The 144,179-nt window shown below is 38.7% G+C and overlaps 1 protein-coding gene across 8 annotated transcripts; it reads left to right on the forward strand.

Moving 5' to 3' along the window:
- The first annotated feature begins 26,092 nt into the window (after window positions 1-26,092).
- pbx3b (pre-B-cell leukemia homeobox 3b) lies at window positions 26,093-81,608 on the forward strand. 8 transcript variants are annotated; one of them, XM_086173675.1, is made up of 11 exons: window positions 26,093-26,313; window positions 28,211-28,284; window positions 68,923-69,164; window positions 70,434-70,624; window positions 71,574-71,709; window positions 72,475-72,504; window positions 76,154-76,319; window positions 76,897-76,974; window positions 77,440-77,552; window positions 78,399-78,488; window positions 79,975-81,608. In XM_086173675.1, exons 2-11 carry the CDS (start codon window positions 28,236-28,238, stop codon window positions 80,065-80,067), a joined length of 1,188 nt encoding a protein of 395 aa, XP_086029801.1. In that variant the 5' UTR covers window positions 26,093-26,313; window positions 28,211-28,235; the 3' UTR covers window positions 80,068-81,608. The 8 variants fall into 8 exon arrangements, with proteins under 8 accessions (XP_086029801.1, XP_086029794.1, XP_086029795.1 ...); XM_086173668.1 differs by lacking the exon at window positions 26,093-26,313 and adding an exon at window positions 26,326-27,648 and having other exon boundaries at window positions 28,205-28,284; XM_086173669.1 differs by lacking the exon at window positions 26,093-26,313 and adding an exon at window positions 26,326-27,648.
- The last annotated feature ends 62,571 nt before the right edge of the window (window positions 81,609-144,179 follow it).

Here is a 144,179-nt window from a genome sequence, read left to right on the forward strand (position 1 = left end):
GACCAATCAATGAATATGTTTGTTTGCAATGTTGTAGAAAACATTTGACAGTGTATCGAATTGTTTCTTTTTAATGATTCCGTTTCTCGGCGCAGTAGATATAGCGTAAATCTTAAAACTCACAATAGCCGACTGAAGGTTGCTACTATGCTTCCTGAACCAATGCAAGTGACGCCTATGGCTGTTATCACCTCATATTTCTCTCTCTTATGTTTATGTGACAGTCATGTCATTCAACCAAGGTGAAAAAAATACATTAGTTAATTAGATCATGTCTATATAAAGATCAAAATAGAAATCTAGTAGGGAGAACGAGAGTAGTGGGTGGTATAAACCTGTAAAAAGAAATACACATTTTATGTTATAAAGTCATTAAGTTAATAGAAGTGGTAGATTAGGCAGACAAAAAAGTTTGTTGAGCATTTCCCACAATTACAAAACAAAGGAAATTTACTGTCCTCTCATGGCAAAATCTTCCACTTTTTTAAACTTTTTTTTTTTTTGGAGGTGGCATGGTTATATCGCCATTAGTTAAAAGTGAGACAGAGAAACAGGACGGGAAATTGAAAATCAGAGAACACACTGAAATACTGACCCTTATATTTATCTAATTTCCAATTTTGATAATAATTTTGATAATAACCGGAACCACCACTGACCATAACAATGTCTTTGTAACATCAGTTAAAGCTGCAGTGGTAGTTACAGTAGATGCACGTGCTGTGGATTTCATTAAGGCACGACATATCTAAAACTTAATAATAGATTAAATATGCAAGGCTCAAAGTGAAGCTATTATGGTCCTCCATGCTGAAGTAGAGCAAAAGAAGAGGTTGAAAGATCCTCTTGAAGATAAAAAGGGACATACACACATGCGCGCACACACAAACGCACATACATATAGATAGTCAGAAACACAGGCAGACAGGAACACGTATGAACTTCACATACACACACACACACACACACACACACACACACACACACACACACACACACACACACACACACAAGGGTAGACAGACAAATGATATGCAGAGTGAAACGTCAGTGACAACATATACTGTAAACCTACAGCAAGATCACAGCATTAGGTTTAAGGGGGCTTATGGGAAATGTGGTCTTAATTTTAATAAACATTAACATCAATGAAGTCAGTGTGAGACAGAGACAACCAATCATGCGGAACATTATCTCATTTATTTGTGGTAATTATGCTTAATTATACGAGATGTGACAGTTAATCTCGCAATGGCACAATGATGTTTTGAAAAGCGCAAAGTATTACACCTTTGAAAGGTGTTTCGGATAGATTCAGTGGTGCTGATAACTATTAATTAAAAGTTAATATAATCATCTGGTGCTGAAAAAAAATGTCTGTGTTTGGGTATGTGTAAAAATGTCCAAAAGACCACACACGACCATGGGCCAGCTTCCAGCCTCTTTCCTAATTGCATTGATTTTTACACAGTAAATCTAGCTGTGTTACAATCTGCACTCACCAGGCATGATGTAGCGCTCCAAAACCAGCCTGCCTTGTCTGCTCCTGAAATTTGCTTGCTTAAAATTTGAACTCTAATGGAGTGATTAATGATTAAATTAATTAATTGTTAAATGTATGCTAATTGCTTAATTGGTACTCTGATCTATATAAGATCATTCATAAATTAAATGAGTTGATTTACAAAGTTTATTGATTAAATGTGACATTGAGTTATATGGCTGACTACCTGATTTGCAATTTTCCCAATTAAATTCACAAAGCTCTTTAAAGTGCAGTTTTGGAAAGTGTGCCCTATCCAAGTGATCTATACTAGACCTGACACTGATGTACTTATTTATGAAACTAGACACCTGATAATGATATATTAATATTAATGTCAACTGTAAATTTTCATATTACTCCATTGAAACCAATCCAAGAAAATCTGTCATAGTAAATCTATCAGTTTTTCAAATTCATTTTTAAACAAATGTCCCCAGTAGGCTAAAATAAAACTTTCTGAGACGTACCAAGTCTTTTGTTTCTGATTGTTACAGGTGAATTACCCAATAAAAAAATTAAATTAAGTTAAATTTCTGTGACAAAAACCTTGAACAAAACTAAACTAAAGACTTATTTTTTCCGGATATAAAGTCCAACATATATATAGTATAATTCAAAAACGCTTCACATTTGCTAAGATGAGCTTTGCGTTTGTCCTTCTCAAATTGTAAGAAATATAGAAATAATCCACTGACCTCAGGGTCCAGATAATTTCTTTATTCATTATCTATAGGGCTGATTGTGCACATAGGGCGGTGGGGGTGCAGGAAACAGCCCAGCTGACAATGGGTGCAAGGTAGACTATAACCAAATCAATGATGGAGCATCTGATGAAGGCATATAACCACTTACTGGAATCATTCACAGAAAATCATGGGGAGAATATGCAAACTTCACACAAAAAAAGTTGCTATTGAACCAGGAAAATTTTGCTTTTAGTGAGAGTTTTAACCACTGAGTTGCCCTTTGTAGATAATAGAAAAGCATCTTACTTTTTTTCATCTTACATAATAAGATAATCATTTTCATATCATATTTTTTAATTCCATACACTGTAAGGGTTGACACATTGTGCTCTCTTGGTTGGATGAAGAAACACCTGAGATAATAACTCACTGTCATTAATTACCACTACAAACCCAGCAGGCTTGAAGTAATAGTGAATTTTTTTCCTAAAGGTAAGAGGATTTTCTAACCTGCGATGACAGTCACTCCTCTTTGCTCAAACCTCAATATTGTTTGCTACATTTCATATACTTAAAATTTTTATCATAAACAGAGCAATGTGTTGTAGTTGACCAAGAAAAGAAAACAATCTGAGGTGGTCTTTCCTGCAAAGGTTCGTTCTGCAAAACATTATTCATAATCCTGAAATGCAACAGCAGATTGGTGAGTTGCAAACATCATAGAGACCCATTTTGGCCTCATTGCACTCTAGCATTTGCATTTCTGTTACATTAACCAGTTACAAAAGAGAAATTATCTTAAAACTTTCAAAGTCTGACTTATATATTAATGTCAGAAGAAATGGGAATAAAATGGCATATTTGTTTTTGGAACCACATCTCGATTAAAAGAGCATTCACAGTTACACTCTACAGGGTTAGAAATAATGCAATGTACTACAAGGTATTGACACAAGCATAAAAGGCAGTTATCTTGAAATAACATTCATTGCTTGAATGAGAAAATGCCATATCACTATTAATAATACCCTGTCATTGATTAAACAGCATTCTGGTAATGTGACATTTAATCACCTTTGCTGAAGTTCAAACGGATCAGAATTTGTGATTGTAGTCTGTGGGGGGAATGAGACCAAACTTGCGATGTACTACACAGAACCCCCATCCTCCTCCACACACACGTGTCCTGGCAGCCTTATGAACCGTAGCTTTCAATTTGACACACATACACACATACATGCACACACACAAATAAAACACGAGCGCAATATGTTTTGCAAAATATCTAAGTCACCAGAGAAGGGGGAATCCCTCTGTGATAGCCTCTGGTGGGCTTAAGTGAATTAGATTTGTTGCCAATGGCTGTCTTTCCTGCCCTCAAGGTGGTTGAGCAAAGTAAGTGCACCATGTACTGCATTAACTAGAAATATTTTTATTTATTATTTATTTTTATCATTGTATTCTAGTTTTGCTTTTTTTTATTAAACATCAATTCAATTTCGATTTTACCATGTGAACTCAGAGAGACAAAAAGTCTGTGAAAACAACTTTCGCTATTTAAAGAGAGATGATTAGAAATTAAAAAAATTAAACAAATTGTATTAAAAATTTAGTCATTCATTTAACTGATGTAGCCATGCCACGTGTGTTGCTGTATCTGTTTGATATTTTATTTTAGAGATCAAGTTTGTGGAAATGTGTGATTCTTCTTGTCCTACCTGGTGTGATGTGAGCACCATGATGTGGTTTGTTCATACAGTGATTACTTTATTACTTATTTTACTTTCATTAAGAAAAAAAAAAAACACAGCTTAAACTTTAACAGAAAACTGAATTAAGTACACATTTGTTGACAGCTCTGAAATGAAGTAAATACTGTAGAATAAAGTTAGAATTACAATCGGCTGGTGTGACAAACAAATTTCCCCTATGGGAATCAATAAAGTACTATCTTATCTTATCTTGTCTTATCTTATCTTATCTTATCTTATCTTATCTTATCTTATCTTATCTTATCTTATCTTATCTTATCTTATCTTATCTTATCTTATCTTATCTTATCTTATCTTATCTTGAATACATTGTGTCTATTCCTGTAACCCTCTGTATTCCAGAAAGCCAGAGTACTGGAAGAAAACACAAAGATCATTAACAAAAACATATGTGTAGAAAGGAAAAGAGACCTTGAAAAAGAAAAAAAAAAAAAAAAAGGCTGTCTTTGACTGAATTTCGATAACTGGCTGTGGTCTAAAGCCCAAACTTCTAAAGCACACATTAACTCTGTCTGGACAAACTTGCACAGATGAAACCCAACAATTTAATCTAGGTTTTTGCTGAATTATAACTGCCAAGAATCTTTCATTCAGACACATTTATCTTCTTCTTTGTCTTGTCTCCCACCTTCTGTTTATTCTGGCATTCATCAGCGCCATTACTGCCGAGCCCGTCAGATCTCTTTAAGGGAAATGAAAAACAGCAGTCATTTTAAGGTGCAGGCTAAAGGTTAGTTCATGTAGAAGGAGCTGGCACGTCATTTATTGCTTGCGTCTCCCCTATCCGGGTATATTCTGTATTCCATTATGCATACCGGTGCAAAATTATAACTGGGAGTTCGTAAAATGGCTCTCGAATTCAGTGTGTGACTTTTTGAAAAAGGTTACAATTTAAAAAGGTAGAAACATTGAAAAACACCTTTCTTGCATTTGGATTTTTTTCTTGAATATTTAATCATTAAATATGAACATAGGGCCAGTTTTTTTTTTGTTTGTTTGTTTTTAATATCAAAATAAACTGATTAAAAATAGCCAAAAAGGAGAATTCAACTGAACATCATCATTTACTTTGGACTGGAAAATTAATTATCCTTCACTTTTGCATCATGAATTTTCTGTATAAAATCAGAGAAGTAAGCTTAATTTAATCCTAACGCTGATACAAAAAAAGAAAACATAAATTAAAGATACAAGTATTCTCTCTCTTCGGGACAGAGATGCACTTTGCCAATACTGGTGTTTTTGGACCTGAGGTCACATGGGGAGCTAGTGGTGAAATTTTTTTTTTTTTAGGTTTTTGTAGTTCCTTGGAGGTGATGAATGGCAATGGATAAAGTGCCACTAGCGATGTCTCTAGAAGTAGCTTATTCTGTGCTGCCAAGCATGATTTATGACAAGAAAAGGTTGGGAGGGGGAATCTGACTTCACCATTTGCCCTCCTGCACTTTCCATATCATCCAAGAAGAGTTTCGGGGTATTGGATTGACACAGCAACTGCACACATCTGGTTTGGAGATATAGCCAGGGCTTTTTCTAGCCAACAACCCATTTGAAAGAAACAGGTGGAAATGAGAAAATGAAAATATGATGTGGCAAAAGAAGGAATACTTTTCACGGAAGGGGACATTTGTTCGTTTTTTACATGTACTGTTGTCAAGTTTCAGGAATGTGTTGTCATTGTCTCTTTAACTGTGGGGCGGGGGGGCAGTAGTGGGCTTGTGGGATTTTTCCAAGTATATATAGAATACTCGAATACATCTATGTATAATCGGATACATTCGGTTGGAGGAACTGTGCTGCAGACCTGAATCTTGAGTAGAAGATTTATGAGTGTTTTGAACAATATGTGTGAAATTGTATACTTGCCCATTGTTCTCTGTGAACTTGTAGAATTAGCACTATAAATGTTTTACACTTTTATCAGCAAGATCTTCTGGGAGCAAAACATCATTCCCCCATGTGTTTGCAGTGTGTGTTTGTGTGTGTGTGTGTGTGTGTGTGTGTGTGTGTGTGTGTGTGTGTGTGTGCGTGTGTGTGTGTGTGTTAAACTGAAAGACACATTACCCAACAATTGTTCTTTCTCAAAATTATTTGGGGTATTTTGTAGCTATATTTATACTCATCGATTTCCCTTTTTTAAAATAATTTTGATAAATCCATGACATTATTTTGCAAGTTTGATTTTATGTGTAGATATTAAACCCAGAAATGAAATTATGTAATGTTACAGCTGACCAAGTTTGAGTACAAACTCACCATTCTTTGGGGATAAATTCAAAATGCTTATATTTTTGGTAAATTAAACAAAATAAAGTTTGAAATTAAATTGACTTTACTGTGAAGCAAATATTAATTGTGATTAATACTATTGCATTATCTGAATACAACATTTATGAAAAATTGTTGAGTATTTCCATTGAGCTCTCATAAAATAATACAATGATATTTTGGTAAGTGAAGACATCATGAGTTGTTTTTCCATTATTTTTTGTTGCATAGTTCTTTAAAAGAAGAGTAAAAATGATAATACTTTTTACATGGTAGAAGTGAACTAGGTGCCCAAAGGTACAATGTTGGTCTCAGCAGTGCAGATGTAAATATATTTATATTCTGAAATTTGCATTGCATAAACATAAAGAAGATATGAGTCAATATTTTATTTTATTTTATTTTATTTTATTTTATTTTATTTTATTTTATTTTATTTTATTTTATTTTATTTTATGAGCATGCCTTTGGATAAATTTCAAATTTGTTCTCATGGCAGGCTATGAGCAAAACTTGAAACGGGGGTAATAGAGCAGATGAAAAAAATAGAGGTCATAAGATATTCCTCATTTCGCTGAGTGCTACAGAACTGGAACCACTTGGGATTTTGGTATATAGGACACCCACTGCTAAAACACTGGCATGCAGTCCCATGATTATGACTTGATCTTTCCTCCACTGAAAGCTCCTGCTGACGGAAATCAAGTACCCTGAGGCTTACAGCACGCAGCCCAAGGCCTAAGAGGTAATAGCATGAAATATAGATACGGAGGTGACAGATGTTTACAGTGCGTCATGAGATGGCATTGAGACACAACACAGCAGCTCCCTCCATTGGAGAGGAACCTGATGAGTAGTATAGTGAGGAGATGGAGTGATATAGGAGGTGTTCCAGCAGTTTTTGCAGGCACATCATTAGGGCTCCTCTTTAACTCAACCCCCAGTGACAATCTATTGCTCTCTTCCCCTGTCAGCGAATCATTATGGTCTGATCATTAGTGACATCGCCACATGCCTATCACTCAGGCTGGTGCCATATTGGCAGATGAACAGCCCCGGCCCCTGACTCACTAATCTAGAGACTTCAGACAGGGAAGATGAAGGAATGTCTGCAGCACATCAAAAAGACAGGATGTACTCATTTCTGCAAGATCAGTGTTACACTTTCCTCGGGATGTTCTAACACTTGCAGTGATTCCAAAAGGAGTCTCCTTTAAGCCATCAGTACTCAAAGGTATTTATTTTGAGCGCCAAACTAAATGTACATACCTCTGTTTAAACCGAGTTTGTATTTTCTAACCAACTGATCATCAAAAGTGGACTCTTTTTATATTTTTTATACAAATACAACACAGAGAAAAAAATTACCACAAGCTATTTTTGCTTATTTCCTAAATGAAGAAACATAACACTGAATGTTGTCTGTCACAATAGGTTTTGAAATACTGTTGGATTAGAAACAATGACATGGGATTTCTCTATCTGGCTCATCATACATGGAAGCCATTATATATATTTATTTGTTGAATTATCCATCCATTTATTTAATAGATTATTTACTTTTGTTTTTGTGTTTGCAAGGGTTTGATTGTAACAGTTCTTTGCCAATTTACAAAATTTTGTGCCACCATGATAATCACGTTTTTTCCTCCTTAAAAAATTGGATATAAATGTTTCCAAAAACAGGAAAGAGATGAATGTCTTTTGGATGGAAAAAGAAACAAGGTCAGATAGAGATTCTAGGCCAGACTTTTTGGTCAAGTTGTTATCAAAAAACTCAAATGGACTCCGCTACCTTAAGAGGCCTTTGTAGCCATGTCAATAAAAATAGAATTACCTTATTCATGCAACAGACTCAGCTATAGGCGTATGCGTGCTGTGTATCGGGCATTTTATTTTCCATATCTGTGCAAATATTGTAATATGCCTCACAATATTGAGAGAAGGGCTGTTGGCCATCACAATGATTTTTTTTTAATAAAAAACCTTTAGTCCTATTTTGCTGTTTAATTTCTTAAAGCAGATATGGCTTTCCAGGGAGATCCTGTCAATGATTGAGGTTTTTTTTTTTTCATCTTTTCGACCAAGATACATGCCCTCCAGTTATTTGTTGATGTTCCAGACTGTTTGGTCCCATATTAGGCCAAAAACATACCTTCTCAAAGAGTCTTTTAGTTCATTTCTTTCCACACACAGCAGATACAGATGAGGGATGGAACTCATAAATATTTAAAAAAAGTAAAAGTTGATGTGATTGCAAATCTTGCTGGCACAAGAGTTGGTCAAACGTTATAAATTCATGTCATGCGCTCAAACATTGTTTGAACACTTTCTTATATAATTTATGTTTACAATTCCGAGGATACGGAATATTTTAGTATGCAATTTAGGTAAATGCGCGTAAGCTGTACATGATCCGCCAGACATAACTATATTTTAAGTTGATGGACTGGTACAGTCATAATGGGGGCTCAGGTTTAAACATATTACAGCTTTAGTAAATGCAAAATATGTACTTTCTCTATATGTGTGACAGTGACAGACAGTGAAGAATGATGGGAAAGCTCGAGAAGGGTATGTAATTGAAAAGTGCATGTTAAAGGGGTTACATTTTTTTTTACCTTTTATTCAAGTAGTACATGTGTTCAGAATATGAGTTATGAGATAGTAGCGTAGCGATCTTCAGTACAGTATAGATAATGAATAATAATTGCCCCAAGATACGATACTTTAAAACTGATAATGTCATCAAATCAGGTCAAAAGATTTCCAGTTAAATTAAAGGTTATTTTTACAAATACAACACACACAAAGATTGTGTAAAGTAAGAATGTGTTACGACAAAGTTTGTTGTAACTAAAGAAGATAAGGTCTTGAGAGAACCCTGATTTAAGCAAATGAATAACATTTGAGTTTCACCTGAATCCAACCATCCCCCAACATTTCAGCGATCCCGGAGCACATATGGATTTCAAGCACAATGAACATTGTGCAACACAATGAATTAATTTACAGTTTACAAAATTGCAGAGCTTTGTCTCTGTATCTTGTGAAATCAAGAACTGTTTACCTAAATTAGGTAATGTATATGTATATGTGTATGTGTATGTATATGTATATGTATATGTATATGTATATATATGCATATATAAGATAAATGTATTTATTTATTTTTTCTACTGCGCCTTTAATTGACAATTTCACGCTTAACACTGACTTTAATTGAAAGTTACGTGCCTACATAACCTACACATGCGGTATGGCCTGGTATACCAGAAGCCATGACATAAAGTAATTATTTTTAACATAATATGCATGTTATGATGGATTTCATGTTTCATGTGGTGGGACTCTAGAGGGGGAGATGGGCTGTTTTGAGATGACGATGCAACAAGAACAGAAAAGCATGGCCTCTGCTCTGTGACCTGTGAATAATTGATAAATCAATTGTCTTGACTAGAACACCAAATAATGAAGCAAAGCAATTCTTATCAATTACATTTTCATCTTAATTGTTGACTTCACTTAGCACAAAGCAGCATAGCGAAACACCATGCCATTTTTCAATTAAAAGGTCCAGATGTTTTTTGAGGCTTCAGTACACACAAGCAGTTGTGAAAAATGCTTTATCTGCATTGTAATAATCACAAGGACATCAGCTCCGGGCCCGCATTTATATACTCATGTATAATTCCGAGCCTTTTTTTCTAATGCACTGCTTAATTATACTGAGCGCAGACAACGTCTGACCCCAACAACCCCAAATTTATTAATGCTCTATATTGAAGAAGCCTCCATCAAATCTAGTGCCCCTCATCCCTCCTCTCACACTATAAAACAGATATGATACCCGTTGTATAGAGCACATATCAAGTTCTCAGATTTTATCATATATGAACAAAGTTAATGAGTCCCAAGAAGACAAACAACCCAAATTTTACAAATCGGCCCAATTTCTTGTCCTGTGCCCTGAATGTCTTTCATACACCCTCGTAATGTATTGCATAAGATTATGTACAACAAGATGTACTTTATTGATCCCAGATCCCAGAAATGTTCGGGCAGCAGCAACGCAACCTACAAAGAACAGACAGTGACAAGTTAAGAATAGAAATAAAATGAAAATGCAATAAATTAGAATAAAAATGAAATCTGACAGTTTCAAAAGTATAAAGTATTATCTAAAATTTCTATACATATTTACCTCATATAAATAAGCGCAAAGAATGCATATAAATAACATCAAATGATAATCGTGTAATATACTAAGCTTTTTGAATTCCACTGTTCTGAGATGTAAATGTGTGTCTTGTCCGAGGTTTACAAATGGCTGTTTTCCAAATATAACCGTCAAATTGTTTGGTGAGGAACAGTGTAAAGGATTTTACAGATCAATCTATAAACAGTATCTAATATCTATTGAGTACTTGTGAATTTTTTTTTTTTATTTCCAAGATTTGGAAGTTGAACTATGGCAATTGAGAATTGCTAAAAAGTAATAAACAGCTGGATAAAAGTCAACAAAAGAGCAGATGACCAATGGAAAGAAAAATGGAAAAGAAAAATATGAACAAGCCAAACGCTCTATGTTTTTAGTGAGAGAGACATTTTAAGTACGCAGTGCATACAAATCCCACTTTTTATAGTGACACAATCTGACATCTCCTGTTTCATGGGGTTACAGATCCCCTTACAGTAACTGGAGAATGGATCCCCCAGTACATCTAACATCTTACCCTGGCGGGGGGACAGCCAAGCATGAAAAAAATATTCTTATTGATATGGGAGCTCTGTGAGGGTCAGAATATAGCACAACAGGAGAAGAATGTGGCTCGCTTTGAGAGTGACTCCAATACAGCCTCCTTTGCAGAAGGCAATCAAATCTGGCAGTCATGTGTAAAGATACTTATCTGCCTGGAGAGGATTTCAACACTGTATTTCTGGGAGGAATGGAAATCAATGCTGACAGCAGCTTGTCAGAGTTATATATTCAGAACATCTGATCTCAATAGAAACCTCCCTTGAAAAAGAGAGTAATGAAGAGATATTTCATCGCAAAAGGTCAATCCCACTTTGTATATAAAGTCGAAACACAAAGTTGGCACCCCTGATTTGCCCAGACTGTCTGTACTCAACACCCTGGTGAGAGGAGACAATTAAGAAAAATATACAAATAGTACGAGCGTGCCTTTAAACACCTCGACATTGTTAGAAATCTATACATTATACTACCGTATAAAGGCGCTGTGGCTAGTATTAAAGTTCATAAACATCTTTCGACTTCCACTAAAAGGAGCAATATGTTGCTTGCGACGGTGTCATGTTCAAACGTCATCTCATTCTGTGTCAAATCTGGTGACTCCTGGGGACTCATGAAATACGACAATACTCCAGTAAAGAGATGTTTTGGCGCGGACAAAGGCACTGTGAGGTGGTATTTCTGCAAATGTGGAGTTATAGCCCAACCAGTGAATCAAGTTCACAATTCCAGCATGAGGTGTTAATCAGATTTTCCCACTAGAGCTGTAGTTCATTGTCATTGCTAATGGAGCTTCCACTGCAGGTTGTTGCTCTTCACTAAATTAGTGAGAAGTCTTATCCCAAAAACACTGACTAATACTGCACTTAATCTTACAAACTCTCAACTCCCATGAAAAATCTCATCTGGAATGACACTGATGCATCGGAGCATCTCCCCGGATTATATTCATCATGTTGCTGACAAAATTAATCTTGATCGACTCCAACCAAATTACACCTGACTTCACACCCATTGCTCACCACAATCTCTGAATAAATATTTATCAATGATATGTGTAATTTCTTCTGCACGCAGTCAAGGTGTTTAGCTCTGTTGATAAGGAAAATAAAGATAAATTTAGACTTCCAAACAACCTACTGAGCATTTCTCCTATTTTGAACTCGGGCAAAGTAGATATTCCAAGGTGAAAACAAACAAAAAAATAGAGGGATGCCCTTCAAAATGCTAAACACTGAAGGCTTTTTCTTACTTGAGGTTGAAACATTTTAAAACGCAAGCCAATAGCCAATAAATTACTCCTGGATAAGCAGTAACATCTCTTCCAGTATTTATTCCAAGGAGTATATTGGCAAGTACTAAATCTAAAAAACTTTTAAACAGAAGCAATTTAAAAATCTCCCCCTGTATTAATATATGAAATGCCAACAGCGTCCAGCCAAATCCAGCAAAAGCTGCCACCCAAGGTTACGCTGCGCAGCAACGGTTATTTCAGTTTTATTTTCGCGTATACGCTACAATTTATTATTAATATAGGTATAGGAAACCATCTATGTTACTTCGCAAGCTATGCAAATGTGTTTCTTTTTTAATGGGAGAATGTGGTGAAAAATAGCCGTCTTTAGCCCGTACAAGCAAAAACAGACATGCACAGCTACAGTTATTCATCTTCCAAATGAAGTCATTTTTCATGAGTAATTAAAACATGTTGAGATGAGGAAGAACATGGAAGAATGAGAGCATTTGTTTGAGAATTGCACAGTCATTCATTTGGACATGCATGTTTGGCCTCTGTTTTAAGAAGGGAGAGTGATGTACGAACGCAGTGCAAGTTGTTGTCACTAATACTGAGAGGGAATCATTTGTATTTATATAACGCTGGCAAACCAAGTAGACTGACAGCCTGTAAAAATATCGGGAGGTTTGCCAAAATTTTCATGCGCCATGTTTTTAAAATAGATCATTATGTAACTTTGTCTATTATGAACAGAGCAAAGAGAATATAATTCACGTGGTGGGTGTTAAGCCTGTGTTTTCATGATTAATTGAATATAAAGACAGCATTACACAAATCATCCTTTTAATTAGTCAGAGAGTGACGATGCCACCGCTGTCTGAAAACACGCAGATTGGGTGGGGACGCCAGTCGTGGCTCCAGCATGGCCCGGGGGCCATTTACAGGGATTCCGAGAGGTGGGGGTGGCAGGGTGGCATCCACGCTGGGACGGCAGGAACAGCCCCGGGCAGCGCGGGCTGCACACTCAGGTGCCTCTCCAGCTGCTTGCCAGAGATTGATTTCATTATTTTCCCCCCGCGTTTCTTTCATTCTTTGTCCTCTTCGTATCGTCGCCTTTCGGATTTTCCTTCAGTCTCGATCCTGTGATGATAGACCATCCACATGGTCAACTGTTGTGTTATCAAAAAGAAAAAGAAAAAAAGCTTTTGCGATTCCCACAGAACTTCGACAAAGAAATTGTATTTATTTACTTTTAAATTGTTTCTCACTCATATTGTTGGTTATGTGTGAAAACCTATTGAGGCAAAATCATTATAGCTTGTTCACATGAGATAATTGTTTCCTGTTTGAACAAGATAATAGCACGTTACCAGAAAGATAAAAGTTGTCCGTAACTCCTTAGAATCCAAGCAAAACTGAAGAGTCCATTAATATTTTAATGCGGAAGCAGTGACGCAAAATTGCAAATTGAAAAACGTCAGATAAGTTTCACTGACCAAGCCAGATTTTGACACTCATATCACTTAATCTAGTTCCTTTCATTTGGTTCATTTTCACACATAATGAGACAGATTCATTTTATAATTACAGATGTACTGCATTTTTACAGTCCATAAGTGGTGAAGGAGATTTTTGCACCGCTTGCTGAGTTTGAGGTCATAGGACTTGTGTTATCTATTCTCAGTGATTTAAATGACTAAAGTTCCTTTTTTCTTATCTGATCCTTTAAAGGGCAATGAAAAGGCCCATTTTTTCATTGAAACCCATCCTCAATCACTGTTACTGTTAACTCTATGTACACATAAGAGGGCTGATAAAGAATCATTAGTCTTGTTAATGGAATCACAGGTCCAATCCCTCCATCCTTTTCTATTGAAAAGCACTCTTTATTTCAAAGTTGTTCTGCTTTATTAAAGCTCATTACCATTTCTCTTTTAATAAGCACTCTTTAAAGTCATTACCTGCAGTGGAGTTAAAGGCTCAGCTATTAAAAGGTTACTTTCATGTGAATAATGGCCTCCCGATATACTCAAGTTAATTACTATTGGATACTGGTTCTAGTTTAATCTAATGCTTAAACCTTAATGAAAGATATGTCACAGTACAATGGAATGACAAAAACGGTTCCTGGTCACCAGAACTCTTGGTGGTATCTGTCCTCTCACCGGCGACAATCATTCGTCTCAAGCTCTAAAGATTCAGTCACTTTTCGGGACATCGCCGACACACGGCCTACAATGTTTTCTGAATAAAGCTCCACCGCGGTAATGTGGTAATAGCTTTTTGGAAGCACTGAGAGCATTTTGGTCCATATAAAAACACATAAATCAAAGAACACATTCTACGACACAATAGACGTATTTTGTCCACGGGCAAATATGAAATATGTTGCACTTAAATAACAAAGTGAATTTGTAATTCCCATTCCAACTGTTTAACTGGTTAAAGCTTTGACACATTTGCCTGGTCAACGAGACAACACATATGTAAGATTATATAGAGATGGTTATGGGTAAATTTATATGACTGATTTCCAGTCCAAATCAACTAAATTATTTAAACTTGAAAAAAAACTGATTTATGTATATATGCGTGTGTGCTGCAAGGTGGCGCATTGGTTTGCGCCTCTGCCTCACATCACAAAGCATCCTGTTTTGATTCCGACAGCGGACCTTTCTGCGTCTGCATGGGTTTCCTCTGCGATCTCCTCCCACATTCAAAAAACATGCAGAAGGTTAATTGGAAAAAAATGGGAAAATTGCCCCAGTGTGTGAATAAGATTGTGAATGGTTGTTCATCTCTATATCCCAGCCTCTCGCCCAACTGCAGCTAGGTTAGGCTGCAGGATATGTGTTAGATAATGGAGTGTTGTATATTTATATATATATATGTGTGTGTATATATGTATTACACATGTGATTGCAAACCAGTTTCAAGGGGTAAAAATGATAGATCTGATGCAGGCAACAGTGCATTTTTCCTCATCACTCTTGCCAACTTCTCCAATTCCCCAGACCACAAGCATGTAATCAATATGATGGTGGTCAACAGACTAAAAGGTTAACATTCTTTAACAGTCCCACTGATGCCCATCAACAAGCCTGACTGCATCTATTTTCAAGCTCAGGGCAGTACAAGAGCACTCTGTTGGTGGGGAAAAAGCGGTGACGTAGCTACAAAATGTGACCGGTAGCAGGGAAATGTTCCAAAATGGCTCTTTTTGGGGACACGGTTGCATTTGAGAAGAAAGCCGAGTGGCACGGATCCTCCGAGGATGCCTATGTAGCGCAGATCCCATTCAAATCAAGCTGTGTTGCTCTCAGAACAAGCATAATCAGTGCCCTGCAACATGCTTCTTCTGAATTCTGGCTTATGTTTTTGTTGTCGATGTCCTGAGGATAAAAGCCAGCCTTGTTGTTTTAAACTGTTTATTTCATATGTAAACCATAATTGCGGGAGAGTTCTAAAGAGAGCCAGAGGTAAAAGCTCTCAAGAACATTTAACCTTGAGATTTCACTGAACTTACTGAAGGCATTCCACACAGACGTGTACGCGATAAGTTCGGGGGAGAGTGGAAATGAAATATTAAAAATATAGTTGGAACACAACACTCCAGGAGCAGCTTTAAATCAGCGCTGTGTGATATGAAAACACATAAATATCATCACTTTAGCAAATGCCTTTTTAACAACGATGTATATCGAGTTCCTATCCTGGGAATGGAACGCAACGTCTGAGATGCACAACACACGGACGTCGGGAAAATCCACATAATTAGTGTCGAAAATATCAAACAATATCACAAGTCATTGTGATTTTCTTCCTGCCATCAAATACCCCAAACTCTCCACCACCCATAGCTTCTGATCCACCTCCGCAGTAATTATCAAAGTTTAGTTAGCTGCTCTTGCTGACATATAACATTTTCTAAAACCAGCTTTTTCAGCTAATTCCCATATCGTCACGGGACAAATAATTACAGCCGGGATGATATCATCGGTTAACAAATTACACATACCTCTAATTGCTTTTAATGTTTGAAGATAAAGAAAAGAACAAATCACACTTGAGCTTCATTTCTATTTTTCCTGCGATGAAATATGTCGTATCCACGCACAGAATTTATGTGCGCCAAATGCACCACATTAGCATTTTCCTGTGATATGTTTCCCTGTCTCTTAAGGTCATGTGGCTTTAACGGGAGGCTTAAGTAAGACTCATGTTCATGTGTATGACCCATTTCATAAATCCTATTGCCTTTTCAGTGAGATAGAGGATGCTAAATGTCACCAACCAGTGGGTCATCCAGTCTTTTTTTCCTCAGGAATCCGCATTATAAAACAGTTGTAGGAAATGAGCACTGTCGGAGGACTAGAATAACACGCATGTCCCATCGCGTCAACAACAAACAGCGCATTCATGAATGGGATGGTTGAGATGTGGTGGACAGATGTTGCAACAGTCACCGGTCTCCACGGTTGACAGATTATTCGCAGAACTTCACTGCATGTTTGTCCACCGCCAGCCAAACGAAAGTGACACTGTCAATGAAAGGATGGACGGGCAACTTCCAGCCAAGTAGGACATGATGAAAAGACATAACATTGTTTCTAGATCAAGAGCGCGAAACTGTTATTGAGCTGTGACTTTTTAAGATCAAATAACGCCGCTGAAAATTGGCTATAACACACACTGCACGGTGGCGCATCATAAATACTGTCCTGTATGTTTCACGTAACGAAGGGAACACGGACAGGCGTGTTCACCCGAGGATGTTTGAAGAAAGATGACAGTAAGAGGTGTTATCTTCTGACTTCATAAAGTCTATAAATAACTTTCTTTTAGCATTTAATAAGTGGCTTCTGATTGCACATACCAGCCTGACTGCTGAGACACACCTGATCTTTAAGGCTTTTTTATGTTTGTTTTCATTTTTCTTTTCTTTGAGCTCAGGACACTTTAGAAAAGACAGATATTGTTGAATATGATCACATTCACACCACAGCTTGTCAGTGCTCCACCATTAATGAACTCGCAGTTGAGATGTTAGATACAATAGAAATTATTTCTTTTCATCTTGATGAGAAAGAATCACTGACACATTTTTTGGCTGGGGGTGGGGGTGTGATGGGGGGTGGACAGGAACTACAGTTTTAACTGCAGTCTGACATGTGGTGTCACAACATGTCAATGAGCCGCTGCTGAGCACAAGAAACAGGATGAAGTAAACTTATTTATTACAGCAAAGGAATTAGATGACACATACACTGGATGAATTTAGCCAGAATCTATTTGACCCGGATTTTAAATCAAAACCCTCTTTTTTTCCTTTTCTGTGGCTCACAAAGCTATTACGCACTCGCCCACATTGCAATAAAATGCTTTCATATTTTCTTTAAGAGGACAAAAGATACCAAATGAAGACAGAAAACCGGATGATAAAACAGCACAAAGACAAAAATAAGTATGAATGCTTAGACTGAGTGACTGACCAAATTTCAAAGTTCTATGCCATGTTTAGTATATTGAGATTTTAAAAATCTCTTCTACTACTTTCCATTTATTAGCAATTGAACAGTATATATGAATGTAGCTGGTAGACATTTTAGCTAGAAAACACTACTTTCATTGGTGTCTACTCTTTTCTAGACACCGTCATAGAAAAAAAATTCCTGTCCTAAGTCACATTTGACAGTTTAATATTTTTCAGATCATATATTTGCTCTTCCGATCAGTTTTGAGTAACTTTGATGAACAATATTTAGAAATAGTACAATATTTAATTCAAGCAGATGATGCAAGACATCCAAGGAAAGTTATTGCATATTCTCTCTATGGCTGCAAGAATATTATACAATTTAGGTAGTTATTCCAGGTTTTTCCTGGAAAATAAGAGAATTCTGATTCCTAAGTACGAATGGATTTTCAGTCTGTTTCCCTTCCCAATCAGTCTGATAGATATGTGTTACTCTCACTCTCTTGCTGCAGTTTATGCAAAGGTCTGACTGTATCCATAATTCACCTCCTAGAGAAATTAAATGGAATCAAGATCAAATATAACAACAAAGTCTATATGTTGACTGAACATGAAGTGTTTTTTTATGCAAACACAATTATTGATTATTCTTCAAGACTCATCTTGCACGTACACGTATCACAGTACAGTTTTCCCAAAGTGTATGTTTTTCTTCAACTATTTATGTCACAGTTTTAAACAAAGACACGGCATGTCTCCTTTTTCATTTAAAGTAATCATAAAAGGGTTTGCCACACAAAAAAAACATATAATACATAAAAAAAAATCAAATATTGTTTACAAAATCTCTATTTAGACATGAGCAATCTACATTTGTTGTGCTCTCGGTGAGGAAGCGAGAGCAAGACTCCCTGAAAATGATAAAACTCAGACGCTACCTGCTTTTCCGGCCTGGAGCATTTGACTCGCATGTTGACAAAACAACAAAGTCATCACTATCTACAGAGAGCGCCTGCATTATGCTGATGAATGGAGAGCCCTGCCAGATTACTTGATTTGATAAGCAGTACAACCCATTGGTAACATAATACATCACAAATTGTTTTGTCAACAATTTATGATACCATTTATCAAATGACCATCGCAGTGGGCTGAGTTATGGTGTCATAGCTGGCATAATGTCAATACTCAAGCTGAGTTGAGGGCAGTCTGGCCACAGTGATTTAGACACCATATACTGTGACCTCTTCAGAAATTTTTTCTTCATTAAGATACCTCACAAATTCATGTCAGAGTAAAGTTTGATATCTAAATCTTTATGATCATTTGGTTTACGTGCCGAAGTCCAGCTCAAGTGTATAAATCCAGCCTAAAAGACTTCATAGTATGAAAGAAAATCATTGTCATTATCCAACACCGTATGCATGTTGGTTATATTCAACAGGCGACAGCACACATTTTTTCAGGACGAAAAAATGTAAAGTGTGGAAAGTGAATGTGAATTTCACTTTGATCAAAGTCTGATTTCATTCTAGACTTGAGAATCAATTTACCTGAGATGACAATTAAAGTGTAAAGCAATAGATTGCCTTCTCAAGTCAATCTATGTCTAGTATTGATCAGAATATATGGCCCGTGTCCAAGCCACCTCCACCGGCCAATCTTAAAGGTTACTGCAACCACTACATGTTCCCACATTAACAAGACACTCACCTCTCTGGGTTTATGGCCTGTGTAATAATTTTAAGCAAAGAGAAAAGTGCATTCAGCGGAGACAGTAACAGTGAGAGTTGAGGGAGGACAAGTATAGTATGATTGATTGTGGTGGGCAGTATGGCTGTGTACCTGTGCCTTCTCTTGATCTCTCACATCTGTCTTGACTTCCTAAAGAAACAGATTCCTCAGATATCATACCTTTCACTCGCAGGGTTAGATCTTTATTGAAAAGTTGAGGCTTTACGGTATACAGCATGGACCGATGTTGACAATTACAGGCTTTCTCGTGGGTAAAATAGCTCGTCGGGTTAGAGATGGACTCTGGCCATCTTCTGCAGCATGCGGTGTTATCATATGTGTATTGATTACGAACAAGCCTGTGGTTGCATTGCAGGATGGTGAGAACACCGTTTTGTGCCTTCATCACCCAGTCGTGACTGTGAAAGCACAGCCAAACTACAAAGTTACAATCCAAAATGGACCGGTCACACATTCGCAGACAGGTCAGAAATTATGTTCTCTAACCGCTTTCATTTTGAATCATTTAACTCCCAAGAAAACATTTGAGCTAATTTGATAACAACACCGGGGGCCGACATAGTCAGACTTTGACGTAACTACATTCAAGCTCTCTTCTGAGAGAAATATATTTCATTGGTTTGGGGAGTCTCTGTGCAAGGCACTGTGTGTGTCTTACTAGAACACCCATTCTGACTTGCAGCCATGTGTATTCCAAATCTTTTGACCTTAAATGTACAACCAGAGATCCTTTGCAAAGACCTGCCATGCTACGAGGTAACTCGTCATTCAAGCCATTGAGTCCAAAGTGTTTAGTACAAGGAGGTTTCACCAGTTCAGATTCTTACTCTACTGTGTTGAAAAGGAGGGCATACTGTAATGAGTGAGGCTCTATATTTTTGCTTAAGGAAATATATGTTAATTTTTTTACTTTCATTCTATTCATCGATTTTTATACTTTGTGCCTTTGGAGACATATACATATGCACAGGACAAAAAGATGATGTCATTAGAAACACACTGTCTTGAAAATGTAATTTAAACCGAGCGCAGCAGTGTGTGTAGAGTTTAGATAGTTTTAATTACTTGAAATACTTGTTTTTTTTTAACTTTGTATTTGCACGCCTTTAAGAGTTCAGCAGAGTTGGTTGTGCAATATGGTAAGAAAACACCATAAACATGTACAAAGTACTAAGATAGCAGAAATAGTGAGGGTATTCAAGATGATACTGGAATGATAATTATTATAGAAATAATCATGCAAATATGGAAATATCCCTTCTTGTAGATGGACATTGCTTCTAACGTTCAAAAGACAGAACATTTACAAAATTAGAAATAAAAGGTGTGTGTGTGTGTGTGTGTGTGTGTGTGTGTGTGTGTGTGTGTCACTTTTCAAGTTCTCTTATGTGTGCATGTGTGTAAAAGAGAGAGACAGAGTGAATGGGCTGAACGTTTACAATGAGAATAACTTTTTTTCATCTTATTAAATTTAACTTATTTCAGAGCTACTAGTTACCTATATGTTGTTTACTATGTGGGAATATATGATCTGGTCTTACAATATTCACATACAGCCAAACAGATGTTGATAAGAAATGTGTAAATTGGTACAAACTATCTTATAATGTAAATAAAAAAAAAAAATGCGAAAGCTCGCAGGCACCATCAATTTTACAGTTACACAGTGTCATTTATGCTCCAGAAAGCAAATATTTTACTCAAGTGTATGTTTTTCCACAATATTGTCATGCAGAATTTATTGAAACTGAATACTTTTTTTCCAGAACCGAGTACTATCACCTTGTATTTGAAACTTTGAATATCAGCTCACACCTTGGATGGTTGGTTCACTGCATTAATCTGAGCAGAATTGTTTTTGCTTTCACTTGTGCAGCTGTAATAAAGACAGAATGCATGCATCCCAGCGACAAATACCGGGAAATAAATAACAATAAAGTATCAAAACTATATAAGTAAGACTGTTTGTAATTGGGTTAGTAATGTCTTCGGCACCGTCTGCTAGGTCATTTCCTCCAATCTCTCAGAGCAACAGAGGCGACACTCAGACCAGGAGGTATTTCACTGCTGTGCGTCGGGCTGCTCTCACAAGGCTCCAGCGTTCTTTCATCATCATCTACAGTATTTCTGATGTGTGTGTGTGTGTGTGTGTGTGTGTGTGTGTGTGTGTCTCGGGGGGTAGGCGTGGGTTGGGGGGGTAAAAAAAAAACACACTCCTTCTCTCTGAATGTAAAATATGTGGCTGTTCTCAAATCTTGTCATGATTTGTGACCCTTTTGTGGACATCAAAATTGTGAAATTATGCACCCTTAACTTCTCACTTAATCTGTATTACTCTCATCACAACAGAGCAAGCCACTCTATCAGTAAATGCTAATCTCCTAATTAACAAGCTAATTAGGCAATTACAGCTTTGTTGAAGGATGCCTAAATGAAATATGACAATAAAGTCACTTTCTACAGCACCTGTGGGTCTCTTCAGATGTCACAGTAAGAGGCATGATGACAGAGAGTCGTCTCTGTTCGGATATTTATTCCTCCGTCTGCTTACCTCATTTGTGAAAATATTCAAGATTAAAGATTCAAAGTGTTTATTGCCGTGTACAATTCGGGAACATGTTTCCCTGCGCAACGAAATGCTCACTTTTCCGTCAGCGGTGCATCGAAATTAATATTGATAAATACATAATTATAAACTTACTGTTGTATCGAGATGTAAACAGCGCAGGGAAATGCAAACAATACATAGAAATGGAAACAGTTGGCAAGGTGGGCAAGTTTCAATTATTGCAATTATATTCAATGTGATCCAAAAGCATTTATCAAAATGCAACTGACTTCTTTTCCCCCTCGAGAAAAATGGCCTCCGAAACCTCCACACTGTGATACAGATTCCAAAAAAAAGGGAGAGTGTTAAGCAGTGAGCGGTACGCACCCTCGCTTGTTTCAACCTGGTTTTGTGAACTAGTAGTGCCAGATTTAGAGTTTAAGGAGCTGTCACATACTGAAGTGAATTATGTTGACATATGGCTGAAAACAACGGAGAACAGGCCTGCGATGCAATGCAATGAAGAATTATGCACTGCAACAGAGGAGAGGAGCCAGAGCTGTACCTTTGAGCCTGTCTTGACAGGTATGTGGTGTGACTTGACAGCTTAGTATTTCAATGATAAATGCAGTAGTCTCGGGACTCCCATTCACTAAACTCAAGTGTGTTTTGCACCAATACTTCAAGGTCAAGCAGACAGAGACACGCAAACTGCTAAATACTTTTTTTCTTTTATGTAACAATATTAGTGATATTAATTTATTTATAGTTTTGAATTATGACAGGGAATGCTGTGTGGTCTTTGAGACAATTAAACATTACAGGTGAAAAGCAGACATTCTGGGTGACAACTTGATACTTTTGAAAAAATGATGGAAATCTTCCTCTTAAACAAGAGAAAAAACCGAGCCATTTCTTCCAAGTCCTTTATAAAGAATAGTAACAACGTTTTTTTATAATTGTTGGATATACTTGACGCCTTTCCTTGCTTCTACAATACATATTTAATCTCACCTGGCATTAATTATTCTAGAAGGATAATTAAAAGTAATGAAGCATTTTGTCAGAGCTTTAACTGTTTTGCTTTCTTTTCATTGTAAAAAAGAATTCTTCTTGCACCGAAAATCAAATTCATTTGTTGTGACTCATAGGGAGAAATCACTTTTGAGTTTGGCAGTCCAAAAAAGAAGATAACATGTCACTCTCCGCAGTTGTCATGAAAATATGATCCTTGACATCAAACAGATACCGGCAGTGATAAAATGTAAAATGCAATTTTTTTTTTTGCTTAAGTTATATTTTGACTTTGCACTGTTTTGAACATTTGTGTTTTTTTTTTTTTATTTCTCTCTGTTATATATATATTAATCACATTAAACAGATTTTCTTATATAAAGGCAAACTAATGTGAAACGCAACACTGCCTGTTAATTTCCGATTCAGTTGTGATTTCCTGTTCTGACTATATACAAGATAATACAATTAGATATTGATTAATTTATTAATACAACTCTCAGCCACATCTCTGACAAAATCGTATCCATTAGATGAGTTTAGCTTTGCCGGTATAACAAGAGTCAATGACACAACTATGTCTCAAATAGTGTTCCTGAGTCTTATAAGCCGAACCTAAAAACACAATAATGGGACTAAATAAGAGTAATGTCAGATCCATGCAATATATCTGTAAATTGATTTGTGTCTGATTTATTTCCTTAACTGGACTTAAACCAATGGTAACTGAAAGGCTGGCCTAATACCCCGACTTTATTGAGCTTCATTTTAGAGGGGATCCGGGACCAGAGACGTTCATTAAGATTTTTTGGCTTCTGGTGGACAGATCTTATCGGCAAACAGAACTTTGTCTGCATTAGCAATCATTTTCACAAGACAATGTGGACATTAAAGTGATATTTATTATCAGATTTTATTTGAAGCAAAATCAAAAATCTCTGAACCAAAACTATCGAGCACTCTGACTTTTTTCTGACACATCTAGTATCTATTAAATTCCAGCCCAGAGATGAGAGATTCTACATAATAAGGCCCTGAGGAATTGATCCACATAACAATATCTCATTTGACAAGTAAAGGTATTAAAATACTGCAGTGGTTGTGACTCGTGATCCAAAATTAGGATCAGAAAGGGTCATGTCTGCAGTATCTCGAAACGATCTGGAATCAAGAGAAGTTCAAATGAAACAAGTTCAAATTATGTTTCAGATATTGTAGGGGGAAAAGGGGGAGATAAAATGGAACGGGGGCAGATGAGGTGTCAGGTTTTTTTTTATGTCCAGGAAATTACAAAGACGGCATTTATAAAAGAAAAAGACATCTGGGACAACAAAGCTACAGGCCAGCAAAGTGAGAACACTCTCCCCTCATTGGGATCGCTGCCAATGCATTCGAGTGTCACTCAGCAACCATAGGATGACATCAAGTGACAAACACAAAAAGAGTGGCAAACAACAGCTCAGCTGAAGTACACGGCAAGGGCGATTTGAAACTGCCCGTGAGGGTGGAGATGAATTTAAACAAAAGGCTAAAAAAAAAAAAACAGAAAAGGGCATTAATAAATGAGAGGCAAAAATGGATTGTCTTCATTAAGTTCATTTTCTATCGGACGTCACTGCATCTCGAGAGGTGAAACATATGCATTCATTGTAAACCTTAATAGGTATATCACAGTTGATCTGTGATGCAAAGTAACCGAACATGAACCCGAAAGCTGGATAAGGACAAAAACTAAATCAATTCATACACATTGAGATACTTCCCACACCAACTAAGCTCACATTGAAATACAGCACTTTCTTCTTTCTATTATTTTCCCTTTTAATACGTACTTTCTGCAGTATGGTTTGAGAAGGACCGTAAAAACGCAGCACACCATACAGATGAATTGAAGCTTAGATGTATGACAAGAAGTGTGTCCCATCGAAGACTGCCGGTGCACGAGGCTGGAGAACATAACCACAAAACGTCAACGACGCCGAGTTGCTTGTTTGTTCGAGGAGTGAAGAGGAAAGACTTGTGCAGAGGCCATCAAAACAGGTAAAGGGTGTGCTTTAAAAACAACTGACCCCACCCACCTCTCCATCACCCCTGTGTCCAAGCTAAACTGAGCCCTACTGTTGTGTGCATACAGACACACACACAAACTCGTCTCACATGAATAAGTTGTATTTATTTCATTTATTTATTGTATTTTATTTATGTTTCATTTGATAAAACTTTAAGGTATCCAACACATACGTATACGTCTCCTGTGTAATTTTTGGCAACCCAGACCTAAGGGAGGTGCTCGCTAAGGTAAACATTAACATGTGTTAAGACGTTTTTTTTTCTTTTTTTTTTACTTCATTTGTTCTAATAGTTTAACAAAAACACAAAAATGTTTATTCTGGTAGGAACTGTCTCAAACTGCCTTTTTTTTCCGATTTAAGTATTAACAGTGTGCTATGAGGAACACCTCGTCCCTATGACGTGACTGCTTCCATTTAAACCCCAGGAAAAATCAAATCAAACACACCGGTAAAAAAATAAAATAAAATAAAATAAAATAAAATAAAATAAAATAAAATAAAATAAAATAAAATAAAATAAAATAAAATCACACCACATCTTTTGAACGGTTGCATGAAATAGAAAAAAAAGTTCTTCCTTGTGGAAAAAAATCAAATTAACACTGATCCAAATGTTCTCCTCGTCGTCGCCGTGTACAGTATATTTGCTTCCTTGCATCCAGCTCAACAACTTGTCTGCTGCCATAGCAACTGCGGAGGAGCACGGAGCAGCGCCGCCTGCTTGTGCAATGAATGTCACTCGTGGCAACGACCAATCAGAAGTTTCCATCCTTTTGTAGCGGCGCTGTGAAGATGGAAGGATGGAGTGGGTGGGCCCTGCGCGTCATGCATCTGCCGGTAATAGGACGCGCGGATCGTCAGTCTCCGTCAGTCTAATCCGTGATTGGTCGAACAGCCTCACTTTCCAGTAGTATAAACATGTCTTCTGCTTGCCTGGCTTGAACTAAGGTTTACAAGGGACTAGTGCTATTCTACATCAAACTGTATAAAACTCCCATTATGTATTCGCCTGTGCGGTTGCAGGGGGTAAATCTTTATTATTGTTAAGAGAATATGCACATAGCTGCACGTGTGCGCGTGAGGAAACGAGGATACGGTGCCGCCGCCGCCGCCGCCGCCGCCGCAAAGGAAGAGAGAGGGGGACTCTGCCGCGCTTCCATCATTCTAATCACCATCCTAAGTACTAGCTCTTAACATTTTGTTTTTTCGGTGTTCAGGCGAGAAGTGACAAGAATATAGACCCCTCCTCTGCAGGGCGGAGCGTGAATTTTCATTTAGTATTTTTTTTTCTCTCTTTCTCTCTTTCTTTCTTTTCTTTCTTTTTTATTTTTTTTCTCTATTCCCCCCCCCCTTACTCCCTTTCCTTGCTCTGACACGTCTGCACTGAGTGAGTGGCATTGGCACGCTGTCAATCGCTCACTACCGCTGCCATCAAACAACATAAAACACACACAGGCAGAGGCTGGAGCTCATAAATTTCAGCAGGCAAGATTATTTTTTTTTTGTGCGTGTGTGTGCGCATCGCCTTACAGCACTGTCTCCTAATTAATTTCCTCTAGTTGTTGCTTTATTTAAAAAAAAAATCAACAAAAGAAAAAAAAAAACACAACTTTTTCTATATTTCTTACATATTTTTTTAATTGTTCCATTTGGACAACTTCGCTGCCCGTTGTCGTAGGAATCATTTCTGCACAATTTTGGCAACACCTGCAAGAATCAAGATTTTTTTTTTTTTCTTTTAAAAAATATATTTATTTGCACGTTTTCGCATTGGATATTTTGTCCGCGGTCATTGACGAGGAGGATTTGGACATTTTATTTTTTTCTTACTGCTTTTTTATTTCGAAGAAATGCGAAGGGGACCCAAAGAAGAGCGCAACTAAACGAGATATCACCAAAGGAGCAATTTTGCCCACATCCTACTTCTACCCGTCAAGTCCCAAAGAAAAGACAGATTGGCGTGAAGATTCCTGCCGGATACGATGGACATCGGTTGCAATATTTTGACAGACAAGTTCCAAGAAGAAAACCCAGATTTATGATTTTTCCCTGCAAACGCAGCCACACTTGGCACTTTCGGCAGCGCGTAAAAGACGCATGAGGACAGCGATCACTTGGACTCACGATTTACGCTAAGCAACAAAGAAAAAAAGAAAATTACGGCTATAATATTCCTTGAAAGAATCCGGCTGTGTTCCCTGTTGCCGAAGAGCCCCGCATCCGTGCATCCCCCGATTCTGCGGCACATGTTCTAGACCATTTCGTATATGAGTTTTTCAATTTGCGTGGCTCAGTGCACAGACTCTTTAGCGGCTACTATGGACGATCAAGCCCGGATCATGCAGTCGATCGGCGGTGTCAGTCTGGCTGGCCATTCGGTACAAGGAGGCATGGCACTGCCGCCTCCGCATGGACACGATGGGACAGACGGAGACGGACGAAAACAAGACATTGGCGACATTCTTCATCAAATAATGACCATAACTGATCAAAGTCTGGACGAGGCACAAGCAAAGTTGGTTGTTTTATATGTTTTAGTAAATTCAACCCCCCACCCCCCCGCCCTCCTCCCCGTGCAGCCGCTTCATTATTTAGACGTGACCCGCTTTAACTTCACTAACCCCGTTCACAAGAGTAGGCTTTAAAAAAAAAAAAAAAAAGAAAAAAAAGACACAAACAGGTGCATTTTGAGCTTCTTCTCACACCAGTTTCCTCAGCGGCATTTGATATCCACTCAAACTTAGTGAGTGTGTGTCTTTCAGAAAAGAAAAGAAAAAAAAAAAAGTTTGTGTTCACGTCCTGTCAAAGAATAAGAGGTGGTGTGAAGTAAAATTAAAATCACAGGGTTAGAAAATGAACTGCAAGACCGAATAATGAAAGTAAGAGTAGAATATCAATTTAGTCAAACCTGGGAGATTTTCCTTTACACAGTGAAAAAATTCCTAACCGTGTTGTCGCAAGTGGTTGGACAGTTGGGGAATTTTTAGGAATTGACAGTTGATGGAGTTTTATAAATAGAAAAAATGGTTGATCAGTGAACTTATTTTAGTATTTTATTTTGTCTTATACTGAAACAGGAAACATGGACTGAACTGTCACAGAATGAAACCAGCACTCTTCAGCGTTCTCTGTGAAATCAAAGAAAAGACAGGTAAGATCCTTGTGAAAGTGTGTTAAATATGTAGACACTCCTAAATACATGTATACGTATTATCAGCACAGCCAGACAATTTCAACTCCCTGTGAGCCAGCAGCAGTCTGCATTCTGGTAACAGGGGAATTTTTTTTCCCAGTTTAATCAATCGCTGTTTTAAATATGAGTCGGTGCCACACAGATACGTCTCTGTTACACAGCAGAGTTATGCTGTCTGCAAGAGCATCTTCCCCAGCTGAGTGCTTGGATTTGAACAGAGCAAGGGTTCCAGACTTCATTCATATCTTGGTAGTTAATATATGCTCCGCAGAGCTGAGGACTCATAGAATTTATGCCTTTGACGCAAAAATAATTTCTCATATTTAGCAATATCAAGGCAACAGCCATTTGGATCAGTAATTGAATTGGTGTTGTATGCAGACTCCTGTCCTGTAGATGTGGACTGTTAATTTTACTAAAGTGCAGATCGGTAGTATGAGAAATTGTGGATAAATTTGAGCTTTAAAAAAAAAAAAGAAGGAAAAAGATCAGCAGTGGAAATGTGTGCGCTGACTGAGTGTGTGCAAACATATATTTGGGATTTGTAGTTATTCTTTTTATTTATTTTTTTTCAACTTTTGTATTGCAGTAAAAATCGAGCCTGCTCGGTCACCTCTGACATACGTCTAAATTCCCTCTAAAAATAACAGAATTTGTCAACAAAATATACAACATAATTCAAAATTCTTATACATAGAATTGCATTATTACAAAAAAAGGTAGTTACATCTGATAATATCTGAATTTGCTTAAATAGTGTTTCATATAATTGCGCTGCCTCAGCAAGTATTGTTCAATAATATCTAAGCTGTTGCATTGCCTTATTCATTTTTTCCCACATGATGTCAGGAATAGAAGAAAAACAACTCTGTGATTTCAATGTAATTTAGTAAAGCTGATTCCTTGTTAGATTTGTGACCTTTGTGCAGTTTATGTGGAATTTGGCTCGGGAGAGATCATAAAAGTTTATGAACTTCCCTTACACAGGTGAGGAAGCAGCAAGAAGGTCCATAGTCAAGCTGAGGTTCTGAGACGTGTGTGCCTGTTGAGTTTCAACTTGAGCAATATATGGAAGGGAAAAAAAGAAACTGAGGATGCACGCCAGTATTTAACTCCTAAGAAATTACCGGATGACTTGTTCTTTCAGAAGAGCGGTGTTTGCGCTTATGTGAAAAAAAGAAGACACATTTGCCTTATTCACAAAATAACACCTTCTTTAACACACCAGGCTGTGCGATGCGCCAACATTAAGCATCTCACTGCTTGTTTTTAGGAAAGATGTGTCATGATCCAGTTAGAATTTCTTCGCTGAAAAATGACCCGATGTCAAAATAAGCGTTTTAGATTAACATTAAACCGTAGATAAAAAAAAAAAAAAAAATGAAAGGAAGAAAGAAAGTAAAAGAAAGCTTAAAATAAATGCAAGCTGATGTGTGTGAAAGAGGAGATCAGTGTGTGAGATGCAGAGAGGAGACAGGGAAAGCTCTTGATTGTGTATGCATGCGTTGTTAACCTGTGTACCAGAGTCACAGCCTCCTTCGCTCAGCCATTGACAGAGCTCAGCTGGTCTAGTGGCCCTGTTGACTGGCCTGTTTTTCCAAGGCACAGTGAGCCATTCACTGGCCGCTGTAGCATCATTCAGAGGGCTTCCTTGGCCCTTTCATGTCTGCTCAAATGGCACAGGCTGTCTTTTAGCCCCAGATCCTTTGGCTGAAATAACTTTTAATAATAAAACTGAAAACGATCCAAAATCTCGGCGTAATTACTGCATACATGCATCATGTTTTCGAGACAAGCTGTCGAGTGTGCGGCTGAATTGTGAGTTCGCCTTAAAAGCTGTAGACGTTCGTGTTTATGTTGAAAGAGTTATTTTGTGATCAGTGGAGAGACAAGCGGTGGGAATAATCTTAATGTTACTTCAGTATACGAGTGATAAAAAGTGCATATTTCAGCAACAACAAGACATTTTAAAGAGGGTGTTTAAAAGTTTCTGACACTCCTCTGACTGTTTTTGTAGAGCTACAGCATATTTCAGCAATGCTAATGCCCAAGAAGTATTAATTCACTTTGATATGCTAATTAGAGAGCATTATGCAAGAAATGAGATTAAGTGGCAGCATGAAGTCATTTGCCTGTCACTAAATTGAGTGTTTTTAGCAGGACCCCCGCTCCCCCCCTCAACATTTTTGTGGTTTTGCATTTAGATAAGATAGACGTGTGATTCCGTTGACTCATGCTGCCTTTTGTCCCATCGGTCCGGGATGCGCCTTTCTTTTGTGTCACACTTAAACAAGGCGGTCGGAATGGTTTCAGTCTCAAACATTTATGTTGCGCCCTTTGTTACGCGTCCATATACAGCGTATGCATTTGCCCGAGATAGGACAAGTTTTGCAGTTATTCGCCTGCGCTCGGTTCGTTTCATCCTGCTGGCGACTCCCTTGTCTTGCTTTCATGCTCGGAAGAGAGACTCACAGCAGCAGCAGCAGCGGGAGCTGCAAGAATAACAAAGGTGAAAGATTACCTCCATATGGTATTTCTGACCAGGAAAAAAAAGAGGTTCTGTAGCAAGACTCCTCTTTGATGTGAGGTTTAATCAATAGAAAGAGATTACAGAAAACTATTACAAGCTAAATCACGGAGTGCCACAGAGAGGCTTAGCCCTCTGCACAGCTCTCTCAGCTGCATAGCGCTTCTTTGGCTGCGTATTGACTTGTTGTTTTTCTGACCTTTGACTCATCGGGTTCAGAAACAGGGGTCTGGAGAAGTAGGGGAGAGAGAGTCTGGCAGATTCAGGCTGATAAATGCTTCGGCTCCGTGCTTAAGGTGAAGTATTTGGGAGGGACTACATTCACATGGGATCCCAGTGCCGGCGTACCATCGTGCATATTTGATTTTCCGTCTGCAAACGGTCAAAGATGTTTCAATGTCTATAAACTTGTACATCTTATATATAATGTTCAGCTGGGAAGACAGTGTCACCTAAATGCAGTCCAGGATGAGCCAGTAATTAACCACAAGCAAGGCCGACTAAAAGCATTACCTGAAGTAAATAGAGTTAGGACTGAGGAGGTAAGCATTTCTGAAATCTACAGGGAACATTAATTTCAATGTTCCCTGACAAAGTTAATGAGCCTTCCCATTCCAATTGGGTTATTGTTATTAATGCCAGTTCATTATTATTATTATTATTATTACTACTATTATTATTAGGGGATACATGTTTATTATGGAAAGAAAAAAACTTTTTGTTTTTATGGTTTGATTTATATTGAAACTGCTCCAGTAGATGCATGGCTGAGAACAGAAAGCTATTCAGCAGGAAAGACAATTGACTTTAGCTGTTTTTTTGTCTCAGAGAGCCCTGGTGATGCGGCTGCAGTGACTAGATAGTGTTGTGTCGAATTGCTCGCACACAGCTGGGTTCCTGACTGGTTCAATGGCAAGGCCTCTTGTGCTTCTTCCTCTAAAGCACTGGGGGGAACTGGGAAGATTTGGCTATTATCTAAGTGGCTTCCAAATACCCTCAATTTCCCCATCAAAAAAGATGAAATGAAGGAGAGCCAGACAAAGAGGTATGGCGAGAAAACAATGCACACATATCAGTATCATTTGGAAGGGTAAAAGCTATTGTGCTTTAGAGATAGATGCCTTTGCACCAGCGCTGCCCGGTGTCTGCATGGCTCTTCAAATCTAGTTTCTGCGCCGTGATTCAATGTTGTGCTTCCATCTGCGCACATCCAAGCCCATCTTACACATTTCTCTCCCTCACTCCCCTCATCATCGCTGCAAGCATTTTCTGCAGGCTCCTGCACAATCGACAGCTCATAATTGTTTTTTTTTTTTTTTGCACATACGTTATGCAAATGAGTCTTTATGGCAACTGGCATAACAATTAGCATCCTCCAACAATATTTTAGTAGGTTAATTGCAAAATTTCAGAATTGTACATCAGAGTTGTTAATTAGGCATGACAGAGGTGGTGAAATAGTTATCTTCAGGCGGTGGCAGCCAGCAGAGGCTGCTTTGGATGCAAAAAAGAAGGATTGATTGAAATAAGTTTACAGCAGAGCGAGGCTGGTGGATTGTTTGAATGCCCCTTTTGCTTTCTGCTGCATCTCTCTGATGCTAAATGAAAAAATACAAGAAAAAAAAAAAAACTTTTTCCAGACTGTAAGATACAAGATTAGTACATGATAAATATTATAATATGTATTATATATATATATATATATATATATATATATGTATGTATCTTCTTCTCCCTCACATATATACATATATATATGAATGCTTTACATTTGGTTTTTCAATTTTCAATTTGCACATTTTTGTTATAACATTCTTTCCACAATAGATTTATTAAAACAAGTTTTGTATATTTTTTCACCTGTTGTGGTAAAGAGCATAAATTTAAAATTAGTGATGACATAATCTCCTGCAATAATAACCCATCTGGGTTTGTTTGTTTTTTTCCCAAAGTCTTTTTTCGCGGGAACTATGCATCAAGTCTCTTGTGTCACAATGTTTGTTACAAAGTCAGTCAATGGCTGAGCTATGTAATTTCATTTTGCCAGTTATTAGAGAAAAAAGGGTTAGACTGAAAGTCTGGAGCAAAGAAAGTCCTCTCAGTAATGACTCTGCTATTTTTAGTTCCCTATTTCATTAGCTCTAGTGTTTCAGGGAAGAGTTTTCCTCATGGGACAATAGCCACCGCGATGTTCATTTACTCTGTACACATTACAAGTGGACAACTAAATGACCTATCATTGGTGAGTGCAGGAACATGGAAAACTGTGACTGATTTTGCAGTGGCTTGAATCATATATTTGTTTTGATTTTTTTTTTTTCTTTTGTAATTGTTGGCACTGCCGTTGCTCATGCAGGTGTAAGATTTCAAAAGTCTTGAATTGACACTTTTCACGCGTAATATTAATTCTGATGATATCATATATGTAGGGACATTAAAATGATTTTTCTTTTTACAATTTTTTGAACAATTATAAAATGTGTTCAAAGGGGGAAGCCTTATCTGATTCTCCTCATTTGCAAGGTTTAAAGTGAAACCCCAATTCCCATTGTTCCATATCCATTGTTTTACATGTTTCATACATTAGAATGATGTATTGTAGGCAGAAGTGGAAAAAAAGACTGCAATGCAATGAAATTTTAATCAGCGTCTTCTGCTGCTTTAATAAGGCAAATAATTCTTATTGGCTGCTGTGTTAGGATTTCTAATATTTAATTCATAACAAACCTTGCATTATTCTGCTTTCGCCCTAAGACAAGCTCTACTCTGCTGCCTGCCAAAAGGCAACTATGGGAAAAAAGACATAAAATGAACTGCACGCTCAACATTTTTCTACATCAGTTGAGGCATAACACTATCTCAATGTTTCCTGTTGTCGGCAAATCAAAAATGCATTTATATTACATTTAATTAAGCATCTAAGTGGCCCAAAGTATGGTAAAACTACATTGACTGCAACTGCTAATCAATGTATAAACACTAACACACCTCTCCATAATTTTGCCAGCAGTCAGTTAAGTGTTCCAATTAGCTTTTTTTGCATACTGTTTTTTTATTTTTATTTTTGTAAGTCCTTGAAGTTCATTTTTGTGTCTGAAGTAATGGAAAGATGGCGAGGGGCCAACAACTAGGTGCTGGTTCATGTTACACTGAAACAGCGGGTTCTGTTTTCGTCTCTTGGTGAAATGGCTTAATTGGTGTCAGAGCTCCAGGGATAAAGGCCTCCTACTCTGAGACACAGCCACACAGGCCCTGTCTTCCCTCAACCAGGAGGAACGGTCAGCGTCTGCTGGTGAATAAGGACTAAGCCATGGCTTAACAATACCAAATGATGTTTGGGATGACAGAAATTAATATGCGCTTGCTCCCAGGAAGCTATGATTAATGACAGCAAGCAGTGGAATGGTGTCCTTCCTTTTGCTCCTCTTTGACGGGGATTGAAAAACAAAACAAGAAGGAGGCTTGTTTCTCGTCTATATAGGAAGTGCGGGTCATCCAGAGTACATTACTGCCAGTCCTCCTCAAGCGGGAAACTGGAAAGGATTATGCTCTTTTGTGATAAATTTTGGGATGTTTCTCCTGCCTTTTGAGTCCCATGGTATGCGTCTCAAAGAGACATACATACCTTTTTGTTTTGATGGTCACACACTGTTCATAATTGGAGCTGCAACAAAATAATGTTCCGGTATCAGAATGATAATCACAGATATGTTTTTTGGAACCCGAGCAAGATTTTTTACAGCGATAATGTGGACTAATAAAGAAGTAATTCTAATTTTAATTATGGTGTCTTCTTCTCATATGGAGTTTTATACACTCGCATTGAATCAGCGCCAAACGTGTGAACAAAATGGTGGTGTGCTGTTGCAATGATAATGATCTGTATCTGTTGTGTCCTAGGAGGAGACACATGAATATTTAATTCTGTCTGCTAGAGAGATCCCCAGACCCTTCTGTTCATTTCTTACTTTCTCTAATGTGTTTCCACCCTCCCAGGTACTTCCTCACTAAGTAATGGAGAATTAAAATGATATAAATTGCAACGAAAGGGATTTCCAAGGACATTTGTCTCCACGCATTGGAGTTGAAAATGTAAATGGGAAGTTTTGAAAACGGACATTCTGCTGACATGTTATATGTGCCACGTATAGGCTTCTCAAATGAGCATTTACTCTGTCAGTATGATTGATATATATGAAGTATGCAGTTTTTACAACACAGTGCTCTGGAAGATGATGTGAGTGCACGCGTGTGAGTTTAAACAGTGAATGAGTCTTCCCTTTTATTGATCTATTTGTGTTGCAGGTGCAAAACGAAGACAGCGTCAGCTTTGACCGTTTGCGATCCGAGCCGACACTGAGCTCTCTCACTGTTTGTCACTGACTTGCCTCTCCTTGATGAATGGCAGCACACTGCACAGATCTGGAAAATTCATACATAACCGAGACCTATAACCGTGTTCTTTAGCACAAATATCCTGAGGGTTTATTTTGTTTGTTTTTTTGCTATTTTATGCAATTAAGTAAAAGCTTTCTATGCTAATGGAATTAGTTGAGGGACAGGAGGTGTGGTTCCTCACCTTCTCTAAATATTCAAGATTAGTTGTTAACCTGTGGTGTTTGTGTATGTGTGTGTGTGTGTGTGTGTGTGTGTGTGTGTGTGTGTGTGTGTGTGTAAGAGAGAGACTGAGTGTTGGCAGGCCGGCTAGGTTGTGATGTGAAGGTGAGGTGTGTGATGCTGGGAGCCTCTGTAAGTATGCAGAGCACGACGGGCCTCTCACGGGTGCTGAAGGAGAGCATGGAGTGGCAGAGTTAATTTATTTAATGACTGAGCGTCTTATATCTCCCAAGCCCTGATTAGAATCCATGCTTGATGAGGGAAGCGATAGAGGGGTGTGCACTGCCCCGAGGCCCTAGCACGTATATTCACGGTTTTCTTTTTCCCCCATCCCCAATCCACTGGGTTTTGCACTTAATAAAGAAGGGAAAAAAAAGAAGAATGAAAAAGGAAAAAACCAATGACAAAAACCAACAACATTTCCTGTTCTCTGTGTTGCAAGAATTTTGCGATAGGTTTATTCATTCATTCTGTCATGTATTGATGGAAAATGAGGTTCATTTAACATGTGTGATTATGTGAACGCGGTATGTTCTGCGATAAAGACGAAGAGCTGTTGATCTCCGTGAACGTGGGAAAGCCAAACAGAGTGTGTCACTTTGGCAGCACAGGCTGTCAGCAATGGGGAGTTGCAGTTGTAAAAACCATGACCTTCCTCTTTGCCAGCATGTCTCCCGCTGAGCCAAAATGCTGCCCTGTAGATCTGGGCTTGCTCTGGGAGGGAATTCAAACACAGAGAAAGAATAGACAGTGGAAAAATGGTAAGATCCCTAATTGTGAGACGGGTTAAAGTAATGAAGTAATGAAATACTTCTCGGAGCGATCGTGACAAGGAAGGTGAGGGACGGAAAGCGAGGGAACTGACGAAAAGGAAAAAAATACTTCTCGGCTTCTAACAGTTCCATGAGCCATCATCAGTAATGCCGTAGCAGCCTCACAAACCAGAAATTATTTCTTCAGGCGTTGCTGTCAAGTGTTATTCAAATAACACCAGCCTCACATTTGAATAACAGCCGACATTTTGAATTAATTAATCAGACAAGATAGTCTGGGCCTTTTCTCATTAGTCTACAGGTCAGGCTGGGGAAGATATATGCGCTAGTGATGATATACTTGTCTTTAATAGTGATTTATGGAGATTTTGGATTGTACTCGATTTGTCAAAGGGCTTGGTAGCAGAAAAGTAAGACAGTGCATATTTCATTACCTAATCTTTGATACATTGCGTGATACTAAAAGATACAGTCCTGTTGTTTAGATGAACAGGAAGCTATTTTACATTCTCTCATTTTGAGTGAAGGGCTGCATACACACATGCACACACACTACAACTAGCCTGCGCATACTCACACATACACACATTTAATCTCCTCTCACAGACCTCTTCCATTTTACTTTTCCTATGCAATTAAGCTAGGGCTGTAAATTATAACTGTGTCGTACTTTAATTATCATGGTGTAAAAATAGAGTTCCTGTCTTTGAGAGGATTTCATTAACTTACTCAATATTCCATGTCAAGTCAAAGAATCGCAAGATTGGCGAAAGATTTCGTATTTGCGTGTTTGAGATCTGCCATGTTATTTGTTGGATTTTTTTTCAAAAGTGTGGATATAGATATGTACAAGATTTTTCTTCCTATGTGAATATAGATTAACAATATTGTCTAACTACCGGCTGGATTAAATTAAAATTTTGTGGAAAAACAGTCAGTATGGTCATACAGGGCTACATATATATCAAGTCATTCTGGTTTACAAACAGTCTGTATTTTAATTTTTTTTTTTTTTTTTTCTTCACCATACACAGACTTTAATTATCATATGCAGACATGTAACACATTTTCTGATTGCCTCTCTCTACGTCTCACCCGCTTCTCACTGTGTGTGTGTGTGTGTGTGTGTGTGTGTGTGTGTGTGTGTGTGTGTGTGTGTCGGTCATGAAACGTTGCCATTCTGGTGAGCAGCCCACACAAAATGCACCAACACCAGTGTGACAAAACATTCAAATAAATTGCTGTCAGCCTGCCGAAACACCAAGTGCAGCGATTTTTATCTGACATGCAGACGACCCAAACATGCAGTCCTGACACATAATGGTGAAGCACCTGTGAGAGACCTACGATAAAATCAGGATACGCCTGATCCTCAACATAACAATACCTTTCATTATTTGATATTGTTACTGTTCTTTAAGAGGTAGTAAAAAGGAAGGACGCTATGCATGCAGTGTTGTAATTTTTAGACTCCTACAAAATTATAATTTACTAGAGAAAGGGGTATGTGTGCATGATCATTGGACGTCCAAAAAAACAAAACAAAAACAAGACTATGACATTTATTTTGTTGCAGCATAGTGGCTCACAAATATATGGAGAGGAAATAAAACAAATGAATCTTTGTATTAAATAGAATTTTAGAATTTTAAATCTTGAATTGAACAATTAAAATCTTGCCTGACCAGATTTGCCTTTCTTTGTTCTCTACAATTTCAATACAACTTAGCCTACAGTCAAGCCGACCGATGACACTAATTGACTTTGTCTGCTTCATCAAAGCGCTATAGAAGCTCAAAATAACGGGACGCTGTTTCACTTATTTTCATTGAGTCTACAAAATTGACTCAGTAAATCTTAAATCCAATTCAGAGATGTTGCCAAAAAAAGGTTTTTAGAAACTCAGGAACAAAGGACTCACTGTGGAATGCATCATCCATTCTCTACTGTATTGTTATTTTCTCCCTTATAGGTTACTAATGAGGATTCGGCCCTCATTATGATTTTAAGGATGAGAGAGGAAAGCTTTTAATTAATGATATGTAAATGGTTCTGAATTGATTATGTTAGAATATCAAGAGAGATGGGTAGAAGCTGTGGTGTAATATATTTTAATTAAGAATTAATTAAAAATGATGGCAATTTTATAGAGGCTCACGGAAAATAGAAGAATTTATTCTCTGTCACAAGTAAATCAGCCCTTTATTAAATAAACAGACACATGCTGCATCCTTTGAAGATATATTCATATGTTCTCAAAACGAATAATCACAAATATTAAAAACAACAAAACCGGCAAATAAATAAATGATAAAACGGCAACATGTCATTGGTAGACCATAAGCTGGATACTATGAGTTAATGGTGATTTATCTAATCTCTAATTCATGAAATCCTCCTGGTCACTGTTAGCTGGATCAATAAAACCGTGTTTCCTATTTGAATTCAGTGCCTACAATTAGATTTGTAATACGGAACACAATTACGAGCAAGACACAGATATGAGTTTTTATCACATGTGGCAAGTGAATGTGCACTTCAAAAGATATCAATCTGTTTATGAGCTAAAGAGATTTGTGTGAAAAGATGAGATGTAACAAGACAGGAACCCTAGTTAACCTTTTTAATTGCTATCTGCTTTCTTTCATTCATTCTGTAGGGTGGAGGGAAACAGAAAACATTAGCCACATTAATGGTGTGAGCCACTATTAAAGGGAGAGAGGTCTTTGTTTTCTGCTAACAGTGGCATGCATGCTCTGTACTAAACTCTGCGATCAATGGCAGCAAGGCTGCTATCACAGCACTTGGAGCAGGCGTAGCTCAAGGGGGAGGGAGGGGGGGGGTCCCTGGTGGTTCATTTTGATTGGAGCGCAGAGTTTTGTGTTGAAAGGCGAGGGAGAGACAGGCTGTTGGAAGCAAATCCCCCTGGATCAGTTAGTGCTTTGCAACAGAAACACCTTGATATTCCTGGGAACATTTGCTTCAGAAAGAAGCGAATTTAAATAAACAGGCAACCAGAGAGTGAAATGATCTAAGGGATTTTTGAAGGTTTGTATGTTCAGAGAAAGACTGCGTAGCTCAGGTTGAGTACTAATTTTGACTTCACGTTTCAAATTACAGTCAATAGCTGCAATGAAGGAACTGCATCTGTGAGTACGCGCCTTAAAAGTTCCCGGTCGAAGAAATAAAACATAATAACAACAGATAGAGAACGTGCGTGACTGTCAACAGAGAGATTTCCGGAACCAGCCAATCTGTTATGGGCAGCGGGGAGGATGTGCTGCTCGGGAAAAAGGGAGTTTTAAATGGATTATTAGTCTGGGCCACCCCACCCCCGCCCCACAACAGGTGACATGTAACGGCTCAGAGGCATGATGTGCAAAGGGACAGGCATTCAGAAGAACACACAGGGGCACAGACGTGTGCATGAATGCATATGTACAGTGCATGCACAGCGATATCTGGCAGAGCATCTTGTTTTTGACACCTGCAACTAGTTGCAATACATCAATGTCAGGATTGCTTTCTCCACCTATCTGCATTTGCGCGTAGTTATCCGTGGAGGCCTTCATCAGAAAGTTGAATAGTCCTGACATGAACTCCCTGGTGGGAATTAAAAAGTTGCGCTCGATGGTGTTGCGGGTGTCATTGCCATGCTGCACCCGCAGAATCCCGATTCCAAATAAAAATTATGGCACGGTCAATTCTCCCCTTAATGCGTGACGTGAAATTTTGAATACCAAATCCAAATAACTCGTGCGTTACCTGCATTTTAGAGTTGCCATGTATAATACATGGCTGAGAGTCACGTGATAAAAGAACATCATTTTTTTTTTTTTTCTCCCTTTAAGGTTGCTTGTAAAATGTAGTCGCGTAATTGACAGTGAGTACATTGAAGAGGAGGTGAGGGCACGATTCCTCTTTTGTGAGTTCACAATGGAGATGATAAATGTCTGCCAGTGGTGCTGGTAGTGGTAAGCACCAACAGCTCCAGCCAGGAGTTTGGGTGTAAGAGAGGGGGGAGGGTCAGCATATGAACTGGCTGATGGGAGCCAGAACATGAAACAATACCGGGGGAACGTCTGGTGGGTTCGCTGCACAGAATTACAAGCAAGGGAGCAGGCCTGCTGAGGCAATTACAGCTTAATGGGGTCATTTGGAAGGCAATTGCCAGGGGTTAATGTAGTATGGAGAGATGAGGTGAGATTGAACTGAAATTTTTGGTTAGAAAATGTGTTCAAATGAAAAGGGAGCAGGCAGACAAGTTGCACATTGATGGGGTGGGAGGTTGACAGGGGTAACTTGAAGGCAGGCTTATACTGCCACACACAAGGAAACAAGGCCTGAACACTTACTCATATAAACACTAGAGGAGGGGGAATTCACAGAGCTCTGCTGTTCTTCCACTTTGTGCAAGGTTGTGCAAACTTTCCTTGGCTTCCTCTTACTTGCTAACCCCCTGAACAATGTACCTCCTGTTCCGCATGTGTATCTAAACACTGCCTGCATTACACATGTGCAAATCCACTCGTGGTTTTCGTTTATCTAACTCGCCCGTGATGTCATGAGCGAATACCAGATTCCAGAATACGTCGTGGCGTGATGCAAAAGAAGATGTATCAAAGACGCTAAAAGAGGCACCTTGGAGAGCGAGGATAAAAAGGTTCATTATACGCTGTTGCGTTAGCCAGTTCATTACCTTAATTGCCCAACATAATCTGGTGTTGGAAGGGTGCACTGGAGCTTTGGGAAGGAAGCTTTGCCAGGAGCTCCTGGCCCAGGTCTCATCTCCTTGATCCCGATTTGTAGCGAGAAGACCAATCATGCTAAAGCTAAACTTTGATCAAAGCCAAACTTGTTTAATGTCAGCTATGTGAAATCCCCTGAGAGCTGCTGTGTGCAACCAAGCGCTCTGGGTTATATAGGAAGTAGTGGACTCACTGTGCCTTGCTGCTGCTGCCTGTGACCGTGCTGGATCACTGGACAGCAATAGCATTATCATCAGCCCTTTCAAGTCTTCAGCATTTTTACAGGATTATGCTCAACAGTGGAACTTAACATCATCCATGGGTGGAGATTCCTTGAGAGTATACTCTCTTTTTCTCTTTTCTCTTTTCTGTTTGGGTTCTGTCTGTCTGTCTCTGTCTCTGTCTCTGTGTCTGTCTCTGTCTCTGTCTCTGTCGCTGTCGCTGTCTCTCTCTTTTCACCCTGTCATCTCTGTGAAGTCCATGTCTCCCCTCCCTTTGCCGCCACACAGTGTTTTGGCCACTTTACTGAAGCAGACTTTCCCAGGCTCTCCAAAGGCCATTTTACCAGGATTCCTAATAGATCCTTAACCATTACCAGTGTTCCAAATCATTTACAGATGAATCTTTGTACTTGTAATGTATTCATTTGACATGACATGCTCTGCAGGAACGAAAAATTCAACATACACTTTAACCCAATTTACTTTGAACTGGCTCTTTACTAGCTTTCCTGGCACCATCAAACCATACTTTTAATCACAACAGAATACTTCTCAATGTTGAGGCAGCGGAGCTTTCTGTCAGTGCTGGAGGAAATACAAGTATGATGCAACTCTGTTGTCATTTTAGAGTGACAAATAGACAGTGGCAGACCATCAAAGTGGGGAAGAGGGTGGAATGGTGTCGTTGACAAACTGCTCTGACCTTTAGGTCCTTTGGCCTCTAGAGTGCATGGCACATACAGTGTTTACCTCAGGTCAGCAGTAGTGTGAACATGATGGTCCCCAATGGGGGAAAGCCCAGCCATTAAATTTGTCATATTTGAATCCCTGAAATCAATAATGAGGAAGAAACCCACAAATTTGATGTGTCATTTTGTGATTATAAGAAAAAGAAGGATACATTGCATCTATGTATATGTTGAATATTTTTTTCTTTTTTAATTCCTTTTTTTTTTTTTTTTTTACATTTTCTTATTGTAACAGAATGCTTTGGTCATGCTAAAATATACTCACTAACAATCCATGATATCAAACCTTTTCAGCAGGAAATGAGTAGCACAGTGCCTAAAGCTAGTAACTGCTCCTCCTGCCCCTATTCCATGTCACTAAAGCATCTCATCATAGCCTGCCTCCTTCCTGTTGTAAGGTAAAAAAAAAAAAAAAATCAATGCAGCAATCTTTTCTTTTTGCCTCCTCCAATCCGTAATTGAAATGGAAAATCAAATGAACGGCAAGCAGATAATTGTTTTATCAATATTCCCTGCCTGCCCTACAAGGGTCAGTGCAGAATGATCATGAGTCGGGGATATGACGAGGACAAAATGTGAAATTGAACAGCTAGGAGGCAATAAATCAGCCTTGACAACTAAGAGTGACCAGCATGTAGCTGCAGCAGGCAGCTCTCCCTTCAGAATATGTCCTAAAGCTGCTGCACTAAATAGGGAATATTCATCTCATTATTGTTGCACTTAATTTTGCTATCAAATATTATTCTTAGAGTCCAGACAGGGAGTCAAGGTTACTGGCACTATTATTGTTGTCATTCTTGGTATGTGATATTGAGGGTATAATAGAGGGCAAAGCCATACGGTCTGTTAGGCTTATGAGGAGGAAAAGAATTGATTTAATCTGTCTAATTTATTAGGAAAGATTCAATGCATTGTTTTGGCTACATGTCAATTTTGAATTGTTGATGGCCAGTACTGCTGCTTTTGAAAATCCTTTAAATCCCTAAAACCAAAATGAAGAAAACCAAAAAAATTACCAGCCATCTATAGCAACACTGCTATCATCATCAGTTACAACATGCTCTGACAGATTACCTGACAGTATCCTGAAACAGATGTGGTTCAGGTCTCAGTGTCACACTGATGATGTTTACAGAGTTGCATGTTATGTTGATGCAGAATATATGGATGGATTTATTCGGATAAATAAATGACTACCGGTACTTATATATTTGCCTACGAATAATGGGCATTTATGATAGAATCAGAATAATTCAGAATCGAAATCGAGAATACTTCATTGATCCCGGAAGAAATTGAGTGGTCTTAGGTGTGCAGTACAGAAAGAGATATCATTGAGAAAATATGAAGAGATTAGCAGGAATTAATAAAGATAAAAAAGATTAATTTGGTAAGAATGGGCTATTTGTTCCTGTTAAATAATCAGTGACATTATATGTTAATAATAATAAAACTAATATTATCTATTAGTCAACTCATTTAATTCTGCTTGTTTCAGCCGCTGCATACTGTTTCCTCTATTTTCTTCCCTCACATTGTTTGAAATGAACCCATCATAGCATCTTAGTCTTGTAAAAACGGTAGATAAAACTACTGCCAGCAAATCGACATCCTAAATCATGTGATGTCCCTTTCCATCTGGCTCATCCAGTTGCAAGGCATTGACAAAAATATGAAATTGATTTGGTTGAAGGGTGTTAAAGAGCCGACAGGAGAATGTCATAAACAATGAATGGTCACAGCTTGGAGGAAAATCAATGACAGAGGTGGAAGCCAGTCCAGGGTGATACTTGGAGATGTTACACTGTTTTGGAAAAGAGCTGTCTTCCGGCCTTGCTTGTCTAATCAAAGGGAAAACGTGATAGCTTTAATCAAGGAGGATACAATAAAACCGAAAAGTGAAATAAAGAGGCTGAAGCAAAGGTAGCTTGATTTGAGTTAGAATGGCAGCAATCTCGCTTTTTGAAATTCATTAGAATTTGTGTCTGCGGCATGACCGCTTACACTCACACTGCATATGTGTGGTTGCCCAGCAGTATCACAGTAACTCTCTAGGTGCTTGTAGGGTAAATGTCATCTTGTAAAACCAGTTTGTTTTAAAACATCGGTACAATTTCAGTGTTTGCAGTGTAGTTTTACATTTGCACAAAATAAAAAAAGAAAAGACCTTACAAATTGGCCTTGACTATGCTTAAAAAATGAGAAAAATGTCTGCATTTGACAAAAGCTGTGTTAATTTTTCACTGTGGGTTTTGATCCTTGAGGGGGAAAACATAATTGGCAGAGTGTCTTGTAAATGGACAACGTGATGAAAATCCCCCCTACTTTGTTGGGATTGCAGTTGTAAGCTTTGCACCATATGCTACTTTCCTCTTTAGCTGGGATTATGCCATCATTATTGCTGATAAAAGCTGTTTACTGCCTTGGCTCCAAATCGATGCTCGGGGCGCTCTAAAACTGGCATCCTCTCTCCAGAAGAGTTCATTCCATGCCAGCTGCTCAGGATTAAACCCCTTTGTTTAAGATTTCACAGTTATTGTAATGTTTATTTTCTATTTATCCCTCACCCCACCCACCACACCCCTCGTGTGCCCCTCCTCGTTCTCTCCACATTAACATATGTTTGCAACTATTTCTCATCAACATTTGATTTGCTTATTGCAGACTGAATGTGTCCCTGTTATAACCAGTTATGCAATACTCTTGGAGCAAAAGTGCCTGATTAACACAGATGAGACCATCTAGATGAAAGAGGAAGGCTTGCGTTTTCAGTGTTCGGTGGCAAAATGCAACCAAGGCACTACAAAAACGGCAAACAATACGGGGAAGGCTCTCTTCTCACAGTTTAACCGATCAATTACTTAATCAGTCAGTGCAGATCTAGCTCGACAGCTGTGTTAAGATAACAATTGGTTCTCATGACTATACCGGCCTCAATGACCTTGTGTGACTCAAATTAATAATGTAAAATCAACACAAGACAACCACCCCCTGGTTCCCATGCAGACAGTGATGAACTACCTTTTTGCCTTACCATCAAAGGCTACTCAGACTAGGCCATGTTTCAGGGCATAGTCCATTATGTCACTTTTTTAAGCCTAGGCTCCATGTCTCTTAAATAATGTCCTTCACTCTTTCTCTATAGCCCCCTACTACCCAGGGAAATCATACTGATCAATATTTCCCATTTTAGAGGAACTGCAGAAAACATTCACATAGGATTTACTGTAGCCCTCTGTTAGACTTTAATCAAGCTATAATTTAGATCCATCCAAACACAAGGTCCGGTTGGAAATAAACTAGAGGTGTGTCTGTGCATCTGTCTGTCTGTTTGTCTTTTTGTCTAGCTATCTATCACTCATTTGTGTTGTGCATTTCTGTTGATGCATGTGCATTCATAATGTCTTTACAGGGCATAAATCATAACATGCTATCCCAGTACTTCTTTATATTTGTCAAGGGCCATTGGGCAAAACAGCTTAATGCACCCTTAACCATTTCAATCATGGCAGGAAGAAAAAGATTGCGGACTGGCTGACTAAGGTGCTCTGCCTCGGAAGTCTACCTAGTATTTTATCATGAACTGTGTCTGGTGTCCTAAAAACTGCTCTGACATATTTGCCGTTGAATCGGTGTAGGGGGTATGTGGAATTATGGAGTGTTTCGGCCACGCGGTTTATTTTTGAAAGTTCAGGAAGTAAAAGCGACGCGATACAAGACACGACAAGACAAGTGAAAACGACTCAAATCACGGTCAGTTGTTATGGTGTTAAAGCTGTTGTAAGCATTTATATTACTGGCGTCACGCGTGGTTATCTTATCTGGTCCGGGTAGTGTGTAACCGCTCCTCTTTCACACATGTCGGTTGGCAAATCCAAGGCTGCTAAAGACAGAGCACGCAAAAGGTGTGGCAATCCCTGGCAAGATGTGAATGTCCAAAAAGAAAGGACTAAAATCCATAATCGATGCACGGCAAAGGTTTTACGGACGAAACACGAGCAGACACTAGAAAGGGATGGAGTCTGAGAGTTTGATGCATGGATTGCAGGAGGAAATGTTCCAAGTTCATTTGCCGTGCATTTATACTATTAAGCTGTAAGGTATCGTCAACAAGAGTGACCAAAGTGAACAAAGAAGTTGTTCTATTTGTGTATTATTCTTTTTTTTTTTCTGGAATCAAATATGATTCTCCTTTGGACTTGCCAATACCTAGTTGACAGGATTGCCGGCTGTTGTTGACCATCCTTGATGACAGGTGGTGACAGAGTCTGTGTGGTCCTCATCACAGGTGTGTGCAATTAGGCTGACAGCTAATCCTGGTTTGCCGTGAATTAAGTCCCCTGGCGGTTTATGCGACTGCGAGCGTGTTAAGTTTCTGCTTTTATACGTATATCGGTGTTTACATGTGTGCATAAGCTGAGACAAAAGAAAATTGGCTATCCTGCTGGTGAACCCTTACACAGAGAGTGGAGGCGCGGCAGCACACGGTGTTATTTAACATAGGTAGATACAAACTTCCTTGTCCTAGTTGCAAGACCGGAGGATCTGTATGTCATTAATTCACTCTCCTGTAATGGGAAATGGACTTGGAAGAAAAGAGAGGGTAATGTATTGGAAAATATCCCTTTCAGCACCTCAGTATTACTTGTCATAGGTCAGGCTTAAAAATCTATCTTGATACAGTTATTAACTCTAATCCAAGCATAAACACAAATCCTCAAGCACCAGCCCAATTAATAATTTACATAATTAACATGCATTTTAAATAGGAGCTGGTCTTGTCGCTGCCAAAGCAAGGGTGGAGGTAATTAGGACTAACGGAGCCGCTCAGGGCCTTCGTACCGCAGAAGTGCTGCAGTCATTTCCAGTGGAGGGATTGACAACTGCGAGACAAGCTCTCAGCTTAGAGCGAAACCCCCTTTGACAGAATTAATAGTTGACAAACTGCTCCTAAAGCCCTGGCATTGTTTCTGTCACTTGTTTGGTTTGATGTCACTGTTAGACATTATAAATCAATAGTGTCAGGATTTAGTAATGTTTATAGCCAGCCATGGTTTATTATTTCATGTGACTGTCATGGACAAATAGTATTTATCAAAGCTGTCTATAAATTACTCCAGACAGAGTGCCGGTTTACCCAAATCCACTGTACTCATTCGAGGGCCCACTCCAGGATACTACTATATATTTTAATCATTTGTTTGTTTAGCCACAGACCCACATTAACCCTCTGCGTTCTCACACTCCTCCGAGACATATTTGGTCTGGATTGTTGTGCCTCCGCTGACACCTCAACACATTGCAGAAGCTGATCAAAGGGTGTTCCAAATATCTGGTCCCATCTCACCCCAGACCCGCTCTGTGTATTTATTTTAAGAAGGTTTTAGCCTTAAAAAAAAGTGATGGGGAAAAAACAAAACAAAATATCTTTAATATCTTCAGTTGAAACCTTCACCCTTCTATTTATGGCAGAAAAAGATGATCATAAAGATATCTTAGTCAGAAGTCACCGTTACGCTGAGCATCATTTTAAGAGCGTCCACTCCTACTTTATCAGTGTCACACTTTGATATGACAATTTTATAAGACATTTATCCCAGAGGATTTCTTTCTATGCACCTAAATGGCCTTTACCTTTACCTTGGTGCCACACTCATCAAAAACAATTAGAACCATCAGTTTTAATGAGATGATTGATTAGTCAGATCTCACAACACTTTGTAAACACAGAGCAAGTGTATATGATTGATGTTAGCAGATAAATTACTTACATTAACACATAGATTTATCTTGTTTACATTCTCCATCATAATAAATACTTAACAATGAGTTCTTATTGTCCTCTGTGCGAGTGTGCCCAGCAGTCATCATTCAGGTGTGTTGATGATTTTCCATCCATCCATCCATCGTCTGCCGCTTATCCTGCACTCCGGGTCGCGGGTGATGCTGGAGCCTCTTCCAGCTGTCATCGGGCGAGAGGCGGGGTACACCGTGGACCGGTCGCCAGTCAATCGCATGGCCACATATACAGACAAACAATCATTCATTCACATATTAGGGGCAATTTTTCCCAATTTTCTTCCAGTTAACCCGGTGCATGTTTTTGGACGTTGGGAGGAAACCGGAGAAAAGCCACATAGACTCGGGGAGAACACGCAAACGCCGCACAGAAAGGTTCCCCTTATCGGAATCGAACCGGGCTCCTTTGCGCTGTGAGGCAGAAGCGCTGTTGATGAGTTTTTTTTTTTTTGTTTGTTTTTTTCTGTCAAATAGACGTTTCAAAAGGGGCGATAAACTGCTTTGATTTTAAATTCGTGTCTGCGGTGTGATTTCTGAGGATCTCTCCAGAAGACTGCAAGAGAAGAGAGGGTGAGCTGAGTTGAAGCAATGGTATCGATCAGCTATAGCATCGACTATAAGGTCTACTTTCAGCTGGGAGGTCATTAGTTACTCCTGTGTGCTAATTCATCCCCGGGTTGAGGCGTATCCGTTAGAATGCTAATTCACTACTATGATCTGACAGCTGGGGTAAAGAAAGGGGCAAGCAGGCTGCCGCAAAGAGGCTGTGGGAGAGAAGGGAGTGGAGGAGAGGAGGGGGCAACGGAGGCCTCGTGGTCGGGCTTGGGTTTTGGTAAAGAGGTAGATTTTAGTACACGGGATGTGGAAGAGTGTGCATGGAAAAGAGGTGTGTGACTGACCCCCGCTGTCTTTGCCCCCTAGCAGTAATGATATAAAAGAAAGATGACATTTGGTATCCACATTTAACTTGCATTTTCAGTCCACTTGAGAGGTCCAGTATGCGTGACCTACCTTGATTAAGCCCGGGGCTGCATAGGACTGTACCCTTTAGACTGAAACAAAAAGTAAAAGCTCTGAGGAGAAAGCTGAGCCTGTATAATTGGGCCAAGTAGAGCTGCGGGAGGCAGGCAGTCTCCGCTTTGCCTTTTGTATATTCATGACCCCCCTGACTTGATTGATGGAAGGATAGCATTTGGTGACACTGTCATTTGCAAGTTGAAAAGGTAGTGCAGTGGCTGGAGCAGAGCTGTGGCTTCGCCTTAGAAGGCGCATTGAGAGGAGGCTCATTTCTATGCTGATGATATCCAGCCCCCTCTCATTTTCTTTGTCTCCGTTGGAAGGACATCTGCTGACAACACAGAGTTGAAAAAGAACCAAGTTGAAAATGAAAAGGGGAGAAAGAAACATACATCCTTGTGTTTGCATGTGAAAAGCGCATGGATGAACCATGATTTTAATCACGGCACAAGTTTTCAATTTCATATCGTTGTAATTGTGTCTTACATTTCATTAAAATAGAGCTGTTTGAACAGACAGCTGAAGGAACACATCCAGAACTCACATTAGCTTTTATGTGTTTTGCCTTTGAACTCATATTATTTTATTTCTCAAATGAGATAATAAAGCAAACATTGCTACTTTATCCATCTTTAGTTGTTGATAAGTTATATTTTTCCATTTTTACCCTCCCCTGTCCTTGTGTAGGGCCTGAATAACTATGAGTAAGTTTCTATACACACACACACACACACACACACGCACACACATATATATATATATATAACTTACATAATCAGTTGATAATAAGAACAAAAAGAAAAATATTCAGTCGTACTAGCATGTACAGTATTTGTGTGTTTTGCAACTTGAAATTATATTCTAATATATGATTTTTGTGTTATTTAAAAAAATGCCAAAATAAAGCAGTTGTAAATCTTGGTATGGTGAAACCATACTCATATTAAATTAACCCAGAGTCTGAGGGTAATTTTTAAAGCGAGGCCATGCAAAGACATTTTAAGCTGTCTAAATATTTTTCAAGTTGCACGGCACTTTGGAAGTGTAAAGAAGGAAGAATCTGGTGAGAGAAATATCAGTATCCTAGAGACAGTTCACTATCCCCTCAGCACTGCAGCCCACACTATCAGAGCCATAATTTATAGCTGCCGTGTGAAGTGTTCCCCCTTCCACTCCTATCTTTGTATATACACCAATTAACGTGTAAATTCTAATCACTAAGATCTTGGGATCGGGAGTCCATAAATGCAAAGCGACACGGAGAACTAAGCCAGCTGACATAGAATGAAGGTGACAATAAATAGGGAAATATCAATTAGGCATCAGTGACGAGATGTTATATTCCAGTGTGTGCTGGAAGGTGTCATACTGTGGGAGGTGGCAGTGTGAAATGTGTGGAGACATCAGGTTCCACACAAAGTTACATGGATTGTGGGTCTTGTAAGTTATGTGATGACACACTGCAAAGTGACACAGTGACTGTGTAACATACCTCCATATTAACATTATGACAAAATTAGGCATTTCTCATTTCTAAGTCTTAAGTATATAAATAGTAATTGACAATACAAATTCAAGGGATACCTTTTCAAAGATAAAACGTCATTGGAAAATGGCCAGAAAAAAAAATACAATTTTACAGAGAAAGTAACCGAATAAGCAAGGGAACATATTACACATTTTGAAGTTACAAAGGCAAAAACCTTGTATTTGAGTGATATAACGTGTCGGTTTAAAATGAATCATAAACAACACTTAACAGTTAAGGTAACGGCACTAAATTTGACTTGAAATAGCGCTGGAGTAAAACAGAAACAAAGAAACAAACAGAAAAAATATAGCTGTGTACACTAATCTAGCAAGCACATAAAACAGGAGTAGGTTACCAATAAATTTAATGCTGACTGCAATAATGCTGATGAAGAAAAACGCTGCAAGGATTCGCTCAACATTTGTGTATGTCTGAATTCACGCTATCCTCGTGGTGATCAGGGATGTTCTGTGCAGGGAGGCCTGATGATGGTTTTGCAAAGATGCTGTTTACAAGAGATTGTAAAGTATTAAGACCTACCAGAAAGGCCATTTAAATAAATGTTTAAAGCAGCTACACAAATGCATGTGCCCAAAATGGAGATGCACTCCTATCTCAGTAAGCATTGTTTGTTGAAAAAAGGGCTTTCAGGAAGCATGCGTGGTGTACAGTGTCACTGCTAAGACAGCAGTTCTCAATATACTCCACAGGGATTCCAAAAAATAATTGCCAGACTTGTGCGTTGTGATAAAGTTGTGGCATTACTGTGAGGTCTTCCAAAACCTTTGTGACTCACAGTGCATTTATTTTGTTTTTCCTTCATCCTCAGCACAGGGACGGGGATGTTTACTCTGCTGATTCAAAGCCTTGTACGCTGACTTTCCTCCACTGACTAAAAACATTCGATCAATTCATTGAAGACTCAAAATTATCCGTAGATGTGGATATGAGGGTGAATCGTCACATTTCTCTATATGTAGCCGTGTATTGGACTGGCAACCAATTCATGCTGATCCATGTCTGTTGCCCAGTGACAGCGACAATTGCCTCCTGCCCCCTCGGGACCCTTTGTGTGGGATGATCGGTATAGGAAATGAATGGAAAAATGAACACTTTCCCATATGGTCTCCTCAGCCCATTTACAAATTAACAATTGCTATGGTTTAATAATACTGTGTAGTTGTTTTTAAAAACAATTTTGGATACCAAAATGGATTTTTCTAGATGCCTAATTTTCTCTCCAACCAAAAGCCAGAACCTTGCAAAGGTCTCTGTTGGAGTAAATGACATGAGTTAAAATCAACGTTACTGCTTTAGGCGGCTTTAATAAAACAAATAAAAACATAAATCGATTGAACCATGTATTGTAAAATCTTGTAAATTCTGCGTATACATTGTATTTAGTTGTTATTATGAAACAAAACAATCACCGCTTCTGTCAAAAGTTCCCCAATTCATATTCTCTCGGATATTTTCTCTGCATCTGCATGTTGTCTCTGGGATTCAGAAAGCACCACTCGAAGCAACTGGATGTCGCTGAGATGAATAAAGCATGTGAATTGATTCCTCTATCACCTGGAAAGGCTGTTGATTTTGGGGAGAGTTATCACTGTTTTCCTAAGTGTGGCATGGAGATTTGCTGGAGGGCTGAGTGATCGATTCAACAGCCTGGAGCATCCTAGTGTGTTTATACATGGCTTGTATGGCAGCTTTCATAAGACATTTACCCCATGATTTGCGATGAGCTTATGTGTGAATAATTAATGGCAATTAATCCTTAATTACAGTAATTAGGCAAGTCACAGGAAATTAGGCTGCAGCTGGAGAAGCCCGTGCCTAGGAAAAGAGGACTGGGGCTGAGTGTACGTGCCATTTAGTGACAGTGGAGCTGCAGTATTATTGTATGGGAAGCCTGCTCCATTGTGCTAGCTTGCCAGCAGAGATAACAGTATTGGAAGACACCGGTGCAATGTAATCAAAGGCACCCACCCAATAAAACCTACCTAGAAAGGCCCAGGGATCTGACCTCTGACCCCGACACCACTTGAATTCCTTAGTTTTCTCAGAATTACATTGTTAAGAATTGGTGATTCAATTCAACAGGTTGTGACTGATGAGCCAACAGTAATTGCTCGATGCTACAGATTTAGCCCCCTTTTTTCTCTTTTATAAATCTAGTTTCAGCAGTTATTGGTTCCCCTCGGCTATACGCTACAGACATAACATGCTATTTACACTAAGTTTATGAATCCACTGTGCCTTGAGGGAGAAACACTCCCAAATAAAACATTTATTTGTACTGCTAATAAAACAATTAGCCACCTAAGAATTATAAAGGAAAACAGTAAGCCTAAACTATTTGGATGCTGATTTCATGGTTTGTTAATGGTAAGAGAGAGTAGGTTGATGTTTTCATGGCAAAAGATAGGAAAAAAAGAATAGGGATGGGATTCTCTGTGTGTCGCTCGGAACTCATTTGTGCTTTTCCATGCTTGCCTTGATGAATTTCCGCTTCTTTCTGCTCCTGTTGCTTTCAATTACACTCTTATTCACATTCCTAATTGATATGCCAGTCTCAGTAGATGAACCATGGACTATTTACAGTCCATTTTTCTATTCTTACACCAATGACGTTTTTCTGGCAAAATAGAACTGTGTAAATCACAGATATGAAATGTGTTGTTATTTGTAGTATTACTTTAAAATATCATAATAACACACACACACATACACACGCAGACACAAAGCAAATATGATTTACTCAAAATAAAATATAATTGTGGGCTCTTATTAATAATAACAGCAATAATAATTATAACAATAGCGATATTACCAACATCAACAATAATAACAAAAATTATGATGATTATTATTATTGTGCATAGTGCATATTTCTTTGTTTGTGTGTGTGTGTGTGTGTGTGTGTGTGTGTGTGTGTGCGTGTGTGTGTGATGATTGTAGTCAGCCACACTCGTCACCTCCTTTCACCTCCTTTTCTTTGTACAGAAGGACTTTTCAGCTAACAGGGAATGTAAGTGAGTTGAGGAGGCATCCAACTGTGATATTACATTAACCCATAGTGCTTCACCATGTCTGTCAGTGACTGCAGTATAAAGAGAACATGCTCTGCTGTACTCTTTTAGCCTTCAGAAGTGCTATTAGAAATAATGAGGATTTATAGTAAGATAAAAGAAGCTCGCTCGCTGCTGAATTCTGATTAGCAGGTCATATTCTACCACCAAAAGCTAAATAAGACTCAATGGCGATGCATACACAACTATTGTAATGTGATTACTGTATGTATTATATATCACATAGCCTTTCATGAACAAGCTGGTTTCTCAAAAGCAGATATTAGGATTTTGCTATAATACCATCTCACGCCGTGTTTGTAATAAAATATTTTATTCGGAGCTCAATGGGCATGTTATGTTGCTCAGCCATTAATAAGCAACTTCCTTCCTGTCATGCTAAGAAGCTCATAGTTTTCCCTGCATGTATAACACGAACAAGGAGCCACTGAGTGGTTGGGTAACAATACCTGAACAGCAGCAGGCTCCTCACTAGCAGGGGGAGATGCCGCCACAGTGACAAGGTCAGCATGTTCTACAGAGCCTGCACATACATTCCTCAATATAAGTAATATAAATGAGGTTGTGTTAGTTGTAAACTCACAGCATGTTGCCTCCAAGAGAAAGGGTTACCGCACAGGAGCAAATCTCCAAACCTCCTCTTGAGTAGGGTTGACTATGCGCATATGTCTAGAGAATAAACGATAGAGCAACCCATTAGAAATTTCTCAACACAAAAAAAATTCCATCTTTCTTTACTATGATTTGGGACACGGTAATGCAGAATATATACACCGAAGCTTCCGCTTGCATTTTTTTTTCCAAGATGAGTGTTTGAAAACACAGCCACGATATTAGCATGTACCCGCAGTCTCAGCCAAGAGTTGAGGCTACAGCTTTAAGTGGGAGCAGCAGAGTTTGTGTTGATAGGGGCATTCTTGTGTCTACAGTGGTGTATTCACATTGGCAATTAATTATTAATGCAGAAGCACTGAGAGGTTACAGCGATATGGTGCTCAAGCTTTCCAAGTACAGTCTATAAATGAACAGTCAACATAGTGAGAGCTTCAAAGGAGCCCTCTGAAATGTTTCAGACTCTCATGGAGAGGGCTTATTATAGTTGAAATGTTTTTCTAGGAGCCCCAGATATTCTTTGTGAATGCTATCGCTGAGAAAATACTGGGTATTTTTGTTTGTCTGTATCAAGAGACATGTAAACAGACAGTCAGCACTTGCAGTTTACTTGGCTTGAGTAGTGCACTTCTTAAGCAAGAACTTGTTTATGCTTTTAAAAAATCCCGAATTCAAGATTTGACAGAATGCAAAAAATAATTATAACTGCAATGTATAGCATAGAGTAAAACTGATAATAGTTACCCGTTATTTTCAAAGATCACATTTCTAAGTGGCAGAGACCTTGAAGAGTTTAATCACTGACTCAAAAGATCAATAAAATCTGCATTTTTTTAAGCATTTTTCTTGCAAGGTTCTCGTGCTGACACTGCTATGGATTTGCTAATGGAGAGGGACCTGTAAGGCTATCCCTTGGCCTTTGTCTGACCCCCTTAGTGTAGCCAAATTCTTTGGATGTTTGCAGGATCAAGTCACTTAATCTGTAGCACAGACTAGGTACAGAAAAAAAGAAAACCAGGAGAGCACTGGCAAGGGAGGAGGGGAAAGGGCAGCAGACAAGTGCCTCACTCTGTCTGAAGGCAGAGCACTCAGTACGCAGGATAAAGAACTGCAAATGTCTGCCTGTTCTGTTATGCACCATTGTTTCATACAGAAACAGTGTAGCAGGCAAGCACTCGCAGGCGGTGCTTTTTATTACCGCGAGACCGTAGACTTAGGCATTAGTGAATATGGCTCATTAAATGGCATGGAATGTTACCATTTTACATAATTTCTCCTGTATCGTTGTTGTAAATTAAATCCTGTTTCTGTCTCTGACTGCACTCCAGTCACTACTGGAGCCATTACAGCTTCCACATCAGCTCCCAGCAACTTGAAAGCAGCTATCTATAATTTCAGTTCCGTGTCACATGCAAAAAAAAAAACAACAAAAAAAACAAAACAACAACAAAAAAAAAAAAAAAACACGGGGCTTAGTTTGGATGATGTGTAAAAGGGCATGGCGCAAATAGGAGGAAATCTGTTGAAATATCTGAGAATTAGGCAATGACGCATTCAAATGACCAAGACTATGATGAGTAATATACAAACAGTATATGTGGCAGGGCTGTGAAACATAAGCTGGAAATTGCCATCTCTCTTTTTGTTCTCAATCACCTTGATGAAACAATCCCGAAGCAATGACTGTGTGAATGAGACGACTGACAAGCTGATTTTCCACCCCTGGCATGAGGCTGCTTTCTCCACTTAATGTTCTTCGATAAAGTGTTACACCGAAGTAAACTAGAAGAGCCTCCACTCCTGACACATGTGACAGCATTTGCATCAATTATGCAGTCTACGGCTGTGGCAGGAGGGAGCGGGAGAGAGGGGAGGGGATCGCAAAGAAAAGGGTTTGTGACAAGATGCAGAGGCAGAAATGAGAATTTCTTTTAAAAATGCACTCTTTAGAAAATAACATTCAAGATCATTTACATGAAAGCAGCTGCACCGTTGAACTCAAAGCAGCAACAAAGTCTGCCGAGCATTTTGACACTAAAGACTTTGCCAAACAGAGTATAGTGTAGCGAATAGTTCTTTGTCTCCTCTGTATTCACTGTACATTGAAAATTTGCCCTGAAGTGAGCCGGAGGAGCTGGAGCAATGATTTGAGGGAAGAAACTAGGCTAGAACTGAAAGAGGTGCGAGGGCCTTATACGACTCTTAATAACCGTTCCTGAATACAATCAAGTAAGTAAATATTTATTTGCTGGAATTGCTGGTAAAGATGTTCCTGGCTTGCCAACAAAAATTTGTGTGACAAACACAATTTATGATTCCCTTAAAACCATAGAGGCAGAAGCCCGCTCTCTGGCAGAGGGAATAACTTTGAAGCCATGTCCCAGTTTCAGTTTCAGACTCCAGGAGCATTTTATTTCACTGTGTCCAACCCTATTTCACATCCTAGTTAAGCACACTTACAAATCTGCTGTGCCATGGATTCGACCTCTCATACACATGTGAATCCGCACCAGCGCACACACACTTACACAAACACAGGCACATCACCAGGCCTGTCACTGCCTTTTATCCGTCGTCAACCTTCAGCTGTATGGTTTATCTGTAGTGACACTATAGCAAAGTGCTTGACTGCTTTTTGCCAACAGACTGCAACACTTTAACTGTACTTAGTCATGCATCATTATGGCAGACTCAAAGCGGTGTGTCTGGGAACGCCTGCAGATGGTGGAGAATGAACCATTTGGAAAGAAAGGCTCTGTGACAATGATGCTTATTACATGAGTAAGTGTATATGGACACGGGAGTGTGTCGTGTACTTGAATTTGAAAAAGGAGAAGAGGACGAGAAAAAAAAAAAGCAAGGAGCATTAATTAAAATAGGTGCTTGTTCAACAAGCTGAAATAACACCACGCGTGGTCCGTTCGAGAGATCCGCTATATGAAATCTGCATGCAGGTCTTTGTTGGAGGGAGCCTTTTATGTGTGTATTGATCAGTGATTGTTTACTCCAAAGGATGCTGACTTTGTGAAACGCAGCAAACACTCTGTTTGTTACAGAGATTTAACCCTCTTTTATTGCCTTTATTTGCTTTGTTCTGCTCTTCAAACCTTTCTTCTGCTGAAAATGTGATAGCATTACTGTCACTTGTCACTTTCTCTTTATGTCAACAGATGACAAAGCTTTTACATTAGGTATTCTGCTCCACACATGGGTATTTTCAACAGATCTCTTCTGCTATTGAAAGATAAATGTTAACTTCATTCAATAGAAACTCATTCAAGGTTCATACAAAGCTGCCTTCTTTATTCTTTGAGGAAATGAAGAAACCATTAGCAAAATATTCACTCACAGAGAAAGAGAATCTTATCTTTATTCCGCATGACCATGCGGAGCCATATTCCTTTTGACATCATTATGTAAAACCAATTTCTCTTTCATATCATTTCCGCTGTGGTGCATTACCACATCTATACACTCACTATTCTTTATTACAAAGTAGGTGGCCTTGAGGAAAATATATGCATTTCTTCCCTATGGCATAAAATATGCATATAGGTACCCCATTTCATCTCCAATCTGTGTTATTCCTTTAAAAATTCACCACTGCCTGCAGTCCGCCTTTAATATTTAATGTGACAAGTTTTTAATCTGTCATTATGCGATGATGAAGTAATTGTCAGCTGTCACCGTAATGATTGAATTATACAAAGGCACTAAAGTGGCTCATAGGTTGTGGGCTTTATTATTTATTTTTGCTTCAGCCTTAACGTGAGCTTGAGGGAAAGAATATTCCTTTCACACAATAATTCATCTTCCATCTTTATTCATTTTTCCTCCCAGGCCACACACACGAAGGAAAACCATGTATCACATCCATACATCATTCATAGCTTGTTTATCAGCTTTTAGTTTGAACTAATAAAAATACTGGAGCCAGTTGGCAGGGTATTTAAAAGATGGGGCTTTTAATGATGCATCCATGCTTTTGCATTTTGAATAGACATTTTTTCATCAATTAGCGAGAGCCACAAAACAATCATACTTACTCCCAATTTTCTTACACGGACACAAATGATCAATCACATTCCCACATATTTGGATGGTACATCACACGAATGCGCTATTGACGGCTGATCCCACAAAGTTAAACTACCTGTCGCCTCTTTTCTTCTGACAGTCGGAGAGGCAGTACAGTAATATAAGTGACATATAATGGAGTTACTGAAATGAATGTTGTGGCAGGTGAACGATGAGCACATCAGCACCTCTACGGGCCTCTCTGCCTCAATCTGGTCATGTTGGGCCCCAAGTGTGGAACAGCGTGGCACTGGGATTTGTGGTACCGTGCCGCCACCCCCCCCCTTTTTTTAGCCCAAGGCCTCCTCTACCTTTGGTATGCGTCTCAAGGTTAGGGGGATCCCGGTAGGCTGTTTAACAGCGTTGTTCTCGGATCCAAATGGCCTTTTTGACACTATCTACGCCGAGGAGAATGAACCTGGACAAACTAAGGTGTCCAGAATTGTTCATCTTTAGACTTGTTTTACATCTTCAGTGTGGACTCGGTTGTCCGGACAGTTCTGTATTCTAATATATCTGGAGCGGGGCTTTAAATCCCCACACCACGGAATTATTCTTAGGAAGTAGTGGGGGTAAGTGATTTGAACCGTTTTACTGTGAGGATCTGCTGTTTGCCTTACAGATGCAGCTTTTGCTGACATTCATTTTGCAGCCACTCGCAGCACTTGTGACTCCCAATGCTAAGAGAAAAGTGCCTGTGGAGCTCTATAGTGAATATACCTCTGACCCAGACGGAGGAAAGGGAGATTTATGAAATCCACATGTTTAATACATTTCATTTTGTCCAAGGGATTTGTAATGCTTACCACCGTATTTTAGGGTAGAAACATTCTGTGTAGTCACAGCTCGTATTGTCTGAGGAGAATAAACCTTGTCCGGTTCTTGCTGCTGAAGATTTGTTTCATTGCACCTCCCTTTCCTTGCAGACATCAGCCGTGCATTTTCCCAAACATTGCATTTTGTTTTGCCGAGGTGTTGGGCATACGCACCCTTAATCTTTACTGCATAATCCCCTGAAAATCCACTGCATAAATGAAAAAGATAACCCCCATATCAGCGTGGTGACAGAAAATAAGATAGGTAGGTGATTTAATAAAGTATTGATGCTGGCCCCAGTGTGATACGGTGTGTGACCTTTGCATATTCATTGTGTAGCACAGAGCAAGTGACACACTGCTTGAAGAGGAGAAGCTCTTGCTATTCTGAAAATACTTCCTGGGAGTGCAACATCAGTGGTGTCAAACAGAATGCAGCATATGGATTAAAGCGCAAGAAGGGAAGTCACTGAAATATTTGCTTTGCCAAAGTGTTGACACAGTATAAAAAAAGGAGAACTGCGCCTGTGCTTTCCCGTGGTAATCAGGTGCAAGTTATCGCTGCAGTGTTTGCCTACCTGATGGTGTTTCCATTTAGCCTCTGTCTGTGTCATCGGCTTCCCATTTGGAGCTGCGGCAGGAAGGATCTGCCCTCCCGTACAACAACCGCCGGCCGACCGGGGCTTACCATATAATACGTGCGTCTGTTTGCTCTGTCTTTGGGAATCAACACAGACAAACTGATAAATTGAGTGCGAAAGAATAGTCCTTTAAAAAGATCATAATGGTGGTCAGCTGCCACTGTGAGAGGGGTTTATTTCCTTTCGCAGCTGACCACATGAAGTCATAAATACTCCTTCCAGGGAAACGCTTGCTTTACATCTAAAATGCACTTGAGTGTAATGTTGACAGATATAGCTTGTGACGAGTGATAGTCAGAATGTATGAGTGCACATAATGCTGCTGTCAAACTCTGGTGCCAGACTGAAAATAAGCAGTTCACCTCTGTTTTCATTCAGGAGAGTGCAGCAGACAGCGGCAGCTTCCCTGCTGTATTTATTGACTTGTTTTACTAGCCTGAAACAGGGTGCTTTTATACAAGCCTTCTCAGTCTTAAGACTCTCTAGACATATACATTATTCCTGACTGAGTTACACATACATATAAAGGTGAATGGCTGTAGGCTAGGCTAGATATATGCTCTCTTTTCACCTCTTTCTCCCTTCTACATATGCACCGTTTTATTAAACCGCTGTTCTTTTATTTCTATTGTTACACCATGGATCCATTGTTACAACTGCACGTTGTTAACATGGAAATTGGTTTATTTTCACAGTATATATTATAACTTATTGTATTAAAACAGCATATAAGTTTCCGGGGTCTCTAAATTCTGACATTTGAATTTCACTTTTTTCTGCTTATGCTAAAGCTGATGAGGCCTATATTCCGTGAGCCTAAAAATCATCTTTGCTGACTAATCTGCACAACTGCAGTGGAAGATAATGAATGCCAGCGCCAAAGTCACAGTCAACACTATCATCCCCCCACCCGGCCTAAACCTCGAGCAGTATTTACATGATATTTCTTTTTTGAATAAACCACTTTTCTCTCCCACTGTGAAAATATTGAACTCTTTCACACAGATGTCATCTTAACCAAAGCTTATTAAAAAGATGGACATCAAAGTTGTGGGTGCACATTGATCTTATAGCACTTTAATTGGCCACCACAGGCAAGAGAACAACTCACTCCAAAATAGGAGGTGTGGAGTCGCGAGGCTGAAGAAGCGGATGTCTCAAGACCTCTCAGTGGATTCATTGCCAGTAAATCCTCTAGAATGAAAGCAGGGCTTTTCGAGGGGGTATGGAATTTCGCAAATACATTAGGAAATGTGATACGCTGAATTAATTGAACACTTATGGCCCAAGGGTTTGCTTCTTTGTTCTGGTATGTGTTTGCAGCTGCATCATCCTGTTCCTGACCTGCAACTTCAATGTTTGCTTGACGTCTTTGGAGCTTGACTTGCAACATGAGGCGATACACTCTGAAAAGGTCATACAGCTTGGTTGCCATGAGCTACCATGTGCTGAGATTACATTTTGCCAACTCCGTATATACTGTTTTGAGTTAAGCGTGCGGCACGATGAATGCAACCGATACTTAAGTCACCGCTACTCCATCAAACAGGACTGAGGTGAATAATGTATTGTGTTTTCCACTAAAGTAGGCAATGAAAACACAAAAACAAAGTCATTAATTGCCCACATACAGTAACCAAATGCCATCAAGCGTCTGTGCTCTCATTAACCTGGCATCTAATTATCTGCCTCCATTCTGAGTCCTGACAAGCCCTGCCATCTGAACCCTAAGCTAGGTTGCGTTGTGTTGTGTCAGCAGTCGCCAACCACAGCCAAATCACCATTAGGTACAGCGAAGACAAAAGCTTTCAGCGGCAAAGGTTTCCTCTGCATGTACAGCCACAATGTCCCTCCTGTTAATGTTGGCTCCTCCAATTAAATCTGAAACTGTTAATTATTGTCATTATCAGAGATAGCTCCCACCCCTACCCCCAATGTCTCCCTCACCGTGAGCGGAAGACGCTATGGGAGCCATGGGGTTTCGTCAGTTGTGTCTCATCCCTGCTCCAGTGAAGCCCTCGCAGGGATCGGATGCGGAGGGGGATTTGATATACATGAAAAGCGGGGTGGGAGTGAGGGAGTTTGCACGGTTCATCTTGGATAACTGGGGAAGTAAGTCACAGCTGATGGCCGCACCTCCAGCCGAACTCATTAAATAGTATGTAAAGCACGTGCAGACAGTGACTACCACTAAATCAAATTTTAGCCCCTTTCTTTTTGTTTGAGGTTTTACACATACACACACACATATATATTTGTACATAAATATAAATATAAATATAAATATAAATATAAATATAAATATAAATATAAATATAAATATACACACACACCACAGCCACGTGTGTGTGTGTTTATATGTGTATATATGCATATATATATGTACGTATATACATATTTATATGTATGTATGTATACAATTATGTTCAATTCAATGAGAAAAGAAGATATTCTATTCTTCATATTGCTTTCATATTCTTCTTCATCTTACCTTTAATGGGAAAGTGTATTTCCACCATTGTATGTAAAAGACAGTTGCTAAGTGATTCATTGAGTGTGAGGAGAGCTGAAAAAGAGAGGATGGCAGGCCGGCTGCCTGTTAAGTCTATGCGTGTCTCAACATCCTCTTTGGCCTGCTTCTGTCACAAGATGTTGTTTAGCACAGCCCTGATCTGCCTACCCACCCCTTGCGCTGCACACAACAGACCTACAAGTAGCCTAACCTGAAATACCAGATTCCGGATGCTTCAATCAACAGTCTCTTTGTCCAAGTAAATGCAACCAAAGGCACTTGTAGTGGATGTGTTTCGTGAGCTCCAGCACTTCTCACAAATGTTGATATTCAGCTCATCGGGTGCAATCTTATTTCGGTGTCCTAATCTCACTTGACTCATGAATGACTTGATATACAAATACACAAGGCGCAAAGAATTCTAGCTAAACAATTTGGAGCTGAATATCTTTTCTACAACAGACAGTGAAGGAAAGAGCAGCGCCTTCTGCTTCAGGCAGTGCAGCCTTTTCGTGGATACACTGCAAAATCTAAATGATGGACTGTCAACTCTCTTGCAGAAATGCCACTGCAAAGAATAATCTCTCTGGCAGTGGATCATGGTCGGCTGTATGCTACCAATGCCATTTCTTTGTTTATGTGTGTGTAGCCTTCACATGCATACATGCCGACATGTGCGTATGCATGCACAAATGCCCACGAATGCACAGAAACACATAAAAGAAATACACATCACATGAACACAAAATATGTCCACCCAAATATATCTATGTATGATAGAATATATATATATATACATATATATATACATACATATATATATATATATATATATATATATATATATATATATATATATATATATATATACACATATATATACATACACACATATATACATATATATATATATATATATATATATATATATATATATATATATATATATATATATATATATATATTACAATATATAATATAATATGACAAATAATGTACACTTGATTTGGCATCCGAATTAAGTTTTGTCTGTAAATTTGCCTGGTCATTGGTGGGTACAAGACCTGCTGGGTGACCTGGTTTCATGCAATCCCCATCTTCTAATTAGGAGGCTGTAGAAAGGCTGGAATGAGAGGAGGAGTGATTAGTTGCCTTTGGGTATTTCATAAGTGGCTTTCAGTGGCACATTTGCATTATTTGCTTGGGGTCTGAATCACAAATCAGCCTACCCTTGCAGCAAATTGAGGCTAGCAGCTCAAGACCATCAATACACGAAATATATAATCTTAAAAAAAAGGGGAAAAAAAGAAATAAGAAAAACATCAGAATATACAGAGGGACAAAATAAAGTATTGTAAAAAAAGGCCCAAATAATCTCAGACTGGACCTGTCTGAGTCTACCTGTATGACCAGAGCTGAAAAAATATTCTTTGATATCTCACTAGTATCCTTCACATTTGTCACAAATACCAGGATGTCTGGGTGCGCAGCGGAGTCTGTGTGTTTTCGGCTCATTCTGTGACTAGCGGACCTTGTGAACCATGTGTGCCCTATGTTGAAGCCCCATGCTGGATTTGTCCTGTAGGGTCAGTCAGTTTGCTGATCTGTAGCGGAGGTCCTGTCTACTCATTTGGCCGGTCTCCCTGACCGCTGCGTGCGGCCGCCACCGCCAGGCCCGGTCAGCCATCACCACACCACTTGGCCGTTTGCCTACATCGAGTCTTACAGGGCAGGAAACAAAGTGTGCACTCACATGTCCAAATATAAACACACACACACATATCACAAGCATGCACATATGATCACAAGGAGTGACAGTGGCTCTTGTGTACCCAGTCCTCCCGTCCTCCCTCCCTCTCCCCTCATTCTCCCCCCTCTAGTCTGTCATGTTGTGTGTCAATTCCCACGTATGTCTGTGCCGCCGTGGGATAGTGATTAATTTTGGTATGCTTGGCAAAGTGTCTCCAAGATATTTTCTTGCATTTTCTTTACCAACCATCTTGCCAACATCGACTCCCCACAAGCCTTGTAGTCATGGGTCAAGAGTGGAGAGCGTCTGCGTCCTCCCCCGCCACTACGCCCGTCCACCACTGCGCTGCTCACACGGCCTTTCGAACAGCAGAACACATCGGATTCATGAGGGGTTAATAGAAAGATAGGATACCTAAACTGACACAGATCTTCTATTCTGATCAGACACATTTTTTGTCACTCCACCTCCCAACTATCCCTCCAGCACCATGTTGTCTGTAAGGTGTTCACAAGCTTTGACCCATCACTGGAGGGCTGTAACACTTCACTGTCAGTGCGTCTGATTAGCTTATCACTCACCACAGTGGGAAGAAATTCATCATCATTCTAGACAGGCATTCCCCAGCTTATACCTCCTTTTTTCTATGTGCTTAAATATCCAAGTGACTGTCCATTCCAGTGTTTCGGCTTCACGTGCATAACCCATTCCGCGTGATTTTAAATTGCGAAATCCCCAGCCCCAAGTAACATTTTGAGAAAAATGTTACATTATGTGAAAAAGCTATTTACAATTACATTTATGGATGACATATTGCAGCTACATGGACTGTGACAGTCAAAAACACACATTTCCAGTGTCAAGAAAAGCTTAACAAGACATGTTCCAAATGTATTTATCTCAGCTCATTCAACAGAGAAAGTGAAACACAATGTGGCAAATGTGCTTTCACTTCCCTACAGTGTAGTATCAGGTATGGTAATTACTCTGCCATTAACATTGGGAATACTTAATGTGTATTAATGTGTTAATGGCATATTAATTACTGTACATGCAAGACAGAGCCCGCAGGCAGTCTCTCAGATTCTTTGTGCCATGTGGATGTAGGCCAAGCTTAAAAAAAAAAAAGCCTCTAAGAACATCAATGAAAGGGAATCCTTATGTTTCATTTGTCAGAACAAAAGATTTTTGGTGGTAATATGACCCAACTCTCAGCTTCTGGAGCTGAAAGTCACTGATCCAAGCACCATGACAAAGGAGATGATATGAAGTCAAAGGAGATGTGGAACACGGCTGAAGTGACACTGGCCTCTTTGTGAAATGGATACTCTAAGCCCTCTGTAGTCTCTAGTGTGTTACTTTGGCAGCGGGTTTTAATAACACGGTGGATTAGAAGCCTTAGATCCTGACTGCCAACCCGGAGTAAAAGCTCACCTTGAACATGCCTCGGTAACAGGCTAGATGCCATGCTCTTTTTCCTCCCCCTTCTGCCAGCCGCCTCCCTCCTCGCCCTGTCTACTCCACGGCTTTAAGGGAGATGACCTTTGCAAATATTGACAGAAAATAAATTCTGTTTCGATTAGATAGCTTTGGGAGACCTTTGCGGATCAATGCAATTAGATGAACAGAGTGTCGATACGTGGCTGGAGTCGTTCACCAAAGGCGGTGACTTGGAGAGGAGCACTGGGAGGTCAGGGTTACTTATCGTGAACGATACGTTTTGGAAAACGTGGTGGAAGTAACGCAGTTACAGCACGTCTTAATATACCGAAACTACACAAGTGATCAGCAAAAAATAGACTCCGGTAGAAGGAAAAGTAATCCGAGAAAAGTCAATATCTATGGGGTGTCTGTCAGAATCACAACTCTTCTTGTCCATTGTCTGGCATCTGACAGTGCAGTCATGGCAGCAGAATAAGGCGGAGAAGCCCTGAGCTGCCCGTTTTCTCCTCAGCAGGCCACATTAAACCAGCAGGACTGTGCCTTTATGGCTCTCCTGCTCACACTTCAGTTATGAGAGTAAACAAGCAGCAGGCCAAAGGTCATCTAAGCCCACCGAATAAAGGAGGGCACAGGGGGAGAAGAGGTGGGAGGAGAGAGGAGCAGCCCGAGGCAATGCTCAGATCACTGTCAGGGCTTCAAGCAGGGAGTGATGTACGAGACAACAGCTGCAAACCGGAAATTATTATAAACAGAGAGCAGGGAGAGTATTTGAGGGTAAAGGCTGCATTGTCTTTATCTCATAAATTTGTTACTTCCTTGTATCAGATACTGAGTGGGAAAGCTGTAAAAAATGAAACGCAAAACCACTCCTGACTGATAGGGATAGATTAATCATAGTGTCTTCTTTGGTCTCATCCGCAGAGGAGAAAGTAGCAAACATAGAGACCGGGGCTTTTCCCTGCTACTCCGTTTGTACTGTTGAGTGACAAATGAGGCAGATTAAGAACACGTTATATTATTAGTAGGAGTTTTTTCTGTGAAATAACAGGAGTAGATATGGATTTTTAATTCGCACAGGTTCTGTACACAGGTTATACCAAGGTGACACGGCATGCACACTTTTCCTCTCACTGAGATTAATCCCACTTTGACTGTGGAGTTGGATTAGAGCTAACTTGGGTGCCCGAACTTGTTTTAATACCCATATCATCGGACAAAAAAAAAATGTATAAAGATTTGAGCAGGCAAACAGCATATCAATGCTAGAATGTGACTGTGGCTTTGCAAGTTACTATACAGATTTGTCAACCACAAAGCAAATTAAAGATTTTATCTTGCGCAAGCCTATTTTGTGAAAGTTCTGTGATGATGCTAAGCTGAGACAGTGATTCTGCAATCTATAGCAACCCCAAAATGATACAGGGGAAGAAACAGCAAGACTGTGATTCAGTGGTATTTTTATTTTTGCTATTTCAACCCCCCTAATTTTTAGTATTTATCTGCTTGAATCCGAGACAGACGGATCATCCCTCCCAACGTGTGTTATGAATGGCCAGCTCAGGCGGCTGTGGCACAAATACACCCTGGTGGACTCCTGCAGGGCTGTCTGATTCTTAGGACACCAGAGTAATCTTTTTAGCCCGCTGATTTTCGAAATAGAAATGGACATGTATGATAAAAATGTCATAGCCACTCCACATGTCAGTGGACTAACAGGATTACATGTCACCTTCTAATTTCTCCCTCCGTTTTGCTTTGCTGTGAATGGCCACATTATTGCACACGGTAACTTTGTGGTAATATATGGTAAGAGACAAGTAGCTCTTTATGGTCTGTGATTATTTTGTTTGAATGAAACCAGTGATTTATGCCCATTTAGCTGAAAAGCCCTGTAAGCTCCCTCAGCTGCATTTCCCCTGGATATAGAGTGAATGGAGTGAAAGTGACAACTAGGCTTGGTGTGGAAATGTACGCTGCATCCCGGAGTTATATTTAATATACCTGACATGAAGAACGTGCCTAACTACTTACCCCCACCTGCAGCACAAAGTACAACCTACTGAGCTTGTGTTGAATCAGAGAGCGGGTGTAAATAATGAATTACAAAAATATGGACTGTAGTGGCATGCAAACTACCGACCGTTAGAACATTTTGAGATATGAAAACCAGGCGGCTGCACAGTCAAAATTTGAATCGTGCGCTGTTTTGTTTCACGTAGCATAGACTGGAAACAAAAGAGCGGTGCCTGTCCAGAATGAGAGCTTTGGGTGGAGTTGTGCAGATGCAGTGGCCTATGAGGTGGATAAGGGTTAGTGGAGCAGTGGCATATTGTCCACATGGCTGGCTTGGCTCTGCAAGCCTGATGGAGCCTTGTCCAGCATCTCAATGTCTCCAACACAAATAGCCACATTCATCCGCTCCTCTCACACCATTACACCAAAAAGACTCAAAGCCAGCCAATCCATAAATAGAGGCAAATTTGTTTTTCAGTGACACTGCAGCTGCACAAAACACCAGCGGAGATGGAAACATCACAGGAGTGGCTACGAGATGACGAGTTTCCTTTTTTCACTTTATTTATTCAGGAATGCGTTTTATAGGAACAAAAAAGAAAGAGAGACAAGAGAGGAAGCGTTCTCTCCCGTCGGTGGCGTATCGGGTCAGTCGGTCAAAGAGCGGTAAAAAGGCTTCTCTGATTGCATGGCTATTGGCTGACATAATAGAGCAACTAATCTTCTTATTTAAAATCCAGAGGCCAGCCATATCTTAATGTAGCTGTAATGAGCTGTTGGAAATCCCTGAATTGTGGGAGGGATTATTGAATTGAAACAACTCCAGTAATCATAACATTTGAGTAGCCACTCAGTATTTACTACCCATTGAGCTACATTTTTATCCACTTAGGAAGCAGGACTTTAGTTCCTTTTTGTTGTAAATCTCACCATGCAGTGAGTTTTTTTTTTCTTTCTTTATAAAGGCTGGTATTGTCAATGCAGCCAGGTGTGCATGTATGCTATCTGAATGGTGATGATGTTTTGCTGACAGACTGGTTGCTAGAAAACCATGGGGAAATAAACAGTATGGTGTGAATGCACAAACATAATGACTGACACAAAAAGCACCTTTGTGCAACTTATATGTCACATCTGTGTAATCAATGACACAATCAAATGCATCCAAAAAATAAAAACAATATAACAAATAAAAAGAAACGAAGCTTAAACGTTTTAACTTTCCCGAGTTCCTGACATTCGCAGTGTCGAAAACAGTGACACGTACTAGAGGTATAGTTTATTTTTCAAGAATCTCTCACAGAGTAGACGTGCCACTTCACGATTGAGCCTTTGTCAGTTTAAGGATGTTGCTGTCATGTAAGCCTTCCCATATTCAGTAAACAGTGTGCTGTGCGGTGTGTAAATAAAAGAACAGGCATATACATGTACGACAGGAACACAACACACACACGGAAGGTACCGAGCATGTACCCGCTGTGAAAAACATCCAACTACAGCAGGCTACACAGAAGCGATGCTTTTCATTGTGCTTAGCACATGAGTGTACTGTGTCTTACTTGTTTTCCCCATTCAGTATATCTGTGTTTTTTCCTGCTCTGAAGTAAGCCACTGCATGGCATAATTTGACCCTGCGTCCCTGTCTTGTGATTGCTGCAGGTCTCAGTATCCGTGGTGCCCAGGAGGAGGACCCACCAGACCCCCAGCTTATGCGTTTAGACAACATGCTACTGGCGGAAGGTGTGGCGGGTCCAGAAAAAGGTGGCGGATCTGCCGCTGCTGCAGCCGCAGCTGCAGCCTCGGGTGGGGCAGCTGATAATTCTATTGAACATTCCGACTACAGAGCCAAACTCACCCAGATCAGACAGATCTATCACACAGAGCTGGAGAAATATGAACAGGTATGGAGGAGACTCTGTCATTACGAGCACCCGAGTAATAAAGTTATGGGATGTAATCTGCTTTGAGACAAAAAAATAAAATTTTATACATATTATATATATGTATAAAATGATACATATACAGATATATATACTGCTCAAAAAAATAAAGGGAACAACACAATGTAACTCCAAGTCAATCACACTTCTGTGAAATCATAGTGTCCACTCAGGAAGCAACACAGATTCATTTTGACTTGTTTTAAGGACATTACATCAAAGTTGGATCAGCCTGGAGTGTGTTTTTACACTTTAATTTTGAGTGTGATTCCTAATCCAGACCTCCATACATTTGATTTCCATTGATCATTTTTGTTTGATTTTGTTGTCAGCACATTCAACTGTGTAAAGAGCAAAGTATTTCATAAGAATATTTCATTCATTTAGATCTAGGATGTGTTTTTTAAGTGTTCCCTTTATTTTTTTGAGCAGTGTATATATGACCCCTTATTTAGCTTGCTTGAAAACATCTAGAACAATGGACTTCTATTACAGCGAGAACACTGGCAAGTATATGCATGGGAGGAGGCGTGTTAGTGTGCGTGTGGGAGGGTGTGTCGTATGTATTTTATGCTTCGTACCTCGCGTTTAACTTTATTGCAAAGATTGAAAGACAGCCACAGTCATCTACGTTAGACGAATCTATGATCAGCCCCTTTACCTAACCCGTGGCGTATGCCATTAGATACTGAGGCATTATGGGATACATAGAAGGTGTAGCAGTGATGCTTCAGCAAGCCAATGAGGTAAATTAGACTAATTTACTCAGTGCTTTCTGCGAATGGAGGCGGGTTTGCGGGGGCATACGACACTTTGCCTAGAGTGAATGGATCTTTCTTAAGGGTGTTTCCAGGTTTTAATTATCTAAATGTAAATACTTAACGAATTTTACTCAGAGTAATGAGCTAAAGTGTGCACTACGTAAATGAGTTATTCTAATTAATCATGTATGAACTACTGGTTTAACGAAAAGCTGTTTAAATTCGATCTGCATTAGGGCCAAGCCAAATTGCACAATGGCATTTATATTCATAGATGACTTCACCTATTATGTAAAAGTAATATATAAACACTGCAGTTAGTTGAACCTTTTAGGAAAAATCATATGTAATGAAGTCATTTTATATGAAAAATGAATGCAACTTTGCAGTAACACCCCAAGAGATGTTCGGAGAAACTCAAAGCTGTAACGTGGCGTATTATCTGTTTTTGTCTTTTCTCACTCGACAGGCATGTAACGAATTCACTACCCATGTGATGAACCTGCTGAGAGAACAGTCCCGCACAAGGCCCATCTCCCCAAAAGAGATCGAGCGCATGGTGGGAATCATCCACCGTAAGTTCAGCTCCATCCAAATGCAACTCAAACAGAGCACCTGTGAGGCTGTCATGATCCTGCGCTCGAGATTCCTTGATGCCAGGTCAGTGGTTTGTGTATTTTCTATCCAGTTTACTGCTTCTGTTTGCCCCCGCATAAAAAAAACAAAACAAAACAAAACAGGAAAGGTCATTTTTACATTGTGTGCAGATCTGAAGTGTTTTTTGGGCAAAGTGCATGGCACTGCAGAGATGCGTGGTTTTAATTATGTCCATGTTCCACGCATGATTCCTTTCCAAGACAATCATGCCCTCACACCTGAGAGCGGTTATAACCAAATGAAACGAGAGGCGAGCCATGTGTAATGGATGGATGGGAGGTCATCAGCAGGTGTTGGTGATTACTCTAATCACTAACAGTGTGGTGCAGTGAAGCACAAGTTTGGGCCAAACAATCCGAGTGGAACCTCATTTGCTGCCCACTGCCTGTGTGAAGCCCAGTAAACAAGGCAAAATAAGCAAATGCTCAAGAACATGATAAGTAATGCCCTTGGGAGGAAAGGGGACCCAGATCTAGTTAGAGTTTGCTTGTTTCTACTGGAGATCCCTGGGGCTGTGGCACTTCAGGAACAATGCTCAACTGTGCATGCCGTGATTTCTATAATGTACCGAGATGCACTCCGACTGGGCTTTGCGCTCCATCACAAAGCCCACCCATCCGCTGCACTAAACTCCACACATTACACGCTTGGACTGGAAATTGCAGACCAACAGACCAAATTAAACAGTGTATGTGTTTTGAGATTGTGTATGTGTTTTGTGTGTGTGTGTGTGTGAGTTCATTGGCTGGATTCTGGTGTTCTGTGTTTTGACGAGACTCTTGGAGCAGGACACGATATTCCGCTCCTGAGGCCCCTTAGAGCCCATTCCTCATTATTTTCACCATTTATGTGTGAGATTGATTGTGCAATTTGTGCGATCCAAATGGATGGGTTAATGCTGGTCCCACTAATAGGCTTGCCCGGCCTTTCTCTCGTTTTGCTCCCCACTCAGGCGGAAAAGGAGAAACTTCAGCAAGCAGGCAACAGAAATTTTAAACGAATATTTCTACTCGCACCTCAGTAATCCTTATCCGAGTGAGGAGGCTAAAGAGGAGCTGGCCAAGAAGTGCAGCATCACAGTTTCCCAGGTGGGTAGTGGTCGTCAAATTGTAGCTGGTTGGTAATCAGGGTGGGAAAGGGTGAAGCCTGGAGGGACAGTTAGTGTAGGTCACACCGCCAAGACACAATGTCCTTAGCTAACCTTGACATTGTGGCTGCCTAATTATGCTTCAGTCAAGGCTGGTCCCAGTCAGTCAGAGCGCGGCCACAGGGAGGGGAGGCCTATCATCTTGGCCTCAATCAAAGCACTATGCTGTCCTTCCTAAGTTTCCCGTTGCTGGGTCCTTTGCCATTTATCCCTCTCATTCCCATCTGCCATGTGTGTGCTCTCTCGTAGTCGCTCAGGTCAGACACTGAGGGTAAAAAAGTGCATCATCCATAACTGCAAGGAAAGAGGTCTGTCGCTTTAAACCACTGGATGAAAATGGGTGTGTGTTTTTGCATGTCAGCTGTTCAAGTGCAGGACCTTTAATTCACAGTTATATTGCCAAGATGCGACTTTCCCACTTTATTTATAGCATCGTCTTCTTGTTGGATAGACCCGAAGGCAAAACCTCTAACACCTAACCCCCACGTCTAAAGTATTACCTTGTGCTCGCTCTTTTCTGCTATCATTGTAACTATCGAGATTTTTAGTCTTTATTGTGTTATAGATGTCCTTATGAGACACACATTAGAGGAACATGAATACATTTACAGTGTTTTGTTCTGTGTGGGACGGGGGTGTTGAAGGGTATATGAGTGTAGTCATGAAGAGTCAGATACTGTAAAAGCCCATTCTTTTTTGCCTTCAGGGGGTGGGAAGCACCATCACAGTATCACAGGTATGTCATAACTTCTCCTGATCCACTGTTTTCATTTATCTGTACCTCCTTTGTTTATGTATGTAATGGCCTCACAGCTGTTCACTATAGAAGCCCCCCACCCCACGACTGAATCAGTGCTAAAGTCATCATGATTTCCAATACCTGACACTTGAATTTGCATTCCAAAAAGAATGGAGAAAAATTGTCGGTGTTCACATCTCACCTTAACTCACACAAGTACACAAGTATTTGTTTTTCAGTTATATTTGTAAACCACACCAATGTTACCATCATTATGTGTGTACAATGTTGTGTCACATGATATTTTGATTTTTCGCTGCTGTTTGCCATGATATTTTTGTTTCTTGTGTAGCATCAACAGGAGCGTGGTCTCTCAAATCTCCGTATTAGACTGGCTCCTATACCCCCCCGCCCACCTCTAATCACGGTGTACTTCATGGTAGTTACAAAAATGGGCACCAACCTTCACAAATGTTGAAATACTGTGTTTTCTGAGGTGCTTACTAAACCAGCCATTGTATGACTTCCCATGAGAACAAATCAGTTTTTGCAGAAAATTAGAGGGCTTTTAAAAATTCACTTGAACTCCTCTCAGGCCCCATTAGCGGTGCACTCCTCGGTGAGGAGAGTCCACAGCGGACGTTATTGACTTATTCTTAGTGCTTCGGCTCACTTTAATTGTGTAACCAAGTCTGAGGCTCAGTGTGCCGCTTGTCCACCTTTAGTGGGTTATCCCTCACTGTTCACCAGTCTCTCAGAATCACAAACCGCTCACTGTGGCTGCATCAAGGGCTTGGCTAAAAGAATTGTCAAAACTCCAAACTCTTTTTGTGGGCTTTGTTGATTACACAAACATTTCATTAAGTAAAAACCATCCATCGCGAATGATGTGCCAATACCAGTCGGCGGATTTGCTCAATACATCATCGCTGACGAAACACCCTGCATCATTTTAGCAAGGATTAAATGCAAATGCAGATTCCTTCAATTTATTTTTCGAGAAAATGTTTGACCAAAGTGCTTTTTTTTTTTTTTTTTCATCCATATCATTTTATTTGACTTGATTTAAATAGTCCGGTACGATTTAAGACTTTTCTCTTTTGTGGAAAATAACTGAATGCATTTAGCAATTAACATTACTTTGCGTGGCTCTTTAACTGGAGAATGCTGTCGTGTCTCCACTGCTTCATGCAAGTGACATACTTGGTTCCTGGATAAAGGCGTGGGATGAGGCTGTGATTCCAAAAGCCCTCACATTCTGTGACAGGGGTGTTGTTTTCAACTGTTAAAGCAAATAATTTGGCTGACATTAGTTAGTTTTATGTACATTACCTTATATTATCTGACCTGAGCGACATGTAAGCATATCGGGTGCTTAAAATAAGAAAAAAAAAAAGTTACTATTATCAATACATCCTTTATTTCAGTTTTTACTGCGGTTAACAATACCATTTTTGAATATGTATTTTTGGCCCTTACGTTATCTGTGATATGAAGATCATACACTGGTCATACATTTTCGCCCACTGACTAGCGAGTAGTTTTGGCATGATCTGAGTGAAGGAGTTGAAGGTAATGCTATTGTGTTCTTGCAAGGAGTCTGCATGGTCATTATACAATCACTGCCTTTGCAGTTGCTGATGTCAGGTAATTCAGTCAGTTCACACCCTTGCTCTCCCCAAACACAAGGCAATCAAATGCATGGCCTTCCACAAGATAAAAGTGAATTAGTTCTGGAGATTGGTCTCTGCTCCACACCTCACAGTACTCTGCATTTGTTTAATATTTACCCCAAACCCAAAATCACCAAAGCCAGAGTTCAATGGTCAGGGGAAAATTGTGTGTAAAGCTAAGAGGGGAGGTTTAACGCTGAGGAAATCATACCAGTGCTAAGGAGGCTGTTCAAGCTTGTAACACAGTAGCAAAATCTAGCCAAACCACAAGATTGTGTCCAAAGAATGCAGAATAAAAAGGGCTAAAGTTTAAATGTTTCAGCATACACTAGCATTGATAAAAGCAATATTAATAGATGGAGGGGTTAAACAGTATCAATGCTGTTTGTTGGAGTTAAACTTTATGACTGATGCCCCTTACAATGTAGTTGCTCAGTACACTCTGTGTACTTCTAAATTGAACAAAATGATGACTCGGGGGAAAAAACTATACATTTTTGATCATGTCCCGGGTTTTCAGGGCACTTTGTGAGCTGTCTGAAAGAGTGAGAATATTAGATCGTATTTGGCTCTACAATCCACTGTAAGCAGGTTAAGTAAAAAGGATGATAGCCAGAGCTTTCATTGCTTCCAATTAAACCTTGCTTGTTAGTTTAACCTCTAGGTAAACCCATCAAACAATTGATGTCAAGGAAACCCTGCTGCCAACAGTGGGCCTTGCCTGAATGGTCATTAATTTTAATTGCTTAGATATTAAAGATTTAGAGCACAGAGACGTGCCGGATAGAAATGATCTGTTGTCCTGCAAATCCAGTCAGTTTTTACGCCACAACACTGGCAGGCTGCTGGGGATATTAAAATGTAAGCTTATGGGTGGAAATTAAATAAAGGATCATTAGGGGCAGCTGCTCTTTGGCTGGTCCAGCAGTGGGCTCCGGGGCCTGAAAGGGGGGCAGCAGCTCAGATACAAGATGCTCTAATTTATAGTACCATTAAAAGCAAGCGTCAAGTCATTATTATTCCACTGTTATTGCAGAGCAAGGATTCGGACACGAGCTTTAAATTTTTACTCTTTGACTGACGTTTTTTTTTCGAGTTCAGTTTAAGGCAATTACCATACCCAGCTGCTCGATTTAGGTATATAGTTGGTATCAAATAATTTGACCTCAAAATTTCCTCCTGTAACGATCCAATATTAATTTTGATTAGCACACGAATTAAAACTAACCAGTCCTGGTATCTCATCATTGTTTTCTAATGTTGACAGCTCTTTACCCTTTAACTCCTGCTACTATCGTGATCATAAATAGATGCTAAATGATGTAAATCATGGACATAGCCGGCATGATCGTGAAGCCGCTCCCAGGTAGATATTTCTGTGACTCTGCTACTGGGATGAGCATGCCTTTCAAACAGATATGGTGTGATGTTGATGATGGTGGAGATTACGGTCTCAACACATAGCTCCATAGTTTCCCATTGGTGTTCAATCAGAATGAGATCTGGTGTCTGCAAAGGCCATAGCATATTTAAATCATTTCCATTCTCATCAAACTACTCAGCGACTCTCATGTTCTGCATAGAAGCATCTGTTATTTTTCTACACTCATTTATCCAGGTTTTCCTTTAATTTGTCACCCGTCTGTGTGCCACTGGAGGGAAATTTGTATCCTTAACAACCAGCCACACAAAATAAATGACATGTTATGCAGTAGGAGCCCCTTGTGTTTTAGTTTTGTCAGGAGACAGAACTGAGAGCATGTCATGCTCCCATCCACGGGAAGACACAAGTGGCTCCTGATTATGGCTTAATTAGCTTGTGTACCCGGTGGACATTACTGCAGGGGCTGGGAATTGGGTACTTGATGGACCCAAACATGACATCTTGAAACAGTCACACTGCTCACTGCACAGTGTTGTGGCTGCTTGACATCTGACTCCTCTGCTCCTCCTCCCTCTGCTCTCCCACACAGGTATCCAACTGGTTTGGCAACAAACGGATCCGGTACAAGAAAAATATTGGGAAGTTTCAGGAAGAGGCCAACCTGTACGCCGCCAAGACCGCCGTAAATGCGGCGCACGCTGCAGCTGCTGCAGTGCAAAACAGCCAGGCCAACTCCCCCACTACACCAAACTCTGGTAGGAATTCCTGCGTACAGACGACAAAAACAATGTAACCCGTAACTCAGCCCTTAACCTGCTGCCTACCTGCCTGCCTCACTCTCTTACGCATCATCCACACAGGGAAGAATGACAGGCGCTGTTCCCTGCTTGGGGATCACGGTGTCTCCTGTCTATAACACAATGCTCGGCAAACTCATGCATAAAGAGAGCGTTGCCGACTTTTGAACCGAGAACACATGTATTTTTGGCAAAATAAAAAAAAACAAAAAACAAAAGCAGGATTCAAAAGACTGCCATGGGATTTGTTTTCCCTTTCCCCTTCTGTCAACTATCTGTCATTTATAATGTAATGGAATGTAGTTCCAATGAATGGTAGATACTTTTTTTTCCCAGCTGGGAGCATTTTATCTTGAGTAATTTGATTGTTTTAAAACATATTTAAATTGATAATGAGTAGACCTGAGAGATGTGAAACTACCAGGGGATAATTAGTGCAGAATAATGAGTATAATGTGATGTTGAGGTTTGGACTAGGTTGACCTGCATCGGGATGTGGTAAGCTTATGAAGTGGTCCCTTTTTCTTGCACCCAGGATTCCAGATGAAAGATGAAGAGTTTCAGCTGGATTCTGCAGAGAGCAAAAACACTCTTTTAACCAACATGTTTACTGGTACTGGTCTTTTCATAAGCTTCTTATTGTCCTTGTCATGTGATATCTCCTGCCAATGTTAGATTGGAAGTAGGTGATGTGGAACAATTGGGAGCGTAAGCTACCAACCACATATAGACCCGGTCCCTTGTGTCATGTGGTTTTTCTTTCATTTACGTTGACTGCATTTGTAAAACAATCCACATAACCTTCTTCAGTCCTCCGTTATCGTCCTCTTCTGTTCATTTGGTTTCTTTTCTTTCCTCCTTTACACTTGTAGTTGCTTGCTTCATGGGTTCTTTCCTCAATGTATTTGTTTGCTTCAGTTGGGTCTGTGTTTTCAGACACGTGCAATGTGTCTCTGCATTTGTGTGCGTGCGTGTGTGTGTGTGTGTGTGCGCGTGCGCGCGTGTGTGTGTGTCAGTGTCAGTGCTTTCCTTTTATAGTTCTCTTATGCATTCAGCTACTTACATCTTCCCTTTCCAGGTTCTTCGGGTTCTTTTAGCCTCCCAAACTCTGGGGACATGTTCTTGAGCATGCAGAGTCTGAATGGGGATTCTTACCAAGGGGCACAAGTCGGAGCCAATGTACAGTCACAGGTAGGCTCAACAATCAGGGACAGTTCCTGACATCCAGTGCAGAGAGCTGTCCTTGTCTTGCCTGTGTACTGAGCCATTCACAGTGCAGTCTAAAGCACATCAAACCGGAAATGGACATGAATACGAAAACATGCTGCTCAAGCAAGAGCAGTCCAAATGACAATAGTATGGTTTGCAGTAGTGATTATAACAATAATTTTTACTGCCTACATAGCATTGGATGGAGTATTTTGGCAGCAAAATATAATCCCGCACCACCCTTATTATTTGGCAAAGAATGACTTGGTTTCAATTCCAAGTGCCTGTAAGAAAACAATTCCAAGTGCATTTGGCTTTGACTTGAGCTCTTGGGTTTGTATTGGGTTTTTGGTACTGTCTTTTCCCCTTCTTTGCTGTATTTTATATTGTATCCTTCTGTGTCATCCTGTTTGTTGTTGTCTTCCATTTTGTAATTTTAATGCAGCAACACAACAGACACACAGCCATGCAGTTATGAGAAAAGTCTGTATTATTATTTTTTTCGTTATTTTTCGTCAAAATAAAGCCTCATTAAAAGAAGCCATAGTGTACGTTTTACTTTTTGAATGCATTTGCTTTTTTTTTTTTTTTTATCAATATACAGCCACCTTAGAAAATATACCGGATTTAAGCATGCAGTATGTGTCTTTTCATGAGGAAACATATGTGATATTACAATTCTGCGGAGTACATTCTCTTGTCTTGAGGGATACTTTGTTGATTTCAAACTAGTCTATATCTGTTGCTTCACCGAGCATGTTTACGGTTACTGTCGGCCTCTTGGAGACACCAATTTGAACAGTCTGTCCACCCTGTCTGTCCCCTTAGGTGGATACCCTGCGCCATGTTATCAGTCAGACGGCAGGATACAGTGATGCTCTTGGGGGAAACACAATGTATAGTCCACATGGCTTAAATGTAAGTAGCATGATTGTTTTCACACACACCAGTGAGGCTTGCACATTGTTGAATGTCTTCTTTTGTCATAAAATCAACTTAAAGCACATTTAATAGGTAATTATACTCGTACAAAGATATCCAAAAAGACTTACTTCAGTTTTCTACATAACAAGTTATATGGTGGAAAAAGCAGCTTAAAAAATTTAAATTAGGCCCGGATAGGATTTAAAAATAAATAATTTGTACGGCACAGTATCTTTTACACACAGCTGTTTTGAAATTCTGAGACTTTCACAGAATTTTTCCGATCCTCATCTTTATGGTAATATATGAACACGTGATTGCCTCCAGCCCCTTTTCAGATATGAATTCCATCTCCCTTGATGAGGTTTGATACAGCGCCCTTTTTGTAAAGCAGTGCATAATCTGAAGCTATCAGAGTAGAGATTAATTTCGTTGATGAAAGAGGATGAAGAGCAAGGAAGCGAGAGGTAGAAAAATAGCATTCGACAGCTTTCTCTGCCCCTGTTCATTGTATCAGCTTTGTATTTGATCACTTTGTATTGTTATTCCTGATGGATGAAACACGAATATTCTGTCTAAAAAGTGTCATAATGAACATAAAGTATTCAATTTCATCGCACTGTTACTGAATTGAAAAAAAAAAAACAAACAAAAAAAAACAGATATCCCGTGAAAAATAGTCAGACATTTCATGTAAACAAACGGTGCAAGGGATGTTGCCTGCGATCAACGCGTTTGGTGTCATTTCGGTTTGGCTGAAACCTCATTTCTACGAGACATGTCAACTCCAAGCAGGATCAAGTGTTTTCACTTTCTCACAAGGTTTCTCACTTCTGTATGCAGTGTACACCCATGCCTTGTGGCTCAGTAGATCTCTGCACAATCTCAAGTAAAATAGAAAAAGACAGCACTGAGTCAACACTTGAAAAAAGGAATATGTGAACAAAGGTAGTTAAGTAAATTGTATTCACGAGTAAGTTGAGTTGTTGCACTGCTTTATTTTGTAGCAACAACCCAGAAAGTGCCGTATAGATATATTAGCATAGACTAACCTTTAGCTTTGGTGATGGTGACGTAGATGGATCCAATAAAGGCTAGGTCATGCCTAGGGCAAAGCAAAGTCAGGCTGGCGAAGACTGGCTCTCTCGAAGCGGCCCTGCCCTGTCACTTTCACTCAGCTCTCCCCACCTCAGCCAGCCCAGGCCCTCCCTCTTCCTGACTGACAGGAGAATATGTAGCGACAAGCTGCCGGACGATGCTGAAATCTGCTTAGACACTGATTTCGGCAACAGCTCTCATTGGTTGGAATCCGAGGCAAATTCATCTTTGCCGATGCCACCGAACTGCAATCAGTGCTCAGATAATATGACCAAAATCTCCCCGGGATGGTGTTCGCTTACCTGTTTTTAGAATAAAGCTTTTAAGATCTTATGGCAAGTAATGTTGTTGTAACCTCACCCTTTTCCCGTTTTTGTCCAAGACTAATGGAGGATGGCAAGATGCAACGACTCCGTCTTCAGTAATATCTCCAACAGAAGGACCTGGAAGTGTGCACTCTGATACCTCGAATTGATCCACTGTTAATGTATTTTAGCCTCAAGCTGGGCACGAACTCTTAGACCGATTGACCAACTGCAGAGAATATACATAACCTTTTCACAGCCAATTTCTTTTTCCTGTATGTTAAAATGGCCCATGACCATACCACATATGAAAATGACACTCTTCATCATAAACACTCAGTGTTTCTTGATAGTTCAGTGTTTGGTTTTTGTCTTCATAAATCCGCTTGTTTGTTGTAGGGGTAAGCACAGAGGAACTAATACGAAACAGATGCTATTCCATTAAACTTCCAAGATAATTGTCTCCACTAATCGTAACGTACTGGAAGACATTTCTATATTTTATGAGATTTTCTGACCTATTTTCCATTTATAATTGCTATTCTCCATTTTGATAATGACTTTCTTTGTCATGTCTCCCACTACATAGATTAAAGCGGTTGCTTATTGGACTGTAATGTGCTTGCAATCTTGTCCAGCAACTCAACAATGCCACCGTTGACAGCTCGGTGGCAGCTTTGTAGTTACTTCCAAGATTTATTTTGCCTTACAGCTGTATGCATTAGTACAAGCAAACAACTATTCAATGTCGGACTGTCTGACAAATAAAGAAGTGTAAATGATTGCTTGACTACGACATGACGCCATTCCGTATTCTATCATTTGATTTTTATTCCGCACATATGTAAACTTTGTTTTTACTGCTTTCGGAGACCAACAAATCCCCCATAGTAGATGATTTCTACAAGCCACAGAAGAGGAGACCCTGTTCCACATGAAAAAGTTGTATATAATATAACTTAATAGTTTGTATAAGTCCCACCAATCAATACACAGCTTTATTACCTCATCAAAATTCATGTAAAACAATATCCAACATTTCTGTAGCTTAGAGTGCTCACTTACTACCTCTAAAACAATTCCATCATCACTTTTGTCTTTTTTTTTTTTAAATTAGGTATTTTGATTACATCTTGTAACACTGTAAACTTCTTCATTCTCTATGTAATGTAATGTAATGTATATTTTAATCTTTTATAAAAGTGCTGCTTTATCGCAGCTTAAAATGACAAAACTAAAAATTAAAAATCATAATAATACCTTCAAAAAATGTGTGGGGTTGGGGGTTGGAGAAGTTGTTGGTCTGTGGCTTTTATGAAAGAGGTACGATGGACATTGTTGATAAATTAACAGTGAAACTGTTGTAAATACTGAAGAAAAAAAAAAACATTTTGAATGTTGCTCATCTTGTTACTAAATCATATGAAAAAAAGGAGAAAAAAAAATCACTACAAAAAATGTAATGCATAGAAGTTTCAGTATTCAGAACTGTATATTTCCAGCTCTGTCCAACAGGGTTAAAACTTCTTTTCTCTTTTTTCTATTGTATGTGATTCTGAAACTGAAAAGTCATGACAAATAATTTGTGGCAGTGATTCTAATGTAATAAAGATGTTTAGTGTTTCTTTCTAACCGGACTACACCCTGGACTGAAAAGTCTTCCTTGTGGTAGTTGTGTAATTTCAAACATGAATAAACCTTTTGCTTTCATGAATGCAAGTTGTATTTTTTTTTTTTTCATCATTCCAAAGTCATAATAAGAAACTTTAAAATTCAAATACCCGACACATACATTAACTTAGAGCTCAATTAATCCAGCATCAGTCAGCAAAGAAACACAGTTTGCAAATTTTAATGCATTGAACTAACACTAAATGTGTAATATGTATTAATTTGCATGCACTTATTTCTGCATCTGTAATATAAGCTCCGGGAACACTTTTTTTTTTTTCCTCGATAGGAAGAAGGTGGGAGCGTAACCTGGTTTGCAGCTACTGTGGATCTGACATGGTTAGTGCAATTAACTGAAATGTCAGGCACTTCTAATTCAGGCTATTTTGTCAGTCTGTTGTGGAAAGGCTGCCTTAATGGATCATTGGTTACCAATTCCACATGGAAATTGACATCCATTTGTTTTCATTTTCTCACAGAGTTTTTTTTCTGTGTCATCCCAAGCGTGTGTATTTTGGTCATGGACCCATCTGGATTATTGAAATATTTGAGGCCGACTACTGCAAAATATAGACAATGTTCCTCACTTGATGTTTAGTTCATTTGACGGTTTGAGCTTTCAAATGTGAATGTGTATTTGTTTTGATTTCAGCACAAGTTTCAACAGACAGGGAGAAGACAAGTAAGATGTAACAGGATACCATGGGTCTAATTCAAGCGCAAAGCACTGACGGTTTCCCAAGAGAGCATATTTGTCCACTCAACCAGTGCAGAGTTTCATTGAACACCTTTCTGTGAAAATCATATCTTTATCCTGATACACATTCTTGGTACAGATGTCCAATCCAAAAGATTCCCCTTCAGAGCTTTTATATCTAACACTTAGTGTGCCCTATATGATTTAATATTTAGTGTACTTATTCAAGCATGATGTTAATAATACTTCACATAATATTTCTGCAGATTGAAATAATGTCTGCCCCCCCAACATATATATATATATATATATATAGTCAAAACATTTATTTTGTTTGAGCTCCAGCCCTCCTACACCCTGATACTAAGATAATAACATAATTGCACATTGTTATTTCACAAATAGATAGCTTTACATCCTCATAATACTCAACACAACAAAACCAGCCCCAGAAATATCTGGATAAAGAAGTCACAATTTCAGATATTATGCCTATTAAGGGTTTTTCAATGGTCCATTAAAGCCGGCATTTTCTAAATAAAATTTACCATGAAAAACATGCATCATTAAATATGGTAATCCAGAATCACATTAGCAATATGCACCAAGCAAGTGTCAATTAAATTAGAGAAAGATATCATTTATATTATAAAGGCACCATATTAACACAAAATGTATTTTCTCTCTTTTTTTTATATTTTTAATAGCTAAAAAAATATAGCTTTTAGTGCATTGCTCACAAAAATATATAAAACTGCAGTGAGATTATTGGTACTGAAATGTAATGAAATATCACAGTGAGATATTATTGTTAAAATATTCAGGTAAGAGGTTTAATCACTAATACATGCACATTTTTGCATGTAAATATGTATATGGCACGTAACTATGACGAAACTACCAAAACACTTTTAGTATCATTCTTTGTTATCATAATTATGTTTGATAGAATACAGGGAATCAGAAAATTAAAAAAGAAAAGAATGGTCAGTCAAACTTTGTCTCATTTATCTCTAAGGAGACACATCTTTGATGAATTTACCATTTTGTGCAAAAAGCTATACAGTTGCGTAATTAGGCAATCTGAATAATTTAATGTTCTTGACTATTAAACTCACACAAGTATAAATATCTTATCAATACATTGCATCAAAAACATGATTTTCAGAGGTATTAAATTGATATAAACTTGAGAAGACACCTACCATTTTTAATGTATTTATAAACAAAAAATCCCTCAACCGCAGCTTAATGGTACATGTGCTTTCCAGTATTCTGCTCTTACAAGATTTGTAGAAAATTTTAACCATATAGTATAGATTTGCAGTAACATGACTATACTCATATCTTGAATGACACTGTAATTGTGTTGCGATACAATAGTTTACTACAACCTCTTCTGCAATGTCAGGAGGTCAGACTTTAAATAGATGCAGGAAAGTGATCACTTTTCCATTTCTCAGGTTCATAACACACACTGATACACTTGCTTTGCGAGATGATTTTCACATTTCCATGACAGATTTGCTACCTGCTTTCTTTAATTCTTTCTTCTTCAGCTAAAGTGGCAGCACAGCGTTTCTTTAAACAGCAGGACACTTCAAATTCCCGGTACACAGTAAGTCACAGTAAATTACATGAAACATTATAAGAGAAAACTGTATCGCTTTCTGTATTGAAGCAGTGATTTTGGAAATGACCTGCTTGTGGAGTTTTGTGTTTTATAGTCAGTGGTTGTTGAAGTTTCCGCAAAGTCAAATGCTGCAGTTTCTAAAACAAACCTTTCTGACAGAAATAAAATCTAGAAAATATTTAAACTTCTGATTTTAACATGCACAACTCGGTAGTATTTATTCCTTGAGTTCCCCACGGTTTGCTTCGTTAGAATGCACTTAATCCTGCTGACAAGAGAGAATGTGAAATACTTTGATTTAGTGAGGAGAAGCATAATGGACCAGAGCCTGCCCGCACCAAACTCTTAGTCACATAGACTACTATTAGATTCCTGCTTGACCTTTGAGCTTACAACTGTGGAGTGAATTAACATTTGATCCACACCCTTACATCTTTAGTTGAGTTCCTTTGCAATTTAATGTCGATCCATTCAGCCGCTCTCGTACTCAAAGACGACTGCGAGATCAAATGTGGCCCCGTTTCTGAACTGATGGTAGCTCATCATATCTTGTTGGGCAAAGGCAGGCATGTGAAGACTGGTGACAGGAGACAGATGTTTGTGTTACCTCTGAGCCGACGAATGTCAAGCAAAGGCTGTCTGTATGCAGTTGAGTTATACCTTTACGTCACACAAAACAGAAAAAAAGAACAAAAAAACAACAACGTCTTTGTGTTTGGCAGTGTCTCTGTCACTCACAAACACATTGTTGCAGTAGCAACAGTAACAAGAAGAACTCGATAACTGTTTAATGAAACTTAATTAAATCAATAGATGCCTCTATTTCAGTGAAAACATTTCAATTTGGATACATTAGTAGCTGATTGTCTTAGCATTGATTGGCCGGCACAAATTGCAGAATGAAGTTGTGACTATCAACAGCATAAATTTTTGGACCAAAAAATGTTATTGGAGCCTTTTCCCATTTTGAGTTTATATATATATTTTTTTTTTTGAATACTGTTTGTCTTTTCTTTTGAAAAGGAAAAAAAATTGAAGAGTGTATAAACATTTTCAAAATACAGTATGCTTTAGATTCACTTCCATGTATTGACTGAGACTTGAAATTAGTTGTAGCAACTAAACCGATGCTGTTCTTTAAGGTTCAACCAGAGAGTCATTACATTTGCCTGACAGGCAGGAGACTAAACTCATTTAACTGGTTTATAAACTTTGGAACCATCACCATGTAGGAAAGATAGTTCTTTAAACTTATTTCATAAATGTTTATTTGATTCATAATTAACGATTATGTTGTTGAAAAAAATGTCTTCAAGAGAAAATAATGGGATAAGATGTATTTGTCTCATGAACCACTGAATGTAAACAGAATATTAGTATTTACTACTAGGATAACAGCAAGTGATGTATATGACCTATACATTTTTTCTATATGGGATAGTCTACCATGAGTTAGTTTTAGTGATTAACTGCGCCTTCCCACCACGGACTGTAACTTCAAGCATGCTATCAATCTACTTATCCAAAACTTGGCAAGAATCCACATAAACAAAAGTTTAAACCGCTGTACAACTTAGCTTTGAATGTGACTTGCATCAGACAATTTTTGTCCTCTTTGGCTCATACAAAAAATGTAATTACCGTATGCATAATGCATGTACTATTTAGGGCATGAGGGGTTATTTTGCATATAAAATGGTACCTTTTATAATAAAAACACAAATATGTTGCACTTCATTCAGAAAGAATCTGAACCCCAAATCACTAACTTCAATGATTCTGGTAAGCAACCAAGAGCCAGCAAACCAATTCTTACTGGATATTTCCCTTCTAGGTGCATTGTCATGTACGGTGTGGCTATAGGGTAGACTGTAATGAAAAGTCATTAGCTTTTGGTCTATGCAGTTTACTCTCAGTCTCTAGCTGCAACATTTATATTTCATATCTTATGTTTCACAATGTATTAACAGCTGTGCCTTGTTTTTGCCATCTGCAGACAATTACCTTAGTTTACTTGGCTTTGTAATAATACCATGTTTTCTTCTTGCAACTCTCTCAATAGACAACATACTGCAAACTCTTGACAGGTGCTGAGGCATTTGCTCAGGAGACATGGCGCAGAGGATTATTACTGCATTATTTAGTTCTGCTGAAATAAACAAACATATTCCCTTCCTGGCATCATATGCAGCTATGAAGTCAGCATTGTATTCTGCATCCTCCAGCTTGGAGCAGCCAATTATCATTTGCGTCGACTACCAAGAACCTCGGTGCCTCTTTTCACCTCCAACAAGACCACTTACTGTCGAAATTTTTAGCTTCCATACCCTCTCATTTGCTCGGTATCTCCGCCTTTTATGACCTTTTTACATTCACCTTGCCTTGTTTCTCCAACTTGCTATCACCGCAGTGGCTCAGGTTCCACACCACAGTCTAGTTTCAGTATAATAACTTGACACTTCACATTGCATTAGTCTTAGTCCCGACAACAAGGTTATGTGACCTATAGTGTCAGAGAGCATACACCATACTTGCTTGGAGTAGCTATTTATCAAGACAGCTTTGGGCCACCTATGATTCAGAGCAGAACAAATACAGATGTGAGGCACTTATACTGAGGACGTATTTGTCCAGCAAGTAGAGCTTCAGCTGGCAAACATCATCACACAAACATTTCTTTTCTCTCAAAGACATGTGTATCAGAAATTGTGTTTATCCTAAATGAGCCCATAGGATGCGTGCCATTATAGAGGATAGGGTTTGTAAACATAATGGTATGATTTTAAAACTGGTCAATAAAGTGGTTTGTGCAGCAACTGTTAAGAACGCAACAGAAAAAGATCCCGATTCTTCAGGTCAATGCAGTTCGGTTGACTAAGAACCCAAATAATGTCATTACACGACTTGTGAAAAGTCGTGTCAAAAAGTCAAAAAGTTTCCGTCAGGCATCCTGACATTATTTTGATGCCTTGAGTCACTGCACCACTACTACCCATCAAATACAACATGTATATACCTTATTTTAGAGAGGTTTTTTGGAAGAATGGGGGGATGCATTCTGTGGCTGATCTTAAAAAATGTTCAGTAACCAATTCTTTATGCCATTTCTATCTAAAGCTGATAATACTAGGAAATCCAACTGAATGTAATGTAAAGTTTCTGATCGGCCTGTGGAACTATTTCAGCAGGAAGATTCATTTTTGCCCATGAGCCAGAGGTGCGACTTGCTTTTAACAGCATATTAGACTATAAAGTGAAATGAGACTATAATTTTAAGGAGGGAATTTATACACTGGCTAAAGTACAACTTTTTAACTCACTGTATTAACAGTATGTTTGATATTAAGAACGATCTCGTAGCAGTAGTTGTTTCCCATGACCAGAGGTCAACGCTTGTCCTTGCATTGAATCTTCTACTCTTGCACTTATATTACTATTTAAACACGTTATTCCCTCTGGGATTAATTTAACTCTTTAACATCATGTGTACATCTGGAAATGATCTGGAAATGCATCCAAAAAAATGCATCCAAAAAAAAAAATCACATCAAAATTTTACTCTTTCTATAAACATATTCTTAACATATTTCATGCCTAAATAGTGATTTATATTATATATATACATGTATATATAATAAAATTAAACATTAATAGCACGTGAAAGCATTTTACTCATAATGATCAACCCACCGAGAATCACCCATCTGTGCATTTTCCCTTCGCAATCTGGTATATCAATAGGTTGGATTATACTGTCACAATTATAATATATAGTACATTTTATTAATATGGATAAATGGCGATTACGACCTTTTACTTTGGATTCAGCAAGGTAGGAAGACTACCACAACTAACATGACATAAATTACATGAATATCAAGGTCTGAAACCGTAAGGGACACTACATGTGTTGTTAAAAGCTAATTTCCCCGCAGAACCAATTACTTTTTGCCTTTTTCCTTGACTCGGGATTAATGATGATTGGAGATATCTATTTTAGGTATACATTTATTTCTTACTTTGTTTGGCCATATTGTATGTCACACAGTGAACAACTTGTTCTATGACGCAACTTGAAAATAAAATAACTTGCCAAATGAAATATCAACACATAACATTAAAGGATTCAACAAATCAAGACCCTAGTCACAATTGTGTTGTTTTTTTTTCCCCAAGAGAAAAAAATGGTTGATTTCTATTGTTGTTTATATGTAGTTGTGTAATGAACAATACCCTTGATACATTCCAAATTTCAAATTTCTCTTTATTAAACCTTCAAAAGCAGCCTGTATAACAAGTATGCGGTTACCATACACTATGCTAATCTATGCTGTAATCGGCACCACAGTGCTGCATGATTTATTTTATTGCAGAAGAAGTAAACCCATATCACTCTTCCAGACAATCACAGGCTTAGTAAATGTGTTTATCTTATTTATTTCTTTCTTTCTCTCAGTCCCTCCCTTGGTCTCTGGGGTCCAAGCGGCCCCTGTCTGCTTCCTGGTGGTGTCTGGGAGCCTATGTCTTAGAGGCACCAGGATCATTTTCCCTCTGTAGCTGTTGTCACTAGCATAGACCCAACTAATTCATCTTGCTAATGGCAGGTGGGTCAGTTGAGCACTATAATTGTAATTTCCATTTTTCCCCACTGCAGTTCCTGGATCTTATAAAAACAGTTCTGCTTGACATCAATATGCCAGCGCATCTTGTGCACAATGTTTTAAATTACTGAGTTGAAAACTGTGGCGGGATGAACTATAATGGTGTTCTTTCTTCTAACCTGACCTATCCAAATATCCCAGTGAAGTTAAATTGTAAATAAGAAACTAACTCCTCTAATAATCCACCAAAAATGTAATTAAATCCCTGATTGGCATTCGATTTCGTTTGTGTTTTTAAGACAAAGCATTAGTCATTTAGGGCATAAAATAATCAATTTTTTGTTTTTCGGGTTTTTTTTTTACACCGAATGCATATAATGAACTGTAGACTGAACAGGTATTTTCTTCCAGAGTTACCAGAATGAAGTCAGCACTCACTTGCAGTCACTGGGGCATGAATCTCCAGAGAGCAGTGGACATGAAATGAGCCCGGGCTGATTTGAGTCGGAGGAAGGTCGTCACCACACAAATGAAAAACATGAGAATTGGTTCAAGGTCTAATCAAGTCTTCAGACTGCACTCACTGGGAGCAATTAAGTTCCTCCCGCTCTCTCTATGTAGGTAACCAGATCCTCCTATTGACATTCCCAATAAAAAGTAATTCATTGTATGGATAAAATAATCAGCTTCCACTGCTGGACAACGTCATGGCAAAAAACGAATTCGAGGATTGTTGGTCATTGCGTCAACTAAAAATAGTGTATTTACAGAATTGACCAAGGCATTAAATCAATGAATTGATTCACATAAAGGAACATGAGCAATCTATTGTTGATATGGCTATACAATAAATGATTGCTCTTTTGGAAAACGACCGATGAGATCTTCGAATCGTGAATTTCAAGAGGTTGGCACAGGGTCCACGACAACTGCTGAAATTCATTACCATCACTGCAAGTTTGATACAATGAAGTCCCCGTATTTTCTGTCTTGCTTCTTGGACCACAATACTTTATCATAAGTCATGCTTAATTTGTGTGGTTGTCGTGGGCACTTGTTGTTAAGTCCGTTAGCTGTGTCAGGACTGCACAGACAGCTGACGTGATTTTCACACTCCGGTCGTCTTTGGGACCGGAGTGTGAAAAGTAAAAGAAGATGAACAAATAAATAAAATATGTCTGTCTGTCTCCCACTGTCAGTCTCTCTTCATGTATTCAGCAAGATACCTCGGATGGAAATGTAACATTAAATATTATGGAATAATGTAATTCTACAGTGTTCTAAAGAGAACTTTAGAAGAACATGAGTGTAAGATAATTTTTCTTTTATCCATCTTTCAAACCCTTGAAAATCAATCCACCTTTTGCTGTTTCATTGCAGAGTATCTATGTGTTTTGCACATCACAGCACATGCTGAATGCAGATTTATTTGAAAAAGGGTCAGTAAAACTAAATGAGAGTAAAAATATTACCTGAGATCACTTTTTTGTGATGCTTTTTATCATAGGATGTTGCGTTTCGTAAATGTATTGGCTCAAGAAAATGGAAGAAAATACACTATTTTAGGTGTGACTTATGACTCTCATTCATGTGAGCTGGGATATAATGAGCAAATGTAAATTCTTTCTAGTGTGTCTGGATCATCTTAAGCTTGAGCACATATAATGTCCTTTCATGCGGACAACTCCTAACTGTTAACAGCTTTGTGTTCCTTGTCAAGCTTGTGCAATAGGAATGGGATGAGGGAGTTAGGAAATTATCCCTTTTTGTATTCTCGTGGAGAAATGACATAGTCAAAACTGAAGCTCTGACAAAATGAACAAATAAGTGGTAAAAAATGGTCACCAAAAAAGAAAAAAGAATAAAAGAATCTGATAGGATGTCTGTCATAATCTCACTAAATGATTCTTTCAATGTCGTCCTTCCATTGCTGTCAAATGACTTCATGGTAAACACATTCAACAAAAGGGAATTAACATTATATTAGAAAGACTCACTAAACAAACAACAAAAACAAACCAAGATTTCTTGGCAATTAAACTGAAATTAATAATAATGCAACCAAGAAGATACAGGTGTTCACTATCCTGTGCTTTCCTGCAGTGAAACCTTCCACCTTTCCTTTTACACACACACACACACACACACACACACACACACACACACACACACACACACACACACACACACACACACACACACAAACACACACACACACACATGTATTCCAAAGCCTGTTATTTATTAACTTGCATAATACTTATATACAGAGTGCCGTGTAAAACGCAGTTAAAATAATGTCTTTTTAAACAGATCAACAGTTGCCTAGTTTCAGATTATTCTGTTTCTTCACATTTCAAGGTTGTTGTTTTGTTTTAGATGTAGGTAATTTAATACAGAGTCAATAGAGGAAAAAATTAGATTCATTTTTTACAGACTACCGCATATTTCGAAGCTGTGACTTGAGCAGAATGTGCAAAATCTCACAAAGCATTTATTACATTAGAGGAAATGGTTTCTAGAGCAATAAAACAAATTGTGCTGCATGAATCTGCCTTCAGTTGTTGAATAACTGTTTAACAGATGCAGCTCTTTGGAACTCGAGTTAATCATTGCTGATTTTTACATCAAATTCACCTGCATATGTGCATGTTGTACTTTAACAATATCAAATGGAAAAGCTGCTATATAAAATGAAAGTGCACAAACTGAATGCACAAATGGAAGATGTTAATTGTTTTCGATTATTCCAAAGCAGCCCAGCAGGCTGAGTTGGGACTAATACAACTGTGGCAGAGAAATGAATGCCAAGTTACTTGTTAGCCCTCTAGTGTTCCTCACATTACAATCTTTCCAGCCTAATCACTGTTTAAGGGCATGAGATTTATGTGTGTGTGTGTGTGCGTGTGTGTGTGTGTGTGTGTGTGTGTGTGTGTGTGTGTGTGTGTGTGTTTGTGCATGTTGGCCGCTGAGAAAGATCAGCCACTATGGAACTATTGGCCAAAGTCATCAATATTTTTTTTAATCTTTGCGCTGAATAATATGCAATTATTCACTTTCTTGAATAGATTCTAATTTTGATTGATCAAATAATTTAATAATGGAAACACAAATTACATAAAGAAAGGTATGTGTAATGCAACATATGAAACAAGTAACACGGGTAATATTTAGCTGGTTGTTGGTTTGGGAGCCACAAATCATGTGATGAATGCATGCAATGCAATGGATCTGCAAATAGACTTAACATACTGCAAAAAAGACAGATTCATCAGCTGTGTGGTTATATCATTTGTTTGTTAGAGGACCCCTTCAGACAAATTTTAAAATACACTGATATGATTAATATGTTTATTTAATAATAATAATTTATCCTTTATTAATCTCTGGTGGGGAAATTTGTTCTCTGCAATTAAACCATCATGGATGAACCATGAGCAGTAGGCTGCCGTCCATCAGCGCCAGGGAGGCAGTTAAGGGTTCAGTGTCTTGCCCAACAACACTTGGACACACTCGGAGCTTGGAATTAAACCAAGAATGTTTGATTCCAAAGATGATTGCTCTACCTCCTGCGCCACGCCGCCCCAAACATAGTTTTCCACATTAAGAAAAGTAACAACTATCTTTGTTTTCTTCTCTTTGACATAGTGGATTCCTGAAACCCCACTGGTTAAGTTTGGTTAGATACTTACCCCATAAGCTTTGTCATTATACTCACAGTCCTACACAATGCAGGACTGTGCTCCACTCCAGCAGCCTTGAAGAGGGATCACTATTGAGTAAATAATTCTTATTATTTCCATGGGCAATCACCGTGACTGCCAAACAACTAGGTACAATGGAAGCACACCTTCTCTGGGGCTGAGCTGAACATTGATACAGTTCTGCTGAACTTTGAGGGCCGCCACTCCAAATGTACTTTCCATTTACTGTATTTGAAGGTGCAAAGACCAAGGGAACCCAAGCTCAGACTTACCAACACTTTGCTTACTTATTTTATTTTATTTTATTTTATTTTATTTTATTTTATTTTAATCATTTTTTTTATTATTGATTTATTATTAAGACTTTATTTTTTAAGCTTGTATTCCATATTGTGATGTATCTTTGATGTTGTATTTTATGTATTTAATTTAAATTGTATATAGGTACCCACTTGAAAAAAATGAACTGGCATTACTTTGGATCCTTTCATAGATATTGTGTTATTTGGGCTTTATTCCCCAAAGAAGTATTTTGCTGATAATGCCAACATGTTGGCACTATCAAAAGAGGGTTATCAACAGTTTTGCACATCAATTGATTCCCTTTGAAGTGAAACTTGCCGTAGAAAAGTGAAGATGTGAACTGTAATGAAATGCTGACAATTTTTTTTTTGAACATAATTACTTAGGTTTGGGGAACCAACCCTGCTGTGTGGTCTTTATATTTTTAATGTCCATGTCAACAGGTTTTTCCTGATAGCGTCAACATAAAAGCGCATTTCAGCAGAAGGTGTCATACCCATACACCTCGTACATGTTCATTGTGCTTAGTTGCAAAGTGCCTTTCTTATTCATGTCTTAGTGGGCATATGCCACACAAAGGAGACCTCACATGAAGATGATTTCACTGTGAGTTTGCGCAATAAGTGAAAGTAAAGCAGTTGTACTCGTGCACTGACATGACATCAAAGCAGACCTCAACACTTCTGGGCTATCTTGGGAAAGTGATGATGATCTTAGCTGCGCTTCTAATCAACAGTGAGACAGATTGCAATGTACAGCTGTCTGTGGGATACACTCATTTGGCAGGTTGACATAGTAGGTCCTTAAAAGAGCATGCGTCAGGAAGTTGGAACTAATAGTGCAATGTCTAACTTCACGAGATTAGCCAAGCAATGACATAGGCTTTGCCGTATAGAAGCAGTTTTTGAAAAATGTGTTTGGCAGTTGTATGTGAGGTGAGAGAAATGAACGCAATATGGAGGTCTCTGCAAGAGTGGAAAATAAGTGAAATGCAAGCCATAGGTAGCAATATTTTGATAAAGTAATCATGCTCCAGGAGCAAGACTCTGATATCAGCCTTTGGTGATTCTGCTCAGCTCCTCTGAACATGGCAGCATCAGATTTACAAATTGAAAATCATTAATAATTCTAACCAGGATGTGATAAATCTGGAATCACTCCCGATGAACCTGGACATACTTTCATAAATCAATAAGATTACTTGGAATTTTTTTTAAATCTGACGTCAGGGTGTCAGGCTTACTAATGGTTTTTGTAGATCCCTTACCGTGATATATCATTAATCTGAGATACATTTGAAGTGTGTCACCAGGGCAATATGTGATCTCGCTAGCATTAGGAATATGCTGGTCTGTGTCAATACAGGAGATGTAAACGGATAAAAGCGTTATGGGATGTTGAATCACACTGATGCCGTGGGTTACATTTAGATAAGGCAGTTCAATGAATGTTTCAAAGGAGCAAATGCAGCGGAAATTGGGGAGTCTTACATTTCAGTGGTGCCCCCGCCGATCGGCATAACGATAATGATAAAATACCACAATTAAAACAAAATACAGGTAGATGTAAGATACCGCTATGCCTTTTTTCTTCGTGCCGTGCCTTGCGCTCCCTCCTAAACCCTGTGAGCAAACACACAGTGAACTCTGCATCTCCAGAAATACTTTCTTCATTCTGAAAGCATCGGGTGCCGAGACTTAAGAGTGCTATTGTGAAGAAGGAGGTATTGACTGTGATGGTGAACAGGGCACCTCTGTAATCTAAATGTCATTCACTGAAAAGCATCTCCCACACAGCCAATGGTTTTCATGTGAGCGTGCCTCCAAACGATTCAATTACTTTTTTCTCTTTCTATTTCTTTCACCCTCTGATCTCCAACCTTCTTCGTATGCACTAGTTGCTTATCTGCCGTGATTATAGTCATTATGAAGGAGCCGTGTCTGTGGTGAGATTTCATCGGGAGCAGACAGCCAGCTGCCTCTGAAACCAGCGCCCATTTAACAGGAGCCGTGCAAAGTCTCCAGCGAAAAAAAGTAATACTGAATATTTCAGCCATAGTTTTACCCGCACTTTGCCAAGGATTGCTCGGGCAGTGCAAAATTGGGAGAGTGAATTACAAAAATAAAAAAAAAAAATACAAAAAAATCTCTTTATTCTGAGCATATTCCGTAAACATTATTCACATAAACATGATTGGCTCCATCTGGAAAAGTGTAAAAAGGCTAAAATGCACAGCCCGACTGTATTTCCTGCACAGACACAAGGAGAAGAATGGCAGCCCAAGGATAGAAGGCTGTATCAGACAACACAGCTGCTCTTTTCATGTTCAAAATCTGTTTCTCGTACGTCTCCGTCTAGGATTTGGCGCATAGGAGGGGGTGGGGTTTAAATGTGATGGAACAAAACTCATTTTTTGACAATGACATCAAAGGAGATGGCGGCTTTTGTGTTTGAAGTGGAGCATGTTTGAAGTGTTCTGAAGACAGTGGAGTGGTACGTTCATTGTTGCTTCACCATGGGGATGATTATCAGCTGCTCTCGGCATGAATCTCTGAAACAACTGTCAGCATGACATGTGAATAATGATCTCCCTTTTTCACCTGCTGACACCTAACCAACTCTGACACCTAAATACCTACAGTACTACTATGGTTCAGACGTTCAATTTTCCTTCTCTTTCGGTGGCTTTTTCTTCCAAAAAAAATTTTCACGATCGCTAAGTTTTTGGTCACGTATCCTTTCACGTTTTCTCCCAATCAATTCTGCGCATATGCATACGTTACAATTGAATTAACATATTTATACACTACTAAAAGTTGCAGTAAACACAGACACACAAGCACACGCAAACAAATACATATAGGGGTGTGTGTGTGTTTCTGTGTGTGCATGTGTGTGTGTGTCCTTGAGATGATACCCTCAAATGTCCATCACCCCAATATTTAAAGTTGCTGTCAGGAAAATGTTAAAGGTTTTTTAAAGTATGTGCATTTCTCATAAGCTGAATCAGATACCAAATGCTACAACTAAACAATAGATATTAGATTTACTGAGCAGTTACATTATTTTTTATTGATTAATATTCAACTAATGATCCCTGGTTTAAGTCAACCTGAACTAGACACTTGCGAGACCATTAAACTATCAATAATCGGTCGTAAATTATCAATGGGGGTGAGATAATGTCTCAAAAGCAATTATTTTCAGGTCTCTCAAAACACAAATAGCTTAAAATATACTCCTAATAAATGTTATAGGGAGGAGGGAAGTGACACAAACACTGTTTTCTCCCATGATGGCATGAGTCAGGGAGCAATGACCAACTCGTATAAACCAGTCTTTCATAGAAGCCATCATATAACTGTGTGTGCTTAATGGTTACATTTACCTAGTAAAACAGGCAAGTTAACAGTCCTCCCAATATGTCCAGTGAGCTCCAGATTTAGTTGGGCCTCTAAAATCCCCCTCTGCTAACTATTATTGTACATGGGTTGGCAGTCTATAGTCCAGCCTGTAAAATCTTTCAGGAAGGGTCATTAAGGATATTTCATTATCTCCATATTGCCAAGGTCAGGATGTCCATATATCCACTTTACGGCTGCTCGGGGAATATGCTGCGACTGTAGTATAATAGACCAGAAAATGTCCACACCAGGAATGATGGGAAATCAATATTGGGCCCAGCTCATCAATACAAACCCCATTTTCACAAGCAGTAGAAGGAACTTTGAAAAAAAAAAATGTTGGGGAAAATAGATTGAATCAGAGGGAAAATAAAATAAAGCAATGTTTTATTGTTAATACAATGTTTTTTGTTTTTTTTTTGGTTTTGTTTTGTTTTGTTTTTTAAGACTACAGAACGCTGGATAACTCATCACAGAGGAGGTTTAAACTGGTTTGGCTTGATTTTACTTTAATCTGCCAGCACTGGATCAGGCAGTCCATAAATGTCCCAGCCCAGTCATGTAACCGCGTTAAAGTAGAAAGAAACATGGGTTGTGACAATGATTTGGCCCATTTGTTACAGCACTGGCAGCCAGGGGCCTCAATCTGCCTTTGGTTCATTAGAAGAATGTTGATGCCTTCAGTTTATAGCTCAGTAATGGAAAGAAGAAATGTAGGATGCTGACAAACAAAGGAACATTTATATTATTACAACTTAGAGAGGATGTGTAGCGTAAACCATTAAATCATTACTAAAACAATTCCGCTATCATGCTCAGATGATATTTGACACAAGTTTATGTGTGCCATTTTGATTAAGTAATTAAAGCCTGAACATAAAAGGCGTGCTGTTGACAAATTCATTGTAACACACAGTCTTCTGAGGGACACGGTATAAATATTGTAAGGTGAAATTGTCAGTACATGTTGGCTATTTGTTAAATAAACATAGCAGAGCATGTTGCGGACCAACACAGAATTTACAATGCACTATGGTAGAGAAAAGAGAAAACAGCCCATGGTTCTTTAACCACCCAGTGGTAGCCTTGGGCGTTGTTTGTTTATGCAGCAGAGCTTCCACCAAATGAATACCGTACCATCAAAATGATGTCGGAAAAAGCACAACGCATATAATGCCTTCTTTCCTACTTCCCATGACCGTGGCGTCACAGCGATCCAAAATACCATAATTCATGGTTTTCAGTTTTGTTCTAAGTATCGTATCTCACAGTCCAATGTTTCCCTTTGACCTGAATAACTGTTTGTCACAGATACCAGGTACTGTTACAGTAGATTGTCTTTGTGTGAAAATTAGACATTGTCTACTGCATGTTAATGGCTTATTGACCATGTATAGTGTAATGAGACCTTGGGTGCAGGGGCAGCCATGATATATGAGGGTGACAATTGGCCTCTGCTGCACTGATGACCTAATTTCAATATTCAGGGACTTGGGGATAGAAATGACACTTTTCACATTTACGTGCCTTGTATTAGCCCCTGGCTTACTGTATCTGTAATGCCAGGCCACAGACAGAACCACACACTGCGCAGAGAGCATTTGGCTGGTTAGGAACCACCAAAATTACAGTCATTCATTGCAAACACAGCAAGGTGTGCACCCTACAACCACTGACAGTGTGCACAGAGAAAAAAAGCATTTGACTCTTTCAAGGAGTCACCTTCATCTTTTCCGTTCAACTGACTTGATGCATGTATTCAAGAAAATAAAGCAGAGGCAGATTCTAAAAGGGCTCTGTTTTCAAAGATAACCTTGAGGATGTATGGCATTTAGCATTCCGCTCAACCCCATCCATGGCTTCCTGAAAGCGGTCATGGCTTCCCTAAAGCTCATATTTTGATCCCTAGCTTTATACTGAGAAACAGTAATACCTTTCCATGCTCAAAAAAGGGTTCCCTATGTGCGCTTTCAGGGACATAGCTTCAAAAAAGGAATTTAAAAAACTGTCATTGCATGTTAGGGCAAAGGGGGAACGAAGCTCAATGACCTATTTGCATTTCTGTATCAGAGAGACGAACACAAGGGTGGGGTGCAGCAGAAGGTTATGAAAATGCAGACTTACTTATCATTCATCCTTTATTTTTCTTGTATTAGTGAGTGGAGGTGTCATGTTTGGCACATAGAAAGTCTGTGTTCTGCCAAAGAGATGTGACGCCAAGAGAAATAGGTGTTGTTTTAACCTTGAGCCTGATTTGAGCAAACATGAATATATTACATGCAGTATCCTTGGTACCAGAGCTGATGTGTTCGCATTGGATTCTTGCTATGCTACTGTATATTAAGTGGAGTTTTTACTACAGACAGGAATATGAGCTGTCAGATTCTGCTCAGAGGACAGGTGAGCAACAGCGTGGCAGCCTTGCTTTTTGTCAAGGAAAAATATCTGAAAGACTTGTTAAGGGTATGAATATATATTTTTTGGATCCACAAAAATTCTCATTAATTGTACTTATTCTGATGCATTTTTATACTCCTGAGATGCATAATACTGCCGTAAAGAAAAAGAATACTTGCAGAAAAAGTGTGTGTGTGTGTGTGTATATGTGTGAGTGTGTGTGAGTGAGTGAGTGAGTGAGTCGGTTTTTGCATGCCATGGGGATCGTGCTGCAGTACCTCATAGTGCTCCGACAGGTCCACTGTGTGTGGTGTTCTGCAGCATCAGCAGCCGGACAGGGGCCAGACGGTGGATTTATGATGCCAGGGAACGGAAATGACCTGCTTCTGTCATTGGGTGTGTGCCCCATCACGAGAGGCTCTAAACTATATTGGCACAGCGCTGACAGACATGTTTGTCATCCAGTCAGTTTTGAAGATACCAAGCAAGGGGTATTACTCCTTTGACAAGCACTTCCACTCAATCTGTGTATGTGTGTGTGTGTGTGTGCACGCGTCTGTGTCTGTGTCTGTGTGTGTGCACGTGCGCAGTGCAGGTGCATGTGAGTGTGAATTTGCTTGTCTTTTCTTTTCTGTTGAGTCTCTTTTTTTCAACTTTCTCAAGGTTTTGGTGCACAGCTGTTTCTATATTGCCTTACTGTTACCCACCATGGGCCTAAATGGTGAAAACCATATACTCTCTATGGATTCATCTCCACATTATCTTTCAAACCCTGCAACATTTTTTATCATTTCTATTTTATATTAAACTCCTATTTTACGTATTTTGTGTATCAACTATAGCAGGAGGTTGTTTTCAACTTTCCAGCCCACTGTGGGGAAGTGTTGCATAAACAGTGACACCTTCTGGCATACTAAAAAAGACATGTTTGATTTAAATTAAAATAAGTAGCAGTACCACAGCTACATTGTGCATTATTTGAACCAAGTGGTAACTACCATCAACTGCTCTTCCTGTATGTTCACTGAGAAATAAACTGATCAGCCACAGATATAAATCAGTTAAAGTACAGACAAAGCAAATTAAAGGAAAATTCAACGTGATATGCCTCAGTAATATGTCGGGCATCCAGCCTGCCATATGGACCATGTCAGTGTGAATGTTGTGTGTGGAACGACTGCAGGGGAGAACATCATTCCAGTGGAAATTCCCTCGATTGCTGTTTGATGATAGCGGTGGAACCGGCCAAAAATCCCAAGTGATATTCTTACAACTCGGTTGATAAGCTGGGTCTAAGATGTAAATAGAAATGCTCTCCGCTTGTACAGTGCTTTCAACACCTGGCGGATTCAAACACCTTGCAGTTTTCAAAGCACTTTATATTGGATCTCACATTCAACTAGACACAGATGCACTTGCATGGCAGTTGCAGGACGCTCAGCACAGCCATGCAAGGACCAGATTGCATGGAAGAACTGAGTGCTCAGTGTCTTGACCAAGGACACTTCACAAACTGACTTTGCTTAATTAACACATAACGCATAATTAACTTTTAACTGCTTCAACATATTGACTTGCTGACTAAAACGTTTGGAAATGTTCAATATGTAGATTATAAAACACTACACATACACATATGCACATACGTGTATGTATGTATACAAGCAACATATATTGTAGTAACGTTTTTGCCCATGTGGTTTGTTATAGTGGATAAACTTTCTTCATGAAAGAATTTTTCCAAAGTTTATTGAACTTTTCTTTTTGCCAGCACATACATTTTGTATTTTGCAGGATATTTTGCAATTTTTGTGACCTTTACACATTAGGAGTTTAGAGAGTTGGCAAAAGCATGTGTCAAATGTAAGAAAATAAAGTTTGGAATGAAGAAGACCAAAATTGTTGATGAAAAATGATAATAAAAATAACCACAAACTGACAAGAAATAATCAAAATTACATTTAATCAAAATTATACCCCTAAAAAATTAGCAAAAAATTATCCAGGAGGCAAAACAAAAAAAAACTTTGAGAAGTTATCTGAGAAACAGATTTTTATAAAAATCTCAAAATAATTAGGAACAAAGAGGTTATTTTTTTCTTCTCATTAAAGTACTATATTTAGCACTGGGTTCAAGAACATCTTTAACATTTACATATCGATACTTTTTTGTTTATTTCTTTACATTTTGGGCAAACCTTACTGTGTTAATGCATGATGGTGTATCTTGCAGATGCTTCTGGATACACTTTAAGTTGTGATTTGTCATTTTGTTTTCATGTAACTGAAACAACTTCAATGAGCACTTTTGTCATTTCTTATTCTTTTAGAAGCTACTCCTTGATGTACTGTATCCATGCCTAAAAATACATTTAAAGAGCAGAGTACCCCCTGGAAAGGACATAAAGTGTTTGCATTCATGTTTGTATACATTGCATGGTTCTGCAATCAGATCAATAAAAAGCATTAAGGAAAAAGAAATGTAATTTTCATGTTTTACCATCTAAATGCAAGGTTAGGTGGATGAGGATAGTCCAACATTGTTCTGACACTTATAAGGTGGTAAATGTGGTTTTGTTAATAAGGCAGGACACACAGTGATCGCTTCACATGGATATACAAATACAAATACTCAGACTAACATGGGCAACACTGAGCAGAAACTGCCAAGTGGGGTAATAAAAGATCCAGCTGTAATTAAATCACAATCATATCCTAAATCAATCTTTTGTCAGAGTGAAATGGATGAAATATGCAATAGCAAAAGCCACCTCTGTCTGTGCCTGATTCACAGCAGTAAATCATTTCATCAGCTCATTTAGTAAATGCACATCATTTATTAAAAGACTAAAAAAGAAGAAGCTTGTAATCAAAGACTTTGGACCATATCTTTGGAAATTGGACCAGTCTTACAGCTGATGTTAAGCAGCTTTGGCATTAAAATCTCTGGATGTGATTTATAGGGCAGACAAAATTCTGTTTCCATCCACTTGAACTTCCATTTCTCCATCACCAAGCAACCATCTACAGCCTTGCCTCACCCATCCACTCCGATGAATATTTTATAAAGATGCAAAGATTTCCTTCTTCTCAGAGTGTAATCAAATGCACACAGTGCTGGAGGGATTTAAAGAAGAGATATATAGTCACATCTTAAAGAAGAAATCCATTTTTCTCGAGCCTTGCATTCATTTACGAATCAATGTGCCTCTCAAGAGACCAGCAATTTGAATTCACGCATACACACGTGCACACACAATTGGAGACCTTTTTGTCATTACTCTTATCCTCTAAGGTTTAAATGCTTTTAGACAGCGGGCATCAATTGCCTGCCACTTCTTAGTAATCAAAATACTGTCATATAATGGTGCTTAATAGATCACTTAGGAATTATGCTAATTGGAGGCAAAATAAGGCTACAGCGGTCAACAAAAGACTGTGGGTATTCATTTATTTCATTCATATACAGAAATAACTGGATCAATACACCACACACAATTTTTATCCCAGCTGCTATTTCTACTTTGAATTTATATCTTGAGATTTTTTCAGATTTTATGTAACTCAAGAGATAGCAAAAGATATTACACATGTTCACTATTATCATTAGTAATATGATCATTGTTACAGTGAAAAAATGTTTCCATTTTATTGAGTTTGAAGAGTTTCTGAATGCGTTATGAAAACCTGTGGCTCAGGGTGCAATCCATTCGGGCCCTGTATTTTCATTGTCATGTTTGAAAAGCTGTAATGCTGAACTGTTTTAATTAGTATTCTGCTCTTTATGGAGATCATTGTTCACGCTTGCCTAATTATGTTGAGATGGTCCAAATCTCCATCAAAGGAAACCATTATCCTACATCGATGCTGAAGCAATGGGGATTCCATCTTCAGCCCCTAGACAAGGCTATTATTGCTTGGCTTGGGCTTGGACACGCTAAATAAACACATCAATTTCATAGGTCCGGAAAGTTAGAAATTGAGGCGAGATTGTAGTTATCAGCTGCATATAGTTGATGATATGAACAGCCTACTGTAGATCACAAGCGGTTTTGCACGGGCAGGATTGACCAGAGCGGATGTGTGTGCTTCCGTTTTATCAACATCAGTTTAACAGAGCTAATTTCTTATGGAAAACCAGTAAAAGGAGAAAAAGACGTATTTATTTACACATATTTGTTTGATTTGCATATCCAACGCTGGTTTTAAGAGACATGGGGGAGGGGCACGGGATTGATGATGTACTTTTTTTTTGTGTATGTGTGTGTGTATGTGTGTGTTGTGTGTGTGTGTGTGCATGAATTCTCGCCTGAGAGCCTAGTGACTGTGATGGTTTCAGATTTGATTAGGCAGCCCAGGGGCCTCAGCAGTACAGCATTGCAATGGGCCGGCAGGGGCCTTGTACAGGCGTCTCATTGCTCACCATGCCTCACTGGTGATGTACACATCAAGTGTGACCGTCCGCTTGATTTAAACAGCAGTCGAGCTTCAATGTGGGAGTGCGCTCACTCAGTACAATATTGTGGCCCATCCATCCGGTAACCACTGGACATTGGTCCCTGCCAAATACATTGAGCTTGCCACCACATTTATATTTAGGGAAAGACAATTGATGGTCTATGAAGGCAGCACAAGTCTGAATTTGTCTGGCTTATTACCTGTAGATCGGGCCAAGTTCATTTTAATCCACAACTTAACAAGACCCAGAGTGACTGACCTGATCAAATACAATTACACCCAATTTGAATAAAAAACTAAAAAACAAACTGACATTTTATACAAAGCAACAAAAAAAAATCCCCCTCTTATTATTTTGTTTTTTGCCTTCTTTTTCTTCCTCAATATGGCAAAAATTTGACTTTTTAATTAGTATTTAACCAACTATTCAAGTAAGGAGCAGGAGAACACTGCAGAACTCTTCTTCACAGTAAATATAGTTCCAGTATAGCTTCCAAAGCTGAGTCATATACAGGTAAATTATTTACGAACCACAAGACTTCCAGGACAGCACGAGACGGAGTGATGATCTTCATTTAGCGTATCTCATTTGATAAAGACGGTCTCTAAATTTGTCTCTGTGAAGCCTTCTGGCCAATTCACATCTGCTTGTCAGTCGTCCATCATATTATCTGTTTGTGAATGTTTCACTGAAATTCTGGCAATTCTGGCAAAGTCTGAAAGGAAAAAAAAAGAATAATTAGCCAGTTCGAAATATAATTAACAATGCATTAATTCACTGCTCACTTTCTTTGTGTGTACTCCCACTTATTTAGACCCCCTCCGCATTGTCCATTAGATGTTAGATGTGCTCTTACTTCAATGTTCATATTTCTCTGTCACTCCTAAGCAAAATAGTTAAATCAACTAAAACAATATACTGTACCATTACTGTACCAACAGTACCTTTTCACACTGGGCAGTGTGACAACAATCTGGATCTGGTAATGACTTTAGTTGTGAAGTACAGATATTGCATGGTAACCTGTCAAAATAATTTCTCCATCTGCAACCAGGAAGCATTGACGTTGAATTCAAAAATGCATTGTTTAAAGTCAAATCCAAAGCCCAGAACTTTGATTTATACAAAATGGAATATTTTCACATTGGAAGTAAAGCCTCAGGGGGATTGTTATTTTTAAATGAGGAAGAATATTTCGACTACCGAGGAGGGAAGACTTGAAGAGATCTTGGCTATACGGGTAATAAACAGTGCATGCGTTCAGTTCCACAGTATAAATTGTCATTAAACTTTTGAGATCCATGTGCTGCAGGTAAAAATTATGAAATGTTCCACCTAATGTTGTGAAAAAGTAGTTTACCTTTATTTCAAAAAGGTATTTTTTTCTGTTGTTGTCTGATATGGATGTTTGATGTAGATATGAACAAACTACAGGACTGTCTCAGAAAATTAGAATATTTTGATAAAGTTCTTTATCTTCTGTAATGCAATTACAAAAACAAAAATGTCATACATTTTGGATTCATTACAAATCAACTGAAATATTCCAAACCTTTTATTATTTTAATAATGCTGATTATGGCTTACATCTTAAGAAAACCAGAAGTCCTATCTCAAAATATTAGAATATCATGAAAAAATAATTTTTATGTTTTTTAATTGCATTACAGAAGATAAAGAACTTTATCACAATATTCTAATTTTCTGAGACAGTCCTGTACAGGATCTTCCCCCTGTATTTGTCATTCCAAAACATATATATTTGTTCATCACTTTCTATATGCGCAAATACTATTGGGTTGTGCTTGTGGGTGGAGGGTGCAGCTCAACAGGTTTATTCACTGTACTTTAGATAAAAGTACTGCTGTGTTCAAAATAATAGCAGTGTGGAGTTCAATCAGTGAGGTCATTGATTATGTGAAGAATCAGGTGTCGTTCAGGTGGCCCTTATTTAAGGATGAAGCCAGCGCATGTTGTGCATGCAACTCTCTCTGAAAACCAAGCAATACAGAGGAATTGTGAAAGGTTGTCAAATCATCCCAGGCTGGAATATCTGTTTCCATGTGCTAGAAGTTGGTCGAGCAGTTCTCAAAAACAGTGGTTATACAACTAAATATTAGTTTAGTGATTCACAGGAATGCTAATTCTTAATATTTTACAGTTTATTGAGTGAATATTTGAGTTTCTAATAAAAAATGCAGACACTGCTATTTTTCTGAACACCCCAATATCATTTTTTCCTTCATTTTCTGTAAAGCAATTAAAACATTGATGCTTTTTTCTTCATGTTTTGATGTAAAATATTATGTGCAGTGTTCCCAATAAATGGAAAAAATATATATATTATAAAGCTTTTGAGCTTTACTCACATTTTAAAAAACGCCACTATTCATTTTGAACACAACGGTAAATAATGATCACATATTTGATTCATAGAAGTCACAGTTGAACATCAAAAAAAGATGCAGTTGCCAGGTGCATGATGTGGTTTTCACAGTTTTGGACTCTTCGCTGTGCTTCTCTGATGAAGGGTGACATGTGAAGTATGACATCATGCCAATGGGCACCTTTTTAGAGCTCTGTACCAGTGAGGTCACTGGTCTCCTAATGACTTCCTCGGGGTTCCTAGCCGGCCTCCTTCTCTGCAGCCTATAGGCTCTCTCCCTCCACCCAGTGCTCTGCATATCCGACATGGGTTTCTCAACGCTTGGTTGGCCTCTGTGCTCATTGTTCTTAATCAAGAGACGGAGGCATAAAGATGCAGCAAGTCAGTTAATGCATGCCCACTGGGATCAGTTAGATGAAGCCAAGTGGAAAAAGTGTCCCTCTCTTTTGGTGCAAACACACACACAGGCACGCACAGACGCACTCTTTCACAAACACACACACACACACACACGCATATTCACGCTCGCACAAGCACGCAGACACACATGACGACAGATAGAGACAAATTTTGGAAGGCAATAATGGAAACTTTGGTGGTATTTGTTCATGTGAAAATCAGATTTTTCAGTGGCATGTCTACATGCATATAGTATTGGATACATTTGACCAGTGCAAAGCACCTTAGGACCCTCTCATATGTCCAAGGCAACCCCTCCTCACCACACTATGTATTCTATTGCAAGTAATGGACCACAGGCCAAGAGTGATATTTTTCTTACTACTTTTGCATCCAAAGGCAGGATGAGAGGCATGTAAATCAGGCAGCCCATGTACTTCTTTAATATTTAACATAGGTTATTAGACAGGGCAAAGATTTGACCCCCAAGCGCTTCTGCACATCACATGAATAACTAATGTTGGCTGATTATGTTAATCAGTAGTACTAGGCAGTGACGACCAGGAATGCAGTACCACTGCTTCAGGAGAGGCTATAATCTCAGATGCATCACAAAAATACAGCCTAGGCTCATCATTAGCTCTGGGACACAACCGCTTCACAATGTGTGCAGCATGGGGTGATTTACACTTTACATGCTCAGCTTGAATTTTCTTTTAATATGGACACTGGAGATAAACATGCTGCATTTGAGCAGCTACTGGCTGTACTCTTTCTTAACAGATAATCAAATACTTTCATGATGAATGGAAACTACACCAGACTGCTTTAGAGATTGATAGCTCAAAATGGCAGTGAACAAAACAAATATTTTCATAACAGTTTTTGTTAAGCAACAGCTGTAAATTGAATACAGTTCAACTGAAATTACAACCGCAAACTAGGGAAAACTTCACTGGAGGAACCAAACCTTAATATTAGCACATAATTCATTCTCCCATTCATACTAGAACCATAGCTGTGATTCGCTCAACCGATTACTTTTGCTTTAAGAAAAGTCGTTCATATGTATTGAGCGCATTCAATAATGCATCAGATCAGAGGGGTTGATCAAGGTGCGCTCGAGAAAAGCAGAAACATTTATTTCATAGGGGACAGAGCAGATTTTAACAGCTTATTGCTGTGTCATATAGCAAGTGTCTGTCTTCTTTCGTGTTTGCTTTGAACCAAAGATAAAAACATACTCTTGGAAAACCATTTAGAGGGAGAAGTGGGTTGACCGTGGCTATATTCCATCCCCATCACCAGAGTTCTTTGGCCCCCACCATAAAGAATTCCAACGAGACAATTTTGCGCAGTGTGGGGTGAGCTGACAGGGAGTGTTATTAAAGCGCAGGGTGCTGACCGCTCTCAAAGTTATTAAAGTGCTGTGAGATTGTGTCTGTGATAGCCCCGCCGGTCGGGATGTCCTTCACACACAGGTACATTACAGCGAGGATGCGGTCATCACGGGGAGAGGGGTGAGAAGAGAAGATGGGGTGAGCACAGATAGACACACAAGGACCCACTATGAAACAGTGTCATTGTCTTCATTCCTCCTTTTAACAATAACCATAGTTAACCCGGAGTCCAAGATTCCTTTTAAGCTATCATTTGCGTAAATTATTCAGAATCAAAGCCCCCTGATAATGTTCAAACCCTCAAGTTTGAACATAAAGTTAACAACATAAAATGTATTCTAAAATTCAGCATTTCCACTTAGCAAAAAAGAATAACAGCTTTGCAAGATGACAAGCTATTAGGCCTAATTCTCAGCTGATGATTTGGCCAACATCGTTTTTGTCTTTTTCTCTTAAGCGAGTAAAGTCATTGCCAGGATTTCTATTACCAGACTACATAAGCAGCATGGTGCTGCCACAGACACATTTACAGGGATGGCATTTTATTCTGGGAATAAAGAACAACATGACCGTGTCCCTCGCTTACCTTTTTTTCCTCCTCGGCACTTTCCCCACTTTTTCAAACCATATCAATCTGACAACAAGAACATTTAATTATCTTAATAGTCTCGTCTCAAAGCAAGAAGTTTCCTGTTGACAGTGTTAAACTTGGGCCTCCTTAGATGTGGTTTGCATCTTCTCCCCATGCCCATGAGTTCTGTCCAAGCTCTCACACCTCATCTTGCAGACCAAAAATATGCAGTTGGTAAATTGAAGACATTCATTTCTCCGTGGCAGTGAATGTGCGAGTTAGCAGCTGTCTGTCTCTGTATAAGACATGACCCTGTGACCAACGTTTCTGGGATGTATCACATCTGTTGTCCAGTTGCAGCTGAGACTGATCCCAGCAACATTGCAATTGTGCAACTTTCCGCTGTATAGATAAATTGAATTAATTAGAAGAAAACAAACAAAAAAAAACCACACACATACAAAATTGCAATTGCCACCTCTGCCATTCTATCATCTGTTTTTTTTTTAGTACTTATTGAAGTAAAATCAGATCCCACTAAATCAAGGATATGACCTGTACATTGAGCAGAATTATATAAGGTTCCCTGCTTCAGTTAGATTACTTGGTGAACCACTTTAACCTAGATCTTAGAATCCAAAATTAATTAAAAATATCTTCAAGTTAGTTAGATGACCTTAGTTGGGAAACACAATGTTCAATACACACACTATTTTTTGCTGTTCTCTTTGTCAGAGGCAGGCTCTGTTAAGCTGCGGAGACCGCAGATGAGGTACCACATCCTATTATAGCTGTGGAAATTTAAATCCGTTTTTTGCTATATATACCCCGGATCTATGGGAACACACAAACATAGCAATATCACATATCGGCCAAAAATAGTAAGTGCAAGCCTTAACCAAAACGTTCCCTTGCTATGGTCATCTATAAATTACCATGTTGTGCCTACTGTTATATTTGTATCACAATTCTGAAAGATTGTTGCAAAAAAGGTTCATTTACTGCATGGAGGGGTGCATACAGAGGGGTGAGGATATTTTAGAGACAAAAATAGGGAGCACCAGTGCAAGGCCATTTTACAACTTGCTGATAGTCGGGCACCAAAACTACTATTACAGATGTGAGGTTGCATTCATAGGCTGTGAAATAATGTTTTTGTTTCAAACTTTAATCAGACTAGTTAGAAGTCAAATTATGAAACACAGCTAAATTATCTCTGTAATCAAGCCTCACCATCAATGAACATATAAAAACTAATCATAATTGTTTAAACAGTTATTTGCATCATTTGGAAGCATTCAACCATGCCTTTTTAAGTACCGAAGACATGAATGAAAAGAGTAAAGCTGATCCTGTTGCCCAATTGGCAAGCCAGTTGTGATGACAGGCAAATAGGGGAACAGCTAATGGACTGATTCTGTGGGTTTTTAGCAGCGAGGATAGAGGCCTGAAACATAAATCTACTGTCTGTTCCTTCTCAATCTGTTTCAGTTCCACTCTGACATGACTGCATGGGGGACTACGGTCCTCGATTCATCACCGGGTCTCGAAATAACAGGACACCTCCAGTTTGTCATAGTAGATTAGTCTGTGGCCTGTAACCACTGTCCTTAATAAAGTCTCTTGTGTTTCATCTGAGGTGTCCATGAGACCACCGGTGCAGACCTCAGGGGAAACGCCAAGGGTGTATCGACATCCCCTTTACTTTCCTACAGCGGCCAATGATCCAAAGACAATGGCTAACAAACAGTGAAAATGAATATTCCCTCCTCTGAACGATGCAGAAGGCGTCTCAATGCAATTCTTAACTCACATCTCTGTGAATTAAGATGTGCTGGTGAGTCTGCACATGACATCACTTGATGGTAATCTATGATATTTCTTAATAGGTGATTAGCTTTTACTTTGTGAATCACAGGTCCTGGCAATGAAATTCTCCTCAGTCTTTAATAAGTGCTTGACCATCCAATGGGACTGTAATGGACAGTGCAGGGTTAGGCCGGGCCCGTGATTGCTCCTCTCTGCCTTGCCTCTTGACCTTGACTGGCAGTATGGCTCTTTGAAAATGTAAGTCCCCGTCTGACAGTATGCCTGAAGCAATTTGGAAGTCTATATACATTAATATAAGTCCTATTTATTGATCCTTCTGCTACTGTTCTCACAGTCTGGCAAGATACTGCTTCTGTTATCACGCCATTATGTCGGTAACGTGATCTGTAGAACGGGGATATGGAATTTTGCATGAAAACCCCTTGTAAAACAGCAATATTATATGTAAGGGGTGTCTGACCTTGTAGAAACATAGAAAAAAAAATGCGGGGAACAATTTACGCAAAGGGGATGTCAAAACAATGGGCACCTCGCGTTTTCATGGAGAGTGAAAATAATGATTAAACCTGAAATGACCAAACTGAGCAGTTCATGTATCGACCGAAACCATAATTTCTCCACGTAACTATTGTCATTTCTGCTTGCGGACATGAATGGACAACAGAGTCATGCCCCGGATGGATCCGGGGCTACTGGGGGGGGTTGCTTATTTAGCCTAGGATGATGTGTGCTTTCTCTGGCTCCAGAGGCTGCCCTCTTACTGTTTACCAGGAAGTCCTCTGGGGTGAGGTTGAGCTGAAAAGCCCAGTCAGAACCAGTCAAAGAGAGCGTGGTGCAGTCTTGACCCTGGCTCTCCACTCATTGTGTAGTGCAGCGGTGTAATGAGGCCCTGTGTGGATATTGATATGACAGAACAAAAGGCCAAGGTGCAGTAAGGACAGCAATCCACACGTTTCACACCATTTGTTTTTCACACCGTATCCATCACATTAATGGGTCACCTTTCTGTGACAGCTCATGATTACCTGCTTACCCATGGAGAGAAAAAGGGTGAGAGAGAGAGAGATGAGAGAGAGAAGGGGAGAGAGAGCGAGAGAAAGAGAGAGAGACAGACAGACAGACAGACAGACAGGTAAGTCCAGAGCAAGAGATGCATGGAAAGATAAGAAGCAAGCGTCCTCCTGTGCTGAGGGTAAAGGGTGACTCCAGGCTGGAATGCTGCTCTGGGAGAGGGGGATGGGAACCCGGTGCCATTTTTTTATTCTTTCATGAAGATTGGCTCCGGCCGTGTCATCATCCCCACAGAGTGAATTTATGACAGGTCAACTCTCCATGTAGTCACCTGATGGATGGAGAACATCCAAGTTTATTTGGGGCATAGTGGAAATGGTTGAACAATTCCCTAAAGCACCACTTATATCCACCACAAGAAAACTGAAAAAAAAAAAAAAAAAAATACAGGAAGAAAAGCTATAGGTTTATTTTAATTGATTCACTTATAATTTCGCTTTATGCCACCTAAAGGGTTTTTTTTTTTTCATTACGTTTACAAGAAATCCTAGCAGCCAATTGCATCTCCTATGCTTGGCAAATGAATAATCATTGGCAGTAGAATACTACAGAGCGAATGTTTTCGTCCCATTGATGAAATATCTTCAAATGAAGCTGTGTATTTCCCTGCTTTTCTTCCATCTCTGTGTTGATTATTGTCCATGCATGGCTCATTTACTGTAATATTCATTAATTTCAAATGCTGAATCTCCACGCTTGGATATATTTTATTGCTGAAACAATGAGTCTGCTGCTGGTGCTTTGGAAGGATTTATACAGAATGTTTTTTTCTAATGAATGCTGGTTTGACACTCGCTCTGGCCTCACTTGAACATTACAAAGTATTGCAGAGATCGGTCTTTGTGCTCAGCTCTGCTTTAAGTGTCAGAGCATAACAAAAAGAATGTAGAGTAAAAAGAAGCACGTTTTGTTCTCAACCGCTCACTCCTTTTTAAGAGTGCTTTAGTTTTACTTCAGTCTTGCAGTGCCCTTACGTAATGTTTAGCTCAACAGCCTATACATTTCGAGTACTTGGGCCATCCATTAAACTTCTATTTGCTGTAAGAAAATGGCAAGATCCTGTCTTATGATAAAATATTACTCAACCTATGTATCTTTGAAAAAGACCTTGCTTCAGCATATCATGTAAGACACCCGGGAGGAGGAAAGAGAGTGTCATATTTTGTCTAATTGCCTGGAAGCACTACTGGACACTGCAGAAAATAACGTCTGCTTATGCATTTATTTTGTAATCCATTGATGCACCTTGCTCTGGCCACGGTCTGAAGGGATCAAACCTTGGCATGCAAACAAGTGTTTTACTATTAATGGGGAAAGGATTGCAGTCTATATAGCAGTGAGACGGTTTGCCATATGTCATAGCAATCCAGCAGATATGAGATGATTGTGTCAATACATCTTGCGTCTGCCCAGTGGAGGCTTACTCTGCATTACACTAAAACATGAATTATATGAGTGGAACAACACTGTGTTGAGCCGGGACGTAAATCAGAAGGGAGAGAAATTACTGACAAGTTTTGCTATTAAAAGATAATTGTAATCAAGGTGCAAGACGAGCAATGAAGTGGTGATAGCAGATAGATAGACAGCTGCAAAAGATGGATTGTTTTAATTTGCACCAATTAAATTGAAGTTCACTGGATCATCTTCAATCTTCATGAATACTTGATTTTCTGGCCGCTATAAAGCTATTAAAGAGAGTGATTGGACTCTAAGACTTGCTAAACCAAATTTCATGCTGCACTTTCATTAACATTTGAAATAATACTATGTTTTAACTTGGGGATCCAAGCAGTCCAGTATGAGATATTCATTTGCTTATGTGCAGATTATGTATTGTCTTGTGCAAAACTCCAAAAAAACATATTGGTCATCCTTCCAAAGGCTGACTATTACTTTTCAGTGAAATAAATCTGTTTAGAAATGTGTTTCATGAATCACCGCCACTATGAAAACTGATGTCACATGTATGAAGTTTCCCCCAAAAGGTCAAATTTTGCAGAAGAGAAGTAGCATGCTTTTTTTTTCCAAAATTTGCTTGTCAGCAGTTTTTAAAGCTCAAATCTACTCATTCAATGAGTAGATTTAAACAACACCATTCTTGTGTATGACTTGGAAAAAATTTCATTTTCAATTTCAATTTAATCACTTTTGGCAGTCAATGAAAGCAAAATCTTGTCTGAAGTAGTGGATAAAATTCAAGGTGATGTTTTGGCAACAAAACAATGACCATAAGAGTAACAATCTGAAATTCCCCCGTGTAAACTAAATCCTAAACCTGACAAATTACTTCTGAGGTTATTTTTGGATATCCCCTCATACATCCACTACATTAAATAGCAAATATTGCGCTTTGTACACAGCTGTTATTAGTTACTTCCTATGCAGCAAGAATCTATGTATGCATGATATGATATAGTATTGTGTTAAAATCATTAATTAATCGACAAAGAAAATCTGAAAAAGAAGTAATATAACATAATTAATGTCATAAAGTGGTAACTTGGGTGAAGATAAAATACTATTAGTATTATTATCATCATCACATAAATTTTGCTCTTTTTTTAATTCTTTTCTGGCTTTTTTGTATGATTATTTGATTATACATGGATATATCATCCAAAAAGCGACGTTAATTATTTCTCGAAATGCAACCCCAGCCTTTCATAGTTAACTTCAACAAAACACAAAGTATAGCACACATTTTCTGGTTGAATGTATATCAGTGTTTTTCAAAATTGATCTCATCTCGATGGCATTGCCTTAATTTCTAAAGGTCAGTGATCTTCATGTTTGTTTAACTGTGATGTAGCTTCCGAGAATAATTTTCAAATAACCCTAGAGGGAGAAAACAGAGCCCTTGGAGCAGAAATTTCATGTATTTAAGGAAAAGTTATTTGGTATCGGCAGATGTAAATTGGTGTTGTAAATCACAATTTCATACACAGGAAAAAGGCATTGAGAGTGGTTGTGGGAGTGGAGAGGCATTGCAATGGGGGCTGGGAGCAGTGTTCCACAGTGTTTGCTTCTGAGCCAGGATTGCTCCAAGGCAGGGGTGATTAGTGCTTGTCGGTAATTTGGCAACCTTGACCATGTAACCTTGCTAAAGCTGGATTAACATTTTACCCTGGTAAAGTCAGAGATGCCTTAAAACATGTTCCATTTTTCTGCTGATTATTACTTGGCTACATCCTGCAAAGGCAATTCAAATATGTGCCCTGAGTATGTGCATGACCACTCAAGTATAAGCTCCCATTAAACTTAAGTGTGTTGTGTGCCGCCACATTTTTGGATGAATACTTTTGATTGCTCACCAAAAAATTACCTGCATGTGGCTTTAGATATTGTGCACAATAGATATAGCTCGAAAAACCTTTGAAGGATAAAAATAAACCACAGGGATTGTATTTGACTCTTGAAAAAATGAAATTAGATTCTCAGTGATGCCCTAAGAGATGGGATTTTTCTGGATGTTTTTGTTTGTTTTTGATGAATATACATTTGGAGTACTTTTTTCTTTTCTTTTCCTCCTTTTAACTAGTCATTTATAGACAGTATCCAACTTATGTAGCGGGTACAGCATTTTCCAATAAGATAGGAAGAAGAAAAGTACAAAATAGAGTCATTCAAGATCAACCGAATGGCCATTTGTACTTTAATGGATTGATCATACCTTCCATCAATATCAAATGGTGCAAAAAAGGCTTCCATTTATGGAGGTGTGTAATGGTAAGTTTAGCCCAGTTCTATCCATTTCTGGTCACTGTTTACTCTATATATGGCATGGTGTATAGTAGCCACAATTTGTCATATTTCACTATATGATCTGCTTTCTATTAGCATTCAGGATAAAGTGAAGGTGAATATGACGTAGTGTCCGGAGACTTACCAATCAGTCACCGGAGACCCTTCCCCCTTCTATGATACACTGATGACTGTTCAGCTTTGATAATTTTTGTATGACGGGGCACGGGATGAGGTTCCCGATACCTGTTATTAATGGTAATCTTTTTGCGGTTCAAGGCCTGCTCTTCACTTTGATACAAGGTTATGTCGTCTTTTTATTTTGAAGTAGAGCCACAGTGTTTTAGTGACATTGGTGTATCTGTGGTAGCCCAAACACTATCCCCTCTAAAAAGCCGTGGCTCATTACTGGTCCTCTTTAGCTTTACTGAATCTAAGTTGTTAATTAGCTAGACCTTGAATTAGATTATTTGCATGTCTGAACAAGGGCTAAGGTATTAATGCTCCCTTAGGATAAACTGTAATAACCTCTTTGGTGGCTGCAAGGTCCCTTTGGAGGAGGCGCCATGGACACTAGCCCCTAGAAAGTGAGAAAGAGCACAGACATTTCATCCAATTAGCTGTGGATTATACTGCTCCTCTCCCTTTGAATCCTATTTGCTGTGATAAGGTGTTCTCCTACAGGGGCCGAGCTGAGCTTTACTATCAGGAAAAATGATAAATTCACAACCCAATATTAAAATGCAGGGCCTTCCATTTCACACTGTCTGACATGGAAGGAAGAAACAGCTCAGAAATCAATACAGGCAATAACAACCACACAGGAGAAGGAGAGGTTTGCCAAGTAAACACCCCTAAATACCCTTAAGAATCTCAGAAGCAAGCTGCATTTCATTCCACACATCACACTTATAGTGCTCTCTGTGGTTTGGTATGTCCTTGAATTATTCAGAACCTGTTAAACTGTGGGAATGGTTTTAAGAGTAATGTGGCACAATATCACGGTGGCTATTGTTATTGCCTTGTACTGTGAAATATTCACAAATATTTATCTCCTTCTTCTGATCTTCCCAAGAGCGCATGTTGTAATATCACCCACCCAGGTTCTTTGTGCCTCCACATAACCAGCATGGTCACTTGTTTGATGGAGTCAAAGGGACAATTTCACAAGATTTCCTGTCTCCTTTAGGCTGTAACCAGGACACGTATGGAGAAACCAGCATCCAGATTTATGTTTTCCAAGCCCTCAGACGCCTCACAAATGATGTTTAAACACCCAACACCTAGGGTTTAATTAAGTTCCTCTAATCGTGTTCCAATCAGAAGCTTGGACTGATGGGATGGAATTCCTGATGTGCATTTCTGTCAGTCTTAATTGGATAATTGATTGCCAATTTGAACCTGGCCACACACTGCATACACAATAAAGTGCCTGGCCGTGTTCCTGAGGATTCATTTTTCCATCCGAATAAAGATGCCGTTTCGATAGGCAGAACTCCAACTATTGGTCTTTCTGAAAAATAAGCCTTGGCTGCTGATACAGATTGGAAGTCCACTTATGAATGCCATAAGAATTTTTATTATCTGATCATATTTTTTTAATGCATTTATATAGTCTTCAGTATCCTCGCATTCCACTGCATACAAAGTGCCTGATTATACAATAAAAGTTATTAAATTAAACAGCGGTAGCTTCAGTTCTTCAGTTGGGACGGACAGCTAAAGGTGAAATGCACGGTTCGTTGAGGCAGTACAATGTTACCTTCTGAAGACGTATGAGTGCATTGCTCTTGAGCACATCAAGAAAAACAAGAGGCATTCTTGGCAAATATTTTACTGCAACCCCAAATATGTTTCGATCTTGTTTTTAACGATTTGCCAGTAAATCGGTGGCTCGTTCCCCTTTCATACACATAAATAAGCATAAAAAGTGTAACAAGAGACAATCATTTGAATTAAATTATACAACACCCCTGATTGAACTGTAGAATGAAGTCGATAAACAAACTATAAAAAACGGGAGATATTTATCGCAGTGCGGTTGCATTGCATTGCATTGCATCACACAGGTGTCCATGATTGTGTTTTTTTTCATCGCTTTGTCTTGCCGTTGTCTTTTGTAAATGCAGCAATAGCTTGGAAATAATCAGGAGGTGATTCTAAAAGGGTGAATAAGGATGATGAAGAAGCACAAGGCGAGCATTAATATTTATTAGGTAGCTGGAAGCTGGCATTGAAGCAGTTCATGGAAACAGATGAAACAATATCAGTTGTCAACATTTATCCAGGCAGCCTATCAAAACATAGACAATACATAAGTCAGATGTGTTGGATTATCATAAGTACCGTAGCCAAAACATATAAATCTGCTGTACATCTCGAGAATATAAAGTCTGCTAAATATTTAAAGAATAAAAAATAAAATATATTGATTTCTTACTTTATTGACCCCGAGAGAGGGAGAAACTCTTCATTCTGCCTCTTCCTTTTCTTGTTTGTGGTCGAAGCTGGCAACGGTTGCTTAAAAACTTCAGCTGTGCTGAATATCAAACCGATGGGAGAACACGCGACGTGATGATAACAAGCTATTATAATGGTGAACAGATTTCTATATATCTGAACGCACTTACACATGTTTACCTTGTCAGAGGAAATCGGAGCAACACGACCGTGATGAGAAACAGATCTGAGGAGTCACCAAGTTGATCTCTGATCTTACTCATCAATGACCGGCCCGCTCGCTTCTGAGACGTTTGGCACATTTGGTTCCACTTAACCTTCCCAGCTAAACTGTGTGTTTATGGTGTCCTTCATGATCAATATGTCATCCCACAAACCGCAATTTAATCATCTGAGAGAATAACATTTTCACTTGCTTTTTACTGGGATGTGAAATTCTTTTGCTGAACGCGGCGAAATGTTTTGACACGCCGAGTCAAAAGTCTCTGGAGACCTAATTTTGTGTGGACAGCGTTGACTAAGTCATTTGAGTGGGCTTGTATAAACTTGTTTTAGTCCCCCTCACCTGTTTTGCATTTGCTGTCTTTTTTTTTCCTCAAGAAATTCTTTACCCCCCGTCCAAAGCGAGCAAACAGTAGAGGAAGAATTCTGTTATTACAAATGGCTTTTGTAAACCCCGAAAACCTTGCGACAAGTTTTAGCGCTCGAGTGCAATCCTTTGTGGGATTCGGTGTTTTGGCCGCTATTTGTACAGAGTGAAGTTTCTTTGGAGTCTCCTTGAGACAAGTGACCATAGCAAGGCAAAGTGAAGGCCTTATCAGTCACCCCACAATGGTGCCACCCCATGAATTATATTAGGGCCGGATGTGGCTAGCCAAGCTACTGCATTGTGGACAATCTGGGTGACAATAAACATGTCGCCACATGGTTCCCTCCATCATTCAAGTCTAGATAGCAGATCTGGACCTTAACTATAGCTCACAATCTCCTGGATCTAAGTCTGACCTGTTAGAGAGATGGAGGTGAGGCTCAAGGATATCTCTCAGAGAGTCTGCTCTAATACTGGGAGGTTATTATTGCCACACTGGGAGGAGGCAGTCTGCCTTTTAAGTGTTGCTTTCTTTTCCTTTCTATATTTCTATGTGTTACAAAGTAACAGGAGAAAGTACAAAAAAACACCAAACCAAATAATGAACAAGAACCTTGGAGAGATCCAACAGCAAATGTTTTAACATAGATTATTAATTGTTTTGGTGTTTTTTTTCTGTCTCTCACTAACAGAATCCTTGTTGATAAAGGACAATAAAACGAGTTACTTTGAAAGCACCTAAAAGCTCAAAAAAAAAAAAATTTGGGCCACTCGGAGGTTGGAAAAACAAGCTTTGAACACAACTCAAACTCTGCTTTTAACTCTGTTTTGGTCTCAACCAACCCCTAGGGCATTTTAGCTGCTAAATGCCACACTAAATTCACCAGCTATTTAGCTGTCTGGAAGTAAACAGCCACTTTTGGAGCTTTATTGATGAAAACTGCTGCCTGCTGTGGCTGAAAACGAAGCCATGAGTGCTCGAGAACCTGAACAATAGTCTATGTAGCTTTGGAGTCGTGAACAGGATTTAGTCATGGTTCTCTGCAGGTTCCTGCACTTTTGATGTGAAAGGAAATATGGACTGACACTAATTCAAAGATATTGGTTAAAGGAAAATTATATCCTGCCCTCCGCTTGATATGATATGAAATGTAATGTTCAGATTTACAGGTATGAACACATTTACAGGCATAAACAAAGCCTATGATCATGGTAATCATTTTATCTTGTTAACACAAGTTATTATTTTTCATGAGTGAGTCGATTACACATGTGAACATAAATAGTATGTTTTTGTATGCACATGTAATTGAGATGACTATTGTGTATTTAAAAGTTATCATCTTGTTTTCACAAGAATATTATATTGGGACCGTAGGAGAATCATGCATGTGTATCCAAACATTTTTGGATTTGTACATTTTTATGTCAACTAAAACAGTAATTATTCACAGCTGTGATGAAGATGGATTTGGTTCTGGGACACTTTTGTAGGTATAAGTTCTCATTCTGCCTCTTGTCCATTTATTCCTCACAGTCGTCTGACAATCGGATTTTCCTGATGTCTTACAAAAACAGAAAAACCAGCAGTACAATGTTTCTCCAGCCCAACTCACCTCTCTCCAGTCGTGAAAACCATACAAAAATACCATACACTGAAAAAATGACTCAGTGGTATTAGAAAATGAAAAAAAAAAAAATTAAAAAAGTTCCACAAAACTGGAGTAATTGGTTAATTTGACAGAACATGCTTATGGCTTGATGATAAAACCTAAAGTGAGGATTAAATCATGCATGATGAGGGCCAAAAAAGGTTTGGGGGGGGCAGAAGGGTATGAGGAAGTGAAAAGTGAGGCATAAACAATGGCATTTAATACAATTTCATAAAACCACTTATAGCACATGACAGGGGTTCACATGTAATCACTGTAAGTGGAGAGTAGGATGGGGGCTGCGTCGCCGTCGTCATGATGCCAGAACACTTCTCTCTGACACGTCCCCTGTTTCTTCTCATTAATCCCCCAAGCTGTATTCATTAATGGTCACTCCCTCAATGCAGCATGTTGACACACCCGAGTAAAGGTGCACCGGCCATCGTTACAATAACCTGCTGTTTATATGCAATGGGTTAATTAGTTGTACATTTCAAATCTTATTACTTTCTGTTTAATTAATGAGTAAACACAGTTGCGTTCTTGTATTTAGCATATGAATGAAGGCGTTCATTTTGGATTAGATCCTGATCATTTCGGATAATTAACACGTGTCGGAGAAGCAATCGGAAATAAACCTTGCATCTGTCGTTTTTTTTAATTTTTTTTATCAGACTAAGTGTGAAAATTCAGCAAACATTTGACACGCAAGGACAGTTGTGTGAGGATGACTGTCGGGGGGTGCAAGGGGAAATGATAAATACAGGAGATTTACAGGTCCTGTGACTGTCAGATGCATTGTGGAAATAGTGCTGTGTGTGCTGTTATCGAGATGGGCCAGTTAGTGGCTTTTGGAGGATCCCCTGTTCTGAATAGGGCTGTAGTTTCGGAGGGCAGCCTTTATGGCTCACCAGTGCACTGACCACAGCCCATTAACTCAAAGAGCCTCCACAGGAGCACTGGAGCAGGGAAAGGGGCCATGACCTGCCTGAGACCATCTTATTACTTTAACACATTATGTCTCCCACTGCGATCTTTTTATTTAAGTGACTTCAGCTGAGCGCATCATCTCGGGCCAAGACGGGGACAGACAGGGGCTTCTAGACAAGTGGCGAGAGGAAGGGTCAAATGATTTATTGGAAACGTCTGCTATCGGCACAAGAAAAAGGGGTGCAAGGATGGACAGTGAGTAAAAGTGTGCTGGAGAAACAGTTAGTGATGAACCTGACTGCAGTGGGAGCCCTTTATGGTAAGAAGACGCTGAGCTGACCCCAGAACAGCTCCTGGGAGGATTCTCAAGTTCTTACTGATGAGCTTTTGCAGCTCTCTGAATGATCACATAACCCAGACAGTGAGGAGTGATGCGTAGAGGGGGATTCAAGATGTTGGGTTGTGATTTATTTCACCACCATGTCACTCTTTATGAGCCACACCAGTAGATACGGCCTCAAACGTTACTGTTCTCCAGAGGAAGATCAGCACACTTTTCCAAAGTGTAACAGCAGCACATATAGACTTACTCGCTCCATTTTCGCCTCTCATGTTTTTGTGCGCTTATCAGCCAAAGATCGTATGCTGTGACTCACTTATGCAAAGAAAAATGTTCTTCTCAGAGCTGCGTTGGTGTAAATAAATCCTGAAATTTTGGATTAACATGTGTCATTTGTGATATTCTCCTTTATTAAGCATGCAACCTCCGTGATGTCTCTCGTTTCCCTCAGTCAGAAAGAAACAACTTTTTCAACAATGTGAGATCCTCAAGATGTTGTCTTCATTGATAACGTTGCCTATGATTTATCTGGTGATGTTAGTATATTTAAAATTACATTCATATATGCTGCCTTTATTCACACTGAATACATACCATAATTCCAGTGACCTTGAATTTACCTAATGATGATTTGTTCCATCACCAAGGAGTATTTATTGCAAATAATTTGTTTTGCAGCAGGAAAATACGGTTCTTTTGTCGATGCATATTTCTTAAACCAGCATTTCAGCACTAATACATCAATTTTATAGGAAGATAAACAACTTCATTCCCTTTTACCCTATAGTTTAGTCCATCTTTTTGCTTGAGAACTCAAAATATATTAGGGGTACCAATGTTGATCACCAGTTTATAATTACAACACACGGTCACCTGCATTTCAAGCAGCTGCCTTTGGTTTCACACAAACTGACAAGACAGCGCAGCTTTGTCTACCCTGCGCTTAACTCTAATGAACATCTTTTCAACCCCCCCCAAGAGGCTGAGGTTAGTCGAAAATTACCTGTGTGCGATTGAGGTTATACCAACTCCCACTGGTGGGTGGTTTAGACACAAATCGGTAAGACTGAGGTTAGGAAAAAAAGACTAGAAAAAAAGGCAACGCTCATTCATTTTAGCATACACCAGCCTGCGCACAGGTTATCAAACACATTTTAATCAAATACAAATTCATACAACAAGCAAATGCTGCAAATGAACACCATCTTTGCTACAAACCTCATCAAATCATATCACATTGGTCTTGTACTTTACTTCAAATACTGTAAGTAGTATAAATGTAAAAGTAATGCTAACAGGAAGTTTGCAGCTTGTCAAAGTCGCGTGTGGTATGCGTCTTCTGTTAAGGTAGACATCATTGGTTTTGAAAGCATCTCCCCCCATCTTTTTTAAATGTTAAACATTAGTGATTAATCATCGATATAGAACCAGGGTTATTGTAAAGAACATGTATGTAGGCAGCAGTACATCTGGCCAAGATATATTGACAATCTATCTCTGGTAAACCACAGCATAACAAACAGGTTATCTTCCTGTCAGAAAGACAGCAATCTAAGGAATGTAAAAACTTTGGGCATTAACAAATACACGGTTGAAGCACAAGGTGAATCTGAAAGAATAAATACAATACAATATATAGTATTATTGTTGAAATCAATTAAGGTCTTGTAAGATATTAAAATAAAAGTATGTTAACGGTGTCACCGACAAGATCAAAATGCATTAACGTTGTTCTACTTTCAACCATATTTCCTGACTTCTCACTTACCCCTAAAAGTTCAGAAAAAAATGTCTTTACAAGGCCCCTAAGGTTCATGACTGGGGTCATGGACATTCCTCTATTATTGATTTATCACAAACCATTAGGATTACAGAAACACATCTGCAATCCTCCCATTTTCAAAGGCTACCCCATCTTTTTCACACAGCATCCCTGACAACCCCACACATCAAAACTACCATTACGTTCTTGTTAGTTCACACTGTCGATTAGAGAAGGGCAACATAGATTCATGCCAAGGGCTAAATGTGTTTATTCTAATTCCTCCCCCGTCTCTGCTTTGTCAAAGACACCCACAAACCCAGTACAAGTGAATGGCTCCAACAGCTCACATCAGAAAGATTCAATCCTTCAGGAAGTGGAAGTAACCAATTAGATTACGCCATTGCCACAATCTGTTACGAAAAATAAACACTGGGCCATTTCATTAAGTTAATGAAGACAAAACACATTGATGAGCTCTTAAGTCAATTAACGATATTTAAAAACAGGCGGTGCAGCCCCAAGGTAAATTAGCATGCAGAAAGCGAGGAGGACCCAGGTTCAAACAAATTGTGCGTGGAACCCTCTGGTTCAAGCCGTTTGACTCTCTCTCTCTCTCTCTTCTTGCATCCTCCCCTCTTCTGCTCAAACAAGCTTTCATTAGACATAATTAACTGCGTGCTTTCAGTCTTAGCAATACCAGGAGAGTCCAAGACTCAAGCATATGAATGATGGGGAGAAATGCAGAAGTGTGCTAGGATGGCCCTTTTCTACCCACTAGTTACATCATTCACAAGACTGGGATTATAGTTTGATGAGAGTATGATGCAGTTCAGGCTTAATCTATAAGATCAGAAGGAAAGCACAATATTTTTGAAATAATACGATCAGATCCTCTTGACTCAGAAAGCTGTTTGCCCAGTTTCTAAGGCTTTCTACTCTCTTGTTCTCTTGATTCTGTAAACTTATTTTATCCTCATGGGTATTAAGACCTCTGTTTGTCTGTCTCTGGCTCTCTAGTCTCTCTCTCTCTCTCTCTCTCTCTGTTTCTCTCCCTTTCTTTCATGCACAAACACACGCACGCACAGACACACACACACACACACACACACACACACACACGCCCGTGCATGTGCATCTTGGCTGAAAAAAGAGGTCTGAAAAGATTGTGGTTCATTTCGACCCACACTGGATGGAGGCCTCATTTAGTGGCTGCTGGCAACTCAATCAGCCTGCCTCACACTGATGAGTGAGTGACTTCTCTTGGAGCTCCAGTCAATATGTGTCTGCAGTGATAGAATATCAGTACCCATGCCCTGTATTCTCTCGACCCAATGTTTTTATTTTTTGTTATTTTTATTTTGTCTAATTAATGATAAATGAAACAACGCAGACACTTTTCAACACTCCATGTTGTGAATCAATACCCCAGTGGGTTAATCTTATCTTGACCACAACAAAATGTTCAGGATTAATAAATAGTTTCCCTTTATAAGCATTCCTATAGAAGTCAACAGAGATGTAAAATAAACAATATAAAATGAAAGCATATTTATCCAAATCAATTCCAAAGGATCTTTGATTTTGTTCTGTTGTTGATTTGTTTATACACATTTTGAGAGACAGAAATCACATACGGCTCTGCTTTGCAAATGTTATGATATGATACAAAACAAAAACATAGTAATAAAGACAGCAATGATTTCTATTAACATCTTTGAAAAAAGGAAATTCCCCAACATTTAAAAAAAACAGGATTGTTAGCAATTGCTATAATCAAGTGTAGAAGGAATTTGATAAAAACTGAAGAATAAGATAAGAACTGAATATGATGGTTCTTATTAGTGCTCACAATGTTTGAGACTTGAGTGTTTTTTCTAAATCTCCCGGTATAGGAATTTATATCAATAGGCGTAATGTTTTAATGCACAAGCAAACTATTGAAATTGCCGTGTTATATCCAATAAAAGACAATGTAGATATTTCCTTCTTGTGTTTGTTTCGAACTGGTTTTGTTGCTGTGAGTAAAGAAAAGCCTATATTTTGAAACTGGACAGATGAGCAGAGCTCACTGTCCCCTGTGTCCTTTATTTAACACAGCCCACTGCACATGCTCTGCAGCCTGCCGACCTTTTGACCTGCCTGTCAGTGTGACGGCCTCTGTTATGTCGAAGTAGTTATTTCATATAGATGGTCTCCCTCACTGCCGCTCATTTATTGAAAATAATCATCAAAAAGATTACCCCAAGAGAAATTTGAGCAATATTTTAAAAAATATTATGTCTATTGTTTAGGGATTTGATGATTTGTTGATGTGTTAAAACGTTCAATATATTGAAATAAAAACAAACTAAGGATAAATATAAATCTACAATAACTGAAAAAAAAAATCCCACAGTAATGTCTATGTTAATTTATCACCTGACATTGTGTTTCATTTTCTGGCCACTGACCCTTTGCAATGGTGATGTCAAAGCTCCCTGGCAGAACATGAAACACCCATAAATTAGTGTTGCAGTTTTAAATCATCTTGTGTTTTAGCTGCATTCCCACTTGTTCTGAATAGCATGATGATAAAGGGATAAAACTGTGCATAGTAAACAAAATGTATGCATTCAGAAGCATATGGTATTTACCAATAGTCTTACTGTTAGAATGAATCATGAATTATCATATTGTAGAAATAAAGTAATTTTCTATTAATAAATAAATAGATAGATAAAAATATAAATGATGAATAAATGAATGATACTTATGTAATTGTAAATGTAATGTAATGTTAATTGATCTGTTATTCACTGGGTTTAATAAAAATGTATCAACTAGCAGAAAAGATTGAGTAAGAACCTAGCGAGGGATCTTGAACATAGTATATAGATGACAAAACATGGGTAAAATATTTCAAAACCTGAGGGATGGTAAAATTTGCGATCAAATGAAAGTGCAATCAGATATACTGTTCAACCAACTTGCGCAGGCCAAAATACCCAGCACTGTAAAACAAGTATTAATGTGATGAATTCAATCAAATCTAAACAGCAAAGAAACTCATTTTTATCAACTCAATGGTCCCAAAAAGCTATACAGATAATGTTAAATGATTCAAGTCTTAAGTGATCGAGAAGTACGGCAACTAGTCTATGTCAAAGATATGGGCCTTAGTAAGTCATTTGAACCATTCATCCTACCTATTTTTTAAAAAATGTCAGATTTATGTGAGGTTGAGGTGGAAATGACATCACCAGAGTTCAAACAAGTATATTTTTTTCTGTGTTTGATTCATCTTTGAGACCTTTAACTTTAATTGGGTATTACCAGTGACCAGCAAGCAATGATGACCGTAGACATGCAGAATAAATCAAAATAAGGCGACAAAGGTTAGACACCTGCAAGGAGAGACTTATATATGAGAAGTGAAACACCAGTGGAAACCGACCTTATTGGCCAACTAAATCATCAGGCTGCATGAGTCATTTCATATAGGAAGAAGAATATGTAAAAGAAATATATTTTCATGGGTGCCAAGTGTCATGATGTTGGTCATCAAAATATAAAAAAAACCAAGTAAGTCAATCACCATTCAGTCTTCAAAAGCTTCTTTTATGGATGTCCTCTCACACCTGTCTCCTGTCTACCCTTGTATCCATTCAGCTGGGATTTTCAATTTATTTCTAATCAACGTTTATCTAATATTCTCCCGACAGGCAATTAAAAATTCAAACTACCCCGAAAACCCATTGCTCACTTTTCACTCTCTCCCAATGTTATTTCATTAAAAGCTCTTGTTGATGAGTTTGAGGTAATTTGCAAGCACATTTGATTACCATATCCTGTACCTCATTCAATTGCTATTATTGGGTTCTTTTCCAAACTTTTTTGGAAGATTACTTCAAGTCATGCCACGTCTCCAGTTCAATGTAGGAGAAATACACAAAAACATAGGCAGCACAAGCGACAACCTTGTCCTTACCTTTAACAAAACAGGGATGGTTCTTAAATTCAGAATATCGCGTCACATTTCATCAGTGTGTAATATTGTGATAAAGCATAAATCACAGTGCAAGTTTGGGCTGCTACCTCACCACCATGCACTAGCTTAATTTCCTCTTAAAAAGATATAGTTTGAAAATTGCAGCAAAAAATTGCTAAAGGTCAGTTTGTCATCCTTTTTTAAATCTTTTTATATTTACATAGTATTGCTAACCAGTGTATTACTGGCTAACACAACAATTAAATGGATTGATGGATGGGTCTGCTACTCTGTAACACTTATATTTTTGCTAAAGAACAAAGTTTGTTTTTTTGTTGTTTTTTTTTGACTGAATAATGAATTAAAGCTTAACAGATAATTACTAAACATTTATATTTTCACTGTTATTGCTTCCACATTCATCTGTGATGCAACTGATGACCGGGTACCTGCAGGTATAAACACCAGTCTAAAATAAATGCCTTGAAGGTAATTGATCTGTATGTGCCTGAGCTGCTTGTGAGCAGAAAGAGAAAAAAAAAAGCAAAACAAACCACCCTTGAGTGCTGCACGCTCTCCGACTATTTAGGGCAGCCATGTCCAGCAGTGGATTTGAATATGCATGACTATCCCAGCAACCCTTGCAGCACAACTCTTTATCCAGGCACCAGCCTCTTTTCAGAGAAAGAATACACATGCATCTCATTTGAATACGTTACAGACGCTGTCATACACTATAAATACAAGCCCATGAAATATAATTATTGAGCAATGAATAATAACAAGTGACACTGGGATCTCTGTGATTTGAGGACTTGAGAGATTTTGTATTAATCAATTCGCCTTTGACATTCTACCAATATTTAGTGACTGACAATTGATGTATGTGAGATATGTTTTGCAATGACTTATTCCTTTTTTGACTGGCATCACACCTTAACAGCTATGCTTATATGATCACTGTAATTACAGCTCAAACCACGGCTGCGCTGTTTAAATGTAATCGAAGGTGAGCCACTATAACTTTGTTCCGCGGTATGAATCCTGCGCTGACCAGTGCCTGTTTTGACAATGTCACTGTGGTAAAAGTGTCGTCTGAAGATTTGCTGCAGGTTTTGAAATCATTAGCTTTCCCTAGCAAACATTTGCACATTGTTTGGGTATATATTATGTCACGCTCAGGACGAAGACAATGATTGTAATAAGAAGACAGTGATCAGCAAGTTATGTGTTTGTAAAGGGTAAAAGCATGGTAAAGCCTCTCCACGACTTTAAAACGATACACATTTTACAATGTGAAGCAAAAAAAGGAAGATGTCCTACTACTAACTATTGCATCAACCATGTTGAATTGCCATGCCTTTATAAGGAAAGAGAAAAGACAGATTATAAGTTTTGCTGTTTTTCACTGAATTACCCATGACTTTTTTTTTTTATCAGCTTCATACAGTAAAAATAAATACCTCAGTAGAAGCTGAAAAAATTCTATTTTAAGAAGATACTTCCCAGCTCCACTTAAGAGTCAGTGCAAATGCAGATGCACGGTGGGCACAAGCTTCAAGACCATGAGTCTGAGGAGAATCTGACTGTGCTCCAATCAACAAGTACTTGTAAACTTCACTATTTGCAATGCAGGGAACAGGAGCCCTCCAGTTTACATCTCGAATACTCGGAAGGTGGCAATATAGTGAATGTGAAGCTATCTTGCTCGGTCCCTGTGCTAGACTAGCTAATTAAATACTAAGGAAGGAATAAAATCTTAATGAGAAACACAAGCTTGTTGTGGTGTTTGGCACTGACCAGCTCCCTCTTATTAGGTGTACTTGCCCATATGTGCCTCGGTGAAGTGCCCATTAGAGCCTTCCCTAATGGATCTTCATCCATGGCACTGAGATGCTTGTGGAATATACTTTTCGGCGGCATCAAAACTTGGCAGATGAGTCGGCGCGGCTATGAAATTTCTTAGCCACAATAAATATTTTATGCAAAGTAAAATTAAATTCTTTGCTTAGTTTAAGCAATTTCTCCTGTAAGTGGTGTATCTGTGAAGGAGATTACAACATTTGCTGGTTTGTTTATAATTTAATTTTTTATGTTGTGGCTGGCGGTGGGGAAAGACAGAACACCTGTGAGTGTTTATAATGTCCCATCTCCCTCACAGCTGCTCCTTTTCAAAACACCTCACTGGTGCAATAATTTCATAAAATTTCATGATTTACCATCTGGTAGACTGAGCTATAAGCACATGCAATAAGCATTTGTATGGCGCCGGTCCCAGAAAGGTACAATAACTGTATATTTTAACTTAATGGCTTTTCGGGGCATGCAAATTTCCACGGAGCAGATTGCCGAGTTGCTACAATGTAAGTCTGCGCCCGTCTGTCTGCCTCTGTCTCCTTCACATTCCCTCCTATACAGTACATGCTCTATCATGCCTATAAACATCTATACAGCGGTCCTCGGTTGCCTCTGTCTTACGCTGTGAAGAGGCCCATGTCAAAATCTAGATATCAAACTCCAGAGAACGAGAGACACAGTAGGAGGTAGAAGCAGATTATTTTCCTTTTAGCATCTAATGTCTCTGCATTTGGGTAATTAAAATGATTACTACAACAATTACACCAAGTAATTAGAAACTAATTACACTGGCATTTTTTGTGATTACAGGAGCAGATGAAAAATTAAATTCATTGCATATTCATGGAAATGAAATTAAATAGTGTTGGGTGGATGAGATAATAGAAGCTTGGAGAATGGTATTCCGAGAGGTTCGGGAGCTGTCTGTGGCTAATGCTCTGAACAGGCATTTTGTTAAATCAGTGATAATCTTTTAATGGCCTTTAAAGAAGTTCATATATAGAATCTTGTGAAATGCACTGAAGGGTGTGATGTTTTTCTTTGTCTCTCTTCTTTATGGCACAAGGTATGATTAAACATTTCTGCGGTACAGCACATTAAAAAGATTTAATCATTATCTACTGAATGATGGGAGACGCCAGACGCTTTATGCCTCCTTTATGTCGCTACATGCATAGTGATTGAATTAAATATCTATTCCTCATTTTTCTATGCATCATCTTTCTGAGCCTTTCTTTCTTTCCTCCTTTCTTCTGACATTCCACTCTTTCTTTCATCTTGTCCTTCCTCTATTTCTTCCCTTCTGCCTCCCATCTATCGACAATAGTCAGGGCTTTAGCTGCTGCCATAATCGTGTAATGAGATTCTTCAGATTAAATAGATTTCCTGTTAAACTTTGGGCCTGGTAGATCGGGTGTCAGGAATGAATGGTTATTAACATTTAAATATATCAGAGAATAAGGCAGAGTGGGGTGGGAGTGAGTGAGAGAGAGGAGAGAAGAGAGACGAAGGGAGACAGAGAGGAATGAGAGAAAAACAACAAAATGAATTTTTCATTGTTATCGAGTATGGATTTTCCTCTTCATCAGATTTCTGTAAGACCTGATGAAACCAAAGTAATTAGAGACACGCAAGCGGGGCACCTCAAAGCCATTACGGCAAAAAGAGTGCTGATACATCTTCACGAGTATTGGCATTACATGTCCATTTGTGTTTAATCTGCTCTCCTACTCCTTTACAGAAAATTAAATAACAATATCACCACATAGCCAGGGTAACTTTTGTGCTTAGGGAAACTGATAGTGTTACCTTTTTTCAACATCTCGTCAGTTGGATCTCTGTGTCGTTTTTTTTTTTCTCTTGCATGGAGAAATCAGAAGCACGGGGGTGCTGTCATAGTGATCATACTTTGTGTCAGTATGGCTGTGATGGAGAGCGAGGCATTTGTTAATGTTAATGCTCCAGGGGTTAATGTCTTGACAGGGATTATTACAGCTATATAAAACATCCAGCTTCGGCACCGGCTGTTAGACATTACAAGTCCTTTGCTGGTCCGTGATTACCTTTCTATAAAGGTAAACAAGATATTCAAGGATAAATACTAACCTACAGAATGATAATTCAAGAAATGAGTCATTAAATTGATTGGTCAAACACAACTTTATGATTGCGAGTAAAAGCCTTAATTTACCTCACAGGTGGTACAAAATGTAATGCATGTATAAAATACAAGACCTGCAGGACATATTTTTTCAGGCTAACTATTTTATTTCTTATTTTTCCATTTTTTTCACAGGTGTGGAATTTACATACTCACAGGGAAGTAAATATGAGTAAAAGTCCCACAGGAGTTTCGTAAAACACTGATCATAACCGAGTCTAGGTAAGTCTGTGATGTGATGACATTGTTTGAATACATGAGAGCATTGCAGTTTGATCGAAAGTGTTCAAAAATAAATCCTTCCTCTCCGTTTCTAATAAATCATCTCCCAAACAACGTCTCTGTGTGAAGAGGATGGTTTATGAGGAATAAAATGTTTATTTATGTAGTTGTTCATAAATCTAAGAAATGTCTTGCCGACCACGCAGAGTCAAAGCAATACCGGACTTACTTGCATCTCAAGCATTACAAACAGATAAGTGAAGGTGTGTGTGTGTGTGACGTGACAGTGAGTGTCACAAAATATTCGATATCCTTTTTGTTTTGTTTTTTTGTTTTGAATCAGAATCATAGAAACACGGGACGGGATGTAAAACCGTCCATTGTGCCAGTAGATGCTATGCACTTACATGAGGTATATATTGAGAGCAAAATGAGAAAGTATCAGAAAAGATATACATTTTGTGACACATCATTAGTAGTGTGCCTTTGACCTTTTGGGTGTTTCGGCCATTTAACACTATTCACCCTCCTCAGGGGTGGCCAGCTACAGGTTGATCAGGTCTGAGCTTGTGTCTCGTGCCCACCCATCACAATGTTAGTTGTCAGCTATGCGAGCCCAGCAGGGGTCCTTCAGTTCTAATGGAAACTTACTCCGAATGTTTAGTGCTATCTTAATGTTCTAAATCAATGGGCCAGATTTAGTTTTTCATGGCTGTAATGATTATATTATTCTTTGTTTATGAACACAAAGAACATGTTTATTTTCTGGATAATCTCGCCATGAATTAAAAACATTAAGTTGTTCTATTTCTTGACTATTGTCTGTACTAACAGGCATCATGATAGTAGAACTATTGATCTTTTGTGCCCCTGGGCAGTGGACTCTTGTCATACACTTCTGCATTAACAAGCAAGACAGGAGACAGGGCTTGCTTTCCCTGTAGTTCATTGTACTACAAGCCATCCTTCATATTGGTCTAGTCTGGCTCTGCGAGAGTGGAAAGGGGGGCTGCAGTGGCAGTGGACACTGGAAGGCCCCTCTCCAGCTTTGCAGTCCATCGCTGCCCACTTGTTAATGACTGGGCTATGAGAAGCTGGTCCTTTGTGTATGCCATTATAAAGCACTCAAAGCCTCTAGGATGGCAGCAACCTCACTCCTTGGCCCCAAGGCACTTTGTAGAGAATAAGCCACACCTCATGCTTTGTTTTCTTGCTCCATGGGATCTAGCAGAGCATGACAGAAGGAAGCTAAATGAGCAGAAGCTTGTAATACTTTTAAGAAAGTACAACTCTACTTATACATCCCCTCAGGCAAAGATCATACAATGTATATTATATGTAAATTTGACAATATAAAAGTTTCCTGCAGATATGTTGAAAATATTAAAATACATTGCAGATTCACAGTAATTGGTCTCTTTAGATATTTACTAATTTTGATGAGCAATAGTTTATGTAATGAATGCTGGTTTAAATACAATCCACTAAGGTCCAGTGATCCAGTGCGATTTCACCTCACTATGTATAGCATGATTAAAGATCTAATTTTGGTACAAGTAGATAAGAAAGTAGATACGGGCTGTTCAAAAGTTTGCATAATATGACATTATCTGTTCTTCACGTCTCCAATTTATCATTATATTATGACTAGCAGAAGTCAAAGTCAACTTTATTGTCAATACTGCCATAGCATATGTGTTAGGGTAACACGGAGGAGTGAAATTGTGTTGCTCTAAGTGCCCATGCAGCAGTAGTGGAAAAAAAATGATAACTACCATAGAGAGCAAGTAAGACATGGTTATTGACTGAGTCCAAAAAAGTTCATTTAATTTGATTCAAATGAAGCTTTCATTTGAATTTTGTCTAGTTCCAGGTATCATCGAAACATCTTGGCGACCTCATATTTTTTGACGAAAAACTGTGTTTTTCCCATTTTTTTCACATTCAGTGTCACAATATAGTAACAGTCACTTTCAGGGTGTTGTTCTAAATGTGTAAATGTTGGGTTTTAAAGCTGAATGATTTCTCTTAGCAAATAATTTCTGTTAAAGAATTGTACGTTGCAGGAGTTTTTGTATACTTTTCAGGATATTGAGAACATGTCTTTGATGCTCTTAGTTTATTATTCCAAAATACTGGCCAGAGAAACGGCAGCCTCTTACTGCGTAAAATCATTGACTTACATCAGTCTATAAAGAGTAAAGTGAAACTGGTACAACTTCTAGTGCACCCCTCAATATTTTTAATTTTCTGAGAATCGATAAAGTTCCCGTGCAAGTTCATCAAGTTCATCTTTCTAGCACAGCGTTAACCCTTTCACATTCCCAGACAATCTGTCTAAAGGTTTATTTCTATGATACTTAGATTCCACAAATTGGAGCCATACATTCATTTGATGCAGTTATCAATAGTTATCACATTTATTGTGCAAACGTCAAGGATTTGACTGGTCAGTAGCAAACAGTAAGGCTGCAGATCAAGAACTCATAATATTTTGTTTCCAATTACTATTGATTTTACGATTGGTTTGCTGCAGGATGTTGTTTTATTGCTAATATATTTAATGTGCAAATCAATATGAACACTTGCTTGACTCGTTCATGTGAAGGCGATAAAATCAAGGACATGGACTTCAAACAGCTGCAGAAACTTTCTTATCCTTACAGGTGTGACTTCTGTGGACACGGAAATGCGGTCAGTTGTATGTAAAAATAGCTGTCACAATTTAGCAAATTGTCACCGTTCCACTGTGAACAGATCATGTGCATTTGCCTTCAGGTTGGTAAGTTGTCATGTTTAAGTGCATTGTTACTGTATTGGCTACTAGCGGGGGCCAGCGGTGTGGTTTATCTCAACAAAAGACCATCAAATGTAAGTGCAATTACTGCCACAAGCAATAAAACAGCCTCCGCAATCCATGGGAACAACGAGAGGGTGCCGAGGAACCTGAGCGCTCCCCCCGACCTTCCCGTGTGGGCCTCAGTTTGAGTGATGACGGCTCAACATGATTGAGTAATGCATAGAGAACCAGACCTTGCGGAGTACATTTATAATCTGTAATTGATAATGTAATAAAGGCTGTGAATAGGCTCGGAGTGACTTCTCTCTGTTTGTGCTCTCCGTCAAGACAGGCTTGTGTATTTCATGACTGGATGAACGTCGCACAGCGACGTGGGTTCATTCTACCAAAATTACCAGTGTTTCTTTCTCTATCGCTCTGCTTTCTGTCAGCTCTCTCTTTATCACAGACCACCTCCACCTCTTTTTCTTTTTTTTCTTTTTTCGCTCGGCGGACTGTGTGACACAGAATTGACGTGTAGGTTCGGAGGCAACATGATGCTATTGAGCTGTGATGTAAAGGCAGCTACCAGGCTTCCTAAATACATCCATGCTAGAGAGGGCACGGTGCAGGGGTGCAGGGAGGCCTCACCGCTGTGTTTAGCTCAGCTGCAGGCCTGTTAGATCAAATGAACCACTCCATTCTTCCACACCAGCAAGGTCAGGCAGGGGATCTGCAGTAGAGCCAGTCACATGGCCACGTGTGAGTTGAGACCGCTGAGATGGAAGTCAATGTTTATGAAACCCGACAGTGATTAACCACACAGGAGTGTTTTTCAAATAGAATTGAAAACATGGCTTTTCAAAGGATCCAACGGATTGACACAATACACACTCCTGTTATATAACTAGATCCAATTTGGACAAGGTGTCGGAGACATATAGCAGATCATTAAAAAGGAAAGGACGGCCAGCCATGTGAGAGAGTGAGTGGCAGACGCTTCCAGTGGACTCTTTGGAGGCTGCCCGCTACTTGACAGTGTGTTTCACTAAACTGCTGCGGTGGGGGGTGTTGGTTATGGGGCTCTAAAGTGAGATAGAGGTGTACACTGGTCAAATCGAAGGGTAAAGTGGTAGCTTTGGCTGCACTCCTTCCTAATGCCCTAAGGCACTTCCACCATTAGCATTCCCCACTGCGGCATGAGTTCATAAGACTAATGGAGTTGCTACCTGGGGACATTAATTGTGCGTGACACCACTCGGGGGCTTTTGTGCACTCACACTAATATCACTGCGCCTGCCTGACAAAGCGCCCGAAAAGATTACAAACAAACCCCAAATAACTGCCAGTATTGTGTTCTTGTTTGACAGGAGACTATATGTGAGTTTGGCGTGTGTGTGCTTGGGTGTGTGCGTGCGTGTTTGGGTGGAGTGGAGTTATTTGGGTTGAGGATTCTCCTGTTCACTTACACCATGTTGTACAACCAACCAAGGGAGCGATGTGATATGTTAAAGAAAGAGAAAGGATGACTTCATCATCACAGGACAAATCCCTTGCAGTGTTATAGCGCACATCAAACTTCTCCTTTGCCATGACACATGCATGACATCACCCAATAAAAATGCAGACCTGAGCTTAAGTTACTGCACGTGAAGCCCCGAGAGACTCTTTAATTCAAGGGTGCACAACAAGCAGAGGTATAATGGAGGGAGAGTGAAGAGAAAGGCTATGGTGTCTGCAAAAGTTACGGGACATGAATGTGGCTTCACGGAGCTCTCAGCACCATCTCATCCACTCTGTTGTACAATGACTAAAATAGATAATATTCCACCTTTGTGAGGTTCAATTTTAGTTTTTGGATATACTGATGTTATATTGATTCACTTGCAGTTTTGTTTGTATTGTTACCAAACACGTCTAATGGTTTGTCTCTCTGCCAAACCGAGGCAGCAAAAAAAAAAGTATTTGCAGTATTGAATATATTGGTGATCAGTGAGATTGAATTGCTGTTTTGAGACATTTAAGAGGATCCTTTTAAAGAACAATAGATTCACACAAAAAGCAACATATTTTCATTAAAAATGTTAGGTGTGTTTTAATTCCTTAAAATGTTGGTTATATTCAGTATTCCTGCTTTTTTTTTTCTTTGTAAATAGTGAGTGACATTTCAATTAGCAGTTAAAATTAAATCCGTCTATAGCACCAGTAATTTGCATTTGAGAACAGATCATTTTGTATACAATTAACACCTTAAACACACAACTGACCGACTTTGGTAAATTATTTCAAGTTCTATAGTTACCCATACAAAAAGAAAAGAAAAAAGAAAATACATGTAGAATGAAAGGAAACACAGGAGAAACAACCGCACGTTGCAGCTGAACAGACATCTGTCTTTTGTTTTTTTTCTTTTGTTATTTGGGATTACATATGTTCTTCATTTTAATTATAATAGTTTAATTTAATGTTAAACTACATGTTTGAATGCTTAACCCAAAACTCTTAAAGTAATCTCTTTAATGTCAATGCCATGTTGAGAGTATGACATTGTAGAGAATATAGAAATAGATCAACAGATTTAAAGCTGTTAGGGTCTTACGTATGTGTAATCACTCAAGTTACTGAACTACTGAGCTGCCATCAGTCAACAGCCATACACCGAAAAAAAACAATTGATAAGTGAACAAAAGCACCGGATGGCATCATAGTGATGGCAGTTATATACGTGTAACTCATCTGATAAGTAAACACAAAATATGTGAAGCAAGGGATAAATACCTCCTGTTTTAAACGAGTGTACAGGTGAAGTTTGAATCTGGCAAATAAATTGTATTTATCTAAATTAATTAAATTAATTAAATTGGATTTTTTTGTGATTTCTTTTGATATGTAATGGTCAGCAAATATTATAATTTTCCAGAGAAACTGAATCACTGATTCTTTATATTTGACAGATCCACATTACATTTCTTGATGCACCAATATAAAAATGGTATGTAGTTAAACATGGCACTTTTTGGAAAGTAGAGCGTGTGGTTTTGCTGTTATCTACACATACACGGGCTTTTCTTTGAAAACCAATAAATAAAATAAATGCTAATAAATAAATAGATTTTGATATCTATCAGTTAAAATTAACATATTATTTTATTAGATAGTATGATATGAAAAAATAATAACCAGCTAATGGAAATGTCACAAGCTGTTTTCCAAAGCATCAGCTGAGATGTTCCTTCATGAAAGAAGGAAAGATATATCGACTAAACCAGAAGTTCAACACTTGTCTGCGTTCTGCTTGTTAAGTTTTTCTTCATTTTCTTCCCTAAACAATCACCTTTTTCTCTGAATTGCTTTCAAAGCTGAGGTGGAAGGCTAGTGGCCTCCACTCCAAAGAGTCAAAGTAATTTTACCATTCCAATTTTACATTTGTATTTACATTACAAAACTGAACATTTTGATTTGTCATTTCTGATCCTTTTTTCTTTTTTCCTTTTTTTCAAGTCCATTCTCCTCATCTCTTGCTGGAAAATCATTATCCCTCTTTGTCATAGCATGTTCTAGCAAGCCACAATAAAGCAAGCGCCATGTAATGAATGTCAAAACTATTTCCATCAGATATTATGAAATATGGGTTCAGAAGACCCATTCAAAGAGATAATATGATAATTTGATTTCTCAGATAGGCTGAACGGAAATGCCTTGTCTGGACATTTTGAAAAGCAGAATCCATTACTTATTCTTAATTCACCCTGGCATAAATTAAAGGATTTCTGCAGGCCATTAACTCATCCATTAATACCCAGGGTCAAGATTATTGAAGCCCTGGGTAAGGCAATATGAAGGGCTATTTCTTCAAGATGTGTCATCTAATGATTACAGTAGGGTTCTGAATGCTCTTCTATTAATTGCAAAATTATCCTCTCCTTTTGCTTCAGATAAACAGCAGGGAAAGATAATAGTCACACGGATAGATAATCCTGTTGCAAAAAATTAATTTCCATTTCATTTGTTTTGCCATGTTTCAGGCAATTTCAGTGCAGCGGTTGATTGTTTCAGAGGATATGAAGTGTAAGAACAGGGGAAACTACTGAAAGGTGGTGTAAAATTAGGTTTGCGTCAGCAATTGAAACCCGCTGAGCTATTTTTAATTTAGAGTGTTGGAGTGTGTGACGAAGGTGGCTAGAAATGCAGAGAAGTATAAAGAGATAAAACCAGCAAGCACATGCGCCGCATGTGTGCAAATAGCTGTCCTGCTCGCATTTATAGACATAAGACAAATCCAAATCGTTTTCTCGTGTGCCTGCGGTGAAAAACAATGTCACAGAATGTGCTTCGGCTTCTGTTCTTCTTATAATCTTGACTTTTTGTTTTGCCAGGATACATCCGCCCAGCGACTAAAGCTCCTGCATAAAGTGTATAAATTTGCTCCTGTGCTCAGCAGCTCTCCATTTGGGAGTTGTGTAAAAGAAGATGAAATTAGGGCAAATAAAAATCATATTAAAGAATATTACAGCCTAACAGCCATTAGTCTACAGCTTCCTGTCAGCTTTTGATGGATTCCTCACTTAGTTCAATGAATGGTCTAATGACGTTGATATAATCACATGCAACCAAATAGAAAGTCAGTGTGTTTCTGAGATCCATGTATAATACGGGGAACAAATTTGCTTAAAATGCCAACAATTACTCATGCTTCGCAAATATCTATACAAAATGTACATCTGGAAGGAGAGTGTGTGCAAACAACCCCCTCAGTTAAGAAAATCTTCCAAAATCATGCGTTAAAACAGATTATAACTTCTCTGATCCAGTTGCACTCTGACATACTAAGGGGAATTAATTTTACAAACAGGGAGTTCCTCCTTATTTCTTCTTGGCAGTGCAGAGGCATTTGGCTTCAAAACGGATTCTGACATACACATGCACAATAGATGAGCTGCGCGGATGCTCACAACCCATGAATACAAAGCTGGACCTGCAGCCTGTAGTGGGCTAGAAATCCTTTCGTATTCACTGACCTCTTTGCTATTTCATCCTCTCTCAACTATTTTTCTAGTTTGGGGAAAACACTTTCTATCACTGTCACGTTGGGCAAGGATAAAAACTCTCTACTAGCGGATTAGCTGTCTGCCTGCTCCACCAGTGTACTGCAGCAATAAAACACAGACGTGCACATATCTTGCACAGCTCCCTTACCTTTAGTTTGAAAGCTGGAGTGGGAATAGGATTTATTTTCTTTCATAATTTTAGCAGACAATGACTCCCACTGTGGTATGAAAATGTGACCAAGCTGGTTCCATAGCCAATCTGAGGATTTACTGCGGTAGTTTAAAATGATTGGCCGAAAGTAGGGATTATAAAGACAGAAAGCTTTAACGACGCCTTTTGTTTTATTAGACACATTATGTGTGAGTGAGTTAGTTTGCCTTGTTTTTTTTTTTTTTTTTTTAAGTTCCACTGAAAATTTCAAATGGATCCTGTAGTCTCTGCACTCTGCAACATGACAGTGCAAAAAAAGAAAAAAAAAAAAAATCGCAAATGTTCAGTCAATTTAATTAAGACAGCTTAGTAGTGGCACCCAGTTGCAGGGTGTTTAAGCTAATTACGGTATTAATTACAACATTAATTAAATGACATAACTGGCTTTCAAAACAATGACTCTTGTATCCCTGGTAAGGTAAAGGGTTAATTTACTGGGGAACCAGGCATGCATTATTTACATGCTTGAATGAATAATACATTTAAGAAGTGGGCTTATAAATTTACTGGCACAAAGAAAAGCAAAGCTCGGATGCAAAGCAAAGCTTATTTAAATATCTGTCTTAAATGAATATTTTTTGAGTTACGATCACGCTGAGATGGGGTAAATCTCTTTTGGTGGTATCTGTAGGGATTCAGGGGCATAAGCCTCACTATGTTGAGAAAACAGAATTGTAATTTCATTATTCTCTACTCCATTCATTCAGTGCTGTGTGATGAATTAAAATATTGTTTGTAAGTATAATCATAGGTATAGTTGTTTTGTTTTTCTTAATCTGTTAGGCTGACCATTTTTTCAATGAGGCAACATCTTTATTCTCTGCCAGGTTTAGTTGTAAATGGTGTATTTCAGCAAAACTATCTGTCAAGCATTTACACATTGGCACTAAAATTCAAGCGTATATGATAACAATGCATGAAAATACATTCATAAGAAATTCTTGTCATTTTAAACTGCTGTTTCTAATCTTTACCTTTTATTCATACTATACTATTTATAATTTATACAGCATATACTTATGCTGCAGCTACATTATTAATATTATTCTGCATTTGTTTCATTGATAGTTTATTTTTCCCCTTTTTATAGTTAAACTGCTCTCTGTCACTGCAAGTAAAAAAACATCAAGACACCTTTCCCAAAGTTATTATGATTTAGTCAACTTTTACCGCTTGTCTAATTGTTTATCTGTTTTCTACATGTATTTTTCAGGCCCTGTGACTGAAGAGGTAAACAGACATAACAAATAAAAGAGAAATTAGTAAAGTTTGTGAGGTACTACACACTACAAAAAAACACCCCATTTCCACAAAGCAGACATATGAAGAAAAAAAAAAACATCCTCGTCTGACGAGTGACTAATCAAGGCAAGCGAAATGGTGCTGCAATAAATTACTCCACTGTGAAATAAACCACACAAACAGACTGATGATAATAAATGTAAATTATTTCTGGGCAGAAATTTCCCTGGTACATGAGTAATATGAACCATCAGGAAGGAGTCTTCCTTAACATTAATTACAGAAAATGACAAGTGAGCTGACAAGTAGGAAGGCTCATTATCTGAAAACATATTCACAACTTCGCAATTTGCACAAGATGGACTCCAGCTAAATTAATCTCCTTTCTTTGCATGAGCCCCTTCTAATTTTCATGTTATTAACAGGTTTGCAGTATCACTCAGTGCTTGTCATCCTAATCAGATTTTTCGGCGTGTTCGGGAAACTGTGGTGTCATTTGAAAAGGATCAGGCCTCATAATGTGCTCTCCATCATGCGTCTGAATCTACAAGGTTGCTTTTAATAAGGTTCCTTAATCATTTCTCCTTTTTGCTCAACTTTTGGTCTAGTTGCCTTCTATTATCACTCTTTTCATGGAGAGGAACCATTAAAAGGGGAGCAGGCTTATCTAAGGACAGGAAGCATGGACATGAAATTCACTGGGTCACAATGTGATTGAAACCCTACATAACCTCCTATTTATTAACTTGGTCACATTTTGTTTCTTTCTTTTCTCTGCATTTTCTGAACCGTAACCGGAGACATTTTCTTTTATATCCTGATTTTATTTGAAAATGAACATTTGAAAAAAAATGCCTTTGTGTTCCCAATGCAATCATTTTAAAGTAGCTGGAAAGACGTGAATTAAAATAAAGGAATTTAAAGACCCTGAGATTACTTTTTATTTTACCTGCACCAGTTAGGATGTTAGTCAAGGTGAAAAATGTTCCACAGGAAACAGCAGGAGAGCTCATCAAAGCACACTTGTGTCATGATCGTATCTCACAATGTGCAATACGTCAGTGTATTTATTGTTGAATTTTAGACTAAGTTTGGCCCCAGATGCATCTGGTATCTAATTTAATAATGAAAATAAATAAAAGAATTTACAGCTAAAGCAAGACAAAATACAGAAAAAATCATTGTAATTACTACATAAAAAAACGCATTTAAAAAGACTTTTTAGATACAATTATTTCCTTGATGTAAAATTCATAGGTATTTCTTCTGAAACCTTCTTTGGACCACAGGATATTGCAAATAATACTGGCCCATTAACCATTCAACAACATTTGTAAGATACAAACTACAACAAATACTCACAAAACACACCAGTAGCAAAACAAGCGTTTGGGCAACAAGAGCACATCTCCTTAAAACATATCAACAGATACCCTTTATTGCTGCCCACAGTCATCATGAGATAACATTCATACATGATGAGATATTCAATAGCCCACGAGACTTTGAAACATGATTCCTGATTTTCTTCCAACGATAATAAATCCTTTGCTTTTTTTTGAAGAAAATATGCTGCACTACATACGCTACACGATAAGTAATGGAGTTTGTTTTGGTCCTATGTGGCAGTGACTGCTTGTTTCAATTAAAACCATGTATGCCACTGTCTTTTAAGTGAAAAACAACAAACACATGTTCAAATATGTGAAAACTTAAAAGTAAATATGTCACACCTTTTACCGAGCAACCTTTTTTTTTGGACCACATAGCTGTAAGAACCCAAACAACTATTAAGGAACACACTTACCAAAAATTGAATTTGCTGTTGTAATCCGAGCCCGCAGGACGGAATCATAGCTTATCAGCTGTCATGAACATCTGCTCAGTCAAGATTAATGACAGCTAGAGACTGTAGATAGTTTGTTTCCAGTGGTTGTGGTAGGCATATAAAAAAAAATTACAAAAATTGTAATTATTGTTTTTTTTTTTTTGGAGGCTGATGCTATTTTTCACACACAGACACACACAGGCACACAGACACACTCAAACCAAAACGACACAATTATAAGAATATATTTATATATGCTTTTTCAAAAAAGGGTACATATTGCTTGTAATATAATCATCAACATGTCATTGTTTCAAATTGAATACTTTGTTCAATTATAATTAATCAGTCACTTCACATTGCACCCAGTGCACAATACCTGCAAAAAATGCTTAAAAATGTGAGTTTGATCTGCTATGAATTAATAAATCATAGCAAATATCAGATATTCGCATTTCCAAAATGTGATCTGGAAATTTGCTGTATTGCAAACCCAGTTTAATTCACAGGTAGCCTCATGATAGCTGAAGCAGAAATGCAATATGTCATGCAAAATTAGTTCAGAGAGAATAAGTTTCAGGGGGAAGCAAAATGTTATGAGGGAGTCCATAATGGCAGAGGCAGCTTTATCTGTGCTGCTCTCTCACAGACACTAATTACATTTCACAGATTGTACCACAATAGCTGCTGGTAACCTTTAGTGGATGGGCTTTTCAATAATGCAAAGTACACATTTTCATATCTATTTTTCCCACTGTGCTTCCCATTTATTAATTTGCTGAACACAATAAAACAAAGACTCATCGTAATGTGCTCCTTTGCTCAAAAGGCACCCAACAAGATAAAAATACAAAGCCATCCCTCATGTAATGAAGAATGGGCCTGCATGCAAACCAATAGCATAACGTCTGATGTTTCCAATTTGAGAGGCTATTCGGTTGCTAACTGAAATTGGTTGCAGTATGCTTTTGCTTCTGAAACTTCCCCTTTGCACAAAGGCTTAAAAAAATAATTGAATTTAATTGCATAGTGTAAAACAAAAATAAATACCCTCAGTTTTTCTGGAATAATCACAATTCACAATTATTAGAGAAAAGTGATGAACTGATGTAGAAATTTTCAATGGGCCACATATAATTTTCGAATATTGGATACAATTTAAAGCTACATCACATTATAAACAATTAGTATAAAGGCTCCATGATGAATGAGGCCTTTGTAATTTTTCTACTCCCATTACAGCCTTGTTTACAAAATACAATGATTTGTATTTATGTATTTTCTTGAAATCAATGTTTGCACATGTGTGGTAAAGTATATTATTCTTCTAGTGTTCAATCTACAATTTTCAGATTTCATAAATTCTCAGTTGTGGCTTGATCACTGTCATTGTTTTAATTGATGAAATGTGTAACAATTATTTCTTCTGTATTTTGATGTGGCATTGCCATCTTGCCACTAGCCTGAAACAATACATATGGACTGCATATGGCTTCTTACTGAAATTCAAATCACTTTCTGAACCTCAGGTGTACTTTCTTTTCTGCCTGAAAAGGAAAAACAAGAAAGAAAAGGAAAAAATTAACAATAAAAGTATCGGAAAAAAATGTATACATATACGCATTGGTATACATGACAGATATCGAGAGGGATTCAGGTATACAATTACTTATATTATTGTTTAATTCCACCAAATAGACAGGATCAATGCTGTTGATTTAAGTTTACCTCATACCACGAATAACATGTTCCTATGATCTAAATAAGCCATGGCAGCCACTACAAGGGATTTTTAATTGAATGATTATTGTATTAAATACTTGCTTTAATGGAGCGTGTACCTCTCCAATTATTTCTGTTTTAAGAACCTGAACCCTGCACAGGTCCTTAAAACCACAGGCATTTGGTTCACTTCCAGATGAGTGATCACTGTTGAATTGATGTCTATCTTCATCCGTGACACAACTATTTATAAAAAAAAAACAAAAAAAAACATTGTCTATCTGTGACTCTGATTTGGCTGCAATATCAAAGAATACAGTTACAGCACAAAGAACCTTTCAGGTTTTGGCACTATGATAGTCCATTTCCCTGCAGAACTAAGTCCACATTTACAATACAAGAGGTCATAGTAACTTCCTTAATCCTATGATTTTCCTGATAGGATCAATATTTGCCACAACAGTTCTCTTATCCACAAAGCTTGAACAAATAATAAATGAAGCGGTGATAGTGGTCACCACATTTTTTTTTTCTTTCTAAAGCCAAGCACAATTCCAGATTATGAGACAATTCATGGAAGAGTCTAGTGTTCTCTGAGATGATACTGTAGCAAGTCACGAATGATGGGGTTTATGTTGATGCTTGTTTTCTGCATGATTTTGGGGGATGCTAGGAATTTTGTGGATGTGGTTTGGGGTGCAACGCGTTCTGTTTTTTGTTTTTTTTTTAACCTGGAATTGAGTGGGAACAGTTAGCTGTATTGCAGGCCTGTGTGGCATGGCTGTGGCCAACATCAGCTATTGCTCATTAAAAAGACGTTTTACTGTCACACGAGTGTATCCCTGACTAAAACGCTGCACTATATTATCTGGCAGAAGAGAAACCCCAAGCAAATTTTGATACATTTCAATCACTCCATATGTAATTCACTTGTCCTAGGATTTACTTTATGTACAGCCATGAGTCCCTTGACACCGCTCGCTTGAATCAGGAATATTAGGATACTGTTACAGCTCCCTGTCTGTGTGAAAGCACACTGCTATGAAAAGGAAGGAAATATTTACTCTGTTTAAAAGGGAGCTGCAGAACAGCTTATCAAAACAGATGCTTTTGAGTTTCTATATTATACCTCTGTTTTGAAAGTTCTAAGGTGTTATTTTTCACCAGGTACATCAGAATGACCTTGCTACCATGTAACATATTGGGTTTGCGTCAGAATTAAATGATTTCAAAAAGGGT

The sequence above is a fragment of the Fistularia commersonii genome, chromosome 26 (genome assembly GCF_037954325.1).
Source record: "Fistularia commersonii isolate RoL2024-O1a breed Wild chromosome 26, RoL_Fcom_v1.0, whole genome shotgun sequence".
Lineage (NCBI taxonomy): Eukaryota > Metazoa > Chordata > Actinopteri > Syngnathiformes > Fistulariidae > Fistularia > Fistularia commersonii.

What these genes read in the sequence shown, in the direction of transcription:
- pbx3b (XM_086173668.1), top strand. Translation starts at nt 27,401, where the DNA reads ATGAGTTTTTCAATTTGCGTGGCTCAGTGCACAGACTCTTTAGCGGCT. An exon ending in GCACCATCACAGTATCACAG is followed by an intron (nt 72,505 to 76,153) that starts GTATGTCATAAC and finishes TCTCCCACACAG; the next exon opens with GTATCCAACTGGTTTGGCAA. An exon ending in ATAGTCCACATGGCTTAAAT is followed by an intron (nt 78,489 to 79,974) that starts GTAAGTAGCATG and finishes TTTTTGTCCAAG; the next exon opens with ACTAATGGAGGATGGCAAGA.